The 144,179-nt window shown below is 43.6% G+C and overlaps 3 protein-coding genes and 1 long non-coding RNA gene across 11 annotated transcripts in view; 2 read left to right on the plus strand and 2 right to left on the minus strand.

Annotated features, from left to right (window-relative positions):
- hdac9b (histone deacetylase 9b) overlaps positions 1 to 24,913 on the minus strand; it is a 118,370-nt gene extending 93,457 nt beyond the window's left edge. Inside the window, exon 1 of the mRNA XM_031811877.1 lies at positions 24,892 to 24,913. The gene's annotated coding sequence lies outside the window, so the exon portion shown is untranslated. The remainder of the gene's footprint in view (positions 1 to 24,891) is intronic.
- A 21,086-nt stretch (positions 24,914 to 45,999) lies between these two features.
- On the minus strand, positions 46,000 to 96,198 carry ahr1a (aryl hydrocarbon receptor 1a). Of its 4 annotated transcripts, none has more exons than XM_031811868.1 (12): positions 95,636 to 96,198; positions 95,049 to 95,233; positions 88,859 to 88,950; positions 67,862 to 67,951; positions 59,188 to 59,302; positions 57,229 to 57,356; positions 56,019 to 56,221; positions 55,197 to 55,306; positions 52,213 to 52,354; positions 51,501 to 51,971; positions 50,277 to 51,375; positions 46,000 to 49,794 (listed from the first exon to the last, which is right to left on the minus strand). In XM_031811868.1, the coding sequence occupies exons 1-12, from the start codon at positions 95,686 to 95,688 to the stop codon at positions 49,618 to 49,620; spliced, it is 2,865 nt and encodes a 954-aa protein (XP_031667728.1). In that variant the 5' UTR covers positions 95,689 to 96,198; the 3' UTR covers positions 46,000 to 49,617. The 4 variants fall into 4 exon arrangements, with proteins under 4 accessions (XP_031667728.1, XP_031667726.1, XP_031667729.1 ...); XM_031811866.1 differs by having other exon boundaries at positions 50,277 to 51,381; XM_031811869.1 differs by having other exon boundaries at positions 50,277 to 51,381; positions 95,651 to 96,197.
- Positions 53,606 to 67,005, plus strand: LOC116359267 (uncharacterized). 2 transcript variants are annotated; one of them, XR_004206628.1, is made up of 3 exons: positions 53,606 to 53,789; positions 65,512 to 65,637; positions 66,812 to 67,005. It is a non-coding gene; the product is annotated as an uncharacterized LOC116359267 (long non-coding RNA). The 2 variants fall into 2 exon arrangements; XR_004206629.1 differs by lacking the exon at positions 53,606 to 53,789 and adding an exon at positions 61,939 to 62,212.
- Positions 96,199 to 103,488: 7,290 nt separating the features above from the next.
- Positions 103,489 to 143,033, plus strand: ankrd28b (ankyrin repeat domain 28b). Of its 4 annotated transcripts, none has more exons than XM_031811864.1 (26): positions 103,489 to 103,751; positions 117,055 to 117,138; positions 122,590 to 122,668; positions 123,306 to 123,376; positions 123,489 to 123,689; positions 124,918 to 125,005; positions 130,732 to 130,874; positions 131,093 to 131,305; positions 131,706 to 131,784; positions 132,668 to 132,782; positions 133,042 to 133,188; positions 133,516 to 133,584; positions 133,714 to 133,854; positions 134,075 to 134,186; positions 134,392 to 134,418; positions 134,594 to 134,668; positions 135,210 to 135,411; positions 135,893 to 135,980; positions 136,196 to 136,313; positions 136,521 to 136,740; positions 137,490 to 137,661; positions 137,805 to 137,950; positions 138,061 to 138,143; positions 138,220 to 138,302; positions 138,429 to 138,520; positions 141,189 to 143,033. In XM_031811864.1, exons 6-26 carry the CDS (start codon positions 124,918 to 124,920, stop codon positions 141,479 to 141,481), a joined length of 2,706 nt encoding a protein of 901 aa, XP_031667724.1. In that variant the 5' UTR covers positions 103,489 to 103,751; positions 117,055 to 117,138; positions 122,590 to 122,668; positions 123,306 to 123,376; positions 123,489 to 123,689; the 3' UTR covers positions 141,482 to 143,033. The 4 variants fall into 4 exon arrangements, with proteins under 4 accessions (XP_031667724.1, XP_031667725.1, XP_031667723.1 ...); XM_031811865.1 differs by lacking the exon at positions 103,489 to 103,751 and adding an exon at positions 103,840 to 103,858; XM_031811863.1 differs by lacking the exon at positions 103,489 to 103,751 and adding an exon at positions 104,336 to 104,630.
- The last annotated feature ends 1,146 nt before the right edge of the window (positions 143,034 to 144,179 follow it).

The following is a 144,179-nucleotide window of genomic DNA, read 5'->3' on the forward strand; positions in this document are numbered from 1 at the left end:
CAATTGTAAATTTTTTGCATGATATGCTATGATGTTATAATTACTTACATTTGCTCCCATCCTAGTATTTTTGTCAGCCATCTTTGCTGAATAAAGTCTCCAGCCTTGGGTCTCCTAGCGTCAAATTGGTAATGGGAACCACTCAATATGATTGATCATCGCCGCTGGTGATTTGCATAAAGTTGGGAAATGTTGAACTTTTTCACTGCCTCCCACACCACCTACGCGCCGCACAAAGATCCCCTCTCCGCTTCTCACCGCTTTCCTTCCATTGGAAATGAATGGGAAGCGGTGTTTCACAGCGCGGCACCGCCTGCTAGTGTACAAGGTGCATAAGGGTAACGATAGGTAGGACAGTGGGTCCATCTGGGATAGAACTCCAAATCCCTCTGCAACAGTGCCCCCTGGAGGTACACTGTGAATGCATTACTTACCTGCAAAAAATGTCCCACCCTGCAGTAAAGACAACACACACACATGCACACATACACACACACACACATATAAACAGACACCAGACACACATGCACGCACAGACACACACACACATGCACGAACACACACACCCCATGCTGTGTTTGGGAGCGGCTGCAACGTCGCTGACCTCTCCTTTCATCTCAGATCCAGTAACAACCATGTTGACTTTTCAACCCAGCCCCAGTAATAACACTGGGACTAACAAGCTTGAGACTGATATCCCTAACATCCATAGACTGGGAGCAACAAAAACCATTACATTCGTCTCAGAGCTATGGGATCTGATGAAGCTGAATGGGAGATATTTCAGTTTTATGCCTCTACTGCCTAAAACACATGCAACGTGTGACAAATCTGTTGAGCCACAGAACAACATGATGAAAAAAGAGAAGATTTCATCAAACATTTCAACCCTGTTCCCTGTACTAAACAAGGCATGTCAGAATAAGCCAGTGTACCTTTTAACATTCTGAACATAGAAAAGAGAAATCAGAAACTGAGGGGAAAACGCTAAAGATCAAAAGAGCCTTTTCATGCTATCGTGTTTCTGCTCTGCCTGCTGATGATGCTAACTGATGTTGAAATGCACCACATTCTTGGTGTTTATAGAAAACCTTTCTTCTTTCCTTTCCAATAACTTCAGAAGCCTTTAACACATTTCTCTCCTCTCTCTACAATATACATGATTGATTGAGATTTTCCTTTGCCTTTAATGTGAACACGATGGATCTTCCCCAATTGGGTTCTCCAGCGCTTCTGGGAAATGGTCAATTCAGTCAATGTCCTGGTGGAGAAGATCAGACCGTCGGAACACACCCAGTTAAAGGAGAGAAAGCAGAGGATGATCCCAGGTTGTCACCTCAAAGGGAGGAAGATTATGTTGAGGAAACAGATGGGCTGGTAACCTCTTTCACACCTATCTGGACAGAGGGTCTTTACGAGGGGTTGTGGGGGGACTCTTATATCCTTGGATCTCCAGGGCCAGTCAGAGTCAGTGTGTCCAATCCCTGTGTAATCCCCCACCAGTTTGTTCTGCACATTTCACGCCAGGTGGGGGGAGGGGCATAACTCACAGGCCCCATAACTCACAGAATGGGGTCTGGCTGCTTCAGGCGAGGTGGCAGGTACCCCTGTCAGATGAAAGAAGACAACAAAGACAGCCCCTTTGGACACAGAGCGTGGCAGCCCAGGGGAAATCGGGCACCCCAGTGGCTGATGGGACGAGATGGGGAGGAGTGACACCTCGTGACTCTGTGAAGTCTGTTGAGGGTCTGTTTCTGCCATCAGGATCAGTAGACGTCTCAGTGACAGCATCACATCATTCTGAAGATCCAAGTCATCACCAACCTGGGCTCCATGTTTTTACAGGACAGACGGGAGTGGCTGACTAACTGGGAGAAGAGGATATTGGGCATTCTGAGTCTCTACAGGCCCTTGTTATGATATGGGGGGGAGGGTTCGTGTTATAGACAAACACACTACCATGATACACTTCCACACTCCATCCCCAGGTGGCAGCACTAAAATGGTCTATCTGCTGAGCCAAGCTTTTATTTGCACACAGGTGCTGTCAAATAAGATGATTGTCAGTCCGGGAGAGAGAGGAGGTCGGAAACCACTCAGAGGCCTTTCTTTGTGTTAGTCAACTCTGAAGTTGGGAATGCTTTTTTGTAGTTATTTTTGTTGTACATATTTATATTGTCATCATGAATAATCTGCTTGGATTGGCCAACCATTGGAGTCATGACGGAGCTGGCCCTGGCCCTAAGGTGGCTGTCTCCTGGGCACATTCAACACCTGGTCGCATATACTTACTTCTCACATTTATGCACACATCAAATCTGAGCACTGCTGCACTAGGGAGAGAGGCTTGCTCTCTATTGCTGCAGCTGCGGAGGGGCCGGGGTTTGTGAGATGGGAGCGTGCAGATGGAGGGAGAGAGACGCTGTAGCCAAGGCAACTCGGCGACAGCCAAGACTTGCTAACTTGTAGCGGCCACAACGTTATTTATCATCCCATATAACAGTGCCTGTCTTAACTGGAGTAGCCTAGAGAAGCTAGCTACACAGTATAGCTAGCTAGGCTAATTGAAGCTACATGCTGCGCCCATTCGGATAAACCACAACTCCATTCATATAAACCACAACTCCATTCATATAAAACCCAACCCCATTCACATAAACCACAACTCCATTCATATAAACCACAACTCCATTCATATAAACCACAACTCCATTCAGATAAACCACAACCCCATTCAGATAAACCACAACTCCATTCATATAAACCACAACCCCATTCAGATAAACCACAACCCCATTCAGATAAACCACAACCCCATTCAGATAAACCACAACTCCATTCATATAAAACAACCTAATTCAGATAAACCACAACCCCATTCAGATAAACCACAACTCCATTCATATAAAACAACCTAATTCAGATAAACCACAACCCCATTCAGATAAACCACAACTCCATTCATATAAACCACAACCCCATTCAGATAAACCACAACTCCATTCAGATAAATCAACAGCCTACCTGTTGATTGCTTGTTGTAGCCTACTCCTGTTCATTTCACAAACTTTGAATTCTGTCATTTTATTCTAAGTTGCATTGCATTAGTGAACTCTGCTACACATTGAGCCTCTTTGCTGCTTTGACTGGGCAACGTAAACAACAAGCTCCACATGGGTCGGCCACCGGTCTATTTATGGGGGCGCACGTCATTAAAACGTTTGTTGTTCTATTTTTTTACAATTTCACATGTATACTGACATTTTATTTAGAAAAATCCTTTCAGCGTTAAAATACATGAAAGTATATGAAAATACAGTGACATAGCAGACATTGTTTGTCAAATAAAGTTGAAGTCAAATTATAGTTTAAAATTAAAGAAACAAAAATATACCTTCCTTTACCTTTAAAAAAATATATACATTACAGAACAGGAAAAAAAACACAAAAAACACACAACATTAATCCAACATAAACACTTGCGACAGCCTCTTTAATTTCTTCCATTTCTCATCCATACAGGATGAGACATGAATGATTCATGGCCCAGTATGCACTGGGACAGGAAATGGAAACAAATAGAGGGAGGCTTAGGTTGCGTCCCAAATGGCACCCAATTCTTTATAAAAACACTGCTTATGACCAGGCCCGGGGAATAGGGTGCCATTTGGGACATAACCCAGACTAAAACCCCAGCCAGCCAGGTCCCCCAGCCCCAGTCCCCCAGCCCACCTCTCAGCTGCAGCCTGTCTGAGTGACTGAGAGAGCCCCTCTGTGGCGCAAGGCTACTCCCCCGGTAAGTGCAATGGGGAGTATCAACATTCCTCCAACTAGGCTACACAACAGTACAGCACTGCCCACTCATTTATAAAAGAGAAGCTGATGTAGGAGAAATGTCGTGGTCTGTCTGTAAGGACTGCTCTGACCCTCTCTCCCTCAGTGTGGCTCCAGCTGCAGGTGATGTTGCGTGGGGAACATTGGAGTAGAGGAGTGAGGCACATGACTTGAAATGAGGGATGAGTTACCCTACATACAGTACTGTGTAGAATGTTCTCCACTAGCAAAACTGAGGGATGAGTTACCCTACATACAGTACTGTGTAGAATGTTCTCCACTAGCAAAACTGCAGTGTCAGAATTAGATGTTTTCTAAGGTTTCATCCCACATCAGTAGTTCGCTATATAGGGAATAGGGTGCCATTTGGGATATACATAGATAATGTACTGTATGTATGTCATATAGCTAATGTATTTATAAAATATATATATATATAATAAGAATAAGAATTATTGTCTAGAGACAGTGACAAAAGGACAGGAAGTTAAGAGAGACATTATGTTAAAAGGCCGTATTCAAATCCACTCCAACACAGTACTGTAGATGTGCTGTAGGTAGCAGCAGTGTAACCTCTAGATCACCTGACCAGTGCTCCACACCCCGTCTCTGGTGTTCCTATCATGACAACACACTGAGATAGACTCCAGCGCTCCACACCACGTCTCTGGTGTTCCTATCATGACAACACACTGAGATAGACTCCAGCGCTCCACACCACGTCTCTGGTGTTCCTATCATGACAACACACTGAGATAGACTCCAGCGCTCCACACCACGTCTCTGGTGTTCCTATCATGACAACACACTGAGATAGACTCCAGCGCTCCACACCACGTCTCTGGTGTTCCTATCATGACAACACACTGAGATAGACTCTAGCGCTCCACACCACGTCTCTGGTGTTCCTATCATGACAACACACTGAGATAGACTCCAGCGCTCCACACCACGTCTCTGGTGTTCCTATCATGACAACACACTGAGATAGACTCCAGCGCTCCACACCACATCTCTGGTGTTCCTATCATGACAACACACTGAGATAGACTCCAGTGCTCCACACCACATCTCTGGTGTTCCTATCATGACAACACACTGAGATAGACTCCAGCGCTCCACACCACGTCTCTGGTGTTCCTATCATGACAACACACTGAGATAGACTCCAGCGCTCCACACCACGTCTCTGGTGTTCCTATCATGACAACACACTGAGATAGACTCCAGCGCTCCACACCACGTCTCTGGTGTTCCTATCATGACAACACACTGAGATAGACTCCAGCGCTCCACACCACGTTTCTGGTGTTCCTATCATGACAACACACTGAGATAGACTCCAGCGCTCCACACCACGTCTCTGGTGTTCCTATCATGACAACACACTGAGATAGACTCCAGCGCTCCACACCACATCTCTGGTGTTCCTATCATGACAACACACTGAGATAGACTCCAGCGCTCCACACCACGTCTCTGGTGTTCCTATCATGACAACACACTGAGATAGACTCCAGCGCTCCACACCACGTCTCTGGTGTTCCTATCATGACAACACACTGAGATAGACTCCAGCGCTCCATACCACGTCTCTGGTGTTCCTATCATGACAACACACTGAGATAGACTCCAGCGCTCCACACCACGTCTCTGGTGTTCCTATCATGACAACACACTGAGATAGACTCCAGCGCTCCACACCACGTCTCTGGTGTTCCTATCATGACAACACACTGAGATAGACTCCAGCGCTCCACACCACGTCTCTGGTGTTCCTATCATGACAACACACTGAGATAGACTCCAGCGCTCCACACCACGTCTCTGGTGTTCCTATCATGACAACACACTGAGATAGACTCCAGCGCTCCACACCACATCTCTGGTGTTCCTATCATGACAACACACTGAGATAGACTCCAGCGCTCCACACCACGTCTCTGGTGTTCCTATCATGACAACACACTGAGATAGACTCCAGCGCTCCACACCACGTCTCTGGTGTTCCTATCATGACAACACACTGAGATAGACTCCAGCGCTCCACACCACGTCTCTGGTGTTCCTATCATGACAACACACTGAGATAGACTCCAGCGCTCCACACCACGTTTCTGGTGTTCCTATCATGACAACACACTGAGATAGACTCCAGCGCTCCACACCACGTCTCTGGTGTTCCTATCATGACAACACACTGAGATAGACTCCAGCGCTCCACACCACATCTCTGGTGTTCCTATCATGACAACACACTGAGATAGACTCCAGCGCTCCACACCACGTCTCTGGTGTTCCTATCATGACAACACACTGAGATAGACTCCAGCGCTCCACACCACGTCTCTGGTGTTCCTATCATGACAACACACTGAGATAGACTCCAGCGCTCCACACCACGTCTCTGGTGTTCCTATCATGACAACACACTGAGATAGACTCCAGCGCTCCACACCACGTCTCTGGTGTTCCTATCATGACAACACACTGAGATAGACTCCAGCGCTCCACACCACATCTCTGGTGTTCCTATCATGACAACACACTGAGATAGACTCCAGCGCTCCACACCACATCTCTGGTGTTCCTATCATGACAACACACTGAGATAGACTCCAGTGCTCCACACCACATCTCTGGTGTTCCTATCATGACAACACACTGAGATAGACTCCAGCGCTCCACACCACGTCTCTGGTGTTCCTATCATGACAACACACTGAGATAGACTCCAGCGCTCCACACCACGTCTCTGGTGTTCCTATCATGACAACACACTGAGATAGACTCCAGCGCTCCACACCACGTCTCTGGTGTTCCTATCATGACAACACACTGAGATAGACTCCAGCGCTCCACACCACGTCTCTGGTGTTCCTATCATGACAACACACTGAGATAGACTCTAGCGCTCCACACCACGTCTCTGGTGTTCCTATCATGACAACACACTGAGATAGACTCCAGCGCTCCACACCACGTCTCTGGTGTTCCTATCATGACAACACACTGAGATAGACTCCAGCGCTCCACACCACGTCTCTGGTGTTCCTATCATGACAACACACTGAGATAGACTCCAGTGCTCCACACCACATCTCTGGTGTTCCTATCATGACAACACACTGAGATAGACTCCAGCGCTCCACACCACATCTCTGGTGTTCCTATCATGACAACACACTGAGATAGACTCCAGCGCTCCACACCACGTCTCTGGTGTTCCTATCATGACAACACACTGAGATAGACTCCAGCGCTCCACACCACGTCTCTGGTGTTCCTATCATGACAACACACTGAGATAGACTCCAGCGCTCCACACCACATCTCTGGTGTTCCTATCATGACAACACACTGAGATAGACTCCAGCGCTCCACACCACGTCTCTGGTGTTCCTATCATGACAACACACTGAGATAGACTCCAGCGCTCCACACCACGTCTCTGGTGTTCCTATCATGACAACACACTGAGATAGACTCCAGCGCTCCACACCACGTCTCTGGTGTTCCTATCATGACAACACACTGAGATAGACTCCAGCGCTCCACACCACGTCTCTGGTGTTCCTATCATGACAACACACTGAGATAGACTCTAGCGCTCCACACCACGTCTCTGGTGTTCCTATCATGACAACACACTGAGATAGACTCCAGCGCTCCACACCACGTCTCTGGTGTTCCTATCATGACAACACACTGAGATAGACTCCAGCGCTCCACACCACGTCTCTGGTGTTCCTATCATGACAACACACTGAGATAGACTCCAGTGCTCCACACCACATCTCTGGTGTTCCTATCATGACAACACACTGAGATAGACTCCAGCGCTCCACACCACATCTCTGGTGTTCCTATCATGACAACACACTGAGATAGACTCCAGCGCTCCACACCACGTCTCTGGTGTTCCTATCATGACAACACACTGAGATAGACTCCAGCGCTCCACACCACGTCTCTGGTGTTCCTATCATGACAACACACTGAGATAGACTCCAGCGCTCCACACCACATCTCTGGTGTTCCTATCATGACAACACACTGAGATAGACTCCAGCGCTCCACACCACGTCTCTGGTGTTCCTATCATGACAACACACTGAGATAGACTCCAGCGCTCCACACCACGTCTCTGGTGTTCCTATCATGACAACACACTGAGATAGACTCCAGCGCTCCACACCACGTCTCTGGTGTTCCTATCATGACAACACACTGAGATAGACTCCAGCGCTCCACACCACGTCTCTGGTGTTCCTATCATGACAACACACTGAGATAGACTCCAGCGCTCCACACCACGTCTCTGGTGTTCCTATCATGACAACACACTGAGATAGACTCCAGCGCTCCACACCACCTCTCTGGTGTTCCTATCATGACAACACACTGAGATAGACTCCAGCGCTCCACACCACGTCTCTGGTGTTCCTATCATGACAACACACTGAGATAGACTCCAGCGCTCCACACCACGTCTCTGGTGTTCCTATCATGACAACACACTGAGATAGACTCCAGCGCTCCACACCACGTCTCTGGTGTTCCTATCATGACAACACACTGAGATAGACTCCAGCGCTCCACACCACGTTTCTGGTGTTCCTATCATGACAACACACTGAGATAGACTCCAGCGCTCCACACCACGTCTCTGGTGTTCCTATCATGACAACACACTGAGATAGACTCCAGCGCTCCACACCACATCTCTGGTGTTCCTATCATGACAACACACTGAGATAGACTCCAGCGCTCCACACCACGTCTCTGGTGTTCCTATCATGACAACACACTGAGATAGACTCCAGCGCTCCACACCACGTCTCTGGTGTTCCTATCATGACAACACACTGAGATAGACTCCAGCGCTCCACACCACGTCTCTGGTGTTCCTATCATGACAACACACTGAGATAGACTCCAGCGCTCCACACCACGTCTCTGGTGTTCCTATCATGACAACACACTGAGATAGACTCCAGCGCTCCACACCACGTCTCTGGTGTTCCTATCATGACAACACACTGAGATAGACTCCAGCGCTCCACACCACATCTCTGGTGTTCCTATCATGACAACACACTGAGATAGACTCCAGTGCTCCACACCACATCTCTGGTGTTCCTATCATGACAACACACTGAGATAGACTCCAGCGCTCCACACCACGTCTCTGGTGTTCCTATCATGACAACACACTGAGATAGACTCCAGCGCTCCACACCACGTCTCTGGTGTTCCTATCATGACAACACACTGAGATAGACTCCAGCGCTCCACACCACGTCTCTGGTGTTCCTATCATGACAACACACTGAGATAGACTCCAGCGCTCCACACCACATCTCTGGTGTTCCTATCATGACAACACACTGAGATAGACTCCAGCGCTCCACACAATGTCTCTGGTGTTAATATCATGACAACACACTGAGATAGACTCCAGCGCTCCACACCACATCTCTGGTGTTCCTATCATGACAACACACTGAGATAGACTCCAGCGCTCCACACAATGTCTCTGGTGTTAATATCATGACAACACACTGAGATAGACTCCAGCGCTCCACACCACATCTCTGGTGTTCCTATCATGACAACACACTGAGATAGACTCCAGTGCTCCACACCACGTCTCTGGTGTTCCTATCATGACAACACACTGAGATAGACTCCAGCGCTCCACACAATGTCTCTGGTGTTCCTATCATGACAACACACTGAGATAGACTCCAGCGCTCCACACCACGTCTCTGGTGTTCCTATCATGACAACACACTGAGATAGACTCCAGCGCTCCACACAATGTCTCTGGTGTTCCTATCATGACAACACACTGAGATAGACTCCAGCGCTCCACACCGCGTCTCTGGTGTTCCTATCATGACAACACACTGAGATAGACTCCAGCGCTCCACACAATGTCTCTGGTGTTCCTATCATGACAACACACTGAGATAGACTCCAGCGCTCCACACCACATCTCTGGTGTTCCTATCATGACAACACACTGAGATAGACTCCAGCGCTCCACACAATGTCTCTGGTGTTCCTATCATGACAACACACTGAGATAGACTCCAGCGCTCCACACCACGTCTCTGGTGTTCCTATCATGACAACACACTGAGATAGACTCCAGCGCTCCACACAATGTCTCTGGTGTTCCTATCATGACAACACACTGAGATAGACTCCAGCGCTCCACACCGCGTCTCTGGTGTTCCTATCATGACAACACACTGAGATAGACTCCAGCGCTCCACACAATGTCTCTGGTGTTCCTATCATGACAACACACTGAGATAGACTCCAGCGCTCCACACCACATCTCTGGTGTTCCTATCATGACAACACACTGAGATAGACTCCAGCGCTCCACACCACATGTCTCTGGTGTTCCTATCATGACAACACACTGAGATAGACTCCAGCGCTCCACACCACGTCTCTGGTGTTCCTATCATGACAACACACTGAGATAGACTCCAGCGCTCCACACCATGTCTCTGGTGTTCCTATCATGACAACACACTGAGATAGACTCCAGTGCTCCACACCACGTCTCTGGTGTTAATATCATGACAACACACTGAGATAGACTCCAGCGCTCCACACCATGTCTCTGGTGTTCCTATCATGACAACACACTGAGATAGACTCCAGCGCTCCACACCACGTCTCTGGTGTTAATATCATGACAACACACTGAGATAGACTCCAGCGCTCCACACCACATGTCTCTGTTTAACCTCACACACACACATAATGCATACACAAACACACACACTTGCGCACACACACACATACAGTAGATGAATATACGCCGTTCATTCCTCTGTTATCCCTTGCTAACATTATACTGTAGCAAGATAGGAGGGATGCTGACATCCCTCAGACAGACAAAATGTAATCAGAACATATCAGAGCGTAAAAGCCAAATATAGACCGCCCCAATAGGATACGTCCCAAATGGCACCCTATTCCTGATATAGTGCACTACTTTTGACCAGAACTGATTTCAGCCATGGTCAAAAGTAGTGCACTAAATAGGGAACAGGGTGCCATTTGAGATGCAACCAAACCTCTGAGGCCATGACCTATAAACCTGTCTCTCACCTCTCAGCTTTCCTCCTTTCTCTGAGCCTCTGTCTGTCTCCACTTCTTCCCAATCTGGCAATACAGTACATATCAACAGTCCCAATCTGGCCCTGCCAAGCACTACATATCAACAGTACTAATCTGGCCCTGCCCAGCACTACATATCAACAGTCCCAATCTGGCCCTGCCAAGCACTACATATCAACAGTCCCAATCTGGCCCTGCCAAGCACTACATATCAACAGTCCCAATCTGGCTCTGCCAAGAACTACATATCAATAGTCCCAATCTGGCCCTGCCAAGCACTACATATCAACAGTCCCAATCTGGCCCTGCCAAGCACTACATATCAACAGTCCCAATCTGGCCCTGCCAAGCACTACATATCAACAGTCCCAATCTGGCTCTGCCAAGAACTACATATCAACAGTCCCAATCTGGCCCTGCCAAGCACTACATATCAACAGTCCCAATCTGGCCCTGCCCAGCACTACATATCAACAGTCCCAATCTGGCCCTGCCAAGCACTACATATCAACAGTCCCAATCTGGCCCTGCCAAGCACTACATATCAACAGTCCCAATCTGGCCCTGCCAAGCACTACATATCAACAGTCCCAATCTGGCCCTGCCAAGCACTACATATCAACAGTCCCAATCTGGCCCTGCCCAGCACTACATATCAACAATCCCAAATCCCTCTAAACAGCATATATACCATAATGTATACATAACTTACTCATTATAGGAAAGCTATTACTATCATGTATCACATTGTTTTGCAGGTAAAGTAGGTGATCAAATAAATGAAGATCCTACATCTGTAATATGTACATTTAGGTAGGAAGATTAGTGTCCGTGTGTGGGGGGGGGGGGTTGCGTCATCTATGAATCTGTTGGGGCAGTATGCGAATTGGAGTGGGTCCAGGGTGTCTGGGATAGGTATGGATCTGAGCCATGACCAGCCTTTCAAAGCATTTCATGGCTATAGATGTGATTCTACGGGACGATAGTTATTTAGACAGGTTACCTTGGCGTTCTTAGGTACAGGGACTATGGTGGTCTCCTTGAAACATGTAGGTATTACAGACTGGGTCAGGGAGTGATTGAAAAAGACACTTGCCAGCTGGTCAGCACGCGTCCTGTATCCTGTATCAAATTGTACTGCAAAGTAGGTGAAATGTGCTGTATAAAACATGCATTTGTGAAAAGTTATGGAGAGATGTTTTCAGCCTCAATCATTTCTGAGGAGATACTGTGAATGGAAAACTACATTATATTTTATCATAAGCGCATGACACAGTTTATCAAGTGATTTGTTGGCACATAGCTAATATTCTTGTTTATTGCCAGACAGGCATGAAACCATTTACTTCCCTCATGACTAAATGCTAAGTAGGTAAATAAATAAATACAAGAAGCATTTGACAGAAAGGAACACTGTTGCCTGGTAACCTAATGGCATGCTGAGGATTCATCTCGGAATTAAACAGAACAACTACCACAGCCTACAAGCCTTTCAATTGCCCTCTGTAGAATTCTCTATTCCCAAATGACAACAATGTACTACAATATACAGCAAAATGTACACATATAGTCTCCCTACTGTCTGATGTATAGTAACTGTACTGTCTGCTGTATAGTAACTGTACTGTCTGATGTAGAGTAACTGTACTGTCTGATGTATAGTCTCCCTACTGTCTGATGTATAGCTACTGCACTGTATGATGTATAGTAACTGTATGATGTATAGTAACTGTATGATGTATAGTAACTGTACTGTCTGATGTATAGTAACTGTACTGTCTGATGTACAGCAACTGACTGATATATAGTAACTGCCTGATGTACAGTAACTGTCTGATGTACAGCAACTGACTGATATATAGTAACTGCCTGATGTACAGTAACTGTCTGATGTATAGTAACTGTCTGATGTATAGTAACTGTCTGATGTATAGTAACTGTACTGTATGATGTATAGTAACTGTATGATGTATAGTAACTGTACTGTATGATGTATAGTAACTGTCTGATGTATAGTAACTGTCTGATGTATAGTAACTGTCTGATGTATAGTAACTGTATGATGTATAGTAACTGTACTGTCTGATGTATAGTAACTGTCTGATGTATAGTAACTGTCTGATGTATAGTAACTGTACTGTATGATGTATAGTAACTGTCTGATGTATAGTAACTGTCTGATGTATAGTAACTGTCTGATGTATAGTAACTGTACTGTCTGATGTATAGTAACTGTATGATGTATAGTAACTGTATGATGTATAGTAACTGTACTGTCTGATGTATAGTAACTGTACTGTCTGATGTATAGTAACTGTACTGTCTGATGTATAGTAACTGTCTGATGTATAGTAACTGTATGATGTATAGTAACTGTATGATGTATAGTAACTGTACTGTCTGATGTATAGTAACTGTACTGTCTGATGTATAGTAACTGTATGATGTATAGTAACTGTATGATGTATAGTAACTGTACTGTCTGATGTATAGTAACTGTCTGATGTATAGTAACTGTCTGATGTATAGTAACTGTACTGTATGATGTATAGTAACTGTCTGATGTATAGTAACTGTATGATGTATAGTAACTGTACTGTCTGATGTATAGTAACTGTATGATGTATAGTAACTGTCTGATGTATAGTAACTGTATGATGTATAGTAACTGTATGATGTATAGTAACTGTCTGATGTATAGTAACTGTCTGATGTATAGCAACTGTCTGATGTATAGTAACTGTCTGATGTATAGTAACTGTATGATGTATAGTAACTGTCTGATGTATAGTAACTGTCTGATGTATAGTAACTGTCTGATGTATAGTAACTGTCTGATGTATAGTAACTGTACTGTCTGATGTATAGTAACTGTATGATGTATAGTAACTGTCTGATGTATAGTAACTGTCTGATGTATAGTAACTGTCTGATGTATAGTAACTGTATGATGTATAGTAACTGTACTGTCTGATGTATAGTAACTGTACTGTCTGATGTATAGTAACTGTCTGATGTATAGTAACTGTACTGTCTGATGTATAGTAACTGTATGATGTATAGTAACTGTCTGATGTATAGTAACTGCCTGATGTATAGTAACTGTCTGATGTATAGTAACTGTATGATGTATAGTAACTGTCTGATGTATAGTAACTGCACTGTCTGATGTATAGTAACTGTACTGTATGATGTATAGTAACTGCACTGTCTGATGTATAGTAACTGTACTGTCTGATGTATAGTAACTGTACTGTCTGATGTATAGTAACTGTCTGATGTATAGTAACTGTACTGTCTGATGTATAGTAACTGTCTGATGTATAGTAACTGTACTGTCTGATGTATAGTAACTGTATGATGTATAGTAACTGTATGATGTATAGTAACTGTACTGTATGATGTATAGTAACTGTACTGTATGATGTATAGCAACTGTACTGTCTGATGTATAGTAACTGTCTGATGTATAGTAACTGTACTGTCTGATGTATAGTAACTGTACTGTATGATGTATAGTAACTGTACTGTCTGATGTATAGTAACTGTACTGTATGATGTATAGCAACTGTACTGTCTGATGTATAGTAACTGTACTGTATGATGTATAGTAACTGTACTGTATGATGTATAGTAACTGTACTGTATGATGTATAGTAACTGTACTGTATGATGTATAGCAACTGTACTGTCTGATGTATAGTAACTGTCTGATGTATAGTAACTGTCTGATGTATAGTAACTGCACTGTCTGATGTATAGTAACTGTACTGTATGATGTATAGTAACTGTACTGTCTGATGTATAGTAACTGTACTGTATGATGTATAGCAACTGTACTGTCTGATGTATAGTAACTGTTTGATGTATAGTAACTGTCTGATGTATAGTAACTGTACTGTCTGATGTACAGTAACTGTCTGATGTATAGTAACTGTCTGATGTATAGTAACTGTACTGTCTGATGTATAGTAACTGTACTGTCTGATGTATAGTAACTGTACTGTCTGATGTATAGTAACTGTCTGATGTATAGTAACTGTATGATGTATAGTAACTGTATGATGTATAGTAACTGTACTGTCTGATGTATAGTAACTGTACTGTCTGATGTATAGTAACTGTATGATGTATAGTAACTGTATGATGTATAGTAACTGTCTGATGTATAGTAACTGTCTGATGTATAGTAACTGTACTGTCTGATGTATAGTAACTGTATGATGTATAGTAACTGTATGATGTATAGTAACTGTACTGTCTGATGTATAGTAACTGTACTGTCTGATGTATAGTAACTGTACTGTCTGATGTATAGTAACTGTCTGATGTATAGTAACTGTATGATGTATAGTAACTGTATGATGTATAGTAACTGTACTGTCTGATGTATAGTAACTGTACTGTCTGATGTATAGTAACTGTATGATGTATAGTAACTGTATGATGTATAGTAACTGTACTGTCTGATGTATAGTAACTGTCTGATGTATAGTAACTGTCTGATGTATAGTAACTGTACTGTATGATGTATAGTAACTGTCTGATGTATAGTAACTGTATGATGTATAGTAACTGTACTGTCTGATGTATAGTAACTGTATGATGTATAGTAACTGTCTGATGTATAGTAACTGTATGATGTATAGTAACTGTATGATGTATAGTAACTGTCTGATGTATAGTAACTGTCTGATGTATAGCAACTGTCTGATGTATAGTAACTGTCTGATGTATAGTAACTGTATGATGTATAGTAACTGTCTGATGTATAGTAACTGTCTGATGTATAGTAACTGTCTGATGTATAGTAACTGTCTGATGTATAGTAACTGTACTGTCTGATGTATAGTAACTGTATGATGTATAGTAACTGTCTGATGTATAGTAACTGTCTGATGTATAGTAACTGTATGATGTATAGTAACTGTACTGTCTGATGTATAGTAACTGTACTGTCTGATGTATAGTAACTGTCTGATGTATAGTAACTGTACTGTCTGATGTATAGTAACTGTATGATGTATAGTAACTGTCTGATGTATAGTAACTGCCTGATGTATAGTAACTGTCTGATGTATAGTAACTGTATGATGTATAGTAACTGTCTGATGTATAGTAACTGCACTGTCTGATGTATAGTAACTGTACTGTATGATGTATAGTAACTGCACTGTCTGATGTATAGTAACTGTACTGTCTGATGTATAGTAACTGTACTGTCTGATGTATAGTAACTGTCTGATGTATAGTAACTGTACTGTCTGATGTATAGTAACTGTCTGATGTATAGTAACTGTACTGTCTGATGTATAGTAACTGTCTGATGTATAGTAACTGTATGATGTATAGTAACTGTATGATGTATAGTAACTGTACTGTATGATGTATAGTAACTGTACTGTATGATGTATAGCAACTGTACTGTCTGATGTATAGTAACTGTCTGATGTATAGTAACTGTCTGATGTATAGTAACTGTACTGTCTGATGTATAGTAACTGTACTGTATGATGTATAGTAACTGTACTGTCTGATGTATAGTAACTGTACTGTATGATGTATAGCAACTGTACTGTCTGATGTATAGTAACTGTACTGTATGATGTATAGTAACTGTACTGTATGATGTATAGTAACTGTACTGTATGATGTATAGTAACTGTACTGTATGATGTATAGCAACTGTACTGTCTGATGTATAGTAACTGTCTGATGTATAGTAACTGTCTGATGTATAGTAACTGCACTGTCTGATGTATAGTAACTGTACTGTATGATGTATAGTAACTGTACTGTCTGATGTATAGTAACTGTACTGTATGATGTATAGCAACTGTACTGTCTGATGTATAGTAACTGTTTGATGTATAGTAACTGTCTGATGTATAGTAACTGTACTGTCTGATGTACAGTAACAGTCTGATGTATAGTAACTGTCTGATGTATAGTAACTGTACTGTCTGATGTATAGTAACTGTACTGTCTGATGTATAGTAACTGTACTGTCTGATGTATAGTAACTGTCTGATGTATAGTAACTGTATGATGTATAGTAACTGTATGATGTATAGTAACTGTACTGTCTGATGTATAGTAACTGTACTGTCTGATGTATAGTAACTGTACTGTCTGATGTATAGTAACTGTATGATGTATAGTAACTGTATGATGTATAGTAACTGTACTGTCTGATGTATAGTAACTGTCTGATGTATAGTAACTGTCTGATGTATAGTAACTGTACTGTATGATGTATAGTAACTGTCTGATGTATAGTAACTGTATGATGTATAGTAACTGTACTGTCTGATGTATAGTAACTGTATGATGTATAGTAACTGTCTGATGTATAGTAACTGTATGATGTATAGTAACTGTATGATGTATAGTAACTGTCTGATGTATAGTAACTGTCTGATGTATAGCAACTGTCTGATGTATAGTAACTGTCTGATGTATAGTAACTGTATGATGTATAGTAACTGTCTGATGTATAGTAACTGTCTGATGTATAGTAACTGTCTGATGTATAGTAACTGTCTGATGTATAGTAACTGTACTGTCTGATGTATAGTAACTGTATGATGTATAGTAACTGTCTGATGTATAGTAACTGTCTGATGTATAGTAACTGTCTGATGTATAGTAACTGTATGATGTATAGTAACTGTACTGTCTGATGTATAGTAACTGTCTGATGTATAGTAACTGTACTGTCTGATGTATAGTAACTGTATGATGTATAGTAACTGTCTGATGTATAGTAACTGCCTGATGTATAGTAACTGTCTGATGTATAGTAACTGTATGATGTATAGTAACTGTCTGATGTATAGTAACTGCACTGTCTGATGTATAGTAACTGTACTGTATGATGTATAGTAACTGCACTGTCTGATGTATAGTAACTGTACTGTCTGATGTATAGTAACTGTACTGTCTGATGTATAGTAACTGTCTGATGTATAGTAACTGTACTGTCTGATGTATAGTAACTGTCTGATGTATAGTAACTGTACTGTCTGATGTATAGTAACTGTCTGATGTATAGTAACTGTATGATGTATAGTAACTGTATGATGTATAGTAACTGTACTGTATGATGTATAGTAACTGTACTGTATGATGTATAGCAACTGTACTGTCTGATGTATAGTAACTGTCTGATGTATAGTAACTGTCTGATGTATAGTAACTGTACTGTCTGATGTATAGTAACTGTACTGTATGATGTATAGTAACTGTACTGTCTGATGTATAGTAACTGTACTGTATGATGTATAGCAACTGTACTGTCTGATGTATAGTAACTGTACTGTATGATGTATAGTAACTGTACTGTATGATGTATAGTAACTGTACTGTATGATGTATAGTAACTGTACTGTATGATGTATAGCAACTGTACTGTCTGATGTATAGTAACTGTCTGATGTATAGTAACTGTCTGATGTATAGTAACTGCACTGTCTGATGTATAGTAACTGTACTGTATGATGTATAGTAACTCTACTGTCTGATGTATAGTAACTGTACTGTATGATGTATAGCAACTGTACTGTCTGATGTATAGTAACTGTTTGATGTATAGTAACTGTCTGATGTATAGTAACTGTACTGTCTGATGTACAGTAACTGTCTGATGTATAGTAACTGTCTGATGTATAGTAACTGTACTGTCTGATGTATAGTAACTGTACTGTCTGATGTATAGTAACTGTATGATGTATAGTAACTGTATGATGTATAGTAACTGTCTGATGTACAGTAACTGTCTGATGTATATTAACTGTATGATGTATAGTAACTGTATGATGTATAGTAACTGTCTGATGTATAGTAACTGTCTGATGTATAGTAACTGTCTGATGTATAGTAACTGTCTGATGTATAGTAACTGTACTGTCTGATGTATAGTAACTGTACTGTATGATGTATAGTAACTGTACTGTATGATGTATAGCAACTGTACTGTCTGATGTATAGTAACTGTCTGATGTATAGTAACTGTCTGATGTATAGTAACTGTACTGTCTGATGTACAGTAACTGTCTGATGTATAGTAACTGTACTGTCTGATGTATAGTAACTGTACTGTCTGATGTATAGTAACTGTCTGATGTATAGTAACTGTATGATGTATAGTAACTGTACTGTCTGATGTATAGTAACTGTCTGATGTATAGTAACTGTACTGTCTGATGTATAGTAAACTGTCTGATGTATAGTAACTGTATGATGTATAGTAACTGTCTGATGTATAGTAACTGTACTGTCTGATGTATAGTAACTGTCTGATGTATAGTAACTGTACTGTCTGATGTATAGTAACTGTACTGTCTGATGTATAGTAACTGTATGATGTATAGTAACTGTCTGATGTATAGTAACTGTACTGTCTGATGTATAGTAACTGTCTGATGTATAGTAACTGTACTGTCTGATGTATAGTAACTGTCTGATGTATAGTAACTGTACTGTCTGATGTATAGTAACTGTACTGTCTGATGTATAGTAACTGTCTGATGTATAGTAACTGTCTGATGTATAGTAACTGTATGATGTATAGTAACTGTATGATGTATAGTAACTGTACTGTCTGATGTATAGTAAGTGTACTGTCTGATGTATAGTAACTGTACTGTCTGATGTATAGTAACTGTACTGTCTGATGTATAGTAACTGTACTGTCTGATGTATAGTAACTGTCTGATGTATAGTAACTGTACTGTCTGATGTATAGTAACTGTACTGTCTGATGTATAGTAACTGTACTGTCTGATGTATAGTAACTGTACTGTCTGATGTATAGTAACTGTACTTGATGTATAGTAACTGTACTGTCTGATGTATAGTAACTGTACTGTCTGATGTATAGTAACTGTACTGTCTGATGTATAGTAACTGTACTGTCTGATGTATAGTAACTGTATGATGTATAGTAACTGTCTGATGTATAGTAACTGTCTGATGTATAGTAACTGTCTGATGTATAGTAACTGTCTGATGTTTAGTAACTGTATGATGTATAGTAACTGTCTGATGTATAGTAACTGTATGATGTATAGTAACTGTCTGATGTATAGTAACTGTACTGTCTGATGTATAGTAACTGTATGATGTATAGTAACTGTCTGATGTATAGTAACTGTATGATGTATAGTAACTGTCTGATGTATAGTAACTGTCTGATGTATAGTAACTGTCCTGATGTATAGTAACTGATGTATAGTAACTGTCTGATGTATAGTAACTGTCTGATGTATAGTAACTGTACTGTATGTATGTAACTAGTACTGTCTGATGTATAGTAATGTCTGTCTGATGTATAGTAACTGTACTGTCTGATGTATAGTAACTGTACTGTCTGATGTATAGTAACTGTACTGTCTGATGTATAGTAACTGTACTGTCTGATGTATAGTACTGTCTGATTGTATAGTAACTGTCTGATGTATAGTAACTGTCTGATGTATAGTAACTGTCTGAATGTATAGTAAACTGTCTGATGTATAGTAACTGTCTGATGTATAGTAACTGTCTGATGTATAGTAACTGTCCTGATGTATAGTAACTGTACTGTCTGATGTATAGTAACTGTACTGTCTGATGTATAGTAACTGTCTGATGTATAGTAACTGTACTGTCTGATGTATAGTAACCTGTAGCTGTCTGATGTATAGTAACTGTCTGATGTATAGTAACTGTACTGTCTGATGTATAGTACTGTACTGTCTGATGTATAGTAACTGTACTGTCTGATGTATAGTAACTGTACTGTCTGATGTATAGTAACTGTCTGATGTATAGTAACTGTCTGATGTATAGTAACTGTACTGTCTGATGTATAGTAACTGTCTGATGTATAGTAACTGTACTGTCTGATGTATAGTAACTGTCTGATGTATAGTAACTGTACTGTCTGATGTATAGTAACTGTCTGATGTATAGTAACTGTACTGTCTGATGTATAGTAACTGTCTGATGTATAGTAACTGTACTGTCTGATGTATAGTAACTGTACTGTCTGATGTATAGTAACTGTCTGATGTATAGTAACTGTACTGTCTGATGTATAGTAACTGTCTGATGTATAGTAACTGTACTGTCTGATGTATAGTAACTGTACTGTCTGATGTTATAGTAACTGTATGATGTATAGTAACTGTCTGATGTATAGTAACTGTATGATGTATAGTAAACTGTATGATGTATAGTAACTGTCTGATGTATAGTAACTGTCTGATGTATAGTAACTGTCTGATGTATAGTAACTGTCTGATGTATAGTAACTGTCTGATGTATAGTAACTGTCTGATGTATAGTAACTGTCTGATGTATAGTAACTGTCTGATGTATAGTAACTGTCTGATGTATAGTAACTGTATGATGTATAGTAACTGTCTGATGTATAGTAACTGTATGATGTATAGTAACTGTCTGATGTATAGTAACTGTCTGATGTTATAGTAACTGTCTGATGTATAGTAACTGTCTGATGTATAGTAACTGTCTGATGTATAGTAACTGTCTGATGTATAGTAACTGTCTGATGTATAGTAACTGTACTGTCTGATGTATAGTAACTGTACTGTCTGATGTATAGTAACTGTACTGTCTGATGTATAGTAACTGTACTGTCTGATGTATAGTACTGTACGGTCTGATGTATAGTAACTGTCTGATGTATAGTAACTGTCTGATGTATAGTAACTGTCTGATGTATAGTAACTGTCTGATGTATAGTAAATGTCTGATGTAGTTACTGTCTGATGTATAGTAACTGTCTGATGTATAGTAACTGTCTGAGTATAGAACTGTACTGTCTGATGTATAGTAACTGTACTGTCTGATGTATAGTAACTGTCTGATGTATAGTAACTGTACTGTCTGATGTATAGTAACTGTACTGTCTGATGTATAGTAACTGTCTGATGTATAGTAACTGTACTGTCTGATGTATAGTAACTGTACTGTCTGATGTATAGTAACTGTACTGTCTGATGTATAGTAACTGTACTGTCTGATGTATAGTAACTGTCTGATGTATAGTAACTGTCTGATGTATAGTAACTGTACTGTCTGATGTATAGTAACTGTCTGATGTATAGTAACTGTACTGTCTGATGTATAGTAACTGTCTGATGTATAGTAACTGTACTGTCTGATGTATAGTAACTGTCTGATGTATAGTAACTGTACTGTCTGATGTATAGTAACTGTCTGATGTATAGTAACTGTACTGTCTGATGTATAGTAACTGTACTGTCTGATGTATAGTAACTTGTATAGTACTTACTGTCTGATGTATAGTAACTGTACTGTCTGATGTATAGTAACTGTCTGATGTATAGTAACTGTACTGTCTGATGTATAGTAACTGTACTGTCTGATGTATAGTAACTGTATGATGTATAGTAACTGTATGATGTATAGTAACTGTCTGATGTATAGTAACTGTATGATGTATAGTAACTGTATGATGTATAGTAACTGTCTGATGTATAGTAACTGTCTGATGTATAGTAACTGTCTGATGTATAGTAACTGTCTGATGTATAGTAACTGTCTGATGTATAGTAACTGTATGATGTATAGTAACTGTCTGATGTATAGTAACTGTCTGATGTATAGTAACTGTCTGATGTATAGTAACTGTATGATGTATAGTAACTGTCTGATGTATAGTAACTGTATGATGTATAGTAACTGTCTGATGTATAGTAGGATATTGATGGACCATAAACACATTCTATACATAATTACATTATTTATATTGTTACTGCCTATATATCTACTGTACGTATGAAACTGCTTTATGTTGTTGAAACTCATTCTATAATGCATTTCAATTTGTCAAGTTAAAACTGATTACTGTTGGTGAAAATGCTGGTTAAATTGACGGCACACATTTTCAATGTGTGAAATTCAATGTGTGAAATATGACTAACTTCAGAGGTTCTCATTTCGGTTCGCATATTGGCAATAATTACATAGCAAAATATGATCTGGGTTTTTTTGCTCCTAATTTTCAAATTGTTCGATTAGTAATGTTATTTTTTACACAGTCATGTTATAAAGCACATGACTGTTGACTACTGTGCTGTATATCATTCCTCTGACCAGTGTCATCATACATACTTCCTCTTCCTCCATCCCAAATGGTACCCTATTCCCTATATAGTGCAACTACTTTTGACAAGAGCCCTAAGGGGAATAGGGTGCCATTTTGGACACATCACTGTTGTGAACCTCATTACTCCCAAACCCTACACTCTCACATGACTTTAACTGTCATTAGTCTGGTGAAAAGGCCAACAAGGGGGCTCCCCAAAGGCCATTTCATATCAATAGGAGAATAATAAAAAGAACAAAATGTTCAGCATTTCTTCTTTCAGTTCCCTTACATGTCCCTCTCTACATTACAGGTCAGGTTTCAGTAAGATGTGAGGGAAACACAGCCAGACACACTGTATAACAAGGCATCAAATCAAACCTGCTGTGGAGACATCTACTATATCAAAGGAGTGTTTGTGGAACAGAAACTATGATGACCAAGTCATTCAACAACAGGCCTTTAGTTTCAATTCCCTCTCAACTACAAGGCAATGCACACTTCTCTTTACTGTGACAAGTCCCATTTGAAACAATATCTAGGTCCTAAATGGCACTCTATTCACTCGACAGTGCACTACTTTTTACCAGGGCCCATGTTCAACAAGTGCTGTTCCAACTGGTTGAATGAACACATTCACAGGCATTATTCTTTCCTGTGTACAATGTGTCAAAACAATAAACAATTATCATCAAACTCAGTAAACACATTACATTACATTCACTTTGCATTCACAGTGTTATCGCAGAATTGGACCGACAAGTAAAATATCCAACTAGACATGAATGTATTGTCAGTGTGTGTTGACTAGCAGCACGTACTGTGCTGTGCCTCATTGGATCTGACTTGCCAATGTGCTTAGTGATATGGCCACACCTCTACGGACGTACATTATCATAATCTACAAGTGACTAACAATACCTGTCAAATCAACGTGTTCCGTCCCTCTGTATTTAATCCAACAAAAATGTTTTAATCTAAGCAACATTTTGGTACCATGAAACTGAGGTTGCATCCCAAATGGCGTCCTATTCCTTATATAGTGACCAGCTCTGTCAAATGCAGTGCACTATATAGGGGAAAGGGTGCCAATCAGGATGCACTGTGTCAAACATACTGTAAGTACATGGAGCTGTTAAAATGACTCGGTCCATCCATGACACAGCTCAGATGGTACCTGCCCCCTCAAGCCATCTGAACAGCACAGAGTGGACATCTGTGAGCCCTCGCACTGCCAAGAAAAAGTCTGATGTAAAATTATCATCAATATTCTGAGGTGGAGAAAAGACTGAAGGGTCGTTTGCACGTGGTCTGAGAAGGGCTTTCATATCAAAACACATGAGCATTTTGTTCTTGTCACAGTTGAAAATATCAAGTGAATACTGGCCCCCGCTTCCTGTGTTTTCTCATTACCACGCTGAAATAACAGTTGGCTTTTGTCAACATCTGACACCTCGAGACAGAACATTGGCAGATACAATAGCTTCATAAAACCTGAAATGTACTCAGAAATCCAATCACAGCCATCTAGCAGCATGTCTGCAAAAAGGTTCCATAGGAAACTTGGCAACTCAAACACTAGAGTCAACAAGACAGTCAAATATGCCCTTTCACCAAAATCACAACATCCCTACAGCCAATGCTGATTGATATTTCATTGAGCTGTCCACTCTTGGATTTAGAGTCAAATCTGAAAAAATATTTTAAAATTACAAGGAATCAATGTTGACATCCTGTTTTTGTATCTTAAGATACTTTTTATTGTGTAGGGGGAATGGGGGGATATCACTTACCACTAGCTGGATCTGCTGGTCGTATGGTTGTCTGTGAGACGTAACGCTCGTAGGCGATCAGCCAGGATGACCGTGGTGGGTTTATAACTCTGCAGATTTTTTCTTCTGTGCTGTTGTCCTGTCTTTGCTCTTTGGCTATTTGACTAGAGAAGCTGACTGTAGAACAAGAGATCCACAGATATTATGATGCTGATGAGAATGGACCATCCCTGTAACCAACAGGTGAACAATCTAGATAAGGGATAATACAGATATACTGATAGTGTGTATTGTAAAGCCACACAGACACACACACACACATACACACACACACACACACACACACATACGCACACACACACACACACATACACACACACACATACGCACACACACACACACACACACACACACACACACATACGCACACACACACACATACACACACACACACACATACACACACACACACACATACGCACACACACACACACACACACACACTCACCACATGAGGTGGGTGGCACCTTAATTGGGGAGGAAAGGCTTGTGGTAATGACTGGAGCAGAATTAGTGGAATGGTATCAAATACATCAAACACATAGTTTCCAGGTATTTAATGCCATTCCTCCCCTCAGTAGCCTCTACTGACATACATAGACATATAAACCTTATGTAAATGCATTTAAACAACCACTTTTTAAGTCAGCTGCTTAACACCATGTCTATCTATCTGTGGAAATAATAGCAGAGATGATACTGTTGCAGGCAGCTAACTCATTGTTACTTCAGTCACGTCTGGTGGTGAGATCATACATGTGGGCATTGGTCTATTTATAGTCTGGCTGTGGTACTGCTTGGAGACAGAATCAATGCGCATGGCATTTTATCTGTCTATCAGCGTAAAACAATAAGGGGGACAATATCGGGTAGTTTATGCTCCTGCAGATTAATGTGAAGTATGTGCAATATGAATTCAGTTAGGTTATTATTAAGTAAAACATTTTGGTATCATGTAATAAACAGCCTCTTACATAAGAAAGCAAGTGGCAAGATACAGGTGGGCTGTGAATGAAAACATGGAAGTCACTTTTGAACTGTGATAAAATACAATTAAGTTCAGACCAAGCTAGAGTTGACAGAAATAGGCTAAATAACAGTAATACATTCCGATTCAAATTAGTAAATTCTCTACTAAAAACATAATGTTTGCTACTGTACCGACCTGGTGCACTATTGTATCTCATTGCAAAGATTTGACACTAGCTATCTTACCTTCTGTACAACAAAACCACGTTGAGTTGAGAAGAAACTCGGTTGGATGAATTTGGCAACGGTAAAGTGAATTTAGTACCCTGCTCGAAGGCAGATAGAGGGCTTCGGGTCAGGCGAGCGCCGTGTTTTAAAATCGAAGCGAATAGAAATGCTCAGTGTCTAAAAGCGGTATGACGAATGGGCTAAAAATAACTACGAGGAGAGAGCAGGAGCGGTACAATCAAAATTATAGCCTATGCGGTATTGAGGGATTGTAGACATAGCAACGGTGTTTATAAATACATGTGGATATAAAGTGATGTTATATTTCAACCTCTACACGATTGCACTGGATAAAGAAGAACTAGTCTTAAAAATCATGCCTTGTTACAGGTGCCAGTGAATATCTTGATAACAGATTACCCTACATACATTTAAATAATACTAGACTACCTTGTGATTGTGTTTTTACTTTGTACTGTTATTACAATAGATTGCATGTCACAAAGGAATGTTATTAATGAGTGATAGGGTTTATATTGAAGTTTGTCTTTGTGAGAAAGTGCAGTGAGTATGCTGCAGAGCAGGCTGCTTATGTTCTGTTGGTTTGGGCTGTCTGAGGTGTCTGGGGTCCACTGTGGTGGGCGGGAAGCTGTGGTCTGTGTATGTGTATGGGTGGCGGGGGTGGTTGTCCTCAGGGCCACTGAAGAGAACTTTCTCCCCTGGGTGTCTTGTGGCAACCTGGTCTCAGAGCATATCGTATTATTCTATAGGATGATATGTTACGTTTCGTATGGTATGAATTCATTTGTGGCTGTCCATCACTCATTTCGTATGATATGGTACCAATTACAATTAGTATTATATGTTACGAATTTGCAAAATGTACAATGTGTTATAGATTTGTAAATGCATGATATGTTACGAATTCTAGCTAGGTGGCTAACGTTACCGAGCTCGCTAACATTAGCTAGTCTAGCGGTTGGGATTAGGGTTAGGGTTAAGTTTAGGAGTTAGGTTAAAGGGTTAATGTTATGGTTAGGGTTAGGGGAAGGGTTAGCTAAAAGGTTTGAGGTAAGGGTTAGCTAACGTGCTCCACAAGCACTTCGTATTATTCTGTATGAAAATCCAAGGCTAGCTTTTTTCAAACAGAAGTTTGCATCCTGTGGCTCTAACTCCAAAAAGTTTTGGGACACTGTAAAGTCCATGGAGAATAAGAGCACCTCCTCCCAGCTGCCCACTGCACTGAGGCTAGGTAACAATGTTCCCAACGATTAATCCACGATAATCGAGAATTTCAAAAGCATTTGGCCATACTTTCCTCCTGGCTACCCCTACCTCTGCCAAAAGCTCCACACCCCCCGCAGCAACTTGCCCAAGCCACCCCAGCTTTTCCTTCACCCAAATCCATATAGCAGTTCTTCTGAAAGAGCTGCAAAACCTGGACCTGAACAAATCAGCTGGGCGAGACAATCTGGACCCTCTCTTTCTAAAATGATCTGCCTCCATTGTTGAAACCCCTATTACCAGTCTGTTCAACCTCTCTTTCGTATCGTCCGAGATCCCTAAAGATTGGAAAGCTGCCGCGGTCATCCCCCTCTTCAAAGGGGGTGACACTCTAGACCCAAATTGTTACAGACCTATATCCATCCTGCCCTGCCTTTCTAAAGTCTTCGAAAGCCAAGTTAACAAACAGATCACTGGCCATTTCGTATCCCACCGTACCTTCTCTGAAATCCGGTTTCCGAGCTAGTCATGGGTGCACCTCAGCCGCGCTCAAGGTACTAAACGATATCATAACCGCCAAGAGACAGTACTGTGCAGCCGTCTTCATCGACCTGGCCAAGGATTTTGACTCTGTCAATCACCGTATTCTTATCGGCAGACTCAGCAGCCTTGGTTTCTCAAATGACTGCCACGCCTGGTTCACCAACTACTTCTCAGATAGAGTTCAGTGTGTCAAATCTGAGGGCCTGTTGTCCGGACCTCTGGCAGTCTCTATGGGGGTACCACAGGGTTAAATTCTCGGGCCGACTCTTTTCTCTGTATATATCAATGATGTCGTTCTTGCTGCGGGTGATTCCCTGATGCACCTCTACGCAGACGACACCATTCTGTATACTTCTGGCACGTCTTTGGACACTGTGTTAACAAACCTCCAAACAAGATTCAATGCCATACATCACTCCTTCCGTGGCCTCCAACTGCTCTTAAACGCTAGTAAAACTAAATGCATGCTTTTCAACAGTTCGCTGCCCGCACCCGTTCGCCCGACTAGCATCACTACTCTGGATGGTTCTGACAATGTGTGGACAACTACAAATACTTAGCTATCTGTCTAGACTGTAAACTCTCCTTCCAGACTCATATTAAACATCTCCAATCCAAAATTAAATCTAGAATCAGCTTCCTAATTCACAGCAAAGCCTCCTTCACTCACGCCGCCAAACATACCCTCATAAAACTGACTATCCTACCGATCCTTGACTTCAGCGATGTCATTTACAAAATAGCCCCTAACACTCTACTCAGCAAACTGGATGCAGTCTATCACAGTGCCATCCGTTTTGTCATCAAAGCCCCATATACCACCACCACTGTGACCTGTGTGCTCTCGTCGACTGGCCCTCGCTACATATTCGTGGCCAGACCCACTGGCTCTAGGTCATCTATAAGTCGATGCTAGGTAAAGCTCCGCCTTTTCTCAGCTCACTGGTCACGATAACAACACCTGCCCGTAGCACGCGCTCCAGCAGGTATATCTCACTGGTCATCCCCAAAGCCAACACCTCATTTGGCCACCTTTCCTTCCAGTTCTCTGCTGCCAATGACTGGAACGAATTGCAAAAATCACTGAAGTTGGAGACTTATATCTCCCTCACTATCTTTAAACATCAGCTATCTGAGCAGCTAACCGATCGCTGCTGCTGCACATAGCCCATCTGTAAATAGCCCATCCAATCTACCTACCTCATCCCCATATTGGTTTTATTTACTTTTCTGCAATTTTGCACACCAGTATTTCTACTTGCACATTATCATCTGCACATCTATCACTCCAGTGTTAATATGCTAAATTGTAATTACTTTGCTGCTCTATGGCCTATTTATTGCCTTATCTCCTCACGCCATTTGCACACACTGTATATAGACTTTCTTTTTTTCTATTGTGTTATTGACTGTATGTTTGTTTATTCCATGTGTAACTCTGTGTTGTTGTTTGTGTCGCACTGCCTTGCTTTATCTTGGCCAGGTCGCAGTTGTAAATGAGAACTTGTTCTCAACTAGCCTACCTGGTTAAATAAAGGTGTTCTCAACTAGCCTACCTGGTTAAATAAAGGTGTTCTCAACTAGCCTACCTGGTTAAATAAAGGTGTTCTCAACTAGCCTACCTGGTTAAATAAAGGTGTTCTCAACTAGCCTACCTGGTTAAATAAAGGTGAAATAAAAAAATATATAAAAAAACCACTCCATTTAGTATGATATGTTATGTTTAGTATGGTTACATAAGACAGATGGTTACTTAAGACAAAAAATGGATGGAGGGTGGTTGGGTGGGAATTTAACGTGAACGTCTATAAGTAGTTGCAAAGTAGCTCAAACGTAGGAAGTAGTTGAAAAGTTGCTACTTAGGTAAAATGCTAAAGTTGTCTGTGATGAGATTCGAACTTGCAACCTTTCGGTTGCTAGACATTTGTGTTAAAAGCCCATCCAACCACCATCCTTTAGTTTTTTATGTCTTATGTTACCATACCAAACAAAGTATACTATACTAAATGAAGTGTACCAGATTTACGTACAGAATAATACAAAGTACTCTGAGACCAGGTTGCTCCCCTGTTAGAGGAGGGGAGCCACGATGAAGGATGAACTCTGATTTACTGAGGATTTATATGATTTATGGCTGTAGTGTAAAGTATGTGAGGTATTTGTCAGAATCAATTGTCGTGGGAGTGTCAGGACAAAAACTTACCTGAGGATTTCAGTAATACTGCCTGTCTCCTAAATGGCACCCTTTTCCCCATAGAGCTCTGGTCAAAAGTAGTGCACTTTGTATGGAAAAGGGGTGTCATTTGGTACACAACCAATGTGTTGAGGTATTTGTCAGAATCGTCATGGGAGTGTACCTAAAGTGTACCTGAAGATTTCAGTAATACTGTTTGCCTAATTTTGACCACAAAAATATGCAACCTATATCATTTATGCATGCCAATAAAACAATCACTCAGAGTTATGTGAGGAAGGAAGGGTTATACAGAGAAGCACTTGAACAAATAAACAGTGTTGCTGTCTGTCTAGCTGCAGCTGGGTGCAGCAGGAAGGAACAGATAAAACACTGGTGTTCACTCTTCACCTTCTAGGAAACAGCTTCCCCTGCTGCCTACATCTGAAGTTGCATGGAGGTCCAACCACTGTCTTATAGCACGTCTGTACCACTTCCAACAGTTGTGGCTATCTACCAACCAATAATCTATCACCACCAGCTAAGCCTATGCTGCACTAGGGACATATTTATGATTCTCTGCTGTAGCCCATTCTGCACTAGGGATACCTCTACATATTTATGATTCTCTGCTGTAGCCCATTCTGCACTAGGGATACCTCTACATATTTATGATTCTCTACTGTAGCCCATTCTGCACTAGGGATACCTCTACATATTTATGATTCTCTGCTGTAGCCCATTCTGCACTAGGGATACCCCTGCATATTTATGATTCTCTGAGGTAGCCCATTCTGCACTAGGGATACCTCTACATATTTATGATTCTCTACTGTAGCCCATTCTGCACTAGGGATACCTCTACATATTTATGATTCTCTGCTGTAGCCCATTCTGCACTAGGGATACCCCTACATATTTATGATTCTCTGAGGTAGCCCATTCTGCACTAGGGATACCTCTACATGTTTATGATTCTCTGAGGTAGCCCATTCTGTGCTAGGGATACCTCTACATATTTATGATTCTCTGAGGTAGCCCATTCTGTGCTAGGGATACCTCTACATATTTATGATTCTCTGAGGTAGCCCATTCTGTGCTAGGGATACCCCTACATATTTATGATTCTCTGAGGTAGCCCATTCTGCACTAGGGATACCCCTACATATTTATGATTCTCTGCTGTAGCCCATTCTGCACTAGGGATACCTCTACATATTTATGATTCTCTGCTGTAGCCCATTCTGTGCTAGGGATACCTCTACATATTTATGATTCTCTGAGGTAGCCCATTCTGCACTAGGGATACCTCTACATATTTATGATTCTCTGAGGTAGCCCATTCTGCACTAGGGATACCTCTACATATTTATGATTCTCTGCTGTAGCCCATTCTGTGCTAGGGATACCTCTACATATTTATGATTCTCTGAGGTAGCCCATTCTGCACTAGGGATACCTCTACATATTTATGATTCTCTGAGGTAGCCCATTCTGCACTAGGGATACCTCTACATATTTATGATTCTCTGCTGTAGCCCATTCTGTGCTAGGGATACCTCTACATATTTATGATTCTCTGAGGTAGCCCATTCTGCACTAGGGATACCTCTACATATTTATGATTCTCTGCTGTAGCCCATTCTGTGCTAGGGATACCTCTACATATTTATGATTCTCTGAGGTAGCCCATTCTGTGCTAGGGATACCTCTACATATTTATGATTCTCTGAGGTAGCCCATTCTGCACTAGGGATACCTCTACATATTTATGATTCTCTGAGGTAGCCCATTCTGTGCTAGGGATACCTCTACATATTTATGATTCTCTGAGGTAGCCCATTCTGCACTAGGGATACCCCTACATATTTATGATTCTCTGAGGTAGCCCATTCTGTGCTAGGGATACCTCTACATATTTATGATTCTCTGCTGTAGCCCATTCTGTGCTAGGGATACCTCAACATATTTATGATTCTCTGAGGTAGCCCATTCTGTGCTAGGGATACCTCTACATATTTATGATTCTCTGAGGTAGCCCATTCTGCACTAGGGATACCCCTACATATTTATGATTCTCTGCTGTAGCCCATTCTGTGCTAGGGATACCTCTACATATTTATGATTCTCTGAGGTAGCCCATTCTGCACTAGGGATACCTCTACATATTTATGATTCTCTGAGGTAGCCCATTCTGTGCTAGGGATACCTCTACATATTTATGATTCTCTGAGGTAGCCCATTCTGCGCTAGGGATACCTCTACATATTTATGATTCTCTGAGGTAGCCCATTCTGCACTAGGGATACCTCTACATATTTATGATTCTCTGAGGTAGCCCATTCTGCACTAGGGATACCTCTACATATTTATGATTCTCTGAGGTAGCCCATTCTGTGCTAGGGATACCTCTACATATTTATGATTCTCTGAGGTAGCCCATTCTGCACTAGGGATACCTCTACATATTTATGATTCTCTGAGGTAGCCCATTCTGCACTAGGGATACCCCTACATATTTATGATTCTCTGAGGTAGCCCATTCTGCACTAGGGATACCTCTACATATTTATGATTCTCTACTGTAGCCCATTCTGCACTAGGGATACCTCTACATATTTATGATTCTCTGCTGTAGCCCATTCTGCACTAGGGATACCTCTACATATTTATGATTCTCTACTGTAGCCCATTCTGCACTAGGGATACCTCTACATATTTATGATTCTCTGAGGTAGCCCATTCTGCACTAGGGATACCCCTACATATTTATGATTCTCTGCTGTAGCCCATTCTGCACTAGGGATACCCCTACATATTTATGATTCTCTGAGGTAGCCCATTCTGCACTAGGGATACCTCTACATATGTATGATTCTCTGAGGTAGCCCATTCTGCACTAGGGATACCTCTACATATTTATGATTCTCTGAGGTAGCCCATTCTGCACTAGGGATACCCCTACATATTTATGATTCTCTGAGGTAGCCCATTCTGCACTAGGGATACCTCTACATATTTATGATTCTCTGAGGTAGCCCATTCTGCACTAGGGATACCTCTACATATTTATGATTCTCTGAGGTAGCCCATTCTGCACTAGGGATACCTCTACATATTTATGATTCTCTGCTGTAGCCCATTCTGCACTAGGGATACCTCTACATATTTATGATTCTCTGAGGTAGCCCATTCTGCACTAGGGATACCCCTACATATTTATGATTCTCTACTGTAGCCCATTCTGCACTAGGGATACCTCTACATATTTATGATTCTCTGAGGTAGCCCATTCTGTGGTAGGGATACCCCTACATATTTATGATTCTCTGAGGTAGCCCATTCTGCACTAGGGATACCTCTACATATTTATGATTCTCTGCTGTAGCCCATTCTGCACTAGGGATACCCCTACATATTTATGATTCTCTGAGGTAGCCCATTCTGCACTAGGGATACCCCTACATGTTTATGAGTGATGTACTACACATATAACTGAAGTGGTAGGTGTGTGCTTCAAATCACAGATCATAAAATCTCTGAAACTGGAAACACTTATCTCCCTCACTAGCTTTAAGCACCAACTGTCAGAGCAGCTCACAGATTACTGCACCTGTACATAGCCCACCTATAATTTAGCCCAAACAACTACCTCTTTCCCTACTGTATTTTATTTATTTATTTATTTTGCTCCTTTGCACCCCATTATTTTTATTTCTACTTTGCACATTCTTCCATTGCAAATCTACCATTCCAGTGTTTTACTTGCTATATTGTATTTACTTTGCCACCATGGCCTTTTTTTGCCTTTACCTCCCTTCTCACCTCATTTGCTCAAATCGTATATAGACTTGTTTCTACTGTATTATTGACTGTATGTTTGTCTTACTCCATGTGTAACTCTGTGTCATTGTATGTGTCGAACTGCTTTGCTTTATCTTGGCCAGGTCGCAATTGTAAATGAGAACTTGTTCTCAACTTGCCACCTGGTTAAATAAAGGTGTTGTCAACTTGCCACCTGGTTAAATAAAGGTGTTCTCAACTTGCCTACCTGGTTAAATAAAGGTGTTGTCAACTTGCCACCTGGTTAAATAAAGGTGTTCTCAACTTGCCTACCTGGTTAAATAAAGGTGTTGTCAACTTGCCACCTGGTTAAATAAAGGTGTTGTCAACTGGCCTACCTGGTTAAATAAAGGTGTTGTCAACTTGCCACCTGGTTAAATAAAGGTGTTGTCAACTGGCCTACCTGGTTAAATAAAGGTGTTGTCAACTTGCCACCTGGTTAAATAAAGGTGAAATAAATAATACATTTATATTGTCCAGTAAACATCATGAAGTCATGCAATAGCATATGTGGATGTGTTTGCCCTTCCCTAATGTGTTTAGGGCCAGGTATCAATGGTGAGGGTCTGCGTCCCAAATGGCACCCTATTCCCTATGTAGTCAACTACTTTTGACCAGAGCCCCGAGGGGTGAAATTAGTGTATGTGGGCCCTGGTCAAAAGTAGTGCCCTATATATGAAATAGGGGCCCATTTGGTACACAACCAGGGTCTTCTCTTGTTCCCCATCGAAGTATGGGGTAGGGTGGGTTGTGGTGGGGTATGTCACGGTGTGTCACGGTGTGTCACAGCAGCCGGTTGCTCACTTCAAAGCCAGTCAGTGAACCAGAAGCTGTGGGCCCTCAGACCTGACACTTTCCCACTCCTCTGGTGACATCACCGGTCATTGCTGGGAATGTAGGGAGAAGAGAGATGCTTTTATCTTAACCAGGAGCAAAGGCATGCACGATTAGGGCAGATTATATGCAGATTTGTCATCGTCATAAATCCACAGCTGTCCAGGGCCTCACATTTTTATTTGTCACTTCAAAGGCATTCTTCACTGTCTCTCTTTGGTTCATTGTTTTGGGCATGGATTACCGGTGGACAAATGCATTTTCAGTCAGTCAGTGTGAACGTTGTTTTTCAACAATGCATATTGAAACAATGTTTTTCTGACATAACATGTTCTGTCGGGGCCAATGATTTGGATGTCCAGGGTGGATGGTGACTACAGAGCTGTCCATTAAATTCCCTCTGCTGAGTGACTGGCTGATGACCCAAAACTAAAGAGGAGAATGTAAGACGTTCCAAGACCACACTAGCATGTCTCCAGTGACCACCTGAAGCACCAGTAGCAGCCATGGCAAGACATTATCAGTCTTGATTATGCAGAAAGGCCTTGTGGCCCATAACCATTACACCCCTGCAGCGATGGGAAATGACTGGTGAGCTGATGCAGTTCCTATTCTTCTTGTTCTTGTTCTTGTTTTTGTTTTTGTTCTTCCCCTCTTCCTCCTGCTCCCCTCCTCACCCTCCTCTCATCCTCCTGCTCCCCTCCTCACCCTCCTCTCATCCTCCTGCTCCCCTCCTCACCCTCCTCTCATCCTCCTGCTCCCCTCCTCACCCTCCTCTCATCCTCCTGCTGCCCTCCTCTTCTCTTCCTCTTCTCCTCCTCCTCCTCTTCCTCTCCTCCTCCTCTTCCTCTCCTCCTCCTCTCCTCTCTTCCTCTCCTCCTCCTCTTCTCCTCTCCTCTTCCTCTCCTCCTCTCCTCTTCTCTTCCTCCTCTCCTCCTCCTCTTCCTCTCCTCCTCCTCTCCTCTCTTCCTCTCCTCCTCCTCTTCTCCTCTCCTCTTCCTCTCCTCCTCTCCTCTTCTCTTCCTCCTCTCTCCTCCTCCTCTTCCTCTCCTCCTCCTCTCCTCTCTTCCTCCCCTCCTCCTCTTCCTCTCCTCCTCTCCTCTTCTCTTCCTCCTCTCCTCCTCCTCTCTTCTCCTCTTCCTCTCCTCCTCTCCTCCTCCTCTTCCTCTCCTCCTCTCCTCTCTTACTCCTCCTCCTCACCATGCAGCAGCAGCAGTAACAGCTGAGTGACCTGGTGGGTGACAACTCTTTCATCTGAGGTTCTCCTCTCTTCCTCCTCCTCCTCCTCCTCTTCCTCTCCTCCTCCTCCTCTCCTCTCCTCTCTTCCTCTCCTCCTCCTCCTCTCCTCTCCTCTTCCTCTCCTCCTCTCCTCCTCTCCTCTCTTACTCCTCCTCCTCACCATGCAGCAGCAGCAGTAACAGCTGAGTGACCTGGTGGGTGACAACTCTTTCATCTGAGGTTCTCCTCTCCTCCTACTCCTCCTCTCCTCCTCCTCCTCTCCTCCTCCTCCTCTCCTCCTCCTCTTCCTCTCCTCCTCCTCTCCTCTCTTCCTCTCCTCCTCTCCTCTCCTCTCTTCCTCTCCTCCTCCTCCTCTCCTCTCCTCTTCCTCTCCTCCTCTCCTCTCTTACTCCTCCTCCTCACCATGCAGCAGCAGCAGTAACAGCTGAGTGACCTGGTGGGTGACAACTCTTTCATCTGAGGTTCTCCTCTCTTCCTCCTCCTCCTCCTCTCCTCTCTTCCTCTCCTCCTCCTCTCCTCTCCTCTTCCTCTCATTCTCTCCTCTCTTCCTCTCCTCCTCTCCTCTCCTCTTCCTCTCCTCCTCTCCTCTCTTACTCCTCCTCCTCACCATGCAGCAGCAGCAGTAACAGCTGAGTGACCTGGTGGGTGACAACTCTTTCATCTGAAGTTCTCCTCTCCTCCTCCTCCTCCTCCTCTCCTCTCTTCCTCTCCTCCTCCTCTCCTCTCCTCTTCCTCTCCTCCTCTCCTCTCTTACTCCTCCTCCTCACCATGCAGCAGCAGCAGTAACAGCTGAGTGACCTGGTGGGTGACAACTCTTTCATCTGAAGTTCTCCTCTCCACTGGCCAGCTGTTTGCTATTCCTCATTCTGACAGCCTGAGACAGAGGACCAATGCTTCCATGCAGAATCTCTCACACTCACACACACTCACACACACACTAGCACTGCGCGGGTCAGCAGTCTTTTCACCTGCAACCATCTGCAGTTGCTAATAACTATTAGCAACCGCCCGACTATAATGTGATGAAGTGAAAATCTGAGGCCAGCACCAGACCTTACCCGCTAATAAAGAAAATGCGCTGTAGTCAGAGACGGCAGAACGATTTTTGCAGGATTTGTATTGCTTGATTTAGATATGTTTCTGCTTATAATTTTCAACATTTTGGCTATTTGTTAGTCAACTTGTCTGTAATTAGATACATGCAGCCTCTCTTCTGTCATTATACGTTGCCCTAGAAGACTAACCTTGCTCACCAGAACAATGTCATGCATTGATAGAATGAATGATTCAATCTAGTCTTCTCTGTGATCTCTGCTTCCTTCATGGAGAAAAGACGTTTAGGGACCGGGGAGAAAGTCCAATAACAAAAAATAAAGGGAAAAGTTTGAGCGGTTGTAAGGAAATATAAAGCTGTGAAAACAACCCAACATATTTCTGATAAGATTTCAGTTCGGCTTGGATGCACATTTTATGTGGTTGAAATACTATCTGCTTTTATGACGCTGATAAATATAGATACTGTCTGTAGAGGTGATATCTGCACATTCATAGAGGCGCTATCTGCACATTCACATTGGCTCAAGATCAACATTTCTCCACTCCTGTTCCTGAGTAACAATGTAGCCTATATTCGGTGTAGTCCTGTCATTAAACTGTAAGAAATGCTTGATTCTGCAGGAGTTAATATTAAGGCTATGTGAGAGGTTATAGACCGACAGTCAGTGTCCAGATTTCAGTATCTATTTAACCCATCTGAACAGTAGGATACAGTTCCCTTGACGTGCCACAGGCCTATTTAAGTCACTGTCTTGTGACTGTTGAATTTATAACACCTCACAATCATCACACACAACACATCCGGCACTGCTATCATCCTCTTTCACCACTTCACCAAATCTTTCCTAAACATGACGTTTCTGGCCCTTCATTGTCTTTACTTTCAACTCTCCATTTTACAGCTTTTCTCTTATTGAATTCAACTCTGACATTGTCCTTTTTTCTTCTGTGTATCGACCCCTTTCCCAAAAAGGGCCATAAAGATTAGGTGTATGCACTAATGCCACTGATAAAATAATTACAGAAAAACCTCAATGTAGCCTTAGAGATACACATTTCACAAAAATGATACATGCATTTCTTAAGGTATTGTTTTCTCTTTATTCAATTCACCCGCCACCAAACTGCCTTTCATCCACCCAATCTCTCATGATCACCCGAAACCCGCCCACCCTGCGGATATAACCGCGGTAACTGCAGGTTATTAGTCAACCCGCCCACCCTGCGGATATAACCGCGGTAACTGCAGGTTATTAGTCAACCCGCCCACCCTGCGGATATAACCGCGGTAACTGCAGGTTATTAGTCAACCCGCCCACCCTGCGGATATAACCGCGGTAACTGCAGGTTATTAGTCAACCCGCCCACCCTGCGGATATAACCGCGGTAACTGCAGGTTATTAGTCAACCCGCCCACCCTGCGGATATAACCACGGTAACTGCAGGTTATTAGTCAACCCGCCCACCCTGCGGATATAACCGCGGTAACTGCAGGTTATTAGTCAACCCGCCCACCCTGCGGATATAACCGCGGTAACTGCAGGTTATTAGTCAACCCGCCCACCCTGCGGATATAACCGCGGTAACTGCAGGTTATTAGTCAACCCGCCAACCCTGCGGATATAACCGCGGTAACTGCAGGTTATTAGTCAACCCGCCCACCCTGCGGATATAACCGCGGTAACGGCAGGTTATTAGTCAACCCGCCCACCCTGCGGATATAACCGCGGTAACTGCAGGTTATTAGTCAACCCGCCCACCCTGCGGATATAACCGCGGTAACTGCAGGTTATTAGTCAACCCGCCCACCCTGCGGATATAACCGCGGTAACTGCAGGTTATTAGTCAACCCGCCAACCCTGCGGATATAACCGCGGTAACTGCAGGTTATTAGTCAACCCGCACATCACTAACACACACACAGACACACACACGCCACTGTGGCCCACTGCAAAACAGGATACAACCACACCTGGACTGAGTAGCCCAATCATCAGATCAACATCACGCATCAGGTCCTAGTGCCATAGATCCCTGCATTAGCAGAATATACAAGCTGGCCTGGGCTTCCTCAGTAGTCAGGGGAGAGAGGGTAAAGCACAGGTGCTACAGGTCAGTGTACACACATTACAGGGTCCAGGGATGGGGTGGAAGGGGGAGGGGGTTAGGCTGCTGTTCGGGAGAAAGGGGGTTAAGATCAGGGTGAGGCATGTGAGAGCGAAGGGCATCTGTTTTCTCCATCTCCCTGTGTTTACTCCCCTTCTCCCTCTCACCCTCCTTTCTGCTCCTCTCTTAATTCAATTTGTGGGAACCCCCATCCCTCCGCTCTCCCCTCCCTCCCATCCAGCTGTCCCCTGTGAGAGTGCATTCCAGCTGGGGTTTCTAGGGCCTTAGGGGGGCTTAGGGACAGATCCTGGAGGATTACCTCTGGCTAAAAGGGACCAACCCACCCAAAACCATCAATTCAGTGGTGGAACTGCACACCATGGCTGCCATACCCACCACCTTTCCTCTCTCCCCTCTCTTTCTCTCCTTTCCTTGAAATGTGAGACTGTCAGGCATAACTGGTGAGCATAACCCACAAGGAGCTCTCTCTTTCTCTCTCATTCTCTTTCTCTCTCGCTCTCTCTCTCTCTGTCTCTATCTCTTTCTCTCTCTCTGCCTACTACTAGAACAGTAGGACATTCACCAGAGAGTGATAATGAGTGTGTTCAGTTTTCAGTCTCCCCAGATAGACGAGAGTTGACACCAAATCCTGACCTGGCTGCTCATAGCTCAACTGTGGAAGGAAGAGGATAGACTTGATCTGTGATGTAATTGCCACCCAATGGGACAACTATACGGGCTGTATCATAATCGGCCGTGATTTGGAGTCCCAAAGGGCGGCGCACAATTGGCCCAGGGTCGTAAAGGTTAAATAAATAAAAACGTCTCATCAACAGAATGGCTGTTTGGTTCACAATATGTCTGTATTTGCTGTGCGGTTATTTAACTCTTATTTTACCAGGTCAGTTGACTGAAAACACATTCTCACTTACAGCAACAACCTGGGGAATAGTTACAGGGGAGAGGTAAGGGGGATGAGTGAGCCAATTGGAAGCCAGAGTTGATTAGGTGACCGTGACGGATTGTGGGCCAGATTGGGAATTTAGCCAGGACACCAGGGTTAACACCCCTACTCTAACAATAAGTACCATGGGATCTTTAGTGACCACAGAGTCAGGACACCAGTTTAACGTCCCATCCAAAAGACAACACCCTACACAGGGCAATGTCCCCAATCACTGCCCTGGGAAATTGGGATATTTTTTTAGGGCCCTCCAATACCACTTTTTTTGTAATGGCTGATTGATACTTTGTGAGTTACAGTTGAGCGTGGTAACTGAATTATAATACCATTCGTGCTATCATGAGTTACTTCAACTATTCTAATATTGCTTTCAATGTTAAGGAATATGGGACATTTTTGTATCAATAATTTTTCTGTCAAGGATTCATTAGCACTCTTGAGAGAGTGAAAAGGTCATATTTAAGTTAACAGATCATCATGAGCACAGAGGAGTGTGAAAGTCTCCTAACATGGAATGTTAGCCACAGCAGCTGATGATGCAGGACAATAATCTCCTCTGGATGGACAGTGGAAATAGCTCCGACAGGACTGGCCGGGAATGGAATGCCAGCGTGGCTTAGAGCCAGACAGAACTGGCAAGGAATGGAATGCCATTGTGGCTTAGAGCCAGACAGGACTAGCGGGGCACCAGTGTGGCACAGCGCCAGAGGCTTGGACACAAGACAGGCAGTGTGTGGAGCACAATAGACCAGTTCCCACAAACCAAATCCATCCTGACTCTAATGGTTCCAATGGTCATGTCACATTCCTAGCATGGCCAAAATCCCTGTCATTGATAGCTTGGCATTTTAGAATATTTTGGGGGGAAAGAAATCTGCAGTTGTTCCCCTGTTTGGAAAGAGATGCCTCACTCTGTCAACCTGATGTGTAATTTAGACCTAAATATTGCACATTCTCTCATGGCTCTGGTGCTGTCGTGGTTTCAGGGAGAGTAGACAGCAGGGGGCAGTGTTATACCACAAAGGCAATACTAAGACCTATTATATCTGTCTAAAATGAGGAAAATACTCTCAGCTATTCTAAAATAAAATAAAATATATACAATGTTTGTCTACAAAAACAAATAGTTTTCTGTATCTTCAGATTTTCACAGAAAAAGCTGTGAGAACCGAATGCCACCAAACTAGACGATTCACATTCCTCAACAATCAACCGAATTAGACGTCAGTTTAGCCACAAATAAAATATGTCACATTTTATTCTCCCATAGACAACAGGCCTCATGTGTGTTTCAACATGACATAACACATAACCAAGTCGATAGGAAGTTATGGAACGGCTATCCTTTCTGCCTACCTACTTCACATGTTGTATTAGTGTGAAAACACCCTCAGAACTGGGACATCCCTGGTTGACTTATGTTAAGTATCATCATGAGATTCCAGGAGCCAAGATGTAAACATTCCGTGAGGAGCACAGTAGTGGTGATCTATATAGGTTAGTTACCATCATAGTGGTCTATATAGGTTAGTTACCATCATAGTGGTCTATATAGGTTAGTTACCATCATAGTGGTGGTCTATATAGGTTAGTTACCATCATAGTGGTTGTCTATATAGGTTAGTTACCATCATAGTGGTTGTCTATATAGGTTAGTTATTTATTTATTTATTTACCTTTATTTAACCAGGTAGGCAAGTTGAGAACAAGTTCTCATTTACAATTGCGACCTGGCCAAGATAAAGCAAAGCAGTTCGACAGATAAAACGACACAGAGTTACACATGAAGTAAAAACAAACATACAGTCAATAATGCAGTATAAACAAGTCTATATACAATGTGAGCAAATGAGGTGAGAAGGGAGGTAAAGGCAAAAAAGGCCATGATGGCAAAGTAAATACAATATAGCAAGTAAAATACTGGAATGGTAGTTTTGCAATGGAAGAATGTGCAAAGTAGAAATAAAAATAATGGGGTGCAAAGGAGCAAAATAAATAAATAAATAAAAATTAAATACAGTTGGGAAAGAGGTAGTTGTTTGGGCTAAATTATAGGTGGGCTATGTACAGGTGCAGTAATCTGTGAGCTGCTCTGACAGTTGGTGCTTAAAGCTAGTGAGGGAGATAAGTGTTTCCAGTTTCAGAGATTTTTGTAGTTCGTTCCAGTCATTGGCAGCAGAGAACTGGAAGGAGAGGCGGCCAAAGAAAGAATTGGTTTTGGGGGTGACTAGAGAGATATACCTGCTGGAGCGTGTGCTACAGGTGGGAGATGCTATGGTGACCAGCGAGCTGAGATAAGGGGGGACTTTACCTAGCAGGGTCTTGTAGATGACATGGAGCCAGTGGGTTTGGCGACGAGTATGAAGCGAGGGCCAGCCAACGAGAGCGTACAGGTCGCAATGGTGGGTAGTATATGGGGCTTTGGTGATAAAACGGATTGCACTGTGATAGACTGCATCCAATTTGTTGAGTAGGGTATTGGAGGCTATTTTGTAAATGACATCGCCAAAGTCGAGGATTGGTAGGATGGTCAGTTTTACAAGGGTATGTTTGGCAGCATGAGTGAAGGATGCTTTGTTGCGAAATAGGAAGCCAATTCTAGATTTAACTTTGGATTGGAGATGTTTGATATGGGTCTGGAAGGAGAGTTTACAGTCTAACCAGACACCTAAGTATTTGTAGTTGTCCACGTATTCTAAGTCAGAGCCGTCCAGAGTAGTGATGTTGGACAGGCGGGTAGGTGCAGGTAGCGATCGGTTGAAGAGCATGCATTTAGTTTTACTTGTATTTAAGAGCAATTGGAGGCCACGGAAGGAGAGTTGTATGGCATTGAAGCTTGCCTGGAGGGTTGTTAACACAGTGTCCAAAGAAGGGCCGGAAGTATACAGAATGGTGTCGTCTGCGTAGAGGTGGATCAGGGACTCACCAGCAGCAAGAGCGACCTCATTGATGTATACAGAGAAGAGAGTCGGTCCAAGAATTGAACCCTGTGGCACCCCCATAGAGACCGCCAGAGGTCCGGACAGCAGACCCTCCGATTTGACACACTGAACTCTATCAGAGAAGTAGTTGGTGAACCAGGCGAGGCAATCATTTGAGAAACCAAGGCTGTCGAGTCTGCCGATGAGGATATGGTGATTGACAGAGTCGAAAGCCTTGGCCAGATCAATGAATACGGCTGCACAGTAATGTTTCTTATCGATGGCGGTTAAGATATCGTTTAGGACCTTGAGCGTGGCTGAGGTGCACCCATGACCAGCTCTGAAACCGGATTGCATAGCAGAGAAGGTATGGTGAGATTCGAAATGGTCGGTAATCTGTTTGTTGACTTGGCTTTCGAAGACCTTAGAAAGGCACGGTAGGATAGATATAGGTCTGTAGCAGTTTGGGTCAAGAGTGTCCCCCCCTTTGAAGAGGGGGATGTTACCATCATAGTGGTTGTCTATATAGGTTAGTTACCATCATAGTGGTCTATATAGGTTAGTTACCATCATAGTGGTCTATATAGGTTAGTTACCATCATAGTGGTGGTCTATATAGGTTAGTTACCATCATAGTGGTGGTCTATATAGGTTAGTTACCATCATAGTGGTTGTCTATATAGGTTAGTTACCATCATAGTGGTGATCTATATAGGTTAGTTACCATCATAGTGGTGGTCTATATAGGTTAGTTACCATCATAGTGGTGGTCTATATAGGTTAGTTACCATCATAGTGGTGGTCTATATAGGTTAGTTACCATCATAGTGGTGATCTATATAGGTTAGTTACCATCATAGTGGTGATCTATATAGGTTAGTTACCATCATAGTGGTGATCTATATAGGTTAGTTACCATCATAGTGGTGGTCTATATAGGTTAGTTACCATCATAGTGGTGATCTATATAGGTTAGTTACTATCATAGTGGTGGTCTATATAGGTTAGTTACCATCATAGTGGTGGTCTATATAGGTTAGTTACCATCATAGTGATCTATATAGGTTAGTTACCATCATAGTGGTGGTCTATATAGGTTAGTTACCATCATAGTGGTGATCTATATTGGTTAGTTACCATCATAGTGGTCTATATAGGTTAGTTACCATCATAGTGATCTATATAGGTTAGTTACCATCATAGTGGTGATCTATATAGGTTAGTTACCATCATAGTGGTGGTCTATATAGGTTAGTTACCATCATAGTGGTGATCTATATAGGTTAGTTACCATCATAGTGGTGATCTATATAGGTTAGTTACCATCATAGTGGTGATCTATATAGGTTAGTTACCATCATAGTGGTGATCTATATAGGTTAGTTACCATCATAGTGGTGATCTATATAGGTTAGTTACCATCATAGTGGTGATCTATATAGGTTAGTTACCATCATAGTGGTGGTCTATATAGGTTAGTTACCATCATAGTGGTGATCTATATAGGTTAGTTACCATCATAGTGGTGGTCTATATAGGTTAGTTACCATCATAGTGGTGATCTATATAGGTTAGTTACCATCATAGTGGTGATCTATATAGGTTAGTTACCATCATAGTGGTGATCTATATAGGTTAGTTACCATCATAGTGGTGGTCTATATAGGTTAGTTACCATCATAGTGGTGGTCTATATAGGTTAGTTACCATCATAGTGGTGATCTATATAGGTTAGTTACCATCATAGTGGTGATCTATATAGGTTAGTTACCATCATAGTGGTGATCTATATAGGTTAGTTACCATCATAGTGGTGATCTATATAGGTTAGTTACCATCATAGTGGTGATCTATATAGGTTAGTTACCATCATAGTGGTGATCTATATAGGTTAGTTGCCATCATAGTGGTGTTCTACTGTATATAGGTTAGTTACCATCATAGTGGTGATCTATATAGGTTAGTTACCATCATAGTGGTGGTCTATATAGGTTAGTTACCATCATAGTAGTGGTCTATATAGGTTAGTTACCATCATAGTGGTGATCTATATAGGTTAGTTACCATCATAGTGGTGATCAATATAGGTTAGTTACCATCATAGTGGTGATCTATATAGGTTAGTTACCATCATAGTGGTGATCAATATAGGTTAGTTGCCATCATAGTGGTGTTCTACTGTATATAGGGGAATGACAGTGATATTGTAGCTGTGTTATAAGGGTTAAGACACACTTTTCCATCATTATGGACTGGTTTCCAAATGGCACACTATTCCCTTTTTTGTGCACTACTTTTGACTAGGGCCCATAGGGTGCCATTTGGAATGCATGCCATGACTTTAGACCTCTGTCAGAATCAATCCTCCTCCTTCAGACTGATTTCTGTCTGGCCTCATCCCTCAGTTTAATACTGACTACATGTCATGTTTCTGGCCTCATCCCTCAGTTTAATACTGACTACATGTTGTGTTGCTGGCCTCATCCCTCAGTTTAATACTGACTACATGTTGTGTTGCTGGCCTCATCCCTCAGTCTGATACTGACTACATGTCATGTTTCTGGCCTCATCCCTCAGTCTAATACTGACTACATGTTGTGTTGCTGGCCTCATCCCTCAGTCTGATACTGACTACATGTCATGTTGCTGGCCTCATCCCTCAGTCTGATACTGACTACATGTCATGTTTCTGGCCTCATCCCTCAGTCTGATACCGAACGGCACCCAATTCCCTTAATCGTGCACTACTTTTGACCAGAGTCGTAGAGAATATTGATAAAGCTGAGGATGAATGGGCTTGAAGGAGGATAGGACTCAACATGCTCTGCAGTGCAGCAGTCCATGGGTACTGCTCTGACTGTCAAAGCTACAGTGCAAAGGAAGAAGCGCCTTGGCTTGCAGTCTAATTAAGGTTCATTGAGGATTTGGAGCAAGCTAGATGTGTGAGAGTCACTCTAGGACAGTGGAAGTTGAATTAAAGATGTTTATTATTGAATGGTGCATTTCATCCTTCCTCAGGGTGTTATAAAGCTGCATCAGCTCTACTGTGTTCCTGTCTGTCCAGAGTGTTGGGGTTTTACCTACCTAAAACGTTTTGTAACTTTCAAGAATTTTTTGTCATTTAGCACATCTAGTGGCCATGTTTGGTACTTCAGATTATTACAGGTGTCTAATCATCTCTGGCCCACTGTGTGGCCTTATCACATGTAAAATATGAAATAATTAAAGATGACAACACTGTAAAACATTTTCATAAATATCAACCAAACTTAGCAAATACATTCAGTGTTAAATATGAGGGTTTCAGCATAAAATAGCCTTTATATATTTTGCTACTATGTCAAGATGTATTTGTTATCAATGTTTTGCCATCAAACTAGTGGCAGCTGTGATAAAAGTCAATAGTTGAAAGAGTTGCAGAGTCAAATGATAATAATGCCATTGTTGATTAGATGCTTTTTTCCTTAGTAAGGCTATTTTATCTAAATACACTTGAGGCGTCACTACAGATGTGGGTTTGATCCCCATCTGTGTCGCAGACGGCCATGACCAGGAGACCCATGAGGCAACGCACAATTGGCCAAGCGTCGTCCGGGTTAGGGAAGGGTTTTTCTTTCCGTCCGGGATGTCCTCGTCACATCGCGCTGTAGTGACTCCTGTGGCGGGCTGGGCGCATGCACGCTGACACGGTCACCAGATTTTCCTCCAGAAACATTGGTGCGGCTGGCCCCCGGGTTAAATGAGCAGTGTGTCAAGACAAAGTGTGGCTTGGCAGGGTCGTGTTTCGGAGGGCTCTCGACCATCGCCTCTCCTGAGTCCGTATGGGAGTTGCAGCGATGGGACAAGACGAAACTACAAATTGGATATCACAAAAATTGTGGAGAAAAAGGGATCCAAAGTACAACAAAAAAAAGTATAATAAAAAAAGTATAAATGACTGAACTTAAGGGAATTTATTGCAGTCTGTGCTAATTACCAAAATTATAGAAGATTCCAGTAACTCTGGTAAATTACCGGTAGCTTTACAAGCCTACCTGTGACATCGTTTAACCAACTTATTTATGACAGAAAACCTACCCTGTACAGCAGTATTAATAAAACCCTTCAACTGTACTTGGTCAAGGGCTAGTGTAAATAAAACCCTTCAACTGTACTTGGTCAAGGGCTAGTGTAAATAAAACCCTTCAACTGTACTTGGTCAACATTTATCAGCGTGTGAAAGAACAGAATAATGGTAAACTTTCTCTTCCTGCAGTGTCATGATTGCTCATTACATAAATTGTACACAATTTCATACAAAATACAAACAAATGCAAAACTGAACATTTTCATTGAATGAATTTGAAGATATTTAAAGTTTGATTTGTTTTTTGACAAAATAAATTAGATAAACCCCGACTTTCACAGAATTATGTCAATGAAGTGACAGACCTCCAAACAACAAGGGGTCTAATGTTCCACTGCACTATTCTGCATAGCAACATGAACATGATTGGCTCAGTTAAACAAGGTACATTATTTATAGTGCTACATACAACAGTCTTCTACTTTCACTAAGAGTGCAATAGGTTATTTTGCCATAAATAAGTGCATACATTTTTCTTCAAGTTAGATATGTAGATCAAACACATTGATTTGCCACTTGAACTCAATGGCAATGACCCAGATGGCACCCTATTCCCTATAGATGGCACCCTATTCCCTATAGATGGCACCCTATTCACAATATAGCTCACTACTTTTGACAAGAGCCCTATGGGTCCTGGTCAAAAGTAGTGCACTACATAGGGCATAGAGTGCTATTTGAGATGTAGAAAATGTAATTGGGTCTTGGACTACTAACTCATCTATACATTATTATTACTTTGCCTGTCTTGCAATGCAAGTGAGTGGGCTGAAGAACAGATAGACAGGATCCATAAAGCGATCAAATTGCTCATAATATTACTTCATGATTTAGTAGGATTGTCAATGGATTCTGTACAAAAATATCAAGCACAGTGTAGACAGATACTCCATCTCATGGATAGCTCAAATAGCTTATGGTTTGTTTCATTCAACTGCACCTTTAAATGCAAGCGATTATTTCTAAGCAATCAATGGCTTATATATATTTAAAAGCAAGGCTCCGTATTCATAAAATGTCTCAGAGTAGGAGTGCTGATCTAGGATCAGATCCACCCCCCTTCTCCATATAATCATATTCATTATGATCTAAAAGAAAACACTGATCCTAGTTCAGCAGTCCTACTCAGAGATACTTTATGAATATGGGCTCAGCGGATTGGTAACATTTGAGTTCTGCATCATCTCATCTTACTCATTGACCAATGGAAGAACTGCTTGTTCAGTATTACATCAGGTTCATGACAGGGAATGCTGACACACTGACCAGTAAACCATGACTGCACCAACGGGATGTTCTTCTGGACAAACAAAATGGCTTGACAAGAGTTTCCTTTTTAAAGCAAGTCCACATTCAAACAGGTCATTAGTCCATTACATTTCTATGCACTACCTGGCATGATGACTCCTTGCTGTCCCCAGTCCACCTGGTCGTGCTGCTGCTCCAGTTTCAACTGTTCTGCCTGCGGATATGGAACCATGACCTGTTCACCAGACGTACTACATGTCTCAGACCTCCTGTTTTCAACAGGAGCGGTAGAGATACTCTGAATGATCGGCTATGAAAAGCCAACTGACATTTACTCCTGAGGTGCTGACCTGTTTCACCCTCTACAACCACTGTGATCATTATTATCTGACCCTGCCGGTCATCTATGAACATCTTGCCCATGTTCTGTTATAATCTCCACCCGGCACAGCCAGAAGAGGACTGGCCACCCCTCATAGCCTGGTTCCTCTCTAGGTTTCTTCCTAGGTTCTGGCCTTTCTAGGGAGTTTTTCCTAGCCACCGTGCTTCTACACCTGCATTGCTTGGGTTTTAGGCTGGGTTTCTGTACAGCACTTTGTGACATCAGCTGATGTAAGAAGGGCTTTATAAATAAATTTGATTGATTATCCACTTCCTCTCGTCTCCCTCCGTCTGTCTGTCACAATCTCTCTGTCTCGGACTGTCCCTCTGCCTGCTGTCTGACGTTCAGACAGTTTCTCTGGATGTGAATCTCACTTTTACATTTTATCATTTTAGCAAATGCTCTGATCCAGAGCGACTTATAGTTGTGAGTGCATACATTTTCATACTGGTCCCCCATGGGAATCGAACCCACAACCCTGGTGTTGCAAGTGCCAAGCTCTAACAAAATGATCCACACGGGACCTCTCCAGTCCAAGTCCTCCATATTCCCAGACATGCCCTGGTTCCTGTTTTAGACAGCAGCCCAAATTGTACCCTATCTCCTATATAGTGCACTACTTTTGACAAGGGCACATTTGGGAAACAGCCTTAGTGGTCGCAGGGGAGCCATGTGCAGCTGGGTGCCAGACAGGAGGATCCTTCTCCCCTCTAGCCTCTGTTGTGTGGCGCTGTCGTCAGTCAGGGCTCTGCTCCCTCCGAGGGACCGGGGGCAGCTGGCTGGCCTTGGAATGTCTGATTCTGGAGCCTCCAGGGAGGAGGGCCTTCAGTCTCACATAAATCCACTCAGAGGGAGGTCAGGGTAGGGCCTGCTCTCAGCAGAGGGAGGAGGAGGCTGGTGAATTGGCTGCCCCGCTGCTGCATGTCCATGGTCTGCCCCCCTGGAGGATCCAGGGTTGGGTACAGGGCCAGAGGCTGGACCAGCCTCCTTCAGGCTCCTGTTCTGGAACTGGAACAGAGGAAAATGGCCGACTTAGCTAAACCTCCCTTTTCTGGTCTAAATTGCCTTGATGTGTAAATACCCACTGGCTTTCAATGATCAAATGATAATGACCTTCTGTTTCTAATGTCTCATTCCCTTGTTAAATCTGATGCGCGAGTAAGTATGTGCCATTGGTATTCAACGTTCATATGATGAGCATATAGCTAGAGGAAGTAAAGCGCATAGGTCTAACATTTTACATAATTAGTTCAGGGCCCTAGTCCCTGTGCTGCTACATCTGCATTGCTTGCTGTCTGTGGTTTAAGGCTGGGTTTCTGAATAAGCACTTTGTGACATCTGCTGATGTAAAAAAGGACTTTATAAATACATTTGATCTTGTTCCATGGGGCACAATTTTGTATTCATTAGCATTTTTATTAGACAAGTTCAGGTAGGACCCCCTTTACCTGTTTGACACCTAATGAACACTACCCAGGTTAATGTCTTACCTGTGTGGTGAATGGCCACTCTGCTCTATTGACCTGGCTGAGCCCCATAGCCAGGGGATAGGCATGCTGAGCGCAGCCCTGGCTGGTGGCCTGAGACTGAGCCAGGCCATCAGGGAGGTGCCTCTGCTGCTGGAACACACTCAAGGCCTCCACCACACTCCGCTGGAGCGCTCCCCTACCATCCTCTGTCCCTCGGGGACCACTGGACTCCAGGCTGCCCAGGAACTCCTCCAAATTCTGGGGCATGAGGTCTCCGTCCACCCCCTGGCTCTGGAGGCCCGTGGTGGGTACATAGGAGGAGAGCACTGAAGAGCGGCTAACAGACACAGTGTTCAGCTGGTTCCTGTAGGGGCGGCCCAGGGAAGCTTCCCCCAGGCAGAGGTGTCCATGCTGGGGGTGGCCGTGGTGAGTCTGGAGCCCCCCTGGCTGCTCCACATTGAACAATGGAGGAATCTGCTGCTGCTGCTTGATGATGTCTTTCTGTCTTTGTGTTATTGAACCCGTCCCAGTCACCTGCATGTGCTTCAGTCTGTTACACAGCTGCTGCTGCTGTTGGTTTGGCAATACCTGTCCATTTAGATGGCTCTGTTTCTGCTGCTGTGTTGCCTGTGGGTGGGGCTGTGTGTGTAAATACTGCTGCGGTATTGGCTGCTGTGGGTAGTGGGGCGGAGGCCGATAGTGGTGAACTGATAGGGGATGGACTCCAGGCAGCTGTGGTGGCTGTATCTGTGACAAACACTGAGGCACTGTAGAATAATGTGGTTGTGAGGTTGATGGTTGGTGTAACAGAACTGTAGTAGAATGTAGATGTGGGGTTTGTGATTGTTCCATAGATGGTTGGTGTAACAGCGTGGTATGGCAGCTATAGTCCTGTTCCCCTAACTTAGCCCCCCTGCAAGAGAATACAGTCTGACCCCAGTCCGACCTCTTCCTCAGAGACTCCTGTACGTAGGAGAGAATCTCGTCTGTCAGGTCAGGAAGGAGGCAGTCTCGGCCAGTGTCCAGATCCACATCGAGGAACATCTCATCCTGCTGGAACAGCTCCAGGTCCTCCCTACTGATGCCCAGGTTCATCATGAAGCTCCACAAATCCCTGTCGCTGTCTCTGTCAATCAAATCAATATCTTTATAGTCACAATTGGGAAATGTGTAGTGCAGTCAAGGTTACATAAACAGTAGCAACCACACAGATACACATAAGATAAATATTAAGTGATCAGTTACCTGTCCTCCGATGAGAAGCCGCCAATCCCCCCGCCACCCCCAACCCCCAACGGCTTCTGCTTGAAGAGGACACTCTCCGACAGAGAGCGGATGCTGCCCTCCTGCCAGCTGCTGGAGAAGATGCCCCCACAATCCCCCTGTGGAACCTCTGCCACCTCCTCCTGTGGAACCCCTGCCACCTCCTCCTGGAGTTGGAGAGGGAGTTGGAGCTCGTTCTGAGTGTGAGGGGAGCAGCAGTAGATGGACTTGTCCTGTTTCAGCAGAGAGCCCAGCAGTGAGTCAGGGTCCAGGGTTCCATCCTGGTTGTTGTTGGTGATATTTCCTGCACGGCTGGTGGTGTCGCCTGCTAAGGAGTCCCCTGTTAGTAGAGTCTTGGGGAAGCTGGTATTGTAGAGAAGAGCCTCCCCAGTGGTGTAACTGAAAGGCAGCTGGAGGCTCCGCTTCCTTAGGTTGTCCTCTCCCTCTTCATCACTAAAAACAAGTACATTTTAGTCATTTAGCAGACGCTCTTATCCAGAGTGACTTTCAGGAGAAATTAGGGTTAAGTGCTTTGCTCAAGGGCACATTGACAGTTTTTTCACCTAGTAAGCTTGAGGATTCCAACCAGCAACCTTTTGGTTACTGGCCCAACGCTCTTAACCACTAGGCTACTTGCCACCCCAATGGAATGACATTAAAGAATGAGGTTGTGTGTGTGCGTGCCGAGACGTACGTGAGGACTCTTTGGGATGCGATGATACACTCAGGCCGTCCGTTCTTGTAGACCAGTCTGGCGTTTGCCTGCACCCACACCCAGCCTGTCAGCTTGGTCAGCAGCCTGAATACTGTCATCCCACTCTCTCCGGTCTTTATCACTGGGCATGGAAACACACAAACACACACATTAACCAAGTTACACAGCAGAAATGCAGTTTAACTGATAAACTAAAAACATCACCAAAAGTCACTAGGGATGTGGCATATGGTGAACAAAAAAAAGCTGACATTTAAACAGAATTTTTCACTTTGCTGTTTCTGTAAAAAAAAAGATACACAAAATTCATAACGTTTCATGTGAATTGACAATGCAGCTGCGGTTTGGGTCTCACGGTGCATCCCTTTCAGATGCTGAAGCATTGCACCTGTAGTACAATTCCTGTACCTCAATTCCTCTTCGCAAAGTTGCCATTTCCTTCTCATTTAACGGGACTTCGCTGCTGTCACTTGCCTTTCTCAGTCATTTTTCAAAAGTTAACGACAATGATGTAGTGGTGGAGAGTCGACTCCAAAATAATAGATTACTCGACTCCCGCTGTCGACTCCTGTTTGAGTGTTAAGATTAGATTGCACTAAGAATCAACCCCTAAGATTCAGTATTTTTGGAACGGAGGAGAATTATTAGTTGCCAAACTTCAGAGAACACAAACACTGGCATCTTTCATAGAGCGCCAGCGAGGGCCAGGGAGAGAGGAGGCGCACATTATAGGCAGGTCGGCCACCAGGCAAACAGTCAGAAACACGCACTAGGCCTATCTATCTGTAATCAAAAGCTGTATCTCGTAACGTAAACTCGTACATCGCCTTGGTCCGTACAATTGCCCTTATTTTAGCGCCCCAAAAACGTAATACTTCCAGATCAACTGTAATGTCAATACCATTGTAAAGCACAATTTCTCCCCTTTCCAACAGAATCAATTACATGACCTAAACATTGCGGGGAAGCGAAACTAATGCGTGATAGTGAGAAGGAGAGATGTCGTGTGGGAAAATGGCTTTTTTTCACTTTATCAACTTATCGCCTCTAAAAAAAAAATTATTAAAAAAAAATAACACTATAAAGAGTTTATATAATGTGTCATTACATACCTATTTGAAGGTTTGTGTCGAATTTGAATCGAGTTTTTAGGGCAGTGATAAAGTGATCTTCAGAAGTAAACAGTTTTTTTGAGAGTCGTGATCGCTTGCAGTGAAGACGCAAAAAATGACTAGGTATCCCCCCCTTACCCCCGTCACTGTCCATTTCTTGTTTGTAAAGGATGATAGAAGTGCTACACCTGGTGGAGAGGGACTATAAGACCGAAATAGTAGCTTTAAGAGTGCTGTACGGTATGACATGACACGTCTAGATGTAACGGGTCCGTTTTTTCAACTTTTTTCCAATACTATAGAGCCATTACCATGTCGATCACGCTTGAATCGAAACATAGTTCACACCCCTGATTTTGACGTAAACACAGTCGCCACAGTCCCATTAACTTTCTTTGTAGCGTCGTTTGAATGTTGCGGTTGCGCACATTTGTACGGAATGGGGTGAGTTTACGTTAATGGAATGCTGTATCTTGCCATTTCTTGGCTTGCAATGTTTCGTAACTTCAGCAAAGCAGGGCCTATCACTAGGTCTGGGCGCTGTACCGTATTTGACGATACACGGGCATTGATGCAGGGACCGGTTTGGGTTTTTACTTTGCCTTCTATAACGGTATTTGAATGTTTGGTTTGTTAAATGTGGTACACCTTGTGTAAAGTCCATTTTTATAGTTTACTTCGCTACTTGAGTCATCTCTATCCACTCTTTCCATGCTGCTTTCCAGACAGACCTAGGCATGCACCATGCATTGCATGGTCAATGCAGCACATGCAACAATGTTGATGAAAATGATGCTGTTTTCACCTTGCTTCTTACTATAATTTTACTAGCGTTCTACAATTACACTATTGATTTGTGTTTTACATCTGAAAACAGCTAGTTGTCTTTTCTTAGCAAGTTGGGCCTAAATCCTGTTAGCCGCTAATGCTAATCGCTAGCTAGCTAATAAATGTACTGTGTCAGAGCAAACGTAATTATCTATACAGCCTGATAATACCAGTGATGGTGTAGACCTAAATCAACATGTTGTCTAAATCAGAGGAATACGCGAAGTAAGAATATGTTAGCTACATGAAGTAGCTAAGAGAGAACATTCAATGTAGCCAAAGATTATAGGGTCCCCTAGGAAACACTTACCAACAGTTCCTACCCTGTCACAATAACTCTTCCCTGGCATTTTCATTCGTAGTCATGTCAAACACTGAATTCAAATGGCCCACTATTATATTCCAACTATAGAATTAGAATAATCCTTCTGTTTCCATGATTCCAACAGTTCAATCATTTTTTGGGTTGAAGTTGAATTGAACAGTATACAACAATCAGAATGTAGACCCATTGAAATCACTTAGAATGTATGTGTTGCCACCCTAGGGTCACACTTCTCAAAGAAAATTGTGAACATTTATTATTCAAAAACATAAATTATCGTCAATATAATTGTTTTTTGCCTGTTATGATATTTTGGCCATATCACCCAGCCGTACCTATCACCAATGAATAGGCTAGGATATATTACACACAACAGACCGAAGACTGAACACACACTCGCATCATTAATAAAGAGCAGGTGAGCCAGCGCAAAGGGGAGGGGGCAGGCAAAAATGACGTCTTGTCTTGCATGTTTTGCAAATTCACCAAAGTAGCCTAAGGTTTTATTTCAAATTACACAACATGTAGAATGTGCAACTCAACATGTAGAATGTGCAACTCAACATGTAGAATGTGCAACTCAACATGCAGTACACTGTGCGTTTGAAATGTGACCCGCACGTTTTTGATCTCGGTCTGTCAGTCTCCATGAACTACACTACATGATAGGACTGTGTGCAGCAGGAGAGCAGTCTTACTCCTCATGTGGTTCTCAGCACAGTGCAGCATGTCAGCAGCATGGATGAACTGGTATCCCGAGCCATGGTTGCACAGCTCAGCCTCAGTGTAACCCAGCACCATCTTCCCTCTGTACAGGAGGACAGGAAAAACACAGGAAGCACAATGAAAACATGATCAAAACATGTCTCCTCCCTACTTCTGAATAGATCACACTTGTGATCTAAAAGCATAATTAATCATTAAGGCACAAGAGGGTGTGGTATATGGCCAATATACCATGTCTAAGGGCTGTTCTTAAGCACGACGCAAAGCGGAGTGCCTGGATACAACCCTTAGCCGTGGTATATTGGCCATATACCACAAACCCCCAATGTGCCTTATTGCTATTATAAAGTGGTTACCAATGTAATTAGAGCATTACAAATATGTTTCGTCACACCCGTGGTATATGGTATACTGATATACCACGGCTTTCAGCCAATCAGCATTCAGGACTCGAACCACCCAGTTTATAATCTCAAATATGATGAGATAGCGCTGATGGTTCCTCTTAAAATGTATAAATGATTTGAATTATTAGGTTTATTTGACAGGGACAACATACAATTAAAACATACATCTCACAAGACACGTGATGCATTGTACTAGATTTAGCTCAATAGCTCGTTCACAACTCCAGTACCCGGGCAGGTGAACAATAAAATGATTTACCATTCAGACGGCAAGCTTTGAATTCAATGTAAAATATTGTAGTGAAGTGGTCATGTTCCCTATGTATTGAAGGTGCTTAGCGGCAGTAAGCCCCACTAGACAGGCCCACTACGGTTATCGTCACTCACTTGGCGTCGCAGGCAATGGGGGTGAAGTCCAGCTTGTGCTTGGTCTTGAAGATGAAGTTCTTGGTGCGGATCTCCAGGATGGTGGGGGGCTGCAAGGGAGAGGCCAGGGCGAACAGAGCCAGCTGAGGCGGGATGGCCTTGCCCTCCTTTGTCCTCTCGCTCTGGCCATGGAGGAACTTTAGACGCCCCTGGATGTTCAGGGCCTGGAGAACGCAGAATAGCCATTAAACATAGTCAGGGATTGTGTCCCAAATGGCCCCCTATTTCACCCTGATGATGGTCGATTCAGACAGGAACATTGGTTAAATAAGATCCCATTAAACTGTTGGAAGGAGCGTCAAGATGATCAATGAGCTGGAGCTCTTTTTATTGAGTACACTTTTCTCCATGCAACTGGTAGCACCTTAAAGGGAAATTTCACAAATGTTCAACTTCCTATTCATCATCAACATATGTGAAAATGGCATCTTTCTATGTACTGTAGTAAAAAATATGGAGGAAGATAAGTGTTTCCAATGATATCATCGGTGCACATTTTAACCAATTATGAGGAGGCATTACCTACTAATTGCCTCCTAATTGTCTATGAATTGGTTGTCATTGGAAACACATCTTCCTCACTTTTTTACTACAGAACATAGAAACATGCCGTTTTCACATATATTGATGTTGGGGTGGTGCTGGATTTAAGCTACAATACTGAGTTTATGTAATAAGAAAACAATTTCCAATTCCAGCTAAATCTAATTATTCAGTGATTATAACTTGACATTCACAAAAAACTGTAGAGAAATGCAAAAACAATCAAAAAAAGTAGAGAATATTTTTGTGTTCTCAAAGCTTGACTGCAAACGCTATCTGTAGGAAAACTTCCTGGTCTGGATAAGCAGTCTTTGGCCCCACCCTTTCCTGAACTCAAAGGGGAATTGGAGAAGCCTCACACTGATTCCCCCACTTCAGGACAACACATATTTAATCCCTTCCTGACACGCCACTCATCCTCAAAGAAAGTGACTTCAGTGGCTGTCATAATACAATTACAATCTCAAGCGTATCAGCGGGAGATGAGAGTTGATTTCCATTGCGCTGTAGTACACTGTTCACAAGTAATCTTTTAAAATTATTATTTTAAATGATTAGGGTTGAAAAATCCTTCCCTAAAATTCCCTAGATTTTCCAGAAATCGCAGAGATTTCCTCCACGAACTTACTAGGAAGCCAGTGGCGTTGTCCAGGAGACATCTTAACCTGCAGACAAAGTTGCGTTCCAGGAAGGTGGAATTCTCTGGTGGGAGTGCCTCTGGCTTGTAGACTGTGACATCCTGTGGCGAGGATGAATCTTCAAAGGCCAGAGAGGTGGGGGGGGGGTTACACATACTATAGCTATAATAGTGAATTACAGGATGTCTAGAGAAAATAGTATCTTCATATAGTAGACTAACTCTTCGCAGCAGCCCTCACCCCGAGCTGCAAACCTCACTCGGGGGGGGACTGTTAACAGTCTCGTCCCCACACTACAAACCAGAATGTTATGCCACATGTCATTAGCCATTTCCTACTGAGGAAAGACAGAATGCTAGGTAAGAGTTTCTTATCCAGGGCTGGACCTAGGTCAGGCTCACCCCTGCCAGGTGCCACTTCTGGTCCAAGGTGCTAAAACACCTCTCAGGGTGCAAGGTGAAACACTGCTCCACACTACGATATGGAGAGAGAATACAGTGACAGACTGTCTGGATAATATCAAAGATAGTAAAACACCAGTCCTCTATGATCAGTGTAACACGAGTAGGGCAAAGGTCCCGTACAAAAAACATGGTTCTCCCCATGGAAACAACGTTGTTACTCGTATGACCAGAGAATGTGAAATAGTCCTCTATTTTAGAAAGACACAAGCTGAGTGGATAGGTAGAGGGTGTTTTATGGCTTTATAAAAGTGTTGAAAAAAAGTGTTGACAGTGCTGAATAAAATCTTAAACATGAACTCACTCATAAAAACAGCATCTCTTCACTGTATTTGTTGACAGTCTCTCTAGTCATGATTTTGTTTCTCGCAGTAGTTTTGAAATCTCACAGTAGTCGACTATCAACTTCACTGTGGGCTCGTGGAAGCTGTGACACAGTGATCTGAGATATCTGATTGGCCAGCGGTAGGCCTATAGGTGCACTTGATTTTCTATCCGGACCTGCCAGGTAGGTGGAGTTTGTACCGTCAGACACATGAAATGGGACAAAATGGGAACACTTCAACTACCCGGCGTGCAGGACATCTGAATCAAGTGCACCTAAAACAAACATTGTAAAAGTAATACAAAAATAGGAATGTAAGGCTTTATTGTTGGGCTTTATACAGAAATGTTTGGCGATCTACTTGGAAAGCCTTGGAGATGGACCAGTCGACTGCAATAGACCAGTTGGATGGACTAGAACATCTAGGCCTACATTCCTGGCTGACACAGCAGAGATACTGTACATTCAAGGAGGTTATTTCCTTTTGTGGCTCTCTTCACTTCCTAGTAGATACCATGTTTCCCTGTGCTTCACCAGCATACATGGAGCTGCTGGACTTAGAACATTAGGTAGCAGACACCCTAGGACTAATATATATAATGAAGGAACCTGCCAATGCAGGGGGAGCTCAATTAATATAAGATCTGGGGCAAGATAGTGTGGATTGGAGAGTGATAGCCTATAAGAAACAGACGTGCTGGTACAAATTGCATGTCGGCTGACTGTGTGGTGAAAAACTAATTCCAGTGCAGGTGAAAAATGCAGCTTTACCTGAGACCAGCTGTCCAGTGTCAGGGATGAGGATGGGGTTGGAGGTTACCTGAGACCAGCTGTCCAGTGTCAGGGATGAGGGTGGGGTTGGAGGTTACCTGAGACCAGCTGTCCAGTGTCAGGGATGAGGGTGGGGTTGGAGGTTACCTGAGACCAGCTGTCCAGTGTCAGGGATGAGGGTGGGGTTGGAGGTTACCTGAGACCAGCTGTCCAGTGTCAGGGATGAGGGTGGGGTTGGAGGTTACCTGAGACCAGCTGTCCAGTGTCAGGGATGAGGGTGGGGTTGGAGGTTACCTGAGACCAGCTGTCCAGTGTCAGGGATGAGGGTGGGGTTGGAGGTTACCTGAGACCAGCTGTCCAGTGTCAGGGATGAGGGTGGGGTTGGAGGTTACCTGAGACCAGCTGTCCGGTGTCAGGGGTGTTCAGGGCCCAGTGGAGCTGTCTCTGTAACTCTGCTCGGTCCTCCATATGAATGACGTCATAAACACTCTGATGGACGACGTCTGACTGAGAAGCAAAAACATCCACCATCATCAAAATACAAGTCTAGTAAACTACAAGAAAACAATGCAAACATGGACATTATTGTTGCTAGAAAATACATCCTTCCTCTTCCCATCACTTATCTGATGGATCTTAGTCCTGAATTGTACTCTACAAATGTGCTCTGTACTGGGCCTTAGATTCAACCTGGGTTTAGTTCCGATACCCAAATGTACTTTAGACTTGGTATCTGTTTAGGTCCTGGCTTTCGTTCATGTTGAGGAAATACCAGAGCAATCAGCTTTGTCCGGTGTGACCGGTGAAATTCACACGCAAACCGTTAGGTAACACAAATAATGATATGGACACTAGTAAATAAGCAGTGCTTACGCATTAGTCAGATGTTTTAACCCTATAAAATAGACTAGTTTCAAGTTCTAAAGTCACATGCACAAGTACAGTGAAATGCCTTTCGTGTAAGCCCTAACCCCAACAATGCAGTATTCAATACCAATGTAATACTACAAATGGAGGGTAACACTAGTTAATTAATAGCACAAAGTGAATGTGGATGTGAGTTGTGTGATTGTAGTGAATGTGGATATTATTAAGCTATTTGAAATTGGGATAACAACAGGATTTACATTTGGCTATTAAGCTGATTGAAATGTGGATAATATGTAGTGAGTCAATGTGTGGAAGTGTGTGTGTTATTCTATATGTATGCAGAAAGACGCATCTATAGAGACCATAGCATTTATGACTATATAAACTATTGATAGTATGGATGCTGAGGGTTTTTAGATACTATGGATGCTATAGGGACTGTGATGCTCAGGGACTATAGATGCTGTAGAGACTATGGGGACTATAGAGGAACCGTGGCAGTGATTCACATGGCTGAAGAAAGGTAGAGCTAGTCTTAGAGATTACCGAGTGTGTTTGGAAATAGTACTAAGTGAATGTGGATGTGAGAGTTGTAGAAGTGTGGAAAGGATGTGTTAAGCTCATTTAAATATGGATGTTAAAGTGATTGAAATTTGGACAATAAGAAAATAGAAATGTGGATATTAAGATGAATGAAATTTGGATTAGAGTTTGAAATTGAGAATAATAAGAGATATTATTACTATTAAGTGCTGAGTGAATGAGAGCTGCCAGGGGACTGGCTCCGGTGTGAAAGAGGTAATATGGGAGATGACTGAGTACGTGTCTGAATGGATACCCCAACCTGTTCTGTGAGCTGAGTTTTCGATCTATAACGTTATCTACGGTTATTATACATGTATAGGAAGTATCGGCAAGCTGGTCTTAGGAGAAGGATAGAGTGAGGCCAGAGAAGCCTCCGTGACAATTGTCTGTAGGCATTTATAAAAAGGTGTCTACGTGGTCAGAGAACCACTGAAACTGTTGAAGTTACATATGCATAATAACTATGAAGTGTCTAAATGTGTCTGCAGCCACTACTCGTGTGTAACGATAGTCTACATGGTCTGAGAACCACTGATAATAGCACAAGGTATTATTGTAGGCATTTAGAGTCATTGATGCACATGAGTGGTATGGATGTCTGTAGGCATTTAGGATCTGTAAAGTTATATAGGGAATCTGTGTATGTGAGATATGAAAGGGGAAAGGACTATTGTGCTGTTAAATAGAACTAGTGTAAATATCTAAACCCATGTATGAATAGAACACTAGTCTAAAGGAGAAATTGGCCAAGAAAAGTATACTGGGTTACTAGAGATTTGATAGTAACAATGGAAAAAAAAAAATTTATATACAACTTGCACACCCAAACGTAGACGTACGTAAGTGGTGTACAAAATAGAGACATTAATAGTATAATGGGTTACTAGATTTGACGTAACAAATGTATGAAAGTATAATTGGTTATTTGAGTTTAACTTGCTAGGTAGAGACTTATTATGGATAGAGCACACCATCTACAGTTCATCTTAAAATAAGACATTTAAAAGTGTGAAGTCCTAGTTGAGGGAAACAGATATGGAGGTTAGTGAAAATAAGAAAGTGAATGGTAATATGTGGCTTTCAAATAGCACTCTAATAATGCAATATCGTAGTAATTTGAAGAGTAAATGTTTCAATATAAGGTCACATGACAAACAGATGGATTGTGCATTGGGACTGATATTAAATTAGAGGCCACCATCTGGTGTTTGGGTTAGAGATATGTTTCCTATGGAACAATAGATAGCAGCCAGTATTAACTGAACTCAAACAGGCTGTAAGGGACACCGTGGGGACATTTGGGACAGCGGTATGAATAAAACACATTTTTGATAAGTTAAATTGTTACTCAATTGTATAGTTTGGGTAGCACAAATTATTTAAGGTAATGTCATCTAAAACAATAATATGTTTCCATTGCGTGGAACTGTGTCCAGAATTGAAGTAGATTAAAGTAAATGTTTTTCGTAACAAATATTGAGCTGATAAGCCAACACCAACTCTTTGAAGGTCCTATCAGATTTGTTAAACAACAGGTTTCATATTTTGACTAGTTGATGTCCCAGGGACAGTCAGGACAGAACTGTATGCAACAGGTCAAAAATAACAAGATGACAAGAGATGGGAGGAGCTCTAGGATTCTTTACTTTAGGTGCCTATTCAGCTTTACGGGACACTGTATCATCTGATATGTCTGAAGTATAATTCTGTAAACACACGCTTTTATCAAGACTTCCTGCCTAAGATGCAGTAAACTCGATTAACCATGTAGAATTTTTAGGACCGATTCAAATCTAACAGTGAAAACTAAGTACATGTTTATTTTCTTTGTTCCAGGACAAGTTTTTGTTTTGTTTACCAATGATTATGTATCTTTTCCTTTGAAATGCATTCTGAGGCAGGCGCCTTGGGAGTTGCTATAAAAGGTACCTGAATTCGGCTGTTAAAGGAGACCCAAATTAAGTAAGGCCTGGCCATTCTTTATATTTATCCGTTATTGAATATTTGTTAGTGGTGTTACTGATTTATTGTGTGGGGTCTTTGTATTTTTGGTTTTCGTGGGTTTTTCACAGGTTAGAAAGGATGCACCTTAAAAGAAAACACAAATGAAGTATCTATCGTCACAGTTTTGGTTGTACACATGTAAATTCTCTTGATAAAGAAATGTAAATCCCATTGTAAACCTGATACACAAAATGTTTGAAATTATTTAAATATCTTGAAGTAATGTCTGAGGTACAGGGAAAGAAACACTCACTTAATGGGGTTGATTGACCTCTGACCTCTGTTCTGACTTTCTGGTGAGGCTTGATCACCCTCATTAGAAAGACTAGAGACATTGGTTGAGATTTAAAATGGGCTACGTAAACACTAGATAATTAGGAAGAGGTTTATAATTGATCAACATTCCTGTGTGTGATTCGGAACACGAGAAGGAGAGAGAGAGAGAGAGAGCGCTGCCCCTGAATGAGGGACACCTTTCTCTAGTCTATTTGACCATTACCTTATGGGATACAATTATTTCCTTGTGGAGTTATCAAGGGTTGTAATTATAATTTTATTTGTATTTAACAGGCAGTGTTGTAAAAAAAAAAATATGCATGAATCATGATGTGAGTCATGTGTCCAAAGGAGGAATTACAAGTCCCCTGGGGCCCTTTCATTAATATGCAAATTAGTTTTATTCACATGACTGCACATGTGATTCATATGACTGCACATAGATTTTTATTCCTCATCTGCACATATCACTCCAGTGTAAATATGCCAAATTGTAATTACTTCGCCACTATTGGCCTATTTATTGTCTTACCTGCCTACTTCATCTTTTGTTTTTTTTGTTTCACCTTTATTTAACCAGGTAGGCTAGTTGAGAACACCTTTATTTAACCAGGTAGGCTAGTTGAGAACAAGTTCTCATTTGCAACTGCGACCTGGCCAATATAAAGCATAGCAGTGTGAACAGACAACACAGAGTTACCCATGGAGTAAACAATTAACAAGTCAATAACACAGTAGAAAAAAAGGGGAGTCTATATACATTGTGTGCAAAAGGCATGAGGAGGTAGGCGAATAATTACAATTTTGCAGATTAACACTGGAGTGATAAATGATCAGATGGTCATGTACAAGTAGAGATATTGGTGTGCAAAAGAGCAGAAAAGTAAATAAATAAAAACAGTATGGGGATGAGGTAGGTAAAAATGGGTGGGCTATTTACCGATAGACTATGTACAGCTGCAGCGATCGGTTAGCTGCTCAGATAGCAGATGTTTGAAGTTGGTGAGGGAGATAAAAGTCTCCAACTTCAGCGATTTTTGCAATTCGTTCCAGTCACAGGCAGCAGAGAACTGGAACGAAAGGTGGCCAAATGAGGTGTTGGCTTTAGGGATGATCAGTGAGATACACCTGCTGGAGTGCGTGCTACGGATGGGTGTTGCCATCGTGACCAGTGAACTGAGATAAGGCGGAGCTTTACCTAGCATGGACTTGTAGATGACCTGGAGCCAGTGGGTCTGGCGACGAATATGTAGCGAGGGCCAGCCGACTAGAGCATACAGGTCGCAGTGGTGGGTGGTATAAGGTGCTTTAGTGACAAAACGGATGGCACTGTGATAAACTGCATCCAGTTTGCTGAGTAGAGTGTTGGAAGCAATTTTGTAGATGACATCGCCGAAGTCGAGGATCGGTAGGATAGTCAGTTTTACGAGGGTAAGTTTGGCGGCGTGAGTGAAGGAGGCTTTGTTGCACACACTGTATACAGATTTTGTTTTTGTTTATCCCATGTGTAACTGTTGTTTTTGTTTATCCCATGTGTAACTGTTGTTTGTTTACCCCATGTGTAACTGTTGTTTGTTTATCCCGTGTGTAACTGTTGTTTTTGTTTACCCCATGTGTAACTGTTGTTTATCCCGTGTGTAACTGTTGTTTGTTTATCCCATGTGTAACTGTTGTTTTTGTTTATCCCATGTGTAACTGTTGTTTTTGTTTATCCCGTGTGTAACTGTTGTTTTTGTTTATTCCATGTGTAACTGTTGTTTTTGTCGCACTGCTTTGCTTTATCTTGGCCAGGTTGCAGTTGTAAATGAGAACTTGTTCTCAACTGGCCTACCTGGTTAAATAAAGGTGTTCTCAACTGGCCTACCTGGTTAAATAAAGGTGTTCTCAACTGGCCTACCTGGTTAAATAAAGGTGTTCTCAACTAGCCTACCTGGTTAAATAAAGGTGTTCTCAACTAGCCACCTGGTTAAATAAAGGTGTTCTCAACTAGCCTACCTGGTTAAATAAAGGTGTTCTCAACTAGCCTACCTGGTTAAATAAAGGTGTTCTCAACTAGCCTACCTGGTTAAATAAAGGTGTTCTCAACTAGCCTACCTGGTTAAATAAAGGTGTTCTCAACTAGCCTACCTGGTTAAATAAAGGTGTTCTCAACTAGCCTACCTGGTTAAATAAAGGTGTTCTCAACTAGCCTACCTGGTTAAATAAAGGTGTTCTCAACTAGCCTACCTGGTTAAATAAAGGTGTTCTCAACTAGCCTACCTGGTTAAATAAAGGTGTTCTCAACTAGCCTACCTGGTTAAATAAAGGTGTTCTCAACTAGCCTACCTGGTTAAATAAAGGTGTTCTCAACTAGCCTACCTGGTTAAATAAAGGTGTTCTCAACTAGCCACCTGGTTAAATAAAGGTGTTCTCAACTAGCCTACCTGGTTAAATAAAGGTGTTCTCAACTAGCCTACCTGGTTAAATAAAGGTGTTCTCAACTAGCCTACCTGGTTAAATAAAGGTGTTCTCAACTAGCCTACCTGGTTAAATAAAGGTGTTCTCAACTAGCCTACCTGGTTAAATAAAGGTGTTCTCAACTAGCCTACCTGGTTAAATAAAGGTGTTCTCAACTAGCCTACCTGGTTAAATAAAGGTGATTTTTTTTTAAATGTATAAGAATATGGGTAGTAGTAATAATTTGTGAATAATTTGAATAATAACAGTGAATAATGTGTCTGGATTTCCGGAATCAGATATGCCCTAAACTAAACTTGTTCTGGTCGGTCCTCTCTCGAGGTTATGGTGAAGGTGACCACAGATGGTATCTAGATGCATAGAAGGTATAATTAGGCCTCACCCCCACTAACCAGCTGAAGTAATGGCAATAATGGCGTTCACTATGGTCCTTCACCACCTGAAACCTGAGTCCGAGCCAGCAACCTGTACACAGCATCCAGTCGAAACTATCAACTGCCTTTTCTCTCATGCAATTTTCTCAGGAGTGTAACATGTGTCCACGTGGAGTGAGCATGGAGAGATCCCGTCCAAACTTCTCTCATGCTGCTGGAGTACTGGTAGGAAAATGGACAAGACATAATGGACTGGAAAGAACAGTGGCGGTTCAGGTGAGAGAAATGGGGACATTATCAAGGGCCATCCATTTTGAACATGTGCCATTGGGAGGACAAATGGAAACGCCACAAGAATGAGTGCCGAGGGGGAGGGGGTGGAGTCAACCGTGCCCGTAATTCATTTAGGGTTGTCCTACATTGTTTATTTGGGGTATCAGGTTGATTGTGGAGGTCTGCAGACAGCAAATGTATAGTACTTCAGACTAGAAATGCATTGAGATAATCTGTCATTACCACAAATGAAGGCTGTGATGAAAAAAGTTCATGCTAGAAATATAAGATGAATATACTGTGTCAATGTAAATTCTGCCTGTATAGGTATGTGCTGAATTGAGGGTCTTTTTGAGTGAGAGAACCAACATGAAGCACTAAGGTGGGACTCATTATACATTTGTGCTGGATCATTTATCAATAGTTCTAATTATGATTTGGAAAGGCTTCTAGAGACAAAGCTATGCCCAGAAAATGTGATGAGCCACTAGATTGTAGCTCGGGCTAATCCTGCCCTAATCTCGTTCATAATCAAGATTGGTGTGAAACTTATAACATGTGTGCTCTCTCTTCCCTGTGAAATTCAATATGGATGTGCCCTAGACCAAATTCTGGAGATCTCTAGAAACATAGATGCTAAAAGAATTGTGTAAATTGGCTCTGCCAAACAGAGGCTTTTGACTATCTTTTGTCAGGTAAAGGGGGCACATGTGTAATCATTGGTGATGAATGTTGTACTTTTGTCCCAGATCACTCTTCTAATATGACTGATCTCAGCAAATACATTGCCACTGTTGCTAAGAATAATTTCCCACAGAGTGGACGCCTGCAACTTGGTTGGAATCCCTGTTTGGAAGTTGGGGATCCCAAATTACCAAATGGGCTGCAGCATATGTTTTTGTTGATGATGAATCTAATAGCCTACTTTTTTATCACAGTCAGAACTAACACTGACATATGAGGTGTGCCACAAATGCACTGGCTGGCTAGGCTACCTAGACCTTTTCATTCCAAATGATTGACTGAAAGTGATGACAAATTATCAACAAAGTGATGACATAAGGTGTGAATAACTTTTTAATTACAGGTCCATACTAGATAAAGCACTCTGCATAAAGCAAGCTGAGCCATATTTGTTCTATGGTCCAATTGCAGTTGGTCTCTGTGTTTCCCTCAGAATCAGCCTGAACAAGAATTGTTCCACTGCACCAGAGTACAGAGAGGAATGAAATACACCTTCACTCTACATTTTCACACCTTCACATTTCAAATTCATTCCATGTTTGCTTCATGCATTATATCATCCTGTCAAATAAAGGGAATGTTGTACATGCACTCTGGTTTATTTTTACAGTAGTAAATGTTGTACATGCTCTCTGTTTTATCTTTACAGTAGTAATTGTTACATTAGACATTCTAGGCTGACTTGATGAAAGAGGATCTCTCTCTTTTTTGGTTTTCCTTGTCATACTTGCTGTAGTCTGATCTTGGTAATCTATTCATGTTTAGGGTAGTTCATGTTCATGCAAAATTAGGAGGCAGGGAGGAAACTTGCCAGAACTGAACATGGGTAGTACAGTAGTAGTTAGCTAGCTAGAATGCATGTAAGATTCACATTTCTCTACTATGTAAATCGAAGACATCCAAGAAGGAAAATTAATAACTTTAGTGGGTTAAGGAAATGTTCAGCCTATAATTAGTGAATTAGTTAAATTTGAAATAAAACATACATTTGATTAGCTGGCAGATTGATTTGATAGGCAGCAAGCTAAAGTTATTAGCTGTCTGGGTTTCTATGGGCTGAACAATGCTAGCTAACGCTAGTTGCTGATTGCTAGCCACAAGATTGTAACGTTTAACGAGTTGCAGTTCTCTATGTGTCACTCATTTTAGTGTAGAAGGGTTTTTATAACGTTTGGAAAATGTGTGTGATGTTTTATGCACCCTATTCATCATGTTAGCGGCAAACGATGTCCAAACTCCGAAGGTTTGTGTTAGCTAGTGTGTTTTTGCTTATCCCTGAAGGGCTGGCTGGAAGCTGAAGGGTGGTCCTATGTAAAAAAAAATGAAAAATAGATCATGATTCATTCAATTTGAAATGGGGATATCCAACCCTTCACTATTGATGCTTCGTGCTGACACATCAAAGCAGCCATTCCAGTCTCAGGAAGACTGAGAGCTGGGGTCAGCCAGACTACATTTATAGAGAGGTTAAGAGAGCCTTTACCTGGTGAAAGCCCAGGTAGTCCTGGATGGTGGAGGATGCATAGAAGATTGTGCCACCAGCCGTGACGACCAGAACAAAGCCATTCAACACCTGAGAGGAGAGTGGAATAGAACGGACTAGTATATCGTTATACACTGAACAAAAATATAAACGCAACATGTAAAGTGATGATCCTATGTTTCATGAGCTGAAATAAAATCATCCCTGTTAATGAGCATTTCTCCTGTGCCAAGATAATCCATCCACCTGACAAGTGTGGCATATCAAGAAGCAGATTAAACAGCATCATTACCCAGGTGCACCTTCTGCTGGGGACAATAAAAGTCCACTTTAAAAAGGTGCAGTTTTGTCACACAACACCACAGATGTATCAAGTTGAGGGAGCGTGTAATTGGCATGCTGACTGCAGGAATGTCCACTTGAGCTGTTGCCAGATCATTGAATGTTCATTTCTCTACCATACGCTGCCTGCAATGTCGTTTTAGAGAATTTGGCAGTAAGTCCCACCCACTTGGACAATCCCAGGCCCACCCACGGCTCCACCCCTGTCCAGTCATGTGAAATCCATAGATGAGGGCCTAATGAATTTATTTCAGTTGACTGATTTCCTTATATGAACTGTAACTCGGTAAAATCTTTGAAATTGTTGCCTTTATATGTGTTTAGTATACATGTTTACACACATCTAGACTACATGTGGTCATATGAAGTAGGCCTACAGCTATAAAGAGCAAACAGCAAAATGTGAAATGTCAAAGGAACTGAAAGGCCTATAGGGTCCCAAATGGCACCCTATTCCCTATGTATTGCAATACATTTGGTCAAAAAGTATGACTCAATAATCCATGCTTTCTGGGAATGTTCTAAAGACTAAAGTTATGGGCGGAGTTAGAATGTTGGCTGTCAGAAGAATAACAATGTAAATGTATTTTAATCCGTCTGTCTGTATATTTCAAACATGGCATATGAGGGTGCAGTGAGATAACCCATGGGTTCTCACACTGCACCCTCGTCATTCATCAGGAAAAAAACATGCTTAAAAGCAGGAAAATCAACCAATCCTCTGGTAACACAATGGAAAGGTCAGATTATTATCTAAATGTTGAAAGTGTGTGGGCGACTCAGAGAAACAAAATGGTGCAGTTTGAGGCCATGTGGCAGAGAGTGATGCGGGCGCTGGAGATGGGGGTGTGTGGGTCTGTCTCGGCAGGTGTGTTATAGTCAATGTTTGTGTGATGTTGTCGTTTGTATGGGTATGTCTTGTATTGTTTGAAAAAATAAAATCAACATTTAAAACAATTGTTTTAAGGAATAGGGTGCATTTGGTCAAAAGTAGTGCACTATACAGGGAATAGGGTTCCATTTGGGAAGCAGGCATTGTGATTGTATCTACTCGATTCCATGTCAGTTCAAAGATCAGACAGTTCAAGGATCAGACATGCAACAGTATATGATTAACTCTGGAATTATTTGGACAGGAAAAGCTAACATGCCACATGGCCCTGCATGGTGTGGTTCAACTGCAGTTCATCTCAACTTCAACCAATAACTTTCCAATGTAAATAATCAGGTCCTGATCAGGGATCAGGTCCGTCCTGTTAATGTAAGCTTACTCGTTAAGATCTAAAAAAAAGGACAAACTGATCCTAGATCAGCACTCCTACTCTGAGACGACAATTTTTTTTGCTGCTTTTAATATCGGTTTGTCCTTTGTTATGTTTTATTAGGGTATGTATTGGCTGGTGCAATCAAATGTACCCTGTGTGGGATTAATAAAGTACTTACCTTATCATGAATACTGGCTCTTTGTGGGATTAATAGAGTTATTATTTTATCATGAATACAGGCCCTAGAGTGCTTTGGTAACAGACAGGGTGGCTACTGAATAGACCCCACTAACCTGTAGTAACAGACAGGGTGGCTACTGAATAGACCCCACTAACCTGTAGTAACAGACAGGGTGGCTACTGAATAGACCCCACTAACCTGTAGCAACAGACAGGGTGGCTACTGAATAGACCCCACTAACCTGTAGCAACAGACAGGGTGGCTACTGAATAGACCCCACTAACCTGTAGCAACAGACAGGGTGGCTACTGAATAGACCCCACTAACCTGTAGCAACAGACAGGGTGGCTACTGAGTAGACCCCACTAACCTGTAGCAACAGACAGGGTGGCTACTGAATATACCCCACTAACCTGTAGCAACAGACAGGGTGGCTACTGAATATACCCCACTAACCTGTAGCAACAGACAGGGTAGCTACTGAATAGACCCCACTAACCTGTAGCAACAGACAGGGTGGCTACTGAATAGACCCCACTAACCTGTAGCAACAGACAGGGTGGCTACTGAATAGACCCCACTAACCTGTAGCAACAGACAGGGTGGCTACTGAATAGACCCCACTAACCTGTAGTAACAGACAGGGTGGCTACTGAATAGACCCCACTAACCTGTAGCAACAGACAGGGTAGCTACTGAATAGACCCCACTAACCTGTAGCAACAGACAGGGTGGCTACTGAATAGACCCCACTAACCTGTAGCAACAGACAGGGTGGCTACTGAATAGACCCCACTAACCTGTAGCAACAGACAGGGTGGCTACTGAATAGACCCCACTAACCTGTAGTAACAGACAGGGTGGCTACTGAATAGACCCCACTAACCTGTAGCAACAGACAGGGTAGCTACTGAATAGACCCCACTAACCTGTAGTAACAGACAGGGTGGCTACTGAGTAGACCCCACTAACCTGTAGCAACAGACAGGGTGGCTACTGAATAGACCCCACTAACCTGTAGTAACAGACAGGGTGGCTACTGAATAGACCCCACTAACCTGTAGCAACAGACAGGGTAGCTACTGAATAGACCCCACTAACCTGTAGTAACAGACAGGGTGGCTACTGAATAGACCCCACTAACCTGTAGCAACAGACAGGGTGGCTACTGAATAGACCCCACTAACCTGTAGCAACAGACAGGGTGGCTACTGAATAGACCCCACTAACCTGTAGCAACAGACAGGGTGGCTACTGAATAGACCCCACTAACCTGTAGCAACAGACAGGGTGGCTACTGAATAGACCCCACTAACCTGTAGCAACAGACAGGGTGGCTACTGAGTAGACCCCACTAACCTGTAGCAACAGACAGGGTGGCTACTGAGTAGACCCCACTAACCTGTAGTAACAGACAGGGTGGCTACTGAATAGACCCCACTAACCTGTAGTAACAGACAGGGTGGCTACTGAATAGACCCCACTAACCTGTAGCAACAGACAGGGTAGCTACTGAATAGACCCCACTAACCTGTAGCAACAGACAGGGTGGCTACTGAATAGACCCCACTAACCTGTAGCAACAGACAGGGTGGCTACTGAGTAGACCCCACTAACCTGTAGCAACAGACAGGGTGGCTACTGAATAGACCCCACTAACCTGTAGCAACAGACAGGGTAGCTACTGAATAGACCCCACTAACCTGTAGTAACAGACAGGGTGGCTACTGAATAGACCCCACTAACCTGTAGCAACAGACAGGGTGGCTACTGAGTAGACCCACTAACCTGTAGCAACAGACAGGGTGGCTACTGAATAGACCCCACTAACCTGTAGCAACAGACAGGGTGGCTACTGAGTAGACCCCACTAACCTGTAGCAACAGACAGGGTGGCTACTGAATAGACCCCACTAACCTGTAGCAACAGACAGGGTGGCTACTGAGTAGACCCCACTAACCTGTAGTAACAGACAGGGTGGCTACTGAGTAGACCCCACTAACCTGTAGCAACAGACAGGGTGGCTACTGAATAGACCCCACTAACCTGTAGCAACAGACAGGGTAGCTACTGAATAGACCCCACTAACCTGTAGCAACAGACAGGGTGGCTACTGAGTAGACCCCACTAACCTGTAGCAACAGACAGGGTGGCTACTGAGTAGACCCCACTAACCTGTAGCAACAGACAGGGTGGCTACTGAATATACCCCACTAACCTGTAGCAACAGACAGGGTGGCTACTGAATATACCCCACTAACCTGTAGCAACAGACAGGGTAGCTACTGAATAGACCCCACTAACCTGTAGCAACAGACAGGGTGGCTACTGAATAGACCCCACTAACCTGTAGCAACAGACAGGGTGGCTACTGAATAGACCCCACTAACCTGTAGCAACAGACAGGGTGGCTACTGAATAGACCCCACTAACCTGTAGCAACAGACAGGGTGGCTACTGAGTAGACCCCACTAACCTGTAGCAACAGACAGGGTGGCTACTGAATAGACCCCACTAACCTGTAGTAACAGACAGGGTGGCTACTGAATAGACCCCACTAACCTGTAGCAACAGACAGGGTGGCTACTGAATAGACCCCACTAACCTGTAGTAACAGACAGGGTGGCTACTGAGTAGACCCCACTAACCTGTAGCAACAGACAGGGTGGCTATTGAATAGACCCCACTAACCTGTAGTAACAGACAGGGTGGCTACTGAATAGACCCCACTAACCTGTAGCAACAGACAGGGTGGCTACTGAATAGACCCCACTAACCTGTAGTAACAGACAGGGTGGCTACTGAATAGACCCCACTAAACTGTAGTAACAGACAGGGTGGCTACTGAATAGACCCCACTAACCTGTAGTAACAGACAGGGTGGCTACTGAATAGACCCCACTAACCTGTAGCAACAGACAGGGTGGCTACTGAATAGACCCCACTAACCTGTAGTAACAGACAGGGTGGCTACTGAATAGACCCCACTAACCTGTAGTAACAGACAGGGTGGCTACTGAATAGACCCCACTAACCTGTAGCAACAGACAGGGTGGCTACTGAATAGACCCCACTAACCTGTAGTAACAGACAGGGTGGCTACTGAATAGACCCCACTAACCTGTAGTAACAGACAGGGTAGCTACTGAATAGACCCCACTAACCTGTAGCAACAGACAGGGTGGCTACTGAATAGACCCCACTAACCTGTAGTAACAGACAGGGTGGCTACTGAATAGACCCCACTAACCTGTAGCAACAGACAGGGTGGCTACTGAATAGACCCCACTAACCTGTAGTAACAGACAGGGTGGCTACTGAGTAGACCCCACTAACCTGTAGCAACAGACAGGGTGGCTACTGAATAGACCCCACTAACCTGTAGTAACAGACAGGGTGGCTACTGAATAGACCCCACTAACCTGTAGCAACAGACAGGGTAGCTACTGAATAGACCCCACTAACCTGTAGCAACAGACAGGGTGGCTACTGAATAGACCCCACTAACCTGTAGCAACAGACAGGGTGGCTACTGAATAGACCCCACTAACCTGTAGCAACAGACAGGGTGGCTACTGAATAGACCCCACTAACCTGTAGCAACAGACAGGGTGGCTACTGAATAGACCCCACTAACCTGTAGTAACAGACAGGGTGGCTACTGAATAGACCCCACTAACCTGTAGCAACAGACAGGGTGGCTACTGAATAGACCCCACTAACCTGTAGCAACAGACAGGGTGGCTACTGAATAGACCCCACTAACCTGTAGCAACAGACAGGGTGGCTACTGAGTAGACCCCACTAACCTGTAGCAACAGACAGGGTGGCTACTGAGTAGACCCCACTAACCTGTAGTAACAGACAGGGTGGCTACTGAATAGACCCCACTAACCTGTAGTAACAGACAGGGTGGCTACTGAATAGACCCCACTAACCTGTAGCAACAGACAGGGTAGCTACTGAATAGACCTCACTAACCTGTAGCAACAGACAGGGTGGCTACTGAATAGACCCCACTAACCTGTAGCAACAGACAGGGTGGCTACTGAATAGACCCCACTAACCTGTAGCAACAGACAGGGTGGCTACTGAATAGACCCCACTAACCTGTAGCAACAGACAGGGTGGCTACTGAGTAGACCCCACTAACCTGTAGCAACAGACAGGGTGGCTACTGAATAGACCCCACTACCTGTAGCAACAGACAGGGTGGCTACTGAATAGACCCCACTAACCTGTAGCAACAGACAGGGTGGCTACTGAATAGACCCCACTAACCTGTAGCAACAGACAGGGTGGCTACTGAATAGACCCCACTAACCTGTAGCAACAGACAGGGTGGCTACTGATAGACCCCACTAACCTGTAGCAACAGACAGGGTGGCTACTGAATAGACCCCACTAACCTGTAGTAACAGACAGGGTGGCTACTGAAGTAGACCCCACTAACCTGTAGCACAGACAGGGTGGCTACTGAATAGACCCCACTAACCTGTAGTAACAGACAGGGTGGCTACTGAATAGACCCCACTAACCTGTAGTAACAGACAGGGTGGCTACTGAATAGACCCCACTAACCTGTAGCAACAGACAGGGTGGCTACTGAATAGACCCCACTAACCTGTAGCAACAGACAGGGTGGCTACTGAATAGACCCCACTAACCTGTAGTAACAGACAGGGTGGCTACTGAATAGACCCCACTAACCTGTAGCAACAGACAGGGTGGCTACTGAATAGACCCCACTAACCTGTAGCAACAGACAGGGTGGCTACTGAATAGACCCCACTAACCTGTAGCAACAGACAGGGTGGCTACTGAATAGACCCCACTAACCTGTAGTAACAGACAGGGTGGCTACTGAATAGACCCCACTAACCTGTAGCAACAGACAGGGTGGCTACTGAATAGACCCCACTAACCTGTAGTAACAGACAGGGTGGCTACTGAATAGACCCCACTAACCTGTAGAACAGACAGGGTGGCTACTGAATAGACCCCACTAACCTGTAGCAACAGACAGGGTGGCTACTGAATAGACCCCACTAACCTGTAGCAACAGACAGGGTGGCTACTGAATAGACCCCACTAACCTGTAGCAACAGACAGGGTGGCTACTGAATAGACCCCACTAACCTGTAGCTAACAGACAGGGTGGCTACTGAAGTAGACCCCACTAACCTGTAGCAACAGACAGGGTGGCTACTGAATAGACCCCACTAACCTGTAGTAACAGACAGGGTGGCTACTGAATAGACCCCACTAACCTGTAGTAACAGACAGGGTGGCTACTGAATAGACCCCACTAACCTGTAGTAACAGACAGGGTGGCTACTGAATAGACCCCACTAACCTGTAGTAACAGACAGGGTGGCTACTGAATAGACCCCACTAACCTGTAGTAACAGACAGGGTGGCTACTGAATAGACCCCACTAACCTGTAGTAACAGACAGGGTGGCTACTGAATAGACCCCACTAACCTGTAGTAACAGACAGGGTGGCTACTGAATAGACCCCACTAACCTGTAGTAACAGACAGGGTGGCTACTGAATAGACCCCACTAACCTGTAGTAACAGACAGGGTGGCTACTGAATAGACCCCACTAACCTGTAGTAACAGACAGGGTGGCTACTGAATAGACCCCACTAACCTGTAGCAACAGACAGGGTGGCTACTGAATAGACCCCACTAACCTGTAGCAACAGACAGGGTGGCTACTGAATAGACCCCACTAACCTGTAGTAACAGACAGGGTGGCTACTGAATAGACCCCACTAACCTGTAGAACAGACAGGGTGGCTACTGAATAGACCCCACTAACCTGTAGCAACAGACAGGGTGGCTACTGAATAGACCCCACTAACCTGTAGTAACAGACAGGGTGGCTACTGAAATAGACCCCACTAACCTGTAGTAACAGACAGGGTGGCTACTGAATAGACCCCACTAACCTGTAGTAACAGACAGGGTGGCTACTGAATAGACCCCACTAACCTGTAGCAACAGACAGGGTGGCTACTGAATAGACCCCACTAACCTGTAGCTAACAGACAGGGTGGCTACTGAATAGACCCCACTAACCTGTAGTAACAGACAGGGTGGCTACTGAATAGACCCCACTAACCTGTAGTAACAGACAGGGTGGCTACTGAATAGACCCCACTAACCTGTAGCAACAGACAGGGTGGCTACTGAATAGACCCCACTAACCTGTAGCAACAGACAGGGTGGCTACTGAATAGACCCCACTAACCTGTAGTAACAGACAGGGTGGCTACTGAATAGACCCCACTAACCTGTAGTAACAGACAGGGTGGCTACTGAATAGACCCCCTAACCTGTAGTAACAGACAGGGTGGCTACTGAATAACAGACAGGGTGGCTACTGAATAGACCCACTACCTGTAGTAACAGACAGGTGGCTACTGATAGACCCCACTAACCTGTAGCAACAGACAGGGTGGCTACTGAATAGACCCCACTAACCTGTAGTAACAGACAGGGTGGCTACTGAATAGACCCCACTAACCTGTAGTAACAGACAGGGTGGCTACTGAATAGACCCCACTAACCTGTAGTAACAGACAGGGTGGCTACTGAATAGACCCCACTAACCTGTAGTAACAGACAGGGTGGCTACTGAATAGACCCCACTAACCTGTAGTAACAGACAGGGTGGCTACTGAATAGACCCCACTAACCTGTAGCAACAGACAGGGTGGCTACTGAATAGACCCCACTAACCTGTAGTAACAGACAGGGTGGCTACTGAATAGACCCCACTAACCTGTAGTAACAGACAGGGTGGCTACTGAATAGACCCCACTAACCTGTAGTAACAGACAGGGTGGCTACTGAATAGACCCCACTAACCTGTAGTAACAGACAGGGTGGCTACTGAATAGACCCCACTAACCTGTAGTAACAGACAGGGTGGCTACTGAATAGACCCCACTAACCTGTAGTAACAGACAGGGTGGCTACTGAATAGACCCCACTAACCTGTAGTAACAGACAGGGTGGCTACTGAATAGACCCCACTAACCTGTAGTAACAGACAGGGTGGCTACTGAATAGACCCCACTAACCTGTAGTAACAGACAGGGTGGCTACTGAATAGACCCCACTAACCTGTAGTAACAGACAGGGTGGCTACTGAATAGACCCCACTAACCTGTAGTAACAGACAGGGTGGCTACTGAATAGACCCCACTAACCTGTAGTAACAGACAGGGTGGCTACTGAATAGACCCCACTAACCTGTAGTAACAGACAGGGTGGCTACTGAATAGACCCCACTAACCTGTAGTAACAGACAGGGTGGCTACTGAATAGACCCCACTAACCTGTAGTAACAGACAGGGTGGCTACTGAATAGACCCCACTAACCTGTAGTAACAGACAGGGTGGCTACTGAATAGACCCCACTAACCTGTAGCAACAGACAGGGTGGCTACTGAATAGACCCCACTAACCTGTAGCAACAGACAGGGTGGCTACTGAATAGACCCCACTAACCTGTAGTAACAGACAGGGTGGCTACTGAATAGACCCCACTAACCTGTAGTAACAGACAGGGTGGCTACTGAATAGACCCCACTAACCTGTAGTAACAGACAGGGTGGCTACTGAATAGACCCCACTAACCTGTAGTAACAGACAGGGTGGCTACTGAATAGACCCCACTAACCTGTAGTAACAGACAGGGTGGCTACTGAATAGACCCCACTAACCTGTAGTAACAGACAGGGTGGCTACTGAATAGACCCCACTAACCTGTAGCAACAGACAGGGTGGCTACTGAATAGACCCCACTAACCTGTAGCAACAGACAGGGTGGCTACTGAATAGACCCCACTAACCTGTAGCAACAGACAGGGTGGCTACTGAATAGACCCCACTAACCTGTAGTAACAGACAGGGTGGCTACTGAATAGACCCCACTAACCTGTAGTAACAGACAGGGTGGCTACTGAATAGACCCCACTAACCTGTAGTAACAGACAGGGTGGCTACTGAATAGACCCCACTAACCTGTAGTAACAGACAGGGTGGCTACTGAATAGACCCCACTAACCTGTAGTAACAGACAGGGTGGCTACTGAATAGACCCCACTAACCTGTAGTAACAGACAGGGTGGCTACTGAATAGACCCCACTAACCTGTAGTAACAGACAGGGTGGCTACTGAATAGACCCCACTAACCTGTAGTAACAGACAGGGTGGCTACTGAATAGACCCCACTAACCTGTAGCAACAGACAGGGTGGCTACTGAATAGACCCCACTAACCTGTAGTAACAGACAGGGTGGCTACTGAATAGACCCCACTAACCTGTAGTAACAGACAGGGTGGCTACTGAATAGACCCCACTAACCTGTAGTAACAGACAGGGTGGCTACTGAATAGACCCCACTAACCTGTAGTAACAGACAGGGTGGCTACTGAATAGACCCCACTAACCTGTAGTAACAGACAGGGTGGCTACTGAATAGACCCCACTAACCTGTAGTAACAGACAGGGTGGCTACTGAATAGACCCCACTAACCTGTAGTAACAGACAGGGTGGCTACTGAATAGACCCCACTAACCTGTAGTAACAGACAGGGTGGCTACTGAATAGACCCCACTAACCTGTAGTAACAGACAGGGTGGCTACTGAATAGACCCCACTAACCTGTAGTAACAGACAGGGTGGCTACTGAATAGACCCCACTAACCTGTAGTAACAGACAGGGTGGCTACTGAATAGACCCCACTAACCTGTAGTAACAGACAGGGTGGCTACTGAATAGACCCCACTAACCTGTAGTAACAGACAGGGTGGCTACTGAATAGACCCCACTAACCTGTAGTAACAGACAGGGTGGCTACTGAATAGACCCACTAACCTGTAGTAACAGACAGGGTGGCTACTGAATAGACCCCACTAACCTGTAGTAACAGACAGGGTGGCTACTGAATAGACCCCACTAACCTGTAGTAACAGACAGGGTGGCTACTGAATAGACCCCACTAACCTGTAGTAACAGACAGGGTGGCTACTGATAGACCCCACTAACCTGTAGTAACAGACAGGGTGGCTACTGAATAGACCCCACTAACCTGTAGTAACAGACAGGGTGGCTACTGAATAGACCCCACTAACCTGTAGTAACAGACAGGGTGGCTACTGAATAGACCCCACTAACCTGTAGTAACAGACAGGGTGGCTACTGAATAGACCCCACTAACCTGTAGTAACAGACAGGGTGGCTACTGAATAGACCCCACTAACCTGTAGTAACAGACAGGGTGGCTACTGAATAGACCCCACTAACCTGTAGTAACAGACAGGGTGGCTACTGAATAGACCCCACTAACCTGTAGTAACAGACAGGGTGGCTACTGAATAGACCCCACTAACCTGTAGTAACAGACAGGGTGGCTACTGAATAGACCCCACTAACCTGTAGTAACAGACAGGGTGGCTACTGAATAGACCCCACTAACCTGTAGTAACAGACAGGGTGGCTACTGAATAGACCCCACTAACCTGTAGTAACAGACAGGGTGGCTACTGAATAGACCCCACTAACCTGTAGTAACAGACAGGGTGGCTACTGAATAGACCCCACTAACCTGTAGTAACAGACAGGGTGGCTACTGAATAGACCCCACTAACCTGTAGTAACAGACAGGGTGGCTACTGAATAGGACCCCACTAACCTGTAGTAACAGACAGGGTGGCTACTGAATAGACCCCACTAACCTGTAGTAACAGACAGGGTGGCTACTGAATAGACCCCACTAACCTGTAGTAACAGACAGGGTGGCTACTGAATAGACCCCACTAACCTGTAGTACAGACAGGGTGGCTACTGAATAGACCCCACTAACCTGTAGTAACAGACAGGGTGGCTACTGAATAGACCCCACTAACCTGTAGTAACAGACAGGGTGGCTACTGAATAGACCCCACTAACCTGTAGTAACAGACAGGGTGGCTACTGAATAGACCCCACTAACCTGTAGTAACAGACAGGGTGGCTACTGAATAGACCCCACTAACCTGTAGTAACAGACAGGGTGGCTACTGAATAGACCCCACTAACCTGTAGTAACAGACAGGGTGGCTACTGAATAGACCCCACTAACCTGTAGTAACAGACAGGGTGGCTACTGAATAGACCCCACTAACCTGTAGTAACAGACAGGGTGGCTACTGAATAGACCCCACTAACCTGTAGTAACAGACAGGGTGGCTACTGAATAGACCCCACTAACCTGTAGTAACAGACAGGGTGGCTACTGAATAGACCCCACTAACCTGTAGTAACAGACAGGGTGGCTACTGAATAGACCCCACTAACCTGTAGTAACAGACAGGGTGGCTACTGAATAGACCCCACTAACCTGTAGTAACAGACAGGGTGGCTACTGAATAGACCCCACTAACCTGTAGTAACAGACAGGGTGGCTACTGAATAGACCCCACTAACCTGTAGTAACAGACAGGGTGGCTACTGAATAGACCCCACTAACCTGTAGTAACAGACAGGGTGGCTACTGAATAGACCCCACTAACCTGTAGTAACAGACAGGGTGGCTACTGAATAGACCCCACTAACCTGTAGTAACAGACAGGGTGGCTACTGAATAGACCCCACTAACCTGTAGTAACAGACAGGGTGGCTACTGAATAGACCCCACTAACCTGTAGTAACAGACAGGGTGGCTACTGAATAGACCCCACTAACCTGTAGTAACAGACAGGGTGGCTACTGAATAGACCCCACTAACCTGTAGTAACAGACAGGGTGGCTACTGAATAGACCCCACTAACCTGTAGTAACAGACAGGGTGGCTACTGAATAGACCCCACTAACCTGTAGTAACAGACAGGGTGGCTACTGAATAGACCCCACTAACCTGTAGTAACAGACAGGGTGGCTACTGAATAGACCCACTAACCTGTAGTAACAGACAGGGTGGCTACTGAATAGACCCCACTAACCTGTAGTAACAGACAGGGTGGCTACTGAATAGACCCCACTAACCTGTAGTAACAGACAGGGTGGCTACTGAATAGACCCCACTAACCTGTAGTAACAGACAGGGTGGCTACTGAATAGACCCCACTAACCTGTAGTAACAGACAGGGTGGCTACTGAATAGACCCCACTAACCTGTAGTAACAGACAGGGTGGCTACTGAATAGACCCCACTAACCTGTAGTAACAGACAGGGTGGCTACTGAATAGACCCCACTAACCTGTAGTAACAGACAGGGTGGCTACTGAATAGACCCCACTAACCTGTAGTAACAGACAGGGTGGCTACTGAATAGACCCCACTAACCTGTAGTAACAGACAGGGTGGCTACTGAATAGACCCCACTAACCTGTAGTAACAGACAGGGTGGCTACTGAATAGACCCCACTAACCTGTAGTAACAGACAGGGTGGCTACTGAATAGACCCCACTAACCTGTAGTACAGACAGGGTGGCTACTGAATAGACCCCACTAACCTGTAGTAACAGACAGGGTGGCTACTGAATAGACCCCACTAACCTGTAGTAACAGACAGGGTGGCTACTGAATAGACCCCACTAACCTGTAGTAACAGACAGGGTGGCTACTGAATAGACCCCACTAACCTGTAGTAACAGACAGGGTGGCTACTGAATAGACCCCACTAACCTGTAGTAACAGACAGGGTGGCTACTGAATAGACCCCACTAACCTGTAGTAACAGACAGGGTGGCTACTGAATAGACCCCACTAACCTGTAGTAACAGACAGGGTGGCTACTGAATAGACCCCACTAACCTGTAGTAACAGACAGGGTGGCTACTGAATAGACCCCACTAACCTGTAGTAACAGACAGGGTGGCTACTGAATAGACCCCACTAACCTGTAGTAACAGACAGGGTGGCTACTGAATAGACCCCACTAACCTGTAGTAACAGACAGGGTGGCTACTGAATAGACCCCACTAACCTGTAGTAACAGACAGGGTGGCTACTGAATAGACCCCACTAACCTGTAGTAACAGACAGGTGGCTACTGAATAGACCCCACTAACCTGTAGTAACAGACAGGGTGGCTACTGAATAGACCCCACTAACCTGTAGTAACAGACAGGGTGGCTACTGAATAGACCCCACTAACCTGTAGTAACAGACAGGGTGGCTACTGAATAGACCCCACTAACCTGTAGTAACAGACAGGGTGGCTACTGAATAGACCCCACTAACCTGTAGCAACAGACAGGGTGGCTACTGAATAGACCCCACTAACCTGTAGCTAACAGACAGGGTGGCTACTGAATAGACCCCACTAACCTGTAGTAACAGACAGGGTGGCTACTGAATAGACCCCACTAACCTGTAGTAACAGACAGGGTGGCTACTGAATAGACCCCACTAACCTGTAGTAACAGACAGGGTGGCTACTGAATAGACCCCACTAACCTGTAGTAACAGACAGGGTGGCTACTGAATAGACCCCACTAACCTGTAGTAACAGACAGGGTGGCTACTGAATAGACCCCACTAACCTGTAGTAACAGACAGGGTGGCTACTGAATAGACCCCACTAACCTGTAGTAACAGACAGGGTGGCTACTGAATAGACCCCCACTAACCTGTAGTAACAGACAGGGTGGCTACTGAATAGACCCCACTAACCTGTAGTAACAGACAGGGTGGCTACTGAATAGACCCCACTAACCTGTAGTAACAGACAGGGTGGCTACTGAATAGACCCCACTAACCTGTAGCAACAGACAGGGTGGCTACTGAATAGACCCCACTAACCTGTAGTAACAGACAGGGTGGCTACTGAATAGACCCCACTAACCTGTAGTAACAGACAGGGGGCTAAGAATAGACACCACTAACCGTAAGACAGGGTGGCTACTGAATAGACCCCACTAACCTGTAGCAACAGACAGGGTGGCTACTGAATAGACCCACTAACCTGTAGCAACAGACAGGGTGGCTACTGAATAGACCCCACTAACCTGTAGTAACAGACAGGGTGGCTACTGAATAGACCCCACTAACCTGTAGTAACAGACAGGGTGGCTACTGAATAGACCCCACTAACCTGTAGTAACAGACAGGGTGGCTACTGAATAGACCCCACTAACCTGTAGTAACAGACAGGGTGGCTACTGAATAGACCCCACTAACCTGTAGTAACAGACAGGGTGGCTACTGAATAGACCCCACTAACCTGTAGTAACAGACAGGGTGGCTACTGAATAGACCCCACTAACCTGTAGTAACAGACAGGGTGGCTACTGAATAGACCCCACTAACCTGTAGTAAGAGACAGGGTGGCTACTGAATAGACCCCCACTAACCTGTAGTAACAGACAGGGTGGCTACTGAATAGACCCCACTAACCTGTAGTAACAGACAGGGTGGCTACTGAATAGACCCCACTAACCTGTAGTACAGACAGGGTGGCTACTGAATAGACCCCACTAACCTGTAGTAACAGACAGGGTGGCTACTGAATAGACCCCACTAACCTGTAGTAACAGACAGGGTGGCTACTGAATAGACCCCACTAACCTGTAGTAACAGACAGGGTGGCTACTGAATAGACCCCACTAACCTGTAGTAACAGACAGGGTGGCTACTGAATAGACCCCACTAACCTGTAGTAACAGACAGGGTGGCTACTGAATAGACCCCACTAACCTGTAGTAACAGACAGGGTGGCTACTGAATAGACCCCACTAACCTGTAGTAACAGACAGGGTGGCTACTGAATAGACCCCACTAACCTGTAGTAACAGACAGGGTGGCTACTGAATAGACCCCACTAACCTGTAGTAACAGACAGGGTGGCTACTGAATAGACCCCACTAACCTGTAGTAACAGACAGGGTGGCTACTGAATAGACCCCACTAACCTGTAGTAACAGACAGGGTGGCTACTGAATAGACCCCACTAACCTGTAGTAACAGACAGGGTGGCTACTGAATAGACCCCACTAACCTGTAGTAACAGACAGGGTGGCTACTGAATAGACCCCCACTAACCTGTAGTAACAGACAGGGTGGCTACTGAATAGACCCCACTAACCTGTAGTAACAGACAGGGTGGCTACTGAATAGACCCCACTAACCTGTAGTAACAGACAGGGTGGCTACTGAATAGACCCCACTAACCTGTAGTAACAGACAGGGTGGCTACTGAATAGACCCCACTAACCTGTAGTAACAGACAGGGTGGCTACTGAATAGACCCCACTAACCTGTAGTAACAGACAGGGTGGCTACTGAATAGACCCCACTAACCTGTAGTAACAGACAGGGTGGCTACTGAATAGGACCCCACTAACCTGTAGTAACAGACAGGGTGGCTACTGAATAGACCCCACTAACCTGTAGTAACAGACAGGGTGGCTACTGAATAGACCCCACTAACCTGTAGTAACAGACAGGGTGGCTACTGAATAGACCCCACTAACCTGTAGTAACAGACAGGGTGGCTACTGAATAGACCCCACTAACCTGTAGTAACAGACAGGGTGGCTACTGAATAGACCCCACTAACCTGTAGTAACAGACAGGGTGGCTACTGAATAGACCCCACTAACCTGTAGCTAACAGACAGGGGGCTACTGAATAGACCCCACTAACCTGTAGTAACAGGACAGGGTGGCTACTGAATAGACCCCACTAACCTGTAGTAACAGACAGGGTGGCTACTGAATAGACCCCACTAACCTGTAGTAACAGACAGGGTGGCTACTGAATAGACCCCACTAACCTGTAGTAACAGACAGGGTGGCTATGAATAGACCCCACTAACCTGTAGCTAACAGACAGGGTGGCTACTGACTAGACCCACTAACCTGTAGTAACAGACAGGGTGGCTACTGAATAGACCCCACTAACCTGTAGTAACAGACAGGGTGGCTACTGAATAGACCCCACTAACCTGTAGTAACAGACAGGGTGGCTACTGAATAGACCCCACTAACCTGTAGTAACAGACAGGGTGGCTACTGAATAGACCCCACTAACCTGTAGTAACAGACAGGGTGGCTACTGAATAGACCCCACTAACCTGTAGTAACAGACAGGGTGGCTACTGAATAGACCCCACTAACCTGTAGTAACAGACAGGGTGGCTACTGAATAGACCCCACTAACCTGTAGTAACAGACAGGGTGGCTACTGAATAGACCCCCACTAACCTGTAGTAACAGACAGGGTGGCTACTGAATAGACCCCACTAACCTGTAGTAACAGACAGGGTGGCTACTGAATAGACCCCACTAACCTGTAGTAACAGACAGGGTGGCTACTGAATAGACCCCACTAACCTGTAGTAACAGACAGGGTGGCTACTGAATAGACCCCACTAACCTGTAGTAACAGACAGGGTGGCTACTGAATAGACCCCACTAACCTGTAGTAACAGACAGGGTGGCTACTGAATAGACCCCACTAACCTGTAGTAACAGACAGGGTGGCTACTGAATAGACCCCACTAACTGTGGATAACAGACAGGGTGGCTACTGAATAGACCCCCTAACCTGTAGTAACAGACAGGGTGGCTACTGAATAGACCCCACTAACCTGTAGTAACAGACAGGGTGGCTACTGAATAGACCCCACTAACCTGTAGTAACAGACAGGGTGGCTACTGAATAGGACCCACTAACCTGTAGTAACAGACAGGGTGGCTACTGAATAGACCCCACTAACCTGTAGTAACAGACAGGGTGGCTACTGAATAGACCCCACTAACCTGTAGTAACAGACAGGGTGGCTACTGAATAGACCCCACTAACCTGTAGTAACAGACAGGGTGGCTACTGAATAGACCCCACTAACCTGTAGTAACAGACAGGGTGGCTACTGAATAGACCCCACTAACCTGTAGTAACAGACAGGGTGGCTACTGAATAGACCCCACTAACCTGTAGTAACAGACAGGGTGGCTACTGAATAGACCCCACTAACCTGTAGTAACAGACAGGGTGGCTACTGAATAGACCCCACTAACCTGTAGTAACAGACAGGGTGGCTACTGAATAGACCCCACTAACCTGTAGTAACAGACAGGGTGGCTACTGAATAGACCCCACTAACCTGTAGTAACAGACAGGGTGGCTACTGAATAGACCCCACTAACCTGTAGTAACAGACAGGGTGGCTACTGAATAGACCCCACTAACCTGTAGTAACAGACAGGGTGGCTACTGAATAGACCCCACTAACCTGTAGTAACAGACAGGGTGGCTACTGAATAGACCCCACTAACCTGTAGTAACAGACAGGGTGGCTACTGAATAGACCCCACTAACCTGTAGTAACAGACAGGGTGGCTACTGAATAGACCCCACTAACCTGTAGTAACAGACAGGGTGGCTACTGAATAGACCCCACTAACCTGTAGTAACAGACAGGGTGGCTACTGAATAGACCCCACTAACCTGTAGTAACAGACAGGGTGGCTACTGAATAGACCCACTAACCGTAGTAACAGACAGGGTGGCTACTGAATAGACCCCACTAACCTGTAGTAACAGACAGGGTGGCTACTGAATAGACCCCACTAACCTGTAGTAACAGACAGGGTGGCTACTGAATAGACCCCACTAACCTGTAGTAAGAGACAGGGTGGCTACTGAATAGACCCCACTAACCTGTAGTAACAGACAGGGTGGCTACTGAATAGACCCCACTAACCTGTAGTAACAGACAGGGTGGCTACTGAATAGACCCCACTAACCTGTAGTAACAGACAGGGTGGCTACTGAATAGACCCCCACTAACCTGTAGTAACAGACAGGGTGGCTACTGAATAGACCCCACTAACCTGTAGTAACAGACAGGGTGGCTACTGAATAGACCCCACTAACCTGTAGTAACAGACAGGGTGGCTACTGAATAGACCCCACTAACCTGTAGTAACAGACAGGGTGGCTACTGAATAGACCCCACTAACCTGTAGTAACAGACAGGGTGGCTACTGAATAGACCCCACTAACCTGTAGTAAAGACAGGGTGGCTACTGAATAGACCCCACTAACCTGTAGTAACAGACAGGGTGGCTACTGAATAGACCCCACTAACCTGTAGTAACAGACAGGGTGGCTACTGAATAGACCCCACTAACCTGTAGTAACAGACAGGGTGGCTACTGAATAGACCCCACTAACCTGTAGTAACAGACAGGGTGGCTACTGAATAGACCCCACTAACCTGTAGTAACAGACAGGGTGGCTACTGAATAGACCCCACTAACCTGTAGTAACAGACAGGGTGGCTACTGAATAGACCCCACTAACCTGTAGTAACAGACAGGGTGGCTACTGAATAGACCCCACTAACCTGTAGTAACAGACAGGGTGGCTACTGAATAGACCCCACTAACCTGTAGTAACAGACAGGGTGGCTACTGAATAGACCCCACTAACCTGTAGTAACAGACAGGGTGGCTACTGAATAGACCCCACTAACCTGTAGTAACAGACAGGGTGGCTACTGAATAGACCCCACTAACCTGTAGCAACAGACAGGGTGGCTACTGAATAGACCCCACTAACCTGTAGCAACAGACAGGGTGGCTACTGAATAGACCCCACTAACCTGTAGTAACAGACAGGGTGGCTACTGAATAGACCCCACTAACCTGTAGTAACAGACAGGGTGGCTACTGAATAGACCCCACTAACCTGTAGTAACAGACAGGGTGGCTACTGAATAGACCCCACTAACCTGTAGTAACAGACAGGGTGGCTACTGAATAGACCCCACTAACCTGTAGTAACAGACAGGGTGGCTACTGAATAGACCCCACTAACCTGTAGTAACAGACAGGGTGGCTACTGAATAGACCCCACTAACCTGTAGTAAGAGACAGGGTGGCTACTGAATAGACCCCACTAACCTGTAGTAAGAGACAGGGTGGCTACTGAATAGAGCCCACTAACCTGTAGTAACAGACAGGGTAGCTACTGAATAGACCCCACTAACCTGTAGTAACAGACAGGGTGGCTAGTGAATAGACCCCACTAACCTGTAGTAACAGACAGGGTGGCTAGTGAATAGACCCCACTAACCTGTAGTAAGAGACAGGGTGGCTACTGAATAGACCCCACTAACCTGTAGTAACAGACAGGGTGGCTACTGAATAGACCCCACTAACCTGTAGTAACAGACAGGGTGGCTACTGAATAGACCCCACTAACCTGTAGTAACAGACAGGGTGGCTACTGAATAGACCCCACTAACCTGTAGCAACAGACAGGGTGGCTACTGAATAGACCCCACTAACCTGTAGCAACAGACAGGGTGGCTACTGAATAGACCCCACTAACCTGTAGCAACAGACAGGGTGGCTACTGAATAGACCCCACTAACCTGTAGTAACAGACAGGGTGGCTACTGAATAGACCCCACTAACCTGTAGTAACAGACAGGGTGGCTACTGAATAGACCCCACTAACCTGTAGTAACAGACAGGGTGGCTACTGAATAGACCCCACTAACCTGTAGTAACAGACAGGGTGGCTACTGAATAGACCCCACTAACCTGTAGTAACAGACAGGGTGGCTAGTGAATAGACCCCACTAACCTGTAGTAAGAGACAGGGTGGCTACTGAATAGACCCCACTAACCTGTAGTAACAGACAGGGTGGCTACTGAATAGACCCCACTAACCTGTAGTAACAGACAGGGTGGCTACTGAATAGACCCCACTAACCTGTAGTAACAGACAGGGTGGCTACTGAATAGACCCCACTAACCTGTAGTAAGAGACAGGGTGGCTACTGAATAGACCCCACTAACCTGTAGTAACAGACAGGGTGGCTACTGAATAGACCCCACTAACCTGTAGTAACAGACAGGGTGGCTACTGAGTAGAACCCACTAACCTGTAGTAACAGACAGGGTGGCTACTGAATAGACCCCACTAACCTGTAGTAACAGACAGGGTGGCTACTGAATAGACCCCACTAACCTGTAGTAACAGACAGGGTGGCTACTGAATAGACCCCACTAACCTGTAGTAACAGACAGGGTGGATACTGAATAGACCCCACTAACCTGTAGCAACAGACAGGGTGGCTACTGAATAGACCCCACTAACCTGTAGTAACAGACAGGGTGGCTACTGAATAGACCCCACTAACCTGTAGTAACAGACAGGGTGGATACTGAATAGACCCCACTAACCTGTAGTAAGAGCTCTCCCTCTGGAACGTGAAGTTCTTCCTTCTTCAGAACATTACTCTCTGGGCGCTGGGAGGCTGTGGATTGTAGGGTCACTGCAACACAATATAATAAAATCAAGATTAAGGTTGCTGTCCCATAGAGGATTTCCATCACACACTGAAGGAATGCAGAGGAACCAGTTACAGTGCATCACTACAGACAGAGACCCATTCACAATAATGTGAGATAGACCTAATGGTACTAGTTGTTCCTGTGGAAGAGAATTTGATGGGCATTTTAAATCAACCAAAAATGATATTCTATTTGTGTGTACTGTGGTAGCCATATAGGCTAGGCAACGGCAAATCATCTTCAGATAGATGGTGCAGTGGGATGCCTTATGTTTCAGTGTGATTAAGAGAAGAGACACTAACTGTGCTGGTCGGGCCCTATAGCCTAGCTACAGTTGGAGAGTTGTGCCAGTAGAAGGTGGATAGGAACTCAGTCCTCAGGGGCCAGAGTGGTGTCACACTTTCTCCCCGTCTAGTAACCACAGCTGATTAAACTAATTACATTTTAAACTGATGATCATGATCAGTTGATTATTGGAGTCAGGTGTGTTAGCTAAGGCTGGAGTAAACGTGTGACACCAATCAGGCCCCCGAGGACTTGCCCATCCCCGCAGTAGAATGACGTCCTCTCAGGCAGTCCCATCCCCGCAGCAGAATAACTCAGGAAGTCTGCAACCACAATTATTTTTCACCCTTTATTCATATAGGTAAGTCATTTAAGAATGTTTTCTTATTTACAATGACAACCTGTCCACAATCTTGATTGTATTCTCATACGATGGCCAAAAGAATCCCCCTCCACCTCTGGTTCACATCAACCTACACCCATCCCCTTATCAGAGCAGAGTCCATGTTTAAATATCGGACTATAAATTGTGCCTTCCTGTATTATACTTATACACTGCTCAAAAAAATAAAGAGAACACTAAAATAACACATCCTAGATCTGAATGAATGAAATATTCTTATTAAATACTTTTTCTTTACAAAGTTGAGTGTGCTGACAACAAAATCACACAAAAATGATCAATGGAAATCAGATTTATCAACCCATGGAGGTCTGGATTTGGAGTCACACTCAAAATTAAAGTGGAAAACCACACTACAGGCTGATCCAACTTTGATGTAATGTCCTTAAAACAAGTCAAAATGAGGCTCAGTAGTGTGTGTGGCCTCCACGTGCCTGTATGACCTCCCTACAAAGCCTGGGCATGCTCCTGATGAGGTGGCGGATGGTCTCCTGAGGGATCTCCTCCCAGACCTGGACTAAAGCATCTGCCAACTCCTGGACAGTCTGTGGTGCAACGTGGCGTTGGTGGATGGAGCGAGACATGATGTCCCAGATGTGCTCAATTGGATTCAGGTCTGGGGAACGGGCGGGCCAGTCCATAGCATCAATGCCTTCCTCTTGCAGGAACTGCTGACACACTCCAGCCACATGAGGTCTAGCATTAGGAGGAACCCAGGGCCAACCGCACCAGCATATGGTCTCATAAGGGGTCTGAGGATCTCATCTCGGTACCTAATGGCAGTCAGGCTACCTCTGGCGAGCACATGGAGGGCTGTGCGGCCCCCCACAGAAATGCCACCCCACACCATGACTGACCCACCGCCAAACCGGTCATGCTGGAAGATGTTGCAGGCAGCAGAACGTTCTCCATGGCGTCTCCAGACTGCCACGTCTGTCACACGTGCTCAATGTGAACCTGCTTTCATCTGTGAAGAGTACAGGGCGCCAGTGGCGAATTTGCCAATCTTGGTGTTCTCTGGCAAATGAAAAACGTCCTGCATGGTGTTGGGCTGTAAGCATAACCCCCACCTGTGGATGTCGGGCCCCTCATACCACCATCATGGAGTCTGTTTCTGACCGTTTGAGCAGACACACACATTTGTGGCCTGCTGGAGGTCATTTTGCAGGGCTCTGGCAGTGCTCCCTCTGCTCCTCCTTGCACAAAGGCGGAGGTAGCTGTCCTGCTGCTGGGTTGTTGCCCTCCTACGGCCTCCTCCTCGTCTCCTGATGTACTGGCCTGTCTCCTGGTAGCGCCTCCATGCTCTGGACACTACGCTGACAGACACAGCAAACCTTCTTGCCACAGCTCGCACTGATGTGCCATCCTGGATGAGCTGCACTACCTGAGCCACTTGTGTGGGTTGTAGACTCCGTCTCATGCAGAACTTACCTGCAAGAACCACTCCTTTATTGGGGGTGTCTTGCTAATTGCCTATAATTTCCACCTGTTGTCTATTCCATTTGCACAACAGCATGTGAAATTTATTGTCAATCAGTGTTGCTTCCTAAGTGGACAGTTTGAATTCACAGAAGTGTGATGACTTGGAGTTACATCGTGTTGTTTAAGTGTTCCCTTTATTTTTTTTGAGTAGTGTATAAAAATGTATTCTATTCTACTGAGCCATTTACCTTGTTCGTATTCTTACCCTTTATTATGTCTTCTTGTCAAGAAGGAACCTTTTAGGGTTGGGCAGTATCAAGATATTCATATCGTCATACAGTCCTTCTCGCATACAGAGATAAACAGTACTACAGGCTTATTAGTACACAAGGAAGTGCCAAAAAAAACAAACAGGCGTCCATTAACAGAATGCCAACAAAATTAGCACACAAATTTCAATGGAGGCTGCTAGCTAAATATTCTAATGAGCGCAAATGAAAATAAATAAATTGCAAAGACAGGGAATCCATCTCGTAAAGTTACACGTACATAGGTAGGCGCTACCGAAGGTTTTTTGACATTTCCAAGTGATTGTGAACGAGAGACATTGTGCAAATTAACAAAGTTTTGACACATGCTTGTCTGAAGGAAGAACAGCACTGGCTCTGGAGCAGCATGTGTAGGCTACATGCTGTGTCTGTGTGGAGTCTGGAGTCGCTAGGGCAACGGACCTGCCTGGGGGGTAGGAGAAGACGGCTGAGAACGGAGGAGAAAAAAAAGCAAGGAAATGAAAAGATAGCAGTGCCAGCTGTACAGATAACACATTCAAAGGACTGACTTCTCAAACATGGCAGAAAGCTAAAACAATATGATGACCCATCACCTTATTAATTCAGCCACTTAGATTAAGTAGCAAGTTAAACTTCGGGGTCACGTTTACACAGAATTTTGAACTCTTTAGAAAGAGTTCTGTAAATGCAGATGTAAAATGGATCTTACTGTAATTTCTGCTCTGCATCAGACTAATTTCGTGCTTCAGTTGCACTTCTCCACTCAGATGAGAATTCAGGAATGGGCATTCTATCAGCAGACAGCGCTCTGACTGATGTGGAGCTACTGTTCTCCATCATTCTATCAGCAGACAGCGCTCTGACTGATGTGGAGCTACTGTTCTCCATCATTCTATCAGCAGACAGCACTCTGACTGATGTGGAGCTACTGTTCTCCATCATTCTATCAGCAGACAGCGCTCTGACTGATGTGGAGCTACTGTTCTCCATCATTCTATCAGCAGACAGCGCTCTGACTGATGTGGAGCTACTGTTCTCCATCATTCTATCAGCAGACAGCACTCTGACTGATGTGGAGCTACTGTTCTCTGGTACTTTTCTCAGTGTAGCCAGCCATTTTCCACCTTTAAAATGCCAGATTAACTTTAAACAAAACATGAGGAAATTTAGCCTGCTACATTCTTTATATGATAAATATGATAAATATGATGGCTATGCATAGTTTTCGCAAAAAATAACTTGCTTTTTCATTGTAAGCTCATGTACTTGGTTGCATTTCTGCTGCCATCTGATGAAAATGAAGCTATTTTCTGCCGAATGTGTTGCACTAATGTTCTTCCTGTGAAGGAAAGCTATAGTTGCACGTCCCTGATCACTCTATTGACTTTCAATATAAAACAGGTTCATGTCAACACACAGCTGGACTCACCTGCTCCCGTTTTCTCCTGTTGTGCCATTTCCAAACAAACACGTGACTGTCTCAACTGTTCTGGGGAACTACGGTGAGCTTCATAATGTACAATAATGTGACTGTCTCAACTGTTCTGGGGAACTACGGTGAGCTTCATAATGTACAATAATGTGACTGGCTCAACTGTTCTGGGGAACTACGGTGAGCTTCATAATGTACAATAATGTGACTGGCTCAACTGTTCTGGGGAACTACGGTGAGCTTCATAATGTACAATAATGTGACAGGTGAAATGAAGAACACAATCTGCTTCATCTCCTAAGGTATTGCACACGTTGACTGCAGGCATTTAATAAAAAACATTTGCTACAAATATTAAAATGTATTGAAACACTTCAAATAAATAGTTTAATCTGTCGGTATAGAAAAAGCATCCCGTGGCTATTGCCAAATACCCCGTACACAGCACCTAAAGACTCTCAGACCATGCGAAACAAGACTCTCTGGTCTGATGAAACCAAGATTGAAATCTCTGGCCTGAATGCCAAGCGTCACATCTGAAGGAAACCTGGCACCATCCCTACGGTGAAACATGGTGGTGGCAGCATCATGCTGTGGGGATGTTTTTCAGTGGCAGGGACTGGGAGACTAGTCAGGATCGAGGGAAAGATGAACGGAGCAAAGTATAGAGAGTTCCTTGATGAAAACCTGCTCCAGAGCCTCAGGACCTCAGACTGGGGCGAAGGTTCACCTTCCAACAGGACAATGACCCTAAGCACACAGTCAAGACAACGCAGGAGTGGCTTCGGGACAAGTCTCTGAATGTCCTTGAGTGGCACAGCCAGAGTCCGGACTTGAACACGATCAAACATCTCTGGAAGGACTTGAAAATAGCGGTGCAGCGACGCTACCCATCCAACCTGACAGAGCTTGAGGGAATCTATAGAGAAGAATGGGTGAAACTCCCCAAATATCGGTGTGCCAATCTTGTAGTGTCAAGAAGACTAGAGGCTGCCAAAGTTGCTTCAACAAAGTACAAAGGTCTGAATAATTATGTAAATGTGATATTTCAGTTTGTTTTTAACAGCTGAGTGGAGGTCCAAACAGCCGAGTGGGGGTCCAAACAGCCGAGTGGGGGTCCAAACAGCCGAGTGGGGGTCCAAACAGCCGAGTGGGGGTCCAAACAGCCGAGTGGGGGTCCAAACAGCCGAGTGGGGGTCCAAACAGCCGAGTGGGGGTCCAAACAGCCGAGTGGGGGTCCAAACAGCCGAGTGGGGGTCCAAACAGCCGAGTGGGGGTCCAAACAGCCGAGTACGGGTCCCTAGGATGGATACTCGGACCGGGACGATACCAGTATCGCAATATTCGTTAGTGTCATGGCAAGGAAACAAAACAAAGCCTTAATGTTGGAAACAAACATCATTATGTTGTCATCCAGAGTCACATGTATTTATTTTCCAAGCTATAGCCACAATACTTTACATACAGCAGGTTTTAAAAGGACCAAAGAGTTTACTTCGAGTTTTCCTTTTTGCCATGGAAAAAAATACTGCAATACAGGTATTGTCACAGCCCTACTTTCTTAGAGTCCAAACAGCCTAGTCTACATCCCAAACAGCACCTTTTACCCTATATAGTTCGCTACTTTTGACCCGAATAGGGTGCCATTTGAGATGCAAACATAATGTCCTGCAAGGGGGAGGATGTGGTCACAGGTTTCCCTTGGCAGATCCCTCAGAACCCTTTAATAATGTATGTGGTTAATGCTAGAAAACTATCTATTGTTGCAGCACTTCTGCTAAGACAGATCACAAGATTACACATTTATATGTTACTTTCCACAGGATTTCACACACCCTGATGGCATCCTGTTATTTCAGAGAGTCCTCCCTTTCTTGAGAGAGAGAGTGACAAGCGAGAGAGAGAGATCTAGCCACTGCCTCCCAGACACCTCAGTAGTTGATAGTGACTGATATAGTTGATCAGGGCAGCAGGCAGCCTAGTGGTTAGAGCGTTGGGCCAGTTGCTAGATCGAATCCCTGAGCTGACAAGGTAAAAATATGTCGTTCTGCCCCTGAAAAGGGCAGTTAACCCACTGTTCCTAGGACGTCATCATAAATAAGAATTTGTTCTTAACTGACTTGCCTGGTTAAATAAAAGTTTTAAAAATTTAAATAAATCAGACAGTAGTCAGATCCATAGCGATAATATCTTAACATAATCCAACCCTAAATATGGACAATAGGGTGTGTTATGATCATGCCTTACCATTGAAAAAGCTCTTGGCACGCAGGTAGCTGACACAAAGCCTGAGGATAGTCAGTTTGTCCAGCTTGGAGATGACATCCTGGGGGTAAGGAAGCAGACTGGCCAGCCTGTCCAACTCCCCATTCAGGCGTTCCCGGTGCCTCTTGGAAGGGTTTGATTTGGCTCCTTCTGGAGGTGGCTTCACACTACGAGGAGGAGAATGTCTGCCATCAATGTCTCATATGATGATATTCCTTGGTCTTGTTATGTAGCCTAAATGGTAGATACTGTATGTTTTATGAAATGTGAATGAATGCAACTCATGGAGTCCACAGAAAGAAATATCATAAAGAAGTATCATTGTCCAAGGTTGAAACATGCTTATTTCTGTACCTCATTCAGACCTCATACAAATCAGACTAGGGAGTCTGTCAGTCAACCCTATTCCATGAACATAATAACAGTACTACAATTGAACTGTCACTCACAAGGCATCCTAATTCTGTACACTGATGTGGCATACTTAACATGCACTAGACTAGTAGTGACATAACTTTGTCTACAACCCCTAACTAGCTGGCTATGCTGTTGTAGCGGCGATCAGTTACCTAACGTGACTGTACCTTCTCTGGGGCTTTTTCCTCTTGCGACTTGCATACATGTTGGTGCTATTTATTCCCAAGGTGTACTATGGAATGCCAAGCGCACTAGAAAGACAGCTAGCTAGCTGACAGGACAGGGTACGCAGTCAAATCCCTGCTTCTGCTAGGCTAGCTAAATAACACGTATCATGTTAGCTAGCTGACAATCAAACCAAAACATGGTCGATTACTCAGTAAGATGCATTTTCATGCATACTACAAAACGATATAGCCAGTTAAATGCATACCTGCATTACTAAGCGAAAAGAAAGAGATGTTTGCTACATATACTAACAACCTAATTTAGCTAGAGAAAGTGGAAAAGTTCAAAGAAGAGAAAGATGATAAATTGCCAACACTGAGCCGTCAATGGATCGTGCCGTGCGAGCTTCCTTGCCAAACGCGGATAGACTATAAATAAAATCGGAATATATTCTCCGAACATTAGCCACGCGAGAATTTCATAGCTACAACAAACGTCATGCAAACTGCCGAAATTGGACATTTGTGGTAATTTCTTTCACACCCCCTTTAGCTCCACCCACCGGGTACGCACACGCTTATCCCAGCCAATCGCAAAGTGACTACCATTGCGTTGTTTACACCCTTCAAAGGTCTGGGTCTAGACGAGATGGATGGGACGTCTTAAAAACCAATTGAAAGTTCATTACTGTAGCTACTGCAATTGTAGAACACATGGGAGAGGCAGGGTTGAATAATTCAAGTAGATTTAATATAATGCATTGTATGAGGTCCCTCAATTGGTAGAGCATGGCGTTTGCAACCCCAGGGTTGTGGGTTCGAGTCCCATGCACTCACTACTGTAAATTTCTTTGCATAAGAGCTTCTGCTAAATTATGTAAATGTATTTATCCTTATAGCAACTCTTAGATTTTTAAAACAGCCTTCTGTATTTTTGGGTCAGCAAAGCAAAATAGGTCATAGTTTGTGAACGTACTGCAGACGGACACCTCACCAGTGAAATGAAGAGCATTATTAGGAAGAAGTGTGTATACAGAAGCAGTCTTGGTGGAGGATGGTGATCTCTAATTCAGGGTAAATTACTTGGGAATTACTGTATTCAAATGACTTGTTATTTCAGGCTCTGATAGCAAAGCTCTTTATCTCCTAATCTGCCACATTACTTGGAATGCCGTTTACATTTTCCATTTGCTTTGAATCAAAGGGATTAGGGATTTTTCCATCTCAGATTCATCAAAAAGTGATGTGTGCCTCCCGAAATGTCAACATTTGGAATGTAAATGGCATCCAAGCCAGACAGGATGGACAGCTATGAACACTTTCTGACACCGAGAAATCTACGTTGGACTCCACAACGCGTTGAAATGTCATATTTGACAGGATTAGATCAGACTACAGATTTGAGAATTGACTGAATATTGTATGTGTGCACCAAGATCCCATGACTTTGACCCAACTACATTATACATTTACCCAATTACCTAACACAATTGTGAAGTCATTTTTGGAGGAATTGACACAACCCCCAAGTCAATTTGTATTCAGTATTATATGTCAATGTACCGTATGTGGACACCACATTCCATATTGGGAAAGCATGGTAAATACAGTACACCACATTCCATATTGGGAAAGCATGGTAAATACAGTACACCACATTCCATATTGGGAAAGCATGGTCAATACAGTACACCACATTCCATATTGGGAAAGCATGGTCACTACAGTACACCACATTCCATATTGGGAAAGCATGGTAAATACAGTACACCACATTCCATATTGGGAAAGCATGGTAAATACAATACACCACATTCCATATTGGGAAAGCATGGTAAATACAGTACACCCCATTCCATATTGGGAAAGCATGGTAAATACAGTACACCACATTCCATATTGGGAAAGCATGGTAAATACAGTACACCCCATTCCATATTGGGAAAGCATGGTCACTACAGTACACCCCATTCCATATTGGGAAAGCATGGTCACTACAGTACACCCCATTCCATATTGGGAAAGCATGGTAAATACAGTACACCACATTCCATATTGGGAAAGCATGGTCAATACAGTACACCCCATTCCATATTGGGAAAGCATGGTAAATACAGTACACCCCATTCCATATTGGGAAAGCATGGTAAATACAGTACACCCCATTCCATATTGGGAAAGCATGGTCACTACAGTACACCCCATTCCATATTGGGAAAGCATGGTCACTACAGTACACCCCATTCCATATTGGGAAAGCATGGTCAATACAGTACACCCCATTCCATATTGGGAAAGCATGGTCACTACAGTACACCCCATTCCATATTGGGAAAGCATGGTCACTACAGTACACCCCATTCCATATTGGGAAAGCATGGTAACTACAGTACACCCCATTCCATATTGGGAAAGCATGGTCACTACAGTACACCCCATTCCATATTGGGAAAGCATGGTCACTACAGTACACCCCATTCCATATTGGGAAAGCATGGTCACTACAGTACACCCCATTCCATATTGGGAAAGCATGGTCACTACAGTACACCCCATTCCATATTGGGAAAGCATGGTCACTACAGTACACCCCATTCCATATTGGGAAAGCATGGTCACTACAGTACACCCCATTCCATATTGGGAAAGCATGGTAACTACAGTACACCCCATTCCATATTGGGAAAGCATGGTCACTACAGTACACCGCATTCAGATCCCATGAATATCCCAGTTAAAGCTTGGGAGGATAATCCGTAAAATGCTGTTTATTTCAGGCTTTTAGACTGCTTTGGGGGAATTGGATAATCTGACAGTTAACATACTGAATGTGTTTGTCAGAGCAAATAAACATCACAATATTTAGATATGTAATAGGTTTACTACTAGGCAAATCTCCATTCGTTTGCAAACATAGGGTTTCATGGTATCTGCAATGAATTCATTATATGATCTACTCCTGTGGCAAAGACACTGTACTGTACTCATCCTAGGCTTGTCTGTCCCTATAGTCATGTTTTGAATTGGCCTATTCTTTTGGCCTTTGAAAATCACTAATGTTTTTGAATGCACGAATTTACAAACAAAAAATATTCTACTTGTCCATTACATTGATCAACATGCAAAACATATTTAATCAAGTGGCATTCATTTCAAGTGGAGAAATGTAATTAATCAAGACTATACAGCAGATCATTCAGTGAATGTGTTTGTATTCATTGAGTGAGTGAGGGGGTTTTATGGGGATTTTGAGGAGATTTTAGGGGGCTACACTCACTATCGCTAAAACCTAAATCCCCTTATGTTTACAATAGGATTTGGGAGGCTAAAAGCAAGTGGGTCAAGCCACATAAAAAGAAACACATGTGGGACTATATCCTTGAATATACAAATAGCTGTGGACATGCTTTAAATTGACAGAGTAAACGAGACATTGACATCAGTTTTGATGTCATGACCTCTCTCTGAAGTAAGTCAACTTCCTTCTTGACCCCGAGCTAAGCATTACAGTACTACTATATGTTTACGGTTGTGTATGTTGGACCGTTGTTGGGTATGACACTGACATACCAAACAATATTGTCTTTGAGATGGAGCTTAATAAAAGTGGTTATTTCATCTACAACAGAGCTTATTATGTTAGATGGTAGATGGTATTTATTTCAACGTATTGTAGGTCTACACTTGCTATGTTATCAGTGAGAAGGGAACTTGTCTATAAGCTTGTTATGCAGGCCTGCTGTGCAGCATGGTGTCTTCCTCTGGGATCAGTCTCAGGGTTGGACGGGACAGCCAATTGTTCACTTAGATGTGACAGTGAGCAAGCCAGCAGTTGTGTTACTGATGGGTGATGGGGGCGTGTTTAAACAGATCTACTGTTTCCCCCTGAGTCTAGCGTGGGAAATGAACAGGAAATTACAGCAAATGTACTATTGATAAAAACAAGGAAATAGCATCATGTATGAGAGAAAGCTCTCTTTCTTTCTTTATCTCTCTCACTCTCTTTCTCTCACTCTGTGTGTGTGTGAGTGTATGTGTGAGATTCTATGGTGTGTTAGTGTCTCTTTCTCTCTCTCTCTCTCTGTCTCTCTCTCCTCTCTCCCTCTCTCCCTCTCTTTCTCTCTTTCTCTGAATGAAAATGTAATTCAATGTCTTGAAGCCAGAGGTGCATGATGACTGATGGGATGTGTGCTCTCAGAAAAAACATTATTAAACAACATCACTGAGGACACTCTCAGAGCAAACATTGACAAACACCATCACTGAGGACACTCAAAGTAAACATTCTCAAACACCATCACTGAGAACACTCTCAGAGCAAACATTAACAAACACCATCACTGAGGACACTCTCAGAGCAAACATTAACAAACACCATCACTGAGGACACTCTCAGAGCAAACATTAACAAACACCATCACTGAGGACACTCTCAGAGCAAACATTAACAAACACCATCACTGAGAACACTCTCAGAGCAAACATTAACAAACACCATCACTGAGGACACTCTCAGAGCAAACATTAACAAACACCATCACTGAGGACACTCTCAGAGCAAACATTAACAAACACCATCACTGAGGACACTCTCAGAGTAAACATTTTCAAACAACATCACTGAGGACACTCTCAGAGCAAACATTATCGAACACCATCACTGAGGACACTCTCAGGGCCTCATTGCCAAAATTTTGAAATATCCCTTTAACGTGATTTAACACCATGACTGAGAACACTTTCAGAGCAAACAACATTACTGAGGACACTCAGACATGTTGCCTCAAAACATTATCAAACAACATTACTGAGGACACTCAGACATGTTGCCTCAAAACATTATCAAACAACATTACAGAGGACACTCAGACATGTTGCCCCAAAACATTATCAAACAACATTACTGAGGACACTTAGACATATTGCCTCAAAACATTATCAAACCACATTACCGAGGACACTTGTGGCTTCTCTCTGCATCGCCTTAGTGGTTCTTACATAGAAATAGAATCAATGGATTCCCCTTCTATGGGTTCTTCTTTTTAGACACATCCCTCTTACAGTCATTTACATTTTCAATATGCAAAGGCAGAAAAGGATACTGAAAAATGTGGACACAAATTTGTTTACATCCCTGTTAGTGAGCATTTCTTCTTTGCCAAGATAATCCGTCCACCTGACAGATGTGTTATATCAAGAAGCTGACTAAACAGCATGATCATTACACAGGTGCACCTTGTGGACTGGGGACAATAAAAGGCCATTCTAAAATTAGCCTTTTTTTCACACACAAAATGCCACAGATGTCTCAAGTTTTGAGGGAGTGTGTAATTGGCATGCTGACTGCAGGAATGTCCACTTGAGCTGTTGCCAGATCATTGATATTACATTTCTCTACCATAAGCCACCTCCAACGTCGTTTTAGAGAATTTGGCAGTAAGACCAACCGGCATCACAACAGCAGACCACGGTGTAACCACGCCAGCCAGGGACCTCCACATCCGGCTTCTTCACCTGCGGGATGGTCTGAGACGAGCCATCCACATAGCTGATGAAACTGTGGTTTTGTACAACCAAAGAATTTCTGCACAAAAGGTCAGAAACCGTCTCAGGGAATTTCCTCAGCGTTCTTGTCATCCTCACCGGGGTCTTGACCTGACTGCAGTTTGGCTTTGTAACTGACTTCAGTGAGCAAATGCTCACCTTCGATGGCCACTGGGACGCTGGAGAAGTGTGCTCTTCACGGATGAATCCCGGTTTCAACTGTACAGGGCAGATGGCAAACAGCGTGTATGGCGTCGTGTGGGCGAGCGGTTTGCTGATGTCACCGTTGTGAATAGAGTGCCCCATGGTGATGGTGGGTTTTATGGTATGGACAGGCATAAGCTATGGACAAAAAACACAATTGTATTTTATCGATGAAAATTTGAATGCACAGAGATACCGTGACAAGATCCTGAGGCCCATTGTCGTGCCATTCTTCCGCCGCCATCACCTCATATATCCAACAACTTCGCACAGCCATTGAAGAGGAGTGGGACAACATTCCACAGGCCACAATCAACAGCTTGATTAACTCTATGCAAAGGAGTTGTGTCATGCTGCATGAGGCAAATGGTGGTCGCATCAGATACTGATACCGGTTCTCTGATCCACACCCCTACCTTTTTTTAAGGTATCTGTGACCAACAGATGCATACCTCTATTTCCAGTCATGTGAAATCCATAGATTATGGCCTAATAAATGTATTTCAATTGACAGATTTCATTATAATCAATTCAAATTGTATTGGTCAGAAACACGTGTTTAGCAGATGTCACAATTGATACAGTGAATTATACGTGAAATAATCTTCTGTAAACAATTGTTGGAAAATTACTTGTGTCATGCACAAAGTCCTAAATGTCCTAACCGACTTGCCAAAACTATAGTTTGTTAACAAGACATTTGTGGAGTGGTTGAAAAACAAGTTTTAATGACTCCAATGACTCCAAGTGTATGTGAACTTCCGACTTCAACTGTATATGTACATATTTACCTAACCTTGTACCCCTGCACATGGACTCCGTACCGGTATCCCGTTCATATAGTCAAGTTATCGCTACTCATTGCCATGTTATACATTTCCTATTTATCTATGTTTTCTCTTTGCGTTGTTGGGAACGGCCGAAAGCAAGCATTTCACTGTTAGTCTGCACTAGTTGTTTACCAAGCATGTGACAAATAACATTTGATTTGATTTGTATAGCAAACAAGGCATTTTACTTTGACTTCGGCAGTGCTGGCCGGACGAACCAAGTCTGGGGCTCTGGGAAGGAACATTTTAAAAGTCCACCTCTTGGCATGGACAGAAAATTCTGCAGGTTTCAAGCTAATTTCCTGCAATTCCTCACGCCTCTGTTTTGGTAAAAAGCTGAGGGACGGGCCTGGAGAAATTTAACCAATCTCAAATTCATAGACAGAGCTATGGATGCAAGGACTTTCCATCCATGATATCAAAATGATAGTTTAAACCATGTTTTGAGGCTATACACTGTTTACATTTATATTGTTTACAAACATTGGAGTAAAACAAGGTTACATTTTAGGTTATGATGGGGTACTACAGTTGAACTAAGCTCCTGATTCTTCAAGAATCACTGGATACATGTTTGTATGTATTAATTAAGGATTCTAGCTTTAAATTACAGAGTATTTATATAAACAAATGATAATAATTTGTGGGGAATACAAGAAGTGTTACATAGAAACATGTACAATTGGTGGAGCACTGTGGATATCAATATCCCTGTGAGCCTCCCAGGCCCATGTTGCCCAGGGTTAAAAACAGACATTTTAGATTCAAAATATTACATTGTATTGTATTTTATTACATCGTCTACACTTATTCAAAGGGTTGCATGGCCTAAATTCGTTTAATCTGTTGTTGATATAAATATTCATAAAAAATAAATAGTAACAGATGTTTTAAAGACTTGCTTTACCTGGGGGTACATGCAGTACCTCCGCAGACCCCCACTTTGAGAACCCCTGCTTTACACCAATTACTGTTAGTTCTGGGGAGTAAATCTTTAACTTTATCGACATCTAGTGGCTAAATGTAGTTTTGTTTTTCGATGAACGCCCCATTTAATTTCATTTTATTGATCAATTATGATGTTTCAAATGACACTCCAGCTCATGTAGTACACTGCTTTTGAGGTGACTGGTCAAAATATTGCACAACATGGGGGGGGGCGTTTGAATTGTGCAGTATTTGGATGAAAGTAATACCAGAAGGCTAAAACATGATTGGTGATAAAATACTGTCTGAATTTAAAACGGTCCTTGAAGCAGTAAGAGGTAGGAGTATATTCTTCGCGGCTACCAAAAGCCTGCCACTAATACCCTCAAAAGAGATTAGTTTAACTGCCGCAAATACTGCGTCCAAAATAACACCGGCTTTTTTACTGCAGTAATTTAGCAGTGTTTTCGGCAATTACTGCGTCCAACATTGCATAGTTACAGCAATTTCAAAATTGCAATGTTTTTGGTACCCTCATGTGCTGACATGGCTACGCTAGTTGTTATAGTTTCGACGGGTGTGTGTGCTGGTTGGTGGTAAGTGCTTGTGCTCCCTATCACTCAGAAGTTATGTAGCGAGCTAAGGTGACAACAATGCCTGCCATAGACGTTTTCCATTTACTTCGAATGTTCAAAATCATAGGGTAAGAACACTTAAAGCCTTTCAAAGCGAGTAATTATGACTAGCCACAGCAGTCAACTAGCTAGTTGTTTAGCTTTCTAGCACATTCACTCATTTGTTTGTAAACATTTATCAAACCAGCTACCCCACATGTTCTTTTCAAACTGTCAACAGAGTAGCTAGGAAGAACCAATATATTCCAAGTCTAAAAACCACTTGAGGTTAAATGCATCCGATTACATTCGACACAAATCACATGGCCAGGAATCAGATTTGTATCTGACATCAAACCACTTGAAATATCCGATTCCATGTGCTTTTTAGTCGTTCAAACTGCAGGGAAAGGAACAGGTTCAAATCGGATATGAAATAGGATTTGAGTCACTTCAAACTGCCAATGTAAACACGGCTTTACTAATCCCAATCCAACTAATTTAATTCCACCTGTCATTTGCGGGGGTTATTCTAGGACTGTTCGCTGTATCAGTGGTCTGCTGGTGTTAAGCGACAACTGAGCATCGTGTGACCAACCACAAACCTTGTTACTCTGTTCCAGTCGTTCTTTGGCCAATGAAATTGCTTCTTTTAGGGAGGTCACACACGGTGGCGGTAATGTTATGGAGTTTTTCCCTTCAAGTCTATCAGGTTGAAAAACATAGGCCTCATAGTAATTGGCAACTAAGAAGCTGGAGTGTTGGGCCAAACATTCAGATAACGAACAACATCCTTTTATACTTCTGCATGAGAACAAGTAAAACTATAGCAAGATGGTGGTTCTCAAAATCCGAGACCAGGTATGTGATCCGTCTTGTCAAAACGAAGGTAGCTAACATTAGCTAGCAAGCTAGTGAAATTGCTAGCACGTTCTCAACAGCAGAATGTACAGGCAGGGCCAGACTGATGTAATGGTGGATAACTAACTAGCTAAATGATGGGATTTGTGAGATGTAACGTTCAACTAAACTCTATAAGTGCGTACTCGAGGTCATAGGTGTTCGTGTAAATCAGTAAACAACTTATCTAACGTTGGCTAATTAGCGCACTGTACCCATCTAGCTAGCTTAGCCATATGGTAGCTAGCTATGCCTATGGTAAACTAGCTGGAAACGCAATTTACTAGCTAGCTAGCTAAACTGGATCTGCGTGAAGCTAGCCACAATAGTGGAATTTGCTGTTCGCCTTCAAAATAAATGTCCCCCATTGAAAGTGATGCAAATGTATACAAATAACTGAATCATGCCATATTTGGATAATGCTAAATAAGGTCGGAATGTTATATACGTTCAACAAAAGACAATTTGAGCCAAGTAAAAATATGTTAATTGTACTGTGGATGTATTCGAGTTTAGAATAGCATTGGGGGCATACCTACTGTATATGTACTGTACAGCCTAATGTATGGATGTTGCACCCATGAAATAGGTTATCAGTCTACTCTGTGACACTCACAGAACTCAAGTATTAGTGTCTTAACCCTTATTGTGGGATTATAAAACTGTGCAAAATTAGCCACAATCTTTCAACCTATTGGAAATGCATAGTTACACTTATTGCGGGACTTTGAACCTGGCGTGAAAGGAGCCAAATGTAAGTATAATGTGTAACGTATTCCTGTTTCAGACCAGGCCAGAAGAAGTTATGCAAAATACAGTCATATGTCTTGTTGACCCCAAGATGGCCTGCCATACAACCATCGTGAGTAGAGGTCACCCGATTATGATTTTTCGATGCCGATACCGATTTATTGGAGGACCAACAAATCCGATACCGATTAATTGGCCATTTTTTATATTTTTTTTATATATATATTGTAATAATGACAATTACAACAATACTGAATGAACAATGAGAACTTATTTTAACTTAATGTAATACATAATCATTTTAGTCTCAAATAAATAATGAAACATGTTCAATTTGGTTTAAATAATGCAAAAACAAAGTGTTGAAGTAAAAGAAATACTGGCCTTAGTTCCTGGATTTTCCATATTAATGACCTGTCATTTCGAAAACAACGTTTTATTCTTTCAGTGAAATATGGAACCGTTCTGTATTTTATCGAACGGGTGGCAACCCTAAGTCTAAATGTTGCTGTTACATTGTACAACCTTCAATGGCGGATACGAAAAACCCGTTTTCTGCCGATCTTTATCTTTGGGCACTGTAGAAAAGACTGAAATCTTGCAGTAGGAGGTGACTTCTCTGGATTGCTTTTTTTTGCGTAGGAATAACTACTTGGTTCTTTGTTTGAAGGTACATTTCACTCCTTGACAAGTCACTAGAGACTCAAAGCATGAGGGTAGAACACATTTCAAACTTTGCTTGTGCTCATGTAGGTAGCAACCCTTTCGAGAAGGCACATCTTTAACTGCTTGAAAGGTGGCACAAGTCAGCTGTTCTGACCAAGATCAAACTCTGCTGAGGGTGCAGGATGGCCTGACGGGATTCGGAGTGCTTCCAGATCGCTCTCTTAATCTAATGGCATGCTCACTCACTCTCCTTTCCTTGTGCTAGTCTGGCTGCACGCCCATCCCGTCTCTCCCGGTGCTCTATCTCCAGTCTCTGCTGTTCAAGCTCTAATTGTTGTTGCTCCAACTTCACCTTTAGTTCTAACTCCCTTAGTTGCACATCTATGGGATGTACTCTACCACCCACACACACACACCCCTCATCAGCCTCTCCCCTCCGGAAGTATCTCCTACACCGAAGCAGTACTCATCAACTCCTCGACCACTGCTCTCGGAATTCCACAATGCTTTGAAATGACGAGGAGATTAGTCTTTATACATTTATCTAGCGTCTCCCATGTAGGGTTTTCCACAAATGCTTCCAACTTAAAGTACATGGCTTTTTTTTATTTTATTAGCCTGTGTGTTTATGCAACTTTCCAAATGATTCCAACCAATTTTATAACCCTTATCAAAACAATTGGAGCGCTGGGCCAGCAGCTCTTAAATAGCACCTGGGCCAGCACAAGTGAAACACCTTCCCACTAACGAGATGGAAACCAGCACAGGTGTAACGTACTGATGTCACCTCGTTATTCAATCGGTGCACCCTACGTGCTAAGGAGACGCACGTGCTAAAGTCCAACCTCAAAACAAATGGATAAACCAAAGCCTGTAACAATATTCAGTTCGTTTAATAGGCTGAATGCTTAATTTGGCTAATTTTGCACTGGTGTTGAGTCCCACAATAAGAGCTAAGATGCTAATATTTGTGTAAACTCTGAGTAGTTGTGTTCTGTGAGTGTCACTGATTAGGCTGATACCCAATTTCATGCGTGCAACATCCATAGGTTAGGCTGTACAGTGCGTATAAGTATGCCCCCAATGCAATTCTGAAGTCTAATACATCCAGAGTGAGATTTCAACAGATTTGTGTCAAATTAAGTATTTTGTTAAATTACTATAACATTCAGACCTTGTTTAGCATTATTTAGTCCAAATATGGCATGATTAAACTATTTCTGTTTGAATCACTTTCAATGGAAGACTTTTATTTTGAAGGCAAACTGCAAATTCCCCTATTGTGGCTAATCCCTATTATGGCTAGCTTCACAAAGGTTTAAACTGGTAGGTTAGCTACCAAGCTAAACAACGATTAGTAGTGTGCCAGAGTTCCAGTTTGGTTAGAGAATATTAGCTATCCCAGGCAATGTATTATAGCTAGTGTTATAGCTACCAGCTAAATAATCCAATTGCCACTATTGTTGAAGGAGAGCTATAGCTAGCTAGGGACCTAACTGCCTACAGTACTACTGTGACGACACGCATCACCATCACTTTTCAACAACTATTGAACTGAAGCCAAGGAATGCAAGCATGTTGAGCTGTGTAGTGGAGCTGGTTTTCAGTGTCACTGTGTATGGTGTATTGTTTCACATACCTCAACATCACTACACAAATAGGCCTTTTTGGAACAATGTTTCCTTACATTGTGTTACTTGCGACTATGGTTCGTTATCAGGAAATGGCTGGCTATAGACCTTAGTGATTCTATCATGCAAGGCCCACATTCCCTACTGCACTTTCTCTGAAATTGTTGTTACTTACATAGCCCAATTTTTGTATCCTGAATTCACAGCAGCATTTTGCCTAATAAATCAGACTGATACCAGCTTTCTGGTATACATTCTGAAATAAAGCACTGGGAAAAACTTGGAAAGTTTCCTTACAAGCTAGAATGTTGAATAAAATTACATTTGAACCTACTCTACTTTTTGCTGTTGGTCCTGAGACAAAATATCCCCAGGAATGTATTATTTCCCTGACTCTGTAGAGCGCCGGAACTGCCTTTGAGATTTACATCACCTGGCCCAAGTTTGCTTAGTATGGATGCATTGCATGCATGTACTTCCATCTTGTGGCAGCAGGTAGCCTAGTGGTTAGATCACTGGTTCAAACCCCTGAGCCGACTAGGTACAATGTAATCTGCTGATGTGCCCTTGAGCAGGGCACTTTGCCCTAATTGATCTGGGTAAGAGCGTCTGCTAAATGACCTAAATGTTGTACCCGTGCCTTAGGTGATGAGCATACAAATTGTGACGGCCACACTGAGACCTGCGATTGGTAGTCGGTTTAATAATACTTTTCCTGTGGATATTCTGTCTAAAAAATAATAATAATTCCCCAGCAGAAGGACAAAATCAGAGGACAACAGGCAGAGTAAGTTCAAATGAAGTTTATTCAATATTCTGACTTGTAAAAAGGGACTGTTCAGTAGTTTTTGATTGTCAAAGGTCGAGACGAGAGTGGCCATTCCACACTCTGACATGTTGAGGTTAAGCAGCTTTTGGTTAACCGGTACTTGCACCCTAAAAGATCCAGACATAGCTCTCCAGTCTACCTCTCCTATATCAGTGTATGCCCTGGGCCTGCTCCTATCCAGCCTCATCTCATTTCTAGATCTAGGCCAGCTGTTGCTCTACACATCTCAATATTCTCTCATTGAGACGGTATAATATATGGAATGTTTTAAATGAATGTGAAAAGTAGTGTCACTGTGCTGTACTGCATCCATTGCTGTTGATAATACAAGGCCTTACATAGACTAGATGATCATGTTGTTTTGAATAGAAGACCATGGTCACAAAAATATTGGCATGTCATTTTTTTATTGAATAGTTTTATAAAGGGGTCATGGTGGAGGGGTGGTAAAAGTGGATGTGTGATTTATTGACAGTTGGAGAATGAATAAGGAAAGGCTCTACTGTGCCACACTTGTACTTATCATAGCCTGAATAGCTTGCTCTTATCATTACTGGACCGTCTTTATCACACCGGCAGTATATGCTGCATGAATGCTAGTAGCTAGGCTTTGTGTTTGCACATGGGTCCTGCGTGCTAGTCTTTGTGCTTTCAAGAGTGTGCCAGAGTCTGTCTCAGAGTTATGTGTGCACACATGCTATACTTGCGACATATATGTATGCGCATGTATCCCCTCATTGTGTTTGTCATAGATGATCATGTGACCAGACTCCAATGAGAGAGGCTCAGGAGTTGCCAAAGAGCTGTCTCCATGGTGACTGTATTAACTAGACTGGATTGTACGAGGTGGTGGTGCACTGCAGGGTCGGTTGTGCTGCTGGAGAGGCTTAGAAAACCTATTACACTGGATCAGGGCTAGTTGTCCGTCGCCCTTCGGAGAGAAAGACAACGGGACATCTTTTTAAACAAAACATTTCTTGTAGCACAAGTGCTTACTTGTTACACTGGTTGTATCCAGTGGATCTTCTAACCTCAATTGTAGCCTGCATTTTTAATAGCAGAATGAGGGGGAGTGCCTGAAGCAAATTATATTCAACGCTTCTTTTCAATAGACGTCAGGAACTGCCCTGCTAGTACAGCTGACTGTTTAGGGCTGTAAATGGCCGTGTTTTCTTCAAACTATATTTATCTGTCGCTCTCTAGCATCACATGGTTGACATTGAATTAGTGTATTGTTTTGAGAGGTCTTTCCAATTCTCTCTACGGCGATACATTAACATGTTGATAAAGGCCCAAGCTATAGGTCAACAGAATCATGTACCAGAACTAGGACTTAGCTCTGTGATCTTGCTCATTCAGAAGCCTAGAAATTAGAGGTAGACCGATTTATGATTTTTCAACGCTGATACCGATTATTGTAGGACCAAAAAAAGGCGATACCGACTAATCGGACGATAAAAAACAACAAAACAACAACATTATAATAAATAAAAAAAGAAGAAAAATTGTAATAATGACAATTACAACAATACTGAATGAACACTTATTTTAACTTAATATAATACATCAATAAAAATCTATTTAGCCTCAAATAAATAATGAAACATGTTCAATTTGGTTTAAATAATGCAAAAACAAAGTGTTGGAGAAGTTAAAGTGCAATATGTGCCATGTAAAAAAGCTAACGTTTGAGTTCCTTGCTCAGAACATGAGAACATATGAAAGTTGGTGGTTCCTTTTATCCTTTTAACCTTCGAATCCGGAAACTATCATATCGAAAACAAAATGTTTATTTAATTGAAATACAGAACCGTTCAGTATTTTATCTAACAGGTGGCATCCCTAAGTCTAAATATTCTTGTTACGTTGCACAACCTTGTGTCATAATTACGTAAAATTCTGGCAAATTAGTTCGCAATGAGCCAGGCTGCCCAAACTGTTGCATATACCCTGACCCTGCGTGCAATGAACGCAAGAGAAGTGACACAATTTCACCTGGTTAATATTGCCTGCTAACCTGAATTTCTTTTAGCTAAATATGCAGGTTTAAAAATATATACTACTGTGTATTGATTATAAGAAAGGCATTGGTGTTTATGGTTAGGTACAGTCGTCCAACGATTGTGCTTTTTTTCTCAAATGCACTTTTGTCAAATCATCACCCAGCGTTGCATCGATTATATGCAACGCAGGACACGCTAGATAAACTAGTAATATCATCAACCATGTGTAGTTATAACTAGTGATTATGATTGTTTTTTATAAGATAAGTTTAATGCCAGCTAGCAACTTACCTTGGCTTCTACTGCATTCGCAGGCAGTCTCCTCGTGGAGTGCAATGAGAGGCAGATGGTTAGTGTTGGACTAGTTAACTGTGTGGTTGTAAGACGGATCCTCCGAGCTGACAAAGGGAAAATCTGGCGTTCTGCCCCTGAACAAGGCAGTTAACCCACCGTTCCTCGGCCGTCAATTGAAAATAAGAATGTATTCTTAACTGACTTGCCTAGTTAAATAAAGGTATAAAAAATAAATTGGCGCCCAAAAATACCGATTTCCGATTGTTATGAAAACTTGAAATCGGCCCTAATTAATCGGCCATTCCGATTAATCGGTCGACCTCTACTAGAAATGCATCCTATTTTATTTTTTAAATAATGATGGCTAGTCATATTGAGGTTATGATGGATCTGCTAACCTGTAGGCAACATCAATCTGCTAAAGGATTGCCGTAGGCAAACGAAATGCAACCTTGCCCAGACAGATTAGTGCTGCAGTGTCGTAGTTCATAGTCCTCCTGGCAGGGTTCTATGTCATTAGAAAGAAGACGTCTCCTTTGGCCCAGTTAGTGGGAGTGCATCATCTCATTTCATAAAGCTACCGTCCCACCTCGCCAACAGCCAGTGAAATTGCAGGGCGCCAAATTCAAAACAGCAAAAAATTCTCATAATTAAAATTCCTCAAACATACAACTATTATACACAATTTTAAAGATAAACTTCTCGTTAATCCAGCCACAGTGTCTGATTTCAAAAAGGCTTTACGGCGAAAGCACACCTTGCGATTTATGTTTGGTCAGCGCCTAGCCACAGACACACATACAGCCATTTTCCAAAGAAGAAGAGGTGTCACAAGACAGAAGCCTTAAAATGAATCACTAACCTATTATGATCTTCACTGGATGGCACTCCCAGGACTCCATGTAAGACAATAAATGTGTGTAAGATAAAGTTCATCTTTATGTCCAAAAATCTCATTTGAAATTGGTGCATTATGTTCAGAAATGCATTGTCTCAACAAACATCCGGTGAAAGTGCAGAGAGCCACATCAAATTACAGAAATACTCATCATAAACATTGATGAAAGATATGTGTTAAACACACAATTAACGATAAACTTCTCCTTAATGCAACTGCTGTGTCAAATTTCAAAAAAGTTTTACGGTAAAAGCACAACATGCAATTATGTTAGGTCAGTGCCTAGCCACAGAAAAACATAGACATTTTTCAACCAAGGAGAAGTGTCACAAAACTCAGAAATAGCGTTATAAATATTCACTTACCTTTGATCTTCATCGGAATGCACTCCCAGGAATCCCTGTTCCACAATAAATGTTTGTTTTGTTCGATAAAGTCCATTTATGTTCAAATACCTCCTTTTTATTTGCGTGTTTAGTTCACTAATCCAAATTCACAAACGCGCGGGCACTTAGTTCAGAAGAAAAGTCAAAACAGTTCATAGAAACATGTCAAACGATGTATATAATCAATCTTTAGGATGTTTTTATCATAAATCTTCAATAATATTCCAACTGGAAAATTCCTTTGTCTTTAGAAATGAAAAGGAGCTCGAGCTCACGACTTAGCGCATGGCATTCTGCCAGACCCCTGATTCAAACAGCTCTTATTCGCTCCCCCTTCATAGTAGAAGCCTGAAACAAGGTTCTAAAGACTGTTGACATCTAGTGGAAGCCTTAGGAAGTGCAATATGACCCAATAGACACTGTATATTGGCTAGGCAATCACTTGAAAAACTACAAACCTCAGATTTCCCACTTCCTGGTTGGATTTTATGTCAGGTTTTTGCCTGCCATATGAGTTCTGTTATACTCAGACATCATTCAAACAGTTTTAGAAACTTCAGTGTTTTTTATCCAAATCGACTAATTATGGGGCGGCAGGGTAGCCTAGTGGTTAGAGCGTTGGACTAGTAACCGGAAGGTTGCAAGTTCAAATCCCGAGCTTACAAGGTACAAATCTGTCGTTCTGCCCCTGAACAGGCAGTTAACCCACTAGGGTTAACTGACTGTCATTGAAAATAAGAATTTGTTCTTAACTGACTTGCCTAGTTAAATAAAGATTTTTAAAAAACTATAACAAATATGCATATTCTAGCTTTTGGGCCTGAGTAGCAGGCAGTTCACTCTGGGCACCTTATCCAAGCTACTCAATACTGCCCCCTCAACTTACTGTTTAGTGTTTGAATAGTAGAATACTTAAGGTGCAAACTCTAAATGCTGTTGTGCACCAGCAGCTTATCTATCTAAACTTGTAGTATTCATGGCCAAATCCCGACCAGGCATGCAGGGCTCGTGCCCAGGGGCCCTGACCTCCAAGGGGCCCCCATTGATTTTGTTAGTCACTCTCACTCTGATATCATGCTAACATAGCATTTTCCCTTACATAGCATAAGTCATTCAAAATGTGTAGAACTGCAGGAAATTAACTTTCTTTTAAATTCTCTGCCGTCAAAAGGGGGTGCACTCTAACCCAACCAAATCTTGCTTGGGGGCCCCAAAATGGACACATGTTCATGAGCATGGGTCCCAGACTGAAAGATTTAAGAACCCATGATCTAGTCAGTTGACAACCTTTTTGTGTGAAAACAGAGTGTTATTGTCATGATGTGATTGGTACGTAGCCCCACCACTAGCTAGTAGCCACCACCAACATAGACAATGATGTGAGTCAAGTCAAACAATTACAAGATTTAGAAATGTGATCCTACAGTGTTTTCTGACATGTAGGAATGAATGAGACTGACTGGTGTTTTGTCTCCGATCTGATTTGAAACATCGCTGACTAAGCAAAGACAGACCAACAGTCAGTAGGCCTATTCAAGCAAACGTGCATTGCAAGGGCATTGGAATGAGAGGGATGTAAATCTGAAGGCCATAGGTCTGCTCTACTGTATTTTGTATTTTATTGACAAGGGAGAATGGATGGAGCAGTCCTATCAGGGTGTAGGTAGGCCCAGGGTTCGGTCCCAAATTATTCCCTATACAGTGCACTACTTTTGACGAGGACCCATAGGGTTTTGGTCAAAAGTAGTGCACTGTATAGGGAGTAGGGTGCCATTTGGGATGCCATCTGTCTCCGAAGGCTGTGCAGGGTAGCGCTAGAGGGCTGCTGTGCTGATGGAGGAGGAGGAAGTGCATTAGCTAATTAGCTGGGCCACTGGAACACATCAGATGTCCTGAGTGGTTTACTCATCATTTAGGCCCGTCTCCTCCTCTGCAAGAAGAAAAACAAGGGCCCCAAACAGGCTGCATCCATTACAATGGTACTTCAACTTTATGGTATAGTAATGAATGGTACTTTATGGTATACTGATTAATGGAGGTAGAGGATGTGGATGTGAGGTATGGACCCCAGGAACAGGAATTCATGGCGTCAGCTAATGGGGATCTGAATAAAGATGAACGGTGCTGAATGTACACATGCAGGCTGGAGCACAAAGCCAGCTGTCTGTCCTACTCAGAATACACTAGAAAACAATGGTGAGCCTACTGGTCATATCCTTTCTATTAATATCATCGGTTACCGTCCATGCCTTTGTCTTAGCAACCGTCCCCCAGAGAGGTGGGAAGTGCTTGTCTGTATTATCCAAGCAAAACTTAATGGAAAGTAAACAACAGTCTGAGTAGGCTAATTTCACCCAGTGAGTTGTCTGTTTACTTGTTGGCAGCGTGGATGAAGTCAGAGTTAAAGGGATTGTGGCAATAAAGGGATTGTGATTAATTAGTGCCGATTTCAAGTTTTTATAACAATTGGAAATCAGTATTTTTGGGCGCCGATTTTACCCAATTATTATTATTTTTTACACCTTTATTTAACTAGGCAAGTCAGTTAATAAGAACACATTCTTATTTTCAATGACTGCCTAGGAACAGTGGGTTAACTGCCTGTTCAGGGGCAGAAAGACAGATTTTCACCTTGTCAGCTCGGGGGATCCCATCTTGCAACCTTACAGTTAACTAGTCCAACGCAATAACGACCTGCCTCTCTCTCGTTGCACTCCACAAGGAGTGTTACGCGAATGCAGTAAGTTGCTAGCTAGCATTAAACTTATCTTATAAAAAACAATCAATCATAATCACTAGTTAACTACACATGGTTGATGATATTACTAGTTTATCTAGCGTGTCCTGCGTTACATATAATCTGACTGCGCATTCAAGTATCTAAGTATCTGACTGAGTGGTGGTAGGCAGCAGGAGCGTAAACATGAATTCAAACAGCACTTTCGAGCGTTTTGCCAGCAGCTCTTCGTTGTGCGTCAAGCATTGCGCTGTTTATGACTTCAAGCCTATCAACTCCCGAGATGAGGCTTGTGTAACTGAAGTGAAATGGCTAGCTAGTTAGCGCGCGCTACTTGTCGTTGTGTTGCTGGTTCGAACCCAGGTAGGGGCGAGGAGAGGGATGGAAGCTATACTGTTACACTGGCAATACTAAAGTGCTTATAAGAACATCCAATTGTCAAAGGTTAATTAAATACAAATGGTATAGAGGGAAATATTCCTATAATAACTACAACCTAAAACTTCTTACCTGGGAATATTGAAGACTCATGTTAAAAGGAACCACCAGCTTTCATATGTTCTGAGCAAGGAACTGAAACGTTCGCTTTCTTACATTGCAATATGTGCTCTTTTACTTTCTTCTCCAACACTTTGTTTTTGCAATATTTAAACCAAATTGAACATGTTTCATTATTTACTTGAGGCTAAATTGATTTTATTGGTGTATTATGTTAAGTTAAAATATGTGTTCATTCAGTATTGTTGTAATTGTCATTATTTAAAAATAATAATAATCGGTATCGGCATTGAAAAATCATAGTCGGTCGACCTCTAGTCAGTACCCCCTCCCTCCAGGCCAGTCAGTGCCCCCTCCCTCCAGGCCAGTCAGTACCCCCTCCCTCCAGGCCAGTCAGTACCCCCTCCCTCCAGGCCAGTCAGTACCCCCTCCCTCCAGGCCAGTCAGTACCCCCTCCCTCCAGGCCAGTCAGTACCCCCTCCCTCCAGGCCAGTCAGTACCCCCTCCCTCCAGGCCAGTCAGTACCCCTTCCCTCCAGGTTTGCAATGGAAAAACAAAACAGCCCCAATGGTCACCAGCAGTCACACGGCTCTGTGTTATGTTACACTGTATTGCAGATTGAGTGACGCTGCTGCCTTGGAGGTCAATGGGATATTATATTATCAGAGGATTTACCATAATGGATGAGCTGTACAATATCTGACTGCATGTTGTCAATCAATTCCCCCTCAGCCTTGGGCCTTTGTGATTTAGAGAGGAGCCCAGACACAGATTTACATCCAAAACATGTAGTAGATAGATTTATAGGATTTCTGTGTGCCCAGCAGCATGTATAGAAATGTCCCATTTCAGTAATAACTCTGTTTTTCACATAGTGTAATGTAGTGCTTTGGGGCTGTTTGTTGAATAGCCATTGATCTCTCTGGAAGGGAAGTGAGGACAGGAAACCAGGACTGTATGTGATTAGTCACCCTGTAAAAAAAATAGTAAGTCTTCTTCCTCTGCTTCTTCACCCAGTTGTGATGGGAAGCAGGGTCCTGGGTGGGAGGGGCATGTGTAAGACATTCAACAGCGCTCCTCCCCTCATCTACAGGAATGGCACGTTCTACTGAGTAAAAAAATAAGGATAAATGCTGCTTTCTGCTTTAAGAATAGGACTTTAGCCTTCTGTACAAAGTGTAGAGATGGGGGGTTGTTAATGGTTGACTGTAGATGAAGTCGCGTTGCCTGGTTTCATTTGTGAATTCCCTGCGAAGTTGCCACCCTCTTAGTGTGTGTGTGACCTTCTGGCAGTTGCTGCTCATCTCTGTTTTATAGAAGGAATTTTTGCTAGTCCTAGTGTCCAACGTGTGTTTTGTGAGTGAATGAGTCGTGTGTGTGTGTGTGTGTTGAGGATGAGAGCTCTTGTTCTCTCGATACCATAGTGAGGTATTGGGCCGAAGGACTCCAGGTTAGCTGCCTTTGCACAGCCACAATGAGGTTGTCGCCATGGTTCTAGTAGTGACTGTATAGGCTCCATGTCTCACTATAGAGTTGAGATTTTAACCTACTTGGTTTTTATTCTTGGATTGTTCCTTTTGTGTTGGTTTTAGCTAAGCTGATTGAATAGTAACAGGTCTTTGAGAGGCACTGACTGTTCAAATCAATGAATGACACTGTCCCCTGTCTCTCTCTGTCCCCCCCTCTCTTCCAGCCTGGCCTACTGAAAGCCATCTTCAATGTGGACCCAGATGAAGTGCGCTCCCTCATATTTCAGAAAGAGGATGTGAATGTTCAGGTAATCATCCCAGCTGTTTCCTACCATTATTTCCACCCTCCTGTCTGTCCTCTGGATAGTAACACTTTTGTTTTTCTCACACTTATAACGGAAGTCATTTGTTGCCAAAATCTATGGTAGCAAAATACTAGTAACTTAAATGCCCAGGTTTTCCCAGAAATCTCGATATGAAGACTTCCTGAATCAGAATGGAATAAATAGGAATTCCGGAACCCTCTGTCTAACCAGGATTTCTGGAAAAACCTGTGAATGTTGGGAAAGTTACTGGGATTTTGCAACCCTACTGAATGTTTTAGCCTGATCAGAACGGTTAACTCCTTTCATCAGCCGTAGGCACCTTGTTCAGTATCTGTCACTTTACAGTACTGTAGTTCATGATCGGGTTCTACTTAGTTTATGACATTCTTCCTCGTTCTTATAGGCTGGAGCAGACTTGGTTTGTCTCAAAATAAGACCGTTTTAAAGGGCTGTAGCCTTTTAGCAGGGTTTCCTAACCTTGGTCTAGGGGGCCCCCCTTGGGTGCACATGTTGTTTTTTGCCCAAGCACTATGCAGCTGATTCAAATAACCAACTCAGCATCAAGCTTTGATTATTTGAATCAGGACCAAGTTTGGGAAACCCTGTGTTCAAGTACGTACACTACAGTTCAAAAGTTTGGGGTCACTTAGAAATGTCCTTGTTTCACTATATTGGATCACTCCAATATATTGGTATCACTTCGCGGCGGAGGGATACATCCGAGGTGAGGATTTACAGATTTACTCCAGTGTACACTTGTCACGGCTGGGGTCCGCCCCTATATATAGACCCCACGGCCGCGATACACATTTTCTCGGTGGACATCCGTATGGTTTGAGGTACAAACTTTCTGAAGTTCGCTTGGGAAGTCACTGGTAAGTGTAATATCTTGCGTGGAAGTATACTCACTGGCTGTTTGCAGCTCTCAGTGCTCTCAGAACCCTCTTCAGTGCTCTACTCGATGTGTATGGTTGATCTGTATATTCCGCCCGTGGTTTGTCTTGCTTGTGTTTCGTTAGCGTTACACTACAACTCCGTGTGCATCCATTAATATATTGGTTGCTCTTGCTGCCACAAACAGTATTTTACTTACACAACTTGCTGACTGGCTTGTTCTGTGTGTTGTGAATTGCTTTAACCTTTCTAGCGCTAGCGGAAGCCCTCGACAACATTCCGCTGAAAAGGCAGCGTGCGAAATTCCAAAATATTTTTTTGAAATATGTAACTTTCACACATTAAGAAGTCCAATACAGCAAATGCAAGATAAACATCTTGTTAATCTACCCATCGTGTCCGATTTCAAAAATACTTTACAGCTAAAGCACAACATATGATTATGTTAGGTCAGAGCCAAGTCACAAAAACACACAGACATTTTTCCAGACAGAGATAGGAGTCACAAAAGCAGAAATATAGATAAAATGAATCACTAACCTTTGATCTTCATCAGATGACACTCATAGGACATCATGTTACAGAATACATGTGTGTTTTGTTCGATAATGTGCATATTTATATCCAAAAATCTCAGTTTACATTGGCGCATTACGTGCAGTAATGTTTTGATACCAAAACATCTGGTGATTTTGCAGAAATACTCATAATAAACATTGATAAAAGATACACGTGTTATTCACAGAATTAAAGAGACTTCTCTGTGTCTCTGCCAGACCACTGACTCAGATCTCATGAGCCCCTCCTTTATAGTACAATCCTCAAACCAGTTTCTAAAGACGGCTGACATCTAGTGGAAGCCTTAGGAAGTGCAACCTCACCCATATCTCAATGTGTATTCGGTTGGCCAAGCTTTGAAAAACTACAAACCTCAATGTCCCACTTCCTGGTTGGATTTTTCTTAGGTTTTTGCCTGCCATATGAGTTCTGTTATACTTACAGACATCATTCAAATAGTTTTAAAAACTTCAGTGTTTTCTATCAAATACTACTACTAATATGCATATATTAGCATCTGGGGCAGAGTAGGAGGCAGTTCACTCTGGGCACGCTGTTTATCCAAAAGTGAAAATGCTGCCCCCTATCCCAAAAAGGTTAACATGCCGTTCTCTGCTAATTACCCTACAGGTTTTTTTTCTTGTTCTTTCCCTTGCAGAATGTAAGAGTATCGTGGTGGGCTTCCACTTCGTTGATACATTTAACTTTGGAGTTCCTTAACAGAGTTACTCCATATGGTGCTGTTTTGTTTTCTGCTTGGATATTAAACCAGCTAGGTAATATCGCAGTTGGCGTAAAAAAACAAAACAACCCATAAATCAAATCCATTATCTGGTTGCGTTTTTTTGTCAGCCTGTTTTTTGCAGAGGTACTGGGTAATTTATCAAATGAAAGTTCATTTGTCACGTGCGCTGAATACAACATTGAAATGCTTATTTACAAGCTCTAACCAATAGTGCAAAAAAGGTATTAGGTGAACAATGGGTAGGTAAAGAAATAAAACAACAGTAAAAAGACGGGCTATATACAGTAGCGAGGCTAAAGTAGGCATACAGACACCGGTTAGTCAGGCTGATTTGAGGTAGTATGTACATATGGTTAAAGTGACTATGCATATATGATGAACAGAGAGTAGCAGTAGCGTAAAAGAGGGGTTGGTGGGTGGGACACAATGCAGATAGCCCGGTTAGCCAATGTGAGGGAGCACTGGTTGGTCGGCCCAATTTAGGTAGTATGTACATGAAAGTATAGTTGGTGACTGCATATATGATAAACAGAGTAGCAGCAGCGTAAAAAGAGGGGTTGGAGGTGGGTACACAATGCAAATAGTCCAGGTAGCCATTTGATTACCTGTTCAGGAGTCTTATGGCTTGGGGGTAAAAAAAACTGTGGAGAAGCCTTTTTCTCCTAGACTTGGCGCTCCAGTACCGCTTGCCATGCGGTAGTAGAGAGAACAGTCTATGGCTGGGGTCTTTGACAATTTTTAGGGCCTTCCTCTGACACAGCCTGATGTAGAGGTCCTGGATGGCAGGCAGCTTGGCCCCAGTGATGTACTGGGCCGGATGCACTACCCTCTGTAGTGCCCTGCGGTCAAAGGCTGAGCGATTGCCGTACCAGGCAGTGATGCAACCAGTCAGCATGCTCTCGATGTTGCTACTGTAGAACCTTTTTGAGGATCTAAGGACCCATGCCATCAGAAGCCGGCAGTGAGGCTTCAGTTCCTCGAGAGGCTTGGAGGGGCCTACTCACTCGGGTAGCCTCTGCACTGGACATCAAACTAGTGGACAGTTATGACTCTCCATTTGTCTTCATCTCTGCTGAGTTCCGTGAGGCCTTGCAGGGGGGGCACAGAGGAGCTCCTCCGGGATGCGATGGAGGTGTCTCGCCTGCTTTCCCTGCTCCAGAGGGATGTGGCCTGCTCCAATGGACGGGCCATGGCGCAGGTGATTACCTCCCAGCACCATCTCTGGCTGGCCCAATCCCGTCTGCCAGCTGTTCTCCAGAACATTTGGCCCAGGGGTTAATGAAATTCTGGAGCAGACCGATGAGGTTCATAGGGACCTAATGATCCAGGAAAAAATAGCGTTTTATAACGTAACGTCATTTTTTTAAATTAAAAAAGTAGACGATAAACTTTCACAAAACACTTCGAAATACCTTTGTAATGCAACTTTAGGTATTAGTAAACGTTAATAAGCGATCAAATTCATCACAAGGCGATGTATTTTCTATAGCTGTGCCTCTGGAAATGATGTCCGGATAAATCTCCACCAAAATATCCGGTCGGAGACCGGAAGAAATGTGATGCCTCGTGTCCGTTTGACAAAAACAATTCGTAGGCAAATGACAAGACTGTTGACATCGTGTGGAAGCTGTAGGTACTGCAACCTCTGCTCCATTTAATGTGGTTCACGTTTAACAATGGGTTGAAGTGGCGCATGGATATATTTTCCCATTTTCAGTGATCAGATTTTCCTGCGCTTTTCGATGAAACGCAAGTTCTGTTATAGCCACAGCCGTGATTTAACCAGTTTTATAATCGTCTGAGTGTTTTCTATCCACACATACTAATCATATGCATATACTATATTCCTGGCATGAGTAGCAGGGTGCTGAAATGTTGCGCGATTTTTAACAGAATGTTCAAAAAAGTAGGGGGTAAGAGCAACAGGTTAAAAGAACCCACAAATGCTGCTCCAAATAATCAACTAGTCTAAAGAAGCAAGAGCGTCAAATTCAAATTAAATTACTATACATATTTAACTTTCATGAAATCACAAGTGCAATACATCAAAATAAAGCTTAACTTGTTGTTAATCCAGCTGCCGTGTCAGATTTCAAAAAGGCTTTACGGCGAAAGCAAACCATGCGAATATCTGACAGGGTTCAGCACAAAAACAAACAGTTAGCAGCCAAGTAGATTAGTCACAAAAGTCAGAAATAGCAGTAAAATTAATCACCTACCTTTTGATCTTCGTATGGTTGCACTCACAAGACTCCCAGTTACACAATACATGTTTGATAAAGTCCCTCTTTATATCCAACATTTTTGTGGGTGCGTTTTGTTCAGTAATCCAATGGCTCAAATGCAGTCATAAAAGGCAGACAAATTCCAAATAGTATCCGTAAAGTTCGTAGAAACATGTCAAACGATGTTTATAATCAATCCTCAGGTTGTTTTTAGCCTAAATAATTGATCATATTTCAACCGAACAATAGCGTCGTCAATATAAAAATTTTAAAAAAAAGGCGCGCTCTCGGGATTGCGCACCAAACCGGTTGGGGACTTTCCACTGACCTCTCATTGAAACTGCTCATTCTCCCTAATTTTTCAGAATAAAGGCCTGAAACAATGTCTAAAGACTGTTCACAGCTAGTGGAAGCCATAGGGAATGCAATCTGGGTCATAACCAGTGGATAGGCTTTAAATGGAACAGCTATTTCACAATAATAGCACTTCCTGGATGGATTTTCCTCAGGTTTTCGCCTGCCATTTCAGTTCTGTTATACTCAGACATTTTAACAGTTTTGGAAACTTTAGAGGGTTTTCTATCCAAATTGACCAATTATATGCATATCCTAGCTTCTGGGCCTGAGTAGCAGGCAGTTTACTTTGGGCATGCTTTTCATCCAAAATTCCAAATGCTGCCCCATATCCTAAAAAAGTTCATCAGGACAATAGTTTTCATCTGTGCTAACATAATTGCAAAAGGGTTTTCTAATGATCAATTAGCCTTTTTTAAATGATAAACTTGGATTAGCTAATACAACGTGCCATTGGAACACAGGAGTGATGGTTGCTGATAATGGGCATCTGTATGCCTATGTAGATATTTAGTGTAGGCTAGTTAGAGCCATAAATATCCAGCTGTCATCTGAAGTATCCAAGCCATAATGTATAAACGAGTACAATTAAAATCAAATGTATCCATACTAGCTGAATATGAAACAGCTATGACACTTCTTGGCTCTTCCCTACAGGACAATGAGAAGCGGACACCGTTGCATGCCGCTGCCTATCTAGGAGATGCAGAAATTCTAGAGCTACTCATACTATCAGGTACGGTTATCATTGAAGAGAAGGATTACACTGACTTCTGTTTTGATGCTTGTGTTTGAATGTGACCATTTCCCTCATACTTACCATTAAGATCTTATGTCCAGTCGATGTATTTACAAAAATGAAGTCATTATACTGAAGGACATTGACAGCTGAAACGTCCCAATTTTAACTTGATTAGTGAAGTATCAAGATTTTAATTCGTCGCACCTGTTCCTCCCAAATGTCCTCATGATTTTGGTTGCACCTCGTCTCACGTTGGCTGAGCTCCTTCTACTCCTCTCCACTCAGTGACATGACATTTTCTTCAGAGTGTTGCTGTGTAATGAAAGTCCAATTCCCAGAATAGCTCTCTACAAGAGGCTTTGAGTGCATTCTAAATGGCACCCTATTCCCTATATAGTGCACTACTTTTGACCTGAACCCAATGGGTAGGCCTATGGGACCTGGTCAGAAGTAGTACACTATAAAGGCATTAGGGTGTTTTGGACACATCCTTTCTGTGCTCCAGCTATTTAAGATGTTGCCTTATTAACCCCAGTGGCCTAACTAACCTACGTCCCCGTCTCCCCTGTCCCCCTTTTGTCGGTCTGTGTCCCCCGTCGGTCTGTCACCTGTCTTTCTGTCTGTGTCCCAGGAGCCAGAGTAAATGCCAAAGACAACAAGTGGCTCACTCCTCTGCACCGGGCCGTGGCTTCCTGCAGTGAGGTACGTGTACTGATAGACACACCTGTGCATATGTGTTTTACTGTTAAGTGTGTTGTGATTTTAAAATGCACTTTATACAAAGTTGAACATGATTTGAACTGTTCTCCTGTAGGAGGCAGTCCAGGTGCTATTGAAACACTCTGCTGATGTGAACGCCAGGGACAAGAACTGGCAAACGCCGCTCCACATCGCTGCGGCCAATAAGGCGGTCCGCTGTGCTGAGGCCCTGGTCCCTCTCCTCAGCAATGTGAACGTGTCGGACCGGGCTGGGCGCACGGCGCTCCACCATGCAGCCTTCAGCGGACACCTGGAGGTTAGCAATTAGCATGGACATGATTACACACTGTAGTCTACACTTTATACCTGTCCTATCCCCAGGTTTATGGTGCATCCGATTAGCTACATTGGTTGAATGTAGGGCTGTGACGGTAATTGGATAACCTTGACAGTTTTGGATGAAGACCACCATGAAAATAAAATTACAGTCAAAAACGCCAACATGTTTTTATCAACTTTATTTTGATGTAGATATTCTTTACCCATAACAGCAGTGGTAACTATTTATTATTGTTTTGCTGACTTAGTCCATCTATTAAACTGTATACATCTCTTCTCCAACTATATTTTGATGCGCCACACTCAGCAGATCTGCTCTGTGCTGATAGGAGAGAATATTTTGAAGGTCAATTCAGTTCATTGGGGAGGGGGTGAGGGGAAACGTGAGGACCGGGTGCTAACTATAGTATCTATAGATCTATCACCTACAGGCTGGGAGTGGGTGGGTAGCCTCTGCCCTTCACCTCTGACCTTTCTCATTGTTACAGTAGGTTGGAGGAGTAAAGGTGAAAAATATGGCTCTCATTGCAACACAACAAAAAAGCATACCATCACCTTTTTGGGCACATTTCAGTTTCAAACCTAATGACGATTGAGACCCAGATGACTTGGACCAGCCTGTTTGCAGAATATGCGCAAAACCTTTAGACTAACATAGTTTGGAAAGCAATTGGCTATTGCTTCAAAGAAAATACCAATCTTTAGTTGTATAAAGTGTAGTAGAATTGCATGATAAAAAATGACTTTTCCCATGAAAAGAAATATCTGATAAAGCCTAGCCTTAATCCACCACACGCTGCATTGAACAGACCTTTTTTTGCGAACAGTGATTCAGTTATATTATTAGCCTAAATGATGACTATCCAATTTACTAATCACATTAACAAAAATGTCATGATGCATAGAATGCTTTATTATATTCATGGTGAAAATTAGCTTCCCCTTAACTTGAGACTATGAGCAACACAGTTAGGCCTTAACACTAATGTTTTCCTTTGCTAATGCTTCCCCCGTCCGTCTGCTGTCAGTTATGTTGATGACTGTGTACATACGGCACACCAATCACCGACACCGGAAGTCCCATGACCGTCACAGCCCTAGTTGTATGCTTGCGTTAGTTCAAGAGAGGCTTTGATGCCAGATTTTAGCAGATTTTGCTTTAGTTTTCCTCAGCCTGTGTTTTGTTTCTCTCCTTTTCCTGTTAGATGGTGAGGCTGCTTCTCTCCAGAGGAGCCAACATTAATGCTTTTGACAAGAAGGACCGCCGAGCAATCCACTGGGCTGCTTATATGGGTAATGAGTTGACCACATCATTTACATTCTGACTAATGTGACGGAGTCCATCCAAATCATCTTGGCTCCTGGACTTCTGTCCAGGAATTTCAAGGCTGCGTTGAAACAATGACTGGTAAATGATCCAAGACCAGCTCAGTTAGTCCCCACCGTTGTGACAATGAGTCGTACATTTGATGCAGAATTATGACGTGATCTTAGGGGCATTGGCAAACGCAATGTAAGTCATTTAATTGATGTACCCCTAATTGCACCCGACTACATCTGTTTATCCTACAGCTATTGTATGCAGTAATCATGAGCCCCTATAAACCAGAGTTACACTGTTAGCACTGAGGTGGTGTGCAATAGTAGGAAGCCCACTTTGTGCAGGGTGAGCTGCATAATCAGCTCCAATGTAAATGGCATGAAGTCTACCTCTGATAAGCTTCCCAGGAAATAATTAAAAACAATTAAGCAAAAAATAAAAATGATAAAAATAGCCCACATTAACATATGTAGCCTAAGAAACAAGGTCCATGAAGTCAATAACCTGCTTGTAATAGATGACATTCATGTTCTGACTCTCTGAAACTCACTTAGATAATACCTTTGATACAGTGGTAGCAATACATGGTTATAACATCTACCGAAAAGACAGAAATGCCAACAGAGGTGGTGTTGCAGTCTATATTCAGAACCATATTCCTGTAAGTCTTAGAGACGATCTAATGTTAAATACTGTTGAAGTAATATGGCTACAGGTTAATCTGCCTCACCTAAAGCCCATTATTGTGGGAAGCTGCTATAGACCACCAAGTGCTAACAGTCAGTATCTGGATAATGTATGTGTGATCAACAGAGAAGTATATTTTCTGGGTGATTTTAAATATTGACTGGCTATCATCAAGTTTGGGGCGACAGGTAGCCTAGTGGTTAGAGCTTTGGACTAGTAACCGAAATGTTACCCGACTTCCGTCATCATGAAATGCTTTGAGAGACTAGTCAAGGACCATATCACCTCCACCCTACCTGACACTCTAGACCCACTCCAATTTGCTTACCGCCCCAATAGGTCCACAGACGACGCAATCGCAATCACACTGCCCTAACCATCTGGACAAGAGGAATACCTATGTGAGAATGCTGTTCATCGACTACAGCTCAGCATTTAACACCATAGTACCCTCCAAACTCGTCATCAAGCTCGAGACCCAGGGTCTCGACCCCGCCCTGTGCAACTGGGTACTGGACTTCCTGACGGGCCGCCCCCAGGTGGTGAGGGTAGGTGACAACATCTCAACCCAGCTGATCCTCAACACTGGGGCACGTTCTGAGCCCTCTCCTGTACTCCCTGTTCACCCACGACTGCGTGGCCATGCACGCTTCCAACTCAATCATCAAGTTTGCAGACGACACTAAAGTGGTAGGCTTGATTACCAACAACGACGAGACGGCCTACAGGGAGGAGGTGAGGGCCCTCGGAGTGTGGTGTCAGGAAAATAACCTCACACTCAACGTCAACAAAACAAAGAAGATGATCATGGATTTCAGGAAACAGCAGATGCAGCACCCCCCTATCCACATCGACGGGACAGTAGTGGAGAGGGTAGTAGTTAAGTTCCTCGGCGTACCCATCAGGGACAAACTGAATTGGTCCACCCACACAGACAGCGTGGTGAAGAAGGCGCAGCAGCGAGGCGCAGCAGCGAGGCGCAGCAGCGAGGCGCAGCAGCGAGGCGCAGCAGCGAGGCGCAGCAGCGAGGCGCAGCAGCGAGGCGCAGCAGCGAGGCGCAGCAGCGAGGCGCAGCAGCGAGGCGCAGCAGCGAGGCGCAGCAGCGAGGCGCAGCAGCGAGGCGCAGCAGCGAGGCGCAGCAGCGAGGCGCAGCAGCGAGGCGCAGCAGCGAGGCGCAGCAGCGAGGCGCAGCAGCGCACTCACAAACTTTTACAGATGCACAATCGAGAGCATCCTATCAGGCTGTATCACCGCCTGGTATGGCAACTGCTCCGCCCACAACCGTAAGGGGGAAGTGAGGTCTGCACAACACATTACCGGGGTCAAACTACCTGCCCTCCAGACACCTACACCACCCAATGTCACAGGAAGGCCATAAAGATCATCAAGGACAACAACCACCTGAGCCACTGTTTGTTCACCCCGCTATCATCCAGAAGCCGAGGTCAGTACAGATGCATCAAAGCAGGGACCGAGAGACCGAAAAACAACTTCTATCTCAAGGACATCGAAACTGTTAAACAGCCACCACTAACATTGAGTGGCTGCTACCAACATACTGCATCAACAAGCCACTTCAAACAATGCCACTTAATATAATGTTTACATACCCTACATTACTAATCTCATATGTATATACTGTACTCTATACCATCTACTGCATCTTGCCTATGCCGTTCTGTACCATCACTCATTCATATATTTTGATGTACATATTCTTTATCCCTTTACACTTGTGTGTGTATAAGGTAGTTGTGAAATTGTTAGGTTAGATTACTCGTTGGTTATTACTGCATTGTCGGAACTAGATGCACAAGCATTTCGCTCCACTCGCATTAACATTTTACTAACCATGTGTATGTGACAAATCAAATTTGATTTGACTTACACAAATGACTGATTGGCTGAGAAATGTATGATAAATGATTGTGGGGGCTGTCTTGTTAGACTTCAGTTCAGCTTTTGATATTATTGATCATAGTCTGCTGCTGGAGAAATGTATGTGTTATGGCTTTATACCCCCTGCTATAATGTGGATAAGGAGTTACTTGTATAACAGAACACAGAGGGTGGTCTTTAATGGAAGCCTATCAAATATAATCCAGTTAGAATCAGGAATTCCCCAGGGTAGCTGTTTAGGCCCCTTGCTGCTTTTTATTTGTATTTTTTACTAACGACATGCCACTGACTGAGTAAAGCCAGAGTGTCTATGTATGCGGATGACTCAACACTACACACGTCAGCTACTACAGCGACTGAAATGACTGCAACACTCAACAAAGAGCTGCAGTTAGTTTCAGTGGTTGGCTAGGAATAAGTTATCCCTAAATATTTCTAACTAAAAGTATTGTATTTGGAACAAAACAAAAAAACTAAACTGAATCTTGTAATAAATAATGTGGAAATTGAGATCACTAAACTGCTTGGCGTAACAGTAGATTGTAAACTGTCATGGTCAAAACGTATTGATGCAGTAGTAGCTAAGATGGGGAGAAGTCTGTCTATAATAAAGCGATGCTCTGCCTTAGCAACACTATCAACAAGGCAGGTCCTACAGGCCCTAGTTTTGTTGCACCTTGACTACTGTTCAGTCGTGTGGTCAGGTGCCACAAAAAAGGACTTAGGAAAATTGCAATTGGTTCAGAACAGGGCAGCACAGCTCGCTCTTGGATGTACACAGAGGGCTAATATGAATAATATGCATGTCAATCTCTCCTGGCTGAAAGTGGAGGAGTGACTTCATCACTACTTTTAGTTATGAGAGGTATTGACATGTTGAATGCACTGAGCTGTCTGTCTAAACTACTGGCACACAGCTCGGACACCCATGCATACCCCACAAGACATGCCACAAGAGGTCTCTTCACAGTCCCCAAGTCCAGAACAGACTATGGGAGGCACACAGTACTACATAGTGCCATGACTACATGGAACTCTATTCCACATCAAGTAACTGACATAAGCAGTAAAATTAGATTAAAAAAAAACACCTCATGGAACAGTGGTGACTGTGAAGCAACAAACATTGGCACAGATGCATGCGCACACACACACATATGGCACTATACAGTTGTGGCCAAACGTTTTGAGAATGACACATTCATTTCCACAAAGTTTGCTGCTTCAGTGTCTTTAGATATTTTTGTCAGATGTTACTATGGAATACTGAAGTATAATTACAAGCATTTCATACGTGTCAATGGCTTCTATTGACAATTACATGAAGTTGATGCAAAGAGTCAATATTTGCAGTGTTGACCCTTCTTTTTCAAGACCACTGCAATCCGCCCTGGCATGCTGTCAATTAACTTCTGGGCCACATCCTGACTGATGGCAGCCCATTCTTGCATAATCAATGCTTGGAGTTTGTCAGAATTTGTGGGTTTTTGTTTGTCCATCTGCCTCTTGAGGATTGACCACAAGTTCTCAATGGGATTAAGGTCTGGGGGGTTTCCTGGCCAAGGACCCAAAATATCAATGCTTTGTTCCCCGAGCCACTTAGTTATCACTTTTGACTTATGGCAAGGTGCCCCATCATCCTGGAAAAGGCATTGTTCGTTACCAAACTATTCCTGGATGGTTGGGAGAAGATGCTCTCGGAGGATGTGTTGGTACCATTCTTTATTCATGGCTGTGTTCTTAGGCAAATTTGTGAGTGAGCCCACTCCCTTGGCTGAGAAGCAACCCCACACATGAATGGTCTCAGGATGCTTTACTGTTGGCATGACACAGGACTGGTGGTAGTGCTCACCTTGTCTTCTCCGGACAAGCTTTTTTCCGGATGCCCCAAACAATTGAAAAGGGGATTCATCAGAGAAAATTACTTTACCCCAGTCCTCAGCAGTCCAATCCCTGTACCTTTTGCAGAATATCAGTGTATATATAGTATATACCTGATGCTTTTCCAGGAGAGAAGTGTCTTCTTTGCTGCCCTTCTTGGCACCAGGCCGTCCTCTGAAAGTCTTCGCCTCACTGTGCATGCAGACGCACTCACACCTGCCTGCTGCCATTCCTGAGCAAGCTCTGTACTGGTGGTGCCCCGATCCCGCAGCTGAATCAACTTGAGGAGATTGTCCTGGCGCTTGCTGGACTTTCTTGGGCGCCCTGAAGCCTTTTTGTTACAACTATTGAACCGCTCTCCTTGAAGTTCTTGATGATCCAAAAAATGGTTGATTTAGGTGCAATCTTACTGGCAGCAATATCCTTACCTGTGAAGCCCTTTTTGTGCAATGCAATGATGACGGCACGTGTTTCCTTGCAGGTAACCATGGTTGACAGCGGAAGAACAATGATTCCAAGCACCAGCCTCCTTTTGAAGCTTCCAGTCTGTTATTCAAACTCAATCAGTATGACAGAGTAATCTCCAGCCTTGTCCTCGTCAACACCTGTGTTAACGAGAGAATCACTGACATGATGTCAGCTGGTCCTTTTGTGGCAGGGCTGAAATGCTGTGGAAATGTTTTTGGGGGATTCAGTTCATTTGCATAGCAAAGAGGGACTTCACAATTAATTGCAATTCATCTGATCACTCTTCGTAACATTCTGGACTATATGCAAATTGCCATCACACAAACTATTAATATTTGTGTCATTTTCAAAACTTTTGGCCACGACTGTACATACACATGGATTTAGTACTGTAGATGTGTAGTAGTGGTGGAGTAGGGGCCTGAGAGCACACAATGTGTTGTGACATCTGAGAATCAAATGTTTGAAAATTGTATAAACTTTGGCAGCAGCTAATGGGGATCCATATTAAATACAAATGTCCTTATCCCAGTGAGTGAATGAATTGGCTGTGTGTTAGCCTCACAGCTCAGATGTATGGTCCACCTCTAGTGTGTTATGTCAGAATGATGGACTAAGTATGTTGATAAGATGGTTTCAGTTAAACTAACATGTAGGTATTGCTTGTGGGGCTGTGTACCACTGTAAACTAACCTCTGTTTCTCTCTTTTCTCTCTTGTTCTGTCTCACACTCTCTCCCCCCCCCCCCCCCCCCCCCCCATAGGGCACATTGAGGTGGTGAAACTGCTGGCCTCTCATGGATCAGAGGTGTCCTGTAAAGACAAGAAGGCCTACACCCCTCTCCACTCTGCAGCCTCCAGTGGCATGATCAGTGTGGTCAAGTACCTCCTGGACCTTGGGGTGGATGTGAGTCAATGCATACATACACCTCCCCGCATTCAACTGTGTAGTCACTGTTCAATTACAACTCCACGAAAAGACAGAGCTCTAGTGTGTTGTAGAATGATTTCCTTTGGACCCAGTGTGTCGGGTCAGGGGTTTTTCCTAACCAAGTGACCTGATCAGGAATGTTTTTGTTCTATCCCCCCTTCTCTCTCTACCCACTCTCCCTCTTCTCCCTCCAGATAAATGAGCCCAATGGGTACGGTAACACCCCCCTCCACGTGGCGTGCTACAACGGCCAGGACGTGGTGGTAAATGAGCTGATCGAGTGCGGTGCCAACGTGAACCAGGTGAATGAGAAGGGTTTCGCCCCGCTCCACTTCACGGCCGCCTCGCGCCACGGGGCGCTCTGCCTGGAACTGCTGGTGGGCAACGGGGCCCACGTCAACATCAAGGTGACGAGACAGGATGATCAACTGTCTGTGCCAAATGACACCCTGTTCCCTATGTAGTGCACTACCATTGACCAGGGCCCACAGAGTATGAAGCCGTGCTGACACTCTTTGCATCCCAAATGGAACCCTATTTCCTTTATAGTGCACTACATTTGACCAGGGCCCACAGAGTAAGAAGCTGTGATGACAACAGCTGCATCCCAAATGGCAACCTATTCCTTTTATAGTGCACTACTTTGGGTCACTGATGCAGCACACGGCTTAGTAGACTTGGACCAAATACATTCCGATACCAATGGATTAATCTTAACAATACAAACTAAATGCAATAAAGCGCACCTCCACCTGTGGTCAGCAGCACAGACTGCAGTGTGAACCATCTGTCTCTCTCTCTCTGCAGAGTAAAGATGGAAAGACCCCCCTCCACATGACGGCCATCCACGGACGCTTCTCCAGATCTCAAGCCATCATCCAGAATGGTGAGTCTCTGTGAATGCTCTCAACAGAATATACACTGCTCAAAAAAATTAAGGGAACACTAAAATGACACATCCTAGATCTGAATTAATGAAATATTCTTATTAAATACTTTTTTCTTTACATAGTTGAATGTGCTGACAACAAAATCACACAAATTATCAATGGAAATCAAATTTATCAACCCATGGAGGTCTGGATTTGGAGTCACACTCAAAACTAAAGTGGAAAACCACACTACAGGCTGATCCAATTTTGATGTAATGTCCTTAAAACAAGTCAAAATGAGGCTCAGTAGTGTGTGTGGCCTCCATGTGCCTGTATGACCTCCCTACAACGCCTGGGCATGCTCCTGATGAGGTGGCGTGGACAGTCTGTGGTGCAACGTGGCAACGTCATCCTGGATGAGCTGCACTACCTGAGCCACTTGTGTGGGTTGTAGACTCCGTCTCATGCTACCACTAGAGTGAAAGCACCGCCAGTATTCAAAAGTGACCAAAACATCAGCCAGGAAGCATAGGAACTGAGAAGTGGTCTGTGGTCACCACCTGCAGAACCACTCCTTTGTCTTGCTAATTGCCTATAACTTCCACCTGTTGTCTATTCCGTTTGCACAACAGCATGTGACATTTATTGTCAATCAGTGTTGCTTCCTAAGTGGACAGTTTGATTTCACAGAAGTGTGATTGACTTGGAGTTACATTGTGTTGTTTGAGCAGTGTATATATGAACCAGTAGGCTCTTCAGCATCTTGTCTTTTGTCTTCAAACCATGATACACTGGCACAGAGCAATGTTACTGCAATGTGGTTGAACATTTAGCTACGTGATGCCTCTAGGGTCAAGTGGTTGAGTGTGTGTGTGTGTGTGTGTGTGTGTGTGTTAGGTGCTGAGATCGACTGTGAAGATAAGAATGGAAACACACCCCTGCACATCTCTGCTCGCTACGGCCACGAGTTACTCATCAATACACTCATCACGAACGGTGCTGACACAGCCAAGTAAGAGAACACAGTTTCCAGCAATACTGCAACATGCATCTGCAATTCTGTCATTGACCGAATTCCTACTTGGAGACTCTCTGCTCAACACATGAAATGGCCTCCATTGTGGTGTGTGGGTGGTTGATAGACTGGGCATTGCAGTGTGCAGTAGGGTTTAATGAGGACTGTGATGTGCTGCTGTTTCTAAACTCAGCTGAATTAACTGGAAGTCGCTCTGAATAAGAGTGTCTGCTTAAAGTATAAAATGTTGTTGCAGACGAGGCGTCCATGGGATGTTCCCCCTCCACCTGGCTGCTCTTAGTGGTTTCTCTGACTGCTGTCGCAAGCTCCTCTCATCAGGCTTTGATATAGACACCCCTGACGACTTTGGAAGGACCTGTTTACATGCTGCAGCAGCTGGAGGGTGAGTGGACTGGTCCAGGCTTTACACCAAGGAATATGTAGTTCATGACCTGGAAACCCCTCTCCTCCTGCAGTATCATTTCTGTATAATGTGGCTCCATGTTATGGTGGTATTGACTAAAATGTCTATCTTCCTGAAAGAGAAGAGAAACCTGCACACTGCTCTTGCTAGTATCACTGTTTTTATCCTAGCTTTTATTAGCCTTAATAAAAACAGTGATGCTAGCAAGAGCAGTATACAGTTTTCTCTTTTTTTTCAGGTTCTCTCATTGTTAACATGCACCTGATAGCTCAGAGGGCCTTTCTAAACTTGATATCTTGTTACCAGGAACCTGGACTGTCTGAATCTGCTGCTCAACACAGGGGCAGACTTCAACAGAAAGGACAGCTTCGGAAGGTCTGTCTGTGGCATCAAATAACTTTCATATTTGTTCTTTATGATAATGGGGAATATAGGAATTATTATGGGATATATTGTTTTGCATCTCCAATCAGCTGTTTCTGTTGACTGTTTGTGTTCCTCTAGGAGTCCTCTGCATTATGCAGCAGCCAACTGTAACTACCAGTGTCTGTTTGCCTTGGTGGGGTCTGGGGCCAGTGTGAACGACCTGGATAAGAGGGGCTGCACCCCGCTCCACTACGCTGCTGCCTCCGATACAGACGGAAAGTACGTCTCACACTCCTCTTACTGTTGTGTGTGTGTGTTGTGGTTCCGTGACCTTTCACATTTCACTGTAGTCTGGAGAGTATGTTGAGTGTTTGAATGCACGCTAGTGTTCAATCGGCAGTGTGAAAGCTTGGCCACGTCTCCTTTGGAAAAGTGTATCTGCTTGATTATCTGTCTGTCTTGATGTTGGTGTAATGATTAGTGAACTCTTGACCTCTAGGTGTCTGGAGTATTTGCTGCGAAACGATGCTAACCCAGGGATCCGGGACAATCAGGGCTACAATGCAGTGCATTACGCGTCTGCATACGGACACCGCCTCTGTCTGGAGCTGGTGAGTCAGAACCACAGGATACTAGATGCCCTGCATCCACACCATTTTCTCTGCGTCCCAAATGGCTGTGGGGCCCATAGGGCTCTGGTCAAAAGTAGTGCACTATATAGGGAATAGGCTGCCATTTGGGGCATCGTCATTGATATTCAGTAGGTTTTAAGGTGTGGTTGCATGTTTGTCGTCACTCTTGATGTTCTTTTTCCAGATTGCAAGTGAAACACCTTTAGATGTGGTAAGTGCCCGTTGGTAACTTTTCCTCACACTTACTTGTTTAAGGTATGGATGCAACACCCCAGTATGTCTGCAGAGGCTGGTCACTGAGATTTACCATGTTACACATGCTACTAGACTAACCTTCCAAGTAAATATGTTACAAGTCTGAACTGACCGTTCTTGTCTTTCCTCAGCTAATGGAAACCTCAGGGACAGACATCCTGAACGACTCTGATGTCAGAGCTCCCATCAGCCCTCTACACCTCGCTGTGAGTAAAGCCTACCTGCTCCTGTAGTGGTCTCATATGACAAATGGCACCCTATTCCCTATTTAGTACACTACTTTTGACCAGATCCTTATAGGCCCTGATCAAAAGTAGTTCACTACATAGGGAATAGGGTGCTATCTGGGATGCAAGCATGGTGTAGATTTCCACAGGAAGTTGACTGCCCAGACTTGCACACCAAATTCCAATCTATTCCTGATTAGTGTAAAATACATGCATATTCTACACAGTGATGATGAGGCCGATTTTCCTTATTTTGCCATTTGAGTTAATCAACCTCAGAGGAGAAGTAGAGTTTGTTTTTCTCAATCCCACGCTTGGGCAGGAACATCCGATGTTGATGCTGGGCGGGAGCAAAAATGGGTTCCCGATTGAAAGACTCTGGTCTACTTTAGAGGTCTAGCACTGTATTTCTGTTCAGGCGTACCACTGGTCTACTCTAGGACATTGATTATATTAAGAGTGAATATCTATTCAGGTGTACCACTGGACTTTGCTTGAGACTGTTTGTGTTTCTATTCAGGCGTACCACGGTCACCACCATGCTATGGAGGTCCTGGTTCAGTCTCTGCTGGATCTAGACGTGAGGGACAGCCAGGGGCGCACCCCTCTGGACCTGGCTGCCTTTAAAGGCCATGTGGAGTGTGTTGACGTCCTCATCAACCAGGGAGCCTCCATCCTGGTTAAAGACTTCACTCTGAAGAGGACCCCCATCCACGCTGCAGGTAGACATAAGGATATCACATAGAGCTTCTGTAATTAAAAAGTTTTCCTGACCAAGATGGCCATTTGTTTGGTCATGTTGCTAGGACGACAATATCCACTCTAGGGATGTTACATGGTATCGTGTGAAAATGCCCACTAGACACTGATCTAAGGTCATTTTTTGTCATGTTCTCCACTAATGATTGAGGATCTAGGGAGGGTAAGCTGATCCTAGATCAGTGCACAGGGGAGACTTCTATCCAGAGCCAGGTACACAGCTAGCAAGTGACAGGCTTCAATGGCCTCAGCCCCAAAATTCTTTATTATCTGCTGTGTTAACATCATGAGGATGTCATCTACCAACACCACTGTTCTTGAAATCTGTCTGTTCATGTGAAGGTTGTCGTCCAGCAATCTGCTCATATCCTCTCTGTTCATCCTCTAGCTACCAACGGTCAATCATCTGACATTCTTATATCCTCTCTGTTTATCCTCCTCTAGCAACCAACGGTCATTCGGAGTGTTTGCGTTTGCTGATTGGAAATGCTGACCTCCAGAGTGCCGTGGATGTTCAAGATGGGAATGGACAGTAAGTCAATTAGGTTTTGGATACAATTCCTGAAAAAAAGAGATTTTGAAACTGGGGATGCATCCCAAATGACAACCTATTCCCTACTTGGTGCACTACTTTAAACCAAAGTCCTATGGGCTCAGGTCAAAAGTAGTGTACCATATAGGGAATAGGTTGCCATTTGGGACCTGGTTATTACCGGTTTGTAAATGACCTGTTGTCTTGTGTATCAGAACCCCTCTGATGCTGTCGGTGCTGAGCGGACACACAGACTGTGTGTACTCACTGCTCAACAAGGGAGCCAGCGTAGAAGCCAAAGACAAGTGGGGCAGAACAGCTCTACACAGAGGGGTGAGGAGGAGAGTTGTACACACTCACACACAGAGAGGGGGAGGCTTGTTCTGATCTTGGGATGGGGCCATTGAACTACTAGGGATTGCTTTGGTGTGGGATCTAGCATGGAATATATATTATGCCCAAATATACCTTTTTATGATTCCTTATTATATAATTGATTATGACTTAATCAATTCCATTCTTGTCTCGCCACCCTACCAGGCGGTGACTGGTCATGAGGAGTGTGTGGAGGCCCTGCTGCAGCACAGCGCCAGCTTCCTAGTTCGGGACTGTAAGGGGCGGACCCCTGTTCACCTGGCGGCGGCGTCTGGACACATCGGGGTGCTGGGGGGGCTCCTACATGCAGCCCAGTCAGTGGAGACCCTCCCTGTCATCACAGACAACCAGGGCTACACGCCACTACACTGGGCCTGCTACAACGGTACTAACTGGACTGGAGCTCTATTCTGATTCCCTCTCCAACACTGTAAACATGTCCCTGAATTAGGCAGGCCTTACAACGGTACTAACTGGACTGGAGCTCTATTCTGATTCCCTCTCCAACACTGTAAACATGTCCGTGAATTAGGCAGGCCTTACAACGGTACTAACTGGACTGGAGCTCTATTCTGATTCCCTCTCCAACACTGTAAACATGTCCCTGAATTAGGCAGGCCGTACAACGGTACTAACTGGACTGGAGCTCTATTCTGATTCCCTCTCCAACACTGTAAACATGTCCCTGAATTAGGCAGGCCTTACAACGGTACTAACAGGACTGGAGCTCTATTCTGATTCCCTCTCCAACACTGTAAACATGTCCCTGAATTAGGCAGGCCTTACAACGGTACTAACTGGACTGGAGCTCTATTCTGATTCCCTCTCCAACACTGCATTATATTGGTCTTGATGGAGCAATGTGGGGGAATGAACAAGACTACAACACTGTGGGAGAAGTAGGGTTATGACTCTGTGGTGGAGCTTACACTGAAAGAACTTTGTCAGGGATTGACATAGTATATGTTGTAGCTAAAACGTTTTTTTGTGACTTCACCATTGTCAGATCCTTTGCTTTCTCTGAGGGTATTGTTGTGGTCTACAGTGACGTCATCTTTTTGCTGTATGTAATGTTTCCCGCTAGAGCAACGTATTACTTTTGATTAATTTAATTTAGAATTAATCTTCCACTAGGCCATGACACGTGTGTCGAGGTGCTGCTGGAACAGGAGGTTTTCCACAAGACAGAGGGAAACTCCTTCAGCCCCCTCCACTGTGCTGTGATCAACGACAATGAGGGGGCTGCAGAAATGTTGATTGACACTCTGGGACCAGCCATTGTCAACGCCACTGACACCAAGAACCGGTAACTACGGCACACGACAACGTCCTTTTCTTCTGGAGAATAATGTTGTGAAAACGACCTCGGGTTGGATGAGGGATTGTAGAAACTATACTTGACAATAACACTCCTACTCAATATCAATGAAAACAGTTTCCTCTCTCCAGGACCCCCCTGCATGCGGCAGCCTTCACGGACCACGTGGAGTGTCTTCAGCTGCTGCTAGGTCACAATGCCCAGGTCAACTCCCCCGACGCCTCCGGGAAGACCTCCCTCATGATGGCTGCTGAGAATGGACAAACCAACGCTGTCGGTATGCAGTCCCCTCTCCTCCGCTTTGCCTCGCCAGCTGGCGTAAGTTCAACAATTTGAATAAGTAGCTTAATTTCCTAATGTAATTCCTTTTATGTTTCTCTGTCTCAGAGCTGTTGGTGAGCAGTGCCAAAGCAGAGCTCACCCTGCAGGATGCAGTCAAGAACACTGCTCTTCATCTGGCCTGCAGTAAGGTGAGCAACCCCACATGAACATGATGTTCTCTTTTGGTTTGAATTTTGTCTGACATGTTTGACTCTGTTTTTAAAGGGGCATGAAACCAGTGCCTTGTTGATATTGGAGAAGATTACAGACAGGAACCTCATCAACTCGACTAACGCAGCCTTGCAGACGTACGTATGGTTCAGCTGCATTAATTGGGCCCTTGGTCAGAAGAAGTGCACTATATAGGGAATAGTCTGGCATTTGGGAGGTATCCTAATTTTCTGCTGGCTAATCTGATGGTACTTTCCCCTCAGGCCGTTACACGTTGCAGCCAGAAATGGTCTGACCGTGGTGGTGCAAGAGCTGCTAGCGAAGGGTGCTAGCGTGCTCGCAGTCGATGAGAATGGTAAGATCCGTAAGGCTAACACCATTTTCTTTGGTACTTTTCTTCTCAATGTGTCCACAAATGTTTCTCTCTAATCCACTGCTTGGAAAGTTCTGGGACACTAAAGTCCATGGAGAATAAGAGCACCTCCCAGCTTCCCACTGCACTGAGGCTAGGATACACTGTCACCACCAATAAATCGAGAATTTCAATAAGCATTTCTCTACAGCTGGCCATTCTTTTCTCCTGGCTACCCCAGCCAACAGCTCCGTACTCCCCACAGCTACTTGCCCAAGCCTCCCAGCTTCTCCTTCACCCAAATCCAGATAGCTGATGTTCTGAAAGAGCTGCAAAAACTGGACCCGTACAAATCAGCTGGGCTAGACAATCTGGACCCTCTCCCCCTAAAATTATCTGCTGCCATTGCTGCAACACCCGCAGCATACCACCCTGCATACCTCTGCTGGCTTGCTTCTGAAGCTAAGCAGGGTTGGTCCTGGTCAGTCCCTGGATGGGAGACCAGGTGCTGCTGGAGGGCCAGTAGGAGGCACTCTTTCCTCTAGTCTTAAAAATATCCCAATGCCCCAGGGCAGTGATTGGGGACACTACCCTGTGTAGGGTGCAGTCTTTCGGATGGGATGTTAAATGGGTGTCCTGACTCTCTGAGGTCATTAAAGATCCCATGGCACTTGTCGTAAGAGTAGGGGTGTTAACCCCGGTGTCCTGGCTAAATTCCCAATCTGGCCCTCAAACTATCATGGTCACCTAATAATCCCCAGTTTACAATTGGCTCATTCATCACCCTCCTCTCCCCTGTAACTATTCCCCAGGTCGTTGATGCAAATGAGAACTTGTTCTCTCAACTTACTTGGTAAAATAACGAGAGAAAAAAAAAACTATTACTAGTCTGTTCGTATCGTCCGAGATTCATTGGAAAGCTGCCGCGGTCATCGCCCTCTTCAAAGGGGGTGATACTAGACCAAACTGTTACAGACCTGTATCCATCCTGCCCTGCCTTTCCAAAATCTTCAAAAGTGAAGTTAAACAGATCACTGACCATTTCGAATCCCACTGTACCTTCTCCGCTGTGCAATCCGGTTTCCGAGCTGACCACGGGTGCACCTCAGCCACACTCAAGGTACTAAACGATATCATAACCGCCATTGATAAAAGACAGTACTGTGCAGCGGTCTTCATCGACCTGGCCAAGGATTTCAACTCTGTCAATCACCGTATTCTTATCGGCAGACTCAACAGCCTTGGTTTCTCAAATGACTGCCTCGCCTGGTTCACCAACTACTTTGCAGATAGAGTTCAGTGTGTCAAATCGGAGGGCCTGTTGTCCGGACCGCTGGCAGTCTCTATGGGGGTACCACAGGGTTAAATTCTCGGGCGAACTCTCTTCTCAGTATACATCAATGATGTTGCTCTTGCTGCGGGTATTTCCTTGATCCACCTCTACACAGACGATACCATTCTGTATATGTCTGGCACTTCTTTGGACACTGTGTTAACAAACCTCCAAATGAGCTACAATGCCATACGACTCCTTCCGTGGCCTCCAACGTCTCTTACACGCTAGTAAAACGAAATGCATTCTCTTCAACCGATTACTGCCTGCACCCACCCGCCCATCACTACTCTGGACGGTTCTGACTGAATATGTGGACAACTACAAATACCTAGGTTTCTGGCTAGACTGTAAACTCTCCTTTCAGACTTATATTAAGCATCTCCAATCCAAAATTAAATTTAGAATCGGCTTCATATTTTGCAACAAAGCCTCCTTCACTCACGCTGCCAAACATACCCTCGTAAAACTGACTATCCTACCGATCTTCGACTTCGGCGATGTCATTTACAAAATACGCTACTCAACAAATTGGATGCAGTCTATCACAGTGCCATCCGTTTTGTCACCAAAGCCCCATATACCAACCACCACTGCATCCTGTATGCTCTCGTCGCCAGACCCACTGGCTCCAGGTCATCTAGAAGTCTTTGCTAGGTAAAGCTCGCCATTATCTCAGCTCACTGGTCATCATAACACCCACCCGAAGCACGCGCTGCAGCAGGTATGTCATCCCCAAAGCCAACACCTCTTTGGCTGCCTTTCCTTCCAGTTTTCTGCTGCCAATAACTGGAACGAATTGCAAAAATCACTCAAGTTGGAGACTTATATTTCCCTCACTAACTTTAAGCATCAGCTATCTGAGCAGCTCACCAATCGCTGCAGCTGTACACAGCCCATCCAACTACCTACCTCATCCCCATATTGTTTTTATTTACATTTCTGCTCTTTTGCACACCAGTATTTCTACTTGCACATCATCTGCACATCGATCACTCGTGTTCATTTTCTGAATTGTAATTACTTTGCTACTATGACCTATTTATGCCTTACCTTACTCCATTTGCACACACTGTATATAGATGTTTCTATTGTTATTTACGATACTTTGTTTATCCCATGTGTAACTCTGTTTTTTTGTCGCACTGCTTTGCCTTATCTTGGCCAGGTCGCAGTTGGAAATGAGAACTTGTTCTCAACTGGCCTACCTGGTTAAATAAAATTGTCTGAACACCAGGCTAGGAGATGCCAAGTTATTTCATGTTTTTCACCAAAAGTGTTGTTGTAAACAGTGATGCTCCTGAAGTTATCCTCTGTGGTTCTGTTTGTACCCCTCAGGTTACACGCCGGCCTTGGCCTGCGCCCCCAACAAAGACGTGGCGGACTGCCTGGCGCTGATCCTGGCCACCATGATGCCTGTGTCCCCCTGCACCCCGGCACCCAGCCTGACCTTCAGTGCCATTAACCACTACACTACCAGCCCCTCCAAGAGTGTTACCTTCGACAGCTTGCCCGTGCTGCGCAGCGAACACAGCTCCTACTGCAGCTTCAACAACATCGGCCACCGCGGCCACGACGAAGGCTTCTACAAGGATGAGGAACTCAACGACTCAGACTCTGAGACTTACTGAGAGTGGTGGTGGTCGCTGCCCAGGAGGGGAGCCAGAAAGGAGGCAAGTGCAGGTGGATGGACAGCGAAGTGGGGCAGAGGCCACAAACAAATATACACCTACACACACCGTGTCTTAAATCACCATAGCCAGCTTTGGGAGGGCACGAGCCAAGACAGTCCGCACAGGAGCCTTAAGAGTCCCGCAAATAGAGAAAAGGAGGTAGAGGGGGAGGTGCAACAGGCTGGCTGGCCCACACTCATCCTCTCGTACCACCAGGTTCCCTTCCAGCAGATACTGGACTTCAGAGGAACTGCTGCTGCTATACCCCATCTTTACCTTTACCCACAAAAGTCCTAAACGGTAGAAACTGTCTGGCAAACAGACAGACATACACCTTATGATGGCAATAACCTGTAGTCCAAGGGGATAGTAGCACTTCACTGAGAGCAAAACAGACAGGGACCAAAAGATGTGGAAGAAGCCTTTTTTAAAACCTGATTTTACTAGAAATTGGTCTGAGAAAAAAACATAAGGAGTGATGTTTCATTTAAGTTTCATGAGAGTGATTGTCATGTTTATCCGCACACTAAGACAGTCAGAACGCACCTAGCCTCTTGTCTGTAATCCATGTGGGAGGAGGGGAAATCATTTATTTTCTATGAACACATTTTAATAAAATCATTCATGTCTTAAGCTCTGTGGGAAACAACAAATTGTAGTATTTGCTCTGAGTAATTTCAAAGATGAAATGGAACCCTATACTGAATAGTACACTACTGTTGAACCAGGGCCCATAGGATTCTGGTCAACAGGCAGTGCACTCTAAAGGAAATAGGGTGCCATTTGGGATGTAGTTTTGCATACCGGTATGTAAGCAACAGGACTTTTTAAATTGATAAATATTACATTTGTGTTATTAAACCTACCTGTCCTTTGCCCTCTAGAAAGTATTTTAGAAAGTAAATTATTCATTCATGTATTCTTTCTTGTGATATTTGTCATTTTGTGCCTTCGTTAGTTACTGAGGGGAGGTTAGGAGAGTAAGGGCAGCTGTATGAGCGAAAACAATGATGCACACTAAGTACTACAACGTTTGTGAAAAGCACTGATATTATTCCGAGGCATGTGAGGTGGAAAACATGTCTCCCTTGGAGAGGAGAAACACTGTACACCAATGGTAGGACAACAGCATTTAGATTTTCTTCTGTTGGAAAATAAATATCTTATGTCTTTGATCTTATAATCAATGTTTTTGACAGGTTTTGCTTGCTTTAACTTCAAAAAATGAAACCACTCAATCCTTTTATGTGATTGCTTGTTCAAGTCCCCATGTCTCTTTTTGAAAATCATTTTAACTGGAAATATGTACAAAACATTTGCTATGTTCATCAAATCAGCAACAGGAGGTTCACAGGTTTTTGTTTCCTTATCTTTCTTCTAAAATGATGAAACTAGCATGTACATATGAAATAGTGACAATTTGAAACTTCCATGAATTATTTCACTATCTGAAGATTGCTGTATATTTTATGAGTAATAAAAGAAATGAGTTATGTTATTTAATGATGAACTATGGTTTCTGTTTTATGTGACAACTGCAGTACAAGTCCATTTCTAGGTGTCAGGCAATGACTGGTGCCAATAACCCAAAAGAAAGGCTACAAGGAACAAGAATGGTCTCTTATTGGCAGTGATAAATTGCATGTACCTTGGCCTAACGGTGTGGGTTATGTATTTTATTTTGCATTGCGTCCTCAACATTACATTAAGGGCAATAATAGCATACTTTTATTTACAACTCGCAGGATTTCCATGGGTGAGCTTTCAACCCAAATCTGTACAGCATTGTTAGTCTTCACTGATAAGAAACCGCGGGAGCAGTTGTCTGATTCTCGCTCGTGCTGGAGGAGCGTTCATTTTGGCAAGGAAATGTGCTGATTTTGCAACGACATGGAGAAGAAAGAGTTCAAGGTAAGCATGTTATATTTTTTAATTCTCAATTATATTACTGTGGATTAAATAGTTTATTTTTAAAAAACTACTAAGTCTATGGCCGGGGAGTCTTGACAGTTGGTTAAAGGTACGTTAGAATCTGCTGTGGGTCAAGGGTTATAACACCACCCTCATATTTACGTCGTAAATTGCACGCTATTCCCTATGTAGGCTAGTGCATTACTTATATCCAAGAGCCATACACAGGTTGGCTGACGTCCCGAAAAACAATGGCCTGAATGCGCGTATCTTGTTATGACTAAACCTCAGCTAGCAACAATAAGCTGCGTGTGGAGAATCGTAGATTTTCAGCTCGTATCTTGTTATTGATACCACGACTTGTTTGGAGGTATTTTGACTGATGTCTGCAATTGTAGCGTGTGGTTCATTCTGCGTTGTGTACTTTTAACTAGGACGCTGCCACAACTGAAGGTTTGCTAGTTGAATTATTTTTATTTGCCCAGCACACGAAGAGACAACACACATTATGTTAACCCTTGGCGTGGTCCTAGCTCTTGGGCACCTTACTAGCCAAAAGGTCAGGCAAAAGAGCGCCAAAAGGAAATAACAGGTGCTGCGTGCACACATTCAATGCGCAACAGCACACAATACAAGTAAAATGATACGGAACATAATTCGGACAAAGTAAAAGACATACCTGCACACGAAGAGACAACACACATTATGTTAACCCTTGGCGGGGTCCTAGCTCTCAGGCACCTGC

The sequence above is a fragment of the Oncorhynchus kisutch genome, unplaced genomic scaffold (genome assembly GCF_002021735.2).
Source record: "Oncorhynchus kisutch isolate 150728-3 unplaced genomic scaffold, Okis_V2 Okis02a-Okis13b_hom, whole genome shotgun sequence".
In the NCBI taxonomy this organism is placed as follows: domain Eukaryota; kingdom Metazoa; phylum Chordata; class Actinopteri; order Salmoniformes; family Salmonidae; genus Oncorhynchus; species Oncorhynchus kisutch.

Bases quoted from the DNA above. Each gene is read 5' to 3' on its own strand.
- ahr1a (XM_031811866.1), bottom strand. From the start codon at position 95,688: ATGTATGCAAGTCGCAAGAGGAAAAAGCCCCAGAGAAGGTACAGTCAC. The intron at 95,234-95,635 runs GTAACTGATCGC...TCCTCCTCGTAG, and splicing joins AGAAGGTACAGTCACGTTAG to TGTGAAGCCACCTCCAGAAG. The intron at 52,355-55,196 runs GTAAGACTGCTC...TTCCATGCCCAG, and splicing joins TGCTGAGAACCACATGAGGA to TGATAAAGACCGGAGAGAGT.
- ankrd28b (XM_031811863.1), top strand. From the start codon at position 104,604: ATGGTGGTTCTCAAAATCCGAGACCAG. The intron at 133,189-133,515 runs GTGAGTGGACTG...TCTTGTTACCAG, and splicing joins CATGCTGCAGCAGCTGGAGG to GAACCTGGACTGTCTGAATC. The intron at 136,741-137,489 runs GTACTAACTGGA...ATCTTCCACTAG, and splicing joins ACACTGGGCCTGCTACAACG to GCCATGACACGTGTGTCGAG.